The sequence below is a fragment of the Chelonia mydas genome, chromosome 1, assembly GCF_015237465.2.
Source record: "Chelonia mydas isolate rCheMyd1 chromosome 1, rCheMyd1.pri.v2, whole genome shotgun sequence".
Taxonomy (NCBI): Eukaryota; Metazoa; Chordata; order Testudines; family Cheloniidae; genus Chelonia; species Chelonia mydas.
In genome coordinates this window covers 320,988,309-321,127,322 of record NC_057849.1, presented here as the reverse complement: position 1 = coordinate 321,127,322, position 139,014 = coordinate 320,988,309, and the positions used below count along the sequence as shown (strand labels likewise).

General features: G+C 43.9%; 2 protein-coding genes across 4 annotated transcripts; one reads left to right on the top strand and one right to left on the bottom strand.

Annotated features, from left to right (window-relative positions):
• The first annotated feature begins 19,842 nt into the window (after window positions 1-19,842).
• On the top strand, window positions 19,843-90,320 carry CDHR3 (cadherin related family member 3). Of its 2 annotated transcripts, none has more exons than XM_043551707.1 (21): window positions 19,843-19,914; window positions 26,998-27,200; window positions 29,430-29,598; window positions 34,203-34,294; window positions 41,376-41,470; window positions 41,581-41,685; window positions 46,242-46,393; window positions 49,817-50,006; window positions 53,536-53,704; window positions 55,876-55,975; window positions 56,123-56,221; window positions 59,842-60,068; window positions 65,468-65,639; window positions 67,752-67,996; window positions 71,340-71,521; window positions 73,182-73,195; window positions 75,640-75,671; window positions 77,596-77,644; window positions 83,340-83,440; window positions 84,651-84,699; window positions 88,120-90,320. In XM_043551707.1, the coding sequence occupies exons 1-21, from the start codon at window positions 19,845-19,847 to the stop codon at window positions 88,506-88,508; spliced, it is 2,904 nt and encodes a 967-aa protein (XP_043407642.1). In that variant the 5' UTR covers window positions 19,843-19,844; the 3' UTR covers window positions 88,509-90,320. The 2 variants fall into 2 exon arrangements, with proteins under 2 accessions (XP_043407642.1, XP_043407631.1); XM_043551696.1 differs by having other exon boundaries at window positions 75,640-75,680.
• Window positions 90,321-121,024: 30,704 nt separating this feature from the next.
• On the bottom strand, window positions 121,025-130,974 carry SYPL1 (synaptophysin like 1). 2 transcript variants are annotated; one of them, XM_037889786.2, is made up of 5 exons: window positions 130,636-130,974; window positions 129,337-129,455; window positions 127,718-127,922; window positions 123,925-124,113; window positions 121,025-122,457 (listed from the first exon to the last, which is right to left on the bottom strand). In XM_037889786.2, the coding sequence occupies exons 1-5, from the start codon at window positions 130,792-130,794 to the stop codon at window positions 122,326-122,328; spliced, it is 804 nt and encodes a 267-aa protein (XP_037745714.2). In that variant the 5' UTR covers window positions 130,795-130,974; the 3' UTR covers window positions 121,025-122,325. The 2 variants fall into 2 exon arrangements, with proteins under 2 accessions (XP_037745714.2, XP_043407623.1); XM_043551688.1 differs by lacking the exon at window positions 130,636-130,974 and adding an exon at window positions 130,255-130,421.
• Window positions 130,975-139,014: the final 8,040 nt, after the last annotated feature.

Below are 139,014 nucleotides of genomic sequence, written 5' to 3'. Positions count from 1 at the left end.
GGGGTGGGGGAGGAGGGGAGAAGGGAAGGACAAGGCCACACTGGACTTCAAAACTTATTGAATGCCAGCCTTCTGTTTCTTGGGCAGTCCTCTGGGCTGGGGTGGTTGGGTGCCTGGAGCGCCCCCGCCCCTGCGTTCTTGGGTTTCTGGGTGAGGAGGCTATGGAACTTGGGGAGTAGGGCAGTTGGTTACACAGGGACTGCAGTGGTGGTCTGTACCTTTCCTGCACCTCAACCATACACTGGAGAGTATCAGTTTGATCCTCCAGTAGGCTCAGCATTGCATCCTGCCTCCTCTCATCATGCTGCTGCCACCTTTCCTCTTGATCCCGACACCTCTCCTGTTGCTCCTGCCACTTGTCCTCTCGTGCATCTCTCCTGTCCTTGCGTTCATTTTGTGCTTTCCTGGACTCTGCCATTGTCTCCCTCCACTCATTCTGCTGGGCTCTTTCAGTGCGGGAGGACTGCATGAGCTCCGAGAACATTTAATCAGAAGTGCATTTTTTTCGCCTTCTTATCTGTGCTAGCCTCTGGGACGGAGAAGCTAGTCGCAGCGTTGAAACATTTGCAGCTGCGGGAGGAAAAAAAGGGAGAATAAAATTGAAAAAGACGCATTGGCCATTTACAAGGAGGAGCTGATTTTTTCGGGTTAATGTGCAGCACAAACCCAACTAACCCCCCCTCACACCCAATTCTCTGGGATGATCGCTTCAGCCCTCCCCCCACCGCGTGGCTAACAGCAGGGATGATTTCTTTTCAGCCACAGGCAAACAGCCCAGCAGGAACGGCCACCACGGCTTACTAAAACCACCCTATTTCAACCAGGTGACCATGAATGATATCACTCTCCTGAGGGTAACACAGAGAGATAAAGAACGGCTGTTGCTTGAATGCCAGCAAACACCGGGACCATACGCTGCAACGCTTTGCTTGGCAATGATTCCCGACTACGTGCTACTGGCCTGGTGTGGTAAAGTGTCCTACCATGGAGGACGGAATAAGGCTGCCCTCCCCAGAAACCTTTTGCAAAGGCTTTGGTAGTACATCCAGGAGAGCTATATGGAGATGTCCCTGGAGGATTTCCACTCCATCCCCAGACACATTAACAGACTTTTCCAGCTGTACTGGCCGTGAATGCATCCCAAGTCTTCAGGGCAAATTAATCATTAAACACGCTTGCTTTTAAACAGTGTATTATATTTACAAAGGTACACTCACCAGAGGTGCCTTCTCTGCCTTCAAGGTCCGGGAGCCCGGGTTGGGAAGGTACTGTCTCCAGGGTGATAAACAGTTCCTGGCTGTCAGGGAGAACGGTTTCTCCGCTTGCCTGGTGTGCGCTATCTTCAACCTACCCCTCCTCCTCATCTTCCTCGTCCCCAAAATGCGCATCCCTGTTGTGTGAGACTCCCTTGCAGGAGTCAACATACAGGTATGGGGTAGTTGTAGGGGCACCCCCTACAACTGCATGTAGCTCATCATAGAAGTGGCATGTCTGGGGCTCTGACCCCGAGCGGGCGTTTGCCTCTGTGGTTTTTTGGTAGGCTTGCCTGAGCTCCTTAAGTTTCATGCGGCACTGCTGAGGGTCCCTTTTATAGCCTCTGATCTTCATGCCCTTGGAGATTTTTGCAAATATTTTGGCATTTTGTCTTTTGGAATGGAGTTCTGATAGCATGGATTAGTCTCCCCATACAGCGATAAGATCCAGTACCTCCCTTTCGGTCCATGCTGGAGCTCTTTTGCGATTCTGGGACTCCAGGGTCACCTCTGCTGATGAGATCTGCATGGTCACCTGTGCTGATCAGCTTGCCATGCTGGTCAAACAGGAAATGAGATTCAAAAATTCGCGGGGCTTTTCCTGTCTACCTGGCCAGTGCATCCAAGTTGAGAGTACTGTCCAGAGCGGTCACAATGGAGCACTGTGGGATAGCTCCCGGAGGCCAATACCGTCAAATTGCGTCCACACTAATCCAAATTCGACCCGGCGACGTCAATTTCAGCGCTAATCCCCTCGTCGGGGAGGAGTACAGAAATTGATTTTAAGAGCCCATTAAGTTGACAAAAATGGCTTCGTTGTATGGACGGGTGCAGGTTTAAATTGATCTAACACTGCTAAATTCAACCTAAACTCCTAGTGTAGACCAGGGCTAAGTACTATGTAGACCACCCTGACAGATGTTTGTCTAATTTGCTCTTAAAAATCTCCAATGATGGAGATTCCACAATCTCCCTAGGCAATTTATTCTCGTTCTTAACTGCCCTTAAATCTTGAATTACTTTGTGTCTACTAAGGGAGCAGAGTGGGGTAGTTTTTCACCCCTCACTAGAAGAGGAGGCAGCACTGTTTTTTTCTCAGAGAAAGGTCTTCTCCCAAATGTTTGTCAGGAGTCTGAATTAGATAAGCATTCACAAAAACAGGAAGAAAAAAAGTTTTTTTCAGAAGTAAGTTACCCTTTAATGACATTCTTATAAAATTGATGATTGAATCCCCCCATGAATTTTACCAATAAATTCAAAGATTTGTGACCAGCACCTTTGTGTTTTGGGAACTTTCACCAGAAGTGGAGAACGTTGCTTTCATCCTTACATTCTCTAAAAGAAGATGATGAAGTGAAATTTTATTTTCCAGTTATTCTCTGCCCCACCTCCCCCCAGTATAAAATATTTGCTTTCCATTTTTATTTTTTTTTAATTTAAATTAGAAATGGGTTCTTGGAATCAAAAGTTTGAGTTATTACGGACTACTCTGTTCAATGATCTCACGAATTATGTATGTATGACACTACTGGTGTAGATGTTAGCTTAAATTCCCTGCTTGAGGGGATATATCATATTACAATGAAATTCTTTTTTTGGCACCTTTATCAGCATCATCATCCCTTGTTATTGAGGAAAACAGATCAAGGAATGAAAAGGAAAAGGAGGAGAAGAGCTTTCCCAGAATTATAACAAGATAATTTTTCATTTTCAGATTTCCCAGTATGAACTCCTCATCCATGGGGATGGAGCAAATTCCAACATTCCCTGACTGCCTACAGGTCTTTAGGATTATTATTTATTCACTACTGGTAGTGTGCTTCACACTGTGCAAGTATAGAAGATACTCATGTGGGCCAGCTGCCAGGATTTTGTAGGTGCTGCAGTGTTAGCATCTTTAAGTAACTGTTTGAGGCTGTCTTGAAAACAGAGAAGCTTATCCACCACGTCAATATGAACCTTCCATAGTTGACTATAGAAGCTATTGCTCAAATGCACCCTGAATGTTTGGAAAGATGTACCAGTGCAGTTTAATTTAATCAAAAATAGCAGCAGTACATGGTAGCTTTGTATAATCAAAACCTTTAATAGTAAATACAATCTTTACAGTTCTAATGTGGAAAATTTTCTTAAGGAAGGCATTACACAGGCTGCTTTGACACTTACAGAGTCAAGATTTACAACCACAAGGCAACATGGCTTGCATGACTGCCTGATATTCTTTAAAGCTGGTGTCCTTATGATGTCCAAGATCTTTCTCTAAACACATTTGTTGGACCTGCCAAAGACAATGCATGCTTTGTTAATCTGGATGGTGATTTCAGCATCCATACAAAAACGCATTGTCAGATTCAACACTTCCGAAGTAGCATCACTGATGAAAATTTCATGTTCAGTGAAGGGATGGGCAGATGGAGCTTGTCAGAGCAAGTCTGCCTTTTCTTAATCTAACAGTAAGAAAGTTGATTGTTGCTATATTAAAATGAGTTACCAATGTGTGGAGTTCTGCTCAGACTGAGCAACAAGAACAGCATCCTAAGGAGGTCGAGCTGTTTGGAAACTTTAGTTTTTCCTTCAGGCACGATAGATTGGAGAATTTACCTTATTGCACATGTCTGTCGTTTTCTGCCTGGAGCTTGTTGGTGGATTCAGCATTAACTGCAGCAGTGAAACAGGTAAAGTGCAAACACACATCCTTGCTTGACATCTGTCCTTATCTGATGGATCACCACTGTAACCGATCCTTTCAGACATATCCTGATGGAATGAATGGATGATAGCAACAAGTCTATCTAGGCAGCACTCCCTGAAAGGATGACACAACATGCTCACAAGCCTTAGATCAACTTAAGCCACCTACAGCGGTTAGTATTGTTCACATGCTCTTTTCTGAAGTTATTGGAGAATAAAGATCATGTTTGTGATACAATATTCTGCTCAGAAAACACGTTGGCTTTCAAAAGAACACATTTGGTACATGTTCCACAGAAGGAGACAAAAAGTGGATTCTTCCCACTGCTTTGTCAGGAATAGCTACATTTTTATAGACATTACGGGGGAGTTAACTTATTTTACTTAGCTTAGAAATGACAAACGTCTCACGGGTTTGAAAGTTCATTCAACTCAAATTTGTTGACCCTATGTTCCATATAGGAGGAACTGTGCAGAAATCAGAGAAGGGGAGAGGTAAGTTCTAATTAACAAATAAATACAATCAATATGTACTAGATATAGGGCACTTCTTGTTGGAGCGTAGTTTCATTTTGGGCAGGTAGGGTGTGTGCGTGTGTGAGCGTGTGTGTAAGTGAGTGTGTGTAAACACATTTTCCCCTAACAAACTAAGCATTTTTTAAATTACATGAAAAAAATTGGCTTACATTTTGAGGAAAAATATTAATTAACTGTAATTTTAGAAAGTCAAAAATGTATATTCAAGAGGATGGCAAAACCTTCATGTAGTTCATGCATCCCTAAAACAGAAATTTTGAAAACAAATATTTGGCAACAGATTCAATTTACCAGTAGCAATCCAGCTAAGCTGGAAGGACAGAGTTACTTTCTCCCACCTGAGTAAATTCTTTCTCATTTGTTTTAAGAATGGAATCTAATTTATATCAAACAAACTGTTTAGCTGGGGGATGATGACTAACCCTCATAATAATTCACAGAGCATATAGTCCCATTTAAATGGAAAGGTACAACATACGTTAGGTTTTGAGAATTACATTGAAATCCAGAGACATTGGTATACTCCTGTATTTCCCCACAAAGGAGGGCAATAGCAAAGGCTGAAGGTTAACAATCATAGATGAAAGCGGCAGAGTCCTGTGGCACCTTATAGACTAACAGACGTATTGGAGCATAAGCTTTTGTGGGTGAATACCCACATCTTCGGATGCATGTAGTGAAAATTTCCAGAGGCGGGTATAAATTTTTATTTATGATTAATTATTATTATTATTATTATTTATACCTGCCTCTGGAAATTTCCACTACATGCATCTGAAGAAGTGGGTATTCACCCACGAAAGCTTATGCTCCAATACGTCTGTTAGTCTATAAGGTGCCACAGGACTCTTTGCCGCTCTTACACGGCTAACACGGCTACCCCTCTGATACTTGAAATCATAGATGAGACAGTAATGCCAATTTGTGGCCTGTCCCTCGACTCCCATAAGCATGACCTCAGATCCTTTAGACACATGTGCCTGAAATGTTTCAGGAGTTTTGCAGCTACGGGTACACCTACTTTTTTTAAAGTATTTGACAAAATGATGCCCTGCATTAGCAACAATTGAAGTGGGTGTTGCTTAGATGCTATGGTGGTAATTACCTTACATATGTATATGTCAAGGTTCCTTCCCAACTCCGAACTCTAGGGTACAGATGTGGGGACCTGCATGACAGACCCCCTAAGCTTATTCTTATTCTTAAAAACTTCCCCAAGGTACAAACTTTGCCTTGTCCTTGAACCCTATGCTGCCACCACCAAGCATGTTAAACAAAGAACAGGGAAAGAGCCCACTTGGAGACGTCTTCCCCCAAAATATCCCCCCAAACCCTACACCCCCTTTCCTGGGGAAGGCTTGATAAAAATCCTCACCAATTGGTACAGGTGAACACAGACCCAAACCCTTGGATCTTAAGAACAATGAAAAATCAATCAGGTTCTTAAAAGAAGAATTTTAATGAAAGAAAAGGTAAAAGAATCACCTCTGTAAAATCAGGATGGTAAATACCTTACAGGGTAATCAGATTCAAAACATAAAGAATCCTTCTAGGCAAAACCTTAAGTTACAAAAAGACACAAAAACAGGAATATACCTTCCATCCAGCACAGCTTATTTTACCAGCCATTAAACAAAAGGAAATCTAACACATTTCTAGCTAGATTACTTACTAACTAACAGAAGTTCTGAGACTGCATTCCTGATCTGTTCCCGGCAAAAGCATCACACAGACAAACAGACCCTTTGTTTCCCCCCATCCAGCTTTGAAAGTATCTTGTCTCCTCATTGATCTTGTTGGGTCAGGTGCCAGCGAGGTTACCTTAGCTTCTTAACCCTTTACAGGTGAAAGGGTTTTGCCTCTGGCCAGGAGGGATTTTATAGCACTGTATACAGAAAGGTGGTTACCCTTCCCTTTATTTTTATGACAGTATAGAACATCTTTTTTTGCCTGCACTGAAGACAATTCAGCCAATAGAGCAATCCAACTGGCTGAACATTGTGGAGTCTCTTCTGATTTGAGAAGAGATGCAGCATTACATTTAACAAGTGCTCCATTTTCACTAGAGATGGGAAACTTATTTATGCATTACATTTATTTCTTAGCTTTATAAAAATGTACACATCCTGGGGCAGATCATAAACTGATATAAACTTCAGAGGAGCTATGACACGTTCTATCAGCTGAGGGTCTGCCCCCATATTTCTCCAAGAGCCTAATCCAAAGCCTAGTGAAGTCAATGAGAGAGTCTTCACTGGGTGCTAGATCAGGCCCTAAGCAAATATACAAACATTTAAATACCCCAATTACATAACAAATTGAACCAATGTCAAAAATCCTCTGCCACCCACTCAGAATGCACCAAACTATCTAGTCCAGCCCTTACGTCAGGCAAAAAGCCTGAGCAAACATGTGGGCCTAGCAATATTTACTAGAGGTCAACAAGCTCATGCTCTGTCAGACCATGGGGGTGGAGCAAATTCCAACATTGGTCATCAGCTCCCTGACATTTATATTTAGGGAAGTTGTTAGTTCAAGCATCTTAGTCATTGGGGAGTACATGAGGTGAGAGAGGGCTTTGTAATATATTAATAATCTCTCCCCTGCCTGTCTTTCAGATATTGTAAGGTATTTTGATTCTCTGTTTGGAAGACACTAGGACCTTTCACCTGCAGTTCATGGCATGTTGCAAAAGAATCCTGACCGCCCCCCTCCCTCTCAAACCCACAGAAGAGACGGGCAATGGAGTCCTTATATACTATCTAGAAGTGGTATTACTATTATTATGGGACACCCATTAGCTAAACATTTCTTCATTTCTTGGGTGGTTTATGGTACGTGTTTTGTGTCATACTCAAAGTCCTTCCCAAGGTGGGAGAAATTCCAGAACAGGACTTACCTTTGACTATGTCAATAACACATTTTTATATAGATGTATGTTACTTACTCAGCTTCTTGTTTGAGTTCATTTGTTTTCATTCTTTCCCACAACACAGTCTGGCTGTATCTGTGATTTGAATCTTGTTTTTACATTATTATTGGGCAGAAACAGGAGTCAAATCACAAGCCCCAAACAGTAACATACCACACCCCAAAGATATTGGTGGTGCACTGTCGTGAATTTAAAGCAGCACACACAAACAAACTTTACATTATTAGCTAGAAGATCTGGATATTGTTTGCAACTGTAAGTTTTGACTGCTAAATTGATTTATTTTCTAATCGTTTCAAAAGCGACAAATGTATTTATCTCTAGGTTCCACTGCTTTGAATCTGGTCCAGATTCATAATGACAGAAAATCATTACAATCTGGCACATATTTTGTCGCCTATTTAAATGAGCTGATGGTCTCAGTCAAGTATCTCAGACATAGGCCCATATTAAAAAAAATCATAATTAGCTCAGCTCAGAGGCGAAGGTTAAATGAGCAAGAGCACTGAACTACCATCTCACCCTTACAAGGGATCTCTTTAGGTCAGATTTAATTGGTGCTGCTGCCCATGGTGTTTTTTCTTTCTCTGTGTAAATGCTAGTGTTCTTACTCTGGCAGCTTTCATGAACGGTAAATGCAATGCAGAATATCTATATGTGTGTGTAATTATTTTTTCAATGTAGTCAATGAGTCTACTTGTGTGAATAAGTGCTCACCAACACGAGGGAGGGTGACACAGTTAAATTCATAGCTTTCCAGAAAACAGAGTGATATATATTTTACCTACCAATAAACAGACCCACGAGAACAACTGCAAACCCAGCAATGGACAATATAGATATATGATCAGTAAATGGTAGACTTTGTGTCAAACAAGGCACAGAAAGGTCAGGCTCACATAATTCTCAATGCAATTTACTAACGTTTTATGTGTTTTTTATGTTTTAATAGCTCAAGGGATCTGTGGCTGAAGAACACCTGAGAAACCACACTGGTCTCTTTTGCAATGCCTTCTCTCTCAGCTTCAATTACCTGGTGTTCATTTTTTAAATGAGAAAAGTGTAAAACTTTCTACAAAGATCTTTATGCAAAGGACTCTAAGCCCAATGTTGTCTCTGGTGCATTTTTAATGTGATCTGTAACATTTGTCTAAAATGTACAGGGTGAACATTTTTTCTGTGTTGGATTTCTGTGCGGCACTAGATGGCAATATTCCCTCAGCTCCAAAAACAGAGTCATGGCAAGAAGAGGGTATAGCACAAGATCAAATTCCGCCCTCACTTACCCTGAGGCAGTTCTGGTTACACCAGTGGGGTTTTATGTGTGATATCAGAATCTGGTCCAAAGAGGTTTCCCTGTTTCTTTATATTCATTCATCTAGCTTCAGATTTTACAACTCTCAGAACATTACTTGAACAAATAGTATGTAGCAATAAGAGCTGCTGTTTCATTACAAAAGCTTGGTCTCATAATATTTGCACCAAAACCTGCCACTGGACAGGCATGTCTGCATCTAGAATATCACTCTTGCTTTCCTGCTGCATTTTAAATATTGATCTAGAGATGGAATAAGTCACACTCACTCCTCCAATAGAGCTTTGCCTCATGTCATCTGAACCTGGATCACTTCTTCACTCAGACTTGCTCTCAGTTACACCAGCGTAATCAGAGTAACTCCACTGACTAGCATGCGGCAGCTCTGCATTCACACCAGTATAATTAAGAGCAGACATTTTTTTCTTTTTATATATTTAATTGAATTTTTTTCTCCCCAAGAATAAGTGGAGAACAGAAAAAAAGTCAAAAGAACAGAAAAAGTAAAGGAAAGGGGAAAGGAAGATGACATCTTGATTTTCATCTGCTATGAATTAATCAAAGGTTCCTAAAAAGTTAGACCAAATCTTTTCAAATTTGTCAGAGATCCCTCTGGATTGTATTTCTAGAGATGAACCTTAGCCATGGAGTTTGTGGGCAAGGAAGTTGGATGCAGTGTTCACATTTGTCCTTATCTCCATTTCTTTACGTAATTAAGATTCTACTTGCCTCCGGATCACTTTTTTAGGGCCCAGTCCTGCTCCCATTGAAGTTGCATTTTGTCATTGACCTCAATGTATCTATTAAATACATCAGAGGGATAAATACCAGCGAGGGAGAAGAATTATTTAAGTTAAGCACCAATGTGGACACAAGAACAAATAGCTATAAGCTGGCCATTGACAAGTTTAGGCTTGAAATTAGATAAAGGTTTCTAACCATCCAAGGAGTGAAGTTCTGGGACAGCCTTCCAATGGGAGCAGTGTGGGCAACAAACCTAAGTGACTTCAAGGCTGATCTTGATAAGTTTATGGAGGAGATGATATGATGAGACTGCCTACAATGGCATGTAGCTGATCTACGACTGCTAGCAGCAAATATCTCCACTATCCAGTGATGGGACACTAGATGGGGAGAGGTCTGAGTTACTACAGAGAATTCTTTACCAGGTATCTGGCTGGTGGGTCTTGCCCACAGGCTCAGGGTCTAACTGATCACCATATTTGGGGTTGGGAAGGAATTTTCCCCTGGGTTTGATTGGCAGAGACCCTGGATTGTTGTTGTTTTTTGCCTTCCTCTGCAGCATGGGGCATGGATCATTAGCAGATTTAAACTAATGCAAACGGAGGATTCTCTGTAACTTGAAGTCTATAAACCATGATTTGAGGACTTCAGTAACTCAGCCAGAGAGCGTGGGTCTACTACAGAAGTGGGTGGGCAAGGTTGTGTGGCCTGCAATGTGCAGAAGGTCAGATTAGATGATCATGACAGTCCCTTCTGACCTTAAAGTCTACCAGTCTAAAGAGAGCTGGCATATTCTTTGTTTCCGGAGGGACACACAATCTGTTAGCTTTCATAGGAAGAGGCACAGTCCCTGCCCAGAGACCTTACAATATAACGGCCAGTGTGTGGCCTGGATTGTGCAACAGCACAACAGAGTGTAAGGTTCTCCCCTTATTTCCTTGCACTAGTTACCTGGATCACAAGTGGCAGCACAGGGAGGCCTCCATAAGGCTGCTACGTCCCCACTACCTGGGACGTGCCATGCAGTGGGCGAAATCTTGGCTCCTTCCCCGCAACATGCCGGTTAGTATCAGTGTGCTTAGGAAAATTGGCTGCACCAGGTACAGGGAGAGGCAGAGTCCTGAGAGTCACAGTCTGCCTCCAGTCTGCTCCAAGGGAAGGGAAAACTTGCTGCCCCTTGTTGGTGGCTTGTGGCAAAGCACAATCAAGGCCTAAAGTGATAAGACAAACAGACAGAGGGTAAGGGGAACAGGGAACAAAGCACAAGTGAAGTGGTCAAGGTGGTAACTGGACATGACTTGGTAACACAATGTCTGATTAAAAAATAAAGCAAACCAAACTGTGTTAAGCTATGTAGGCCCATGCTGAACTGTGCCTCTCAGGAAACATAGCCCCAGGAGCGAGGGGGCAGGGGGAGAGGAAATAGGCAAATATGGCCTTACTGCCCCCACAGAACCTGCCACGAGCTGGTTCAGTTCTCAGCATAAGCTATAGCAGTCCAAGAGTAATTGAGCCCAAAACACTGTAGACACGTCTCCTCTTCCCACAGCAAATCCATTCCCACTCCCACGCTGCCCAGGGACCCAACCGCATGCTGTTCAGGGAACCCCCTCACCCCCTGTTTGTGCTGGGGAAACTGGGCTGCTTTCCAGTCCCATTGGGCTGCCGAAGTGGTGTAAAGGAGCCAGAATGCAGCCCAAAAGGAGTTGGCCTTCAAGTGGGATTGCATGCAGAAAGAGCTGTGGCTTTGGATTCCTGTACACAGAGAGTGGTGTGAAGATGGCTGTGGGGCTAGAGGAGAAATTCATGTCGAAGTGGCACCACTGGCTGGGGTACAACAGGGAAGGAGACCAGGGTGAATACGCAGGGAGGAGCAGAGCTATGCAGGGCCTTGAAGGCAAGAACAAGACCCTTAAATTTGGTGTGGTAGAGGAAAGGGAGCCAATGGAAGGATACAAAGAGCAGAATGACACCGTCAGATTGACAGGCAAGGAAGATGACTTTAGCAAGTCCTCTGTCTGGGTTGGAATGGAGGACATGTCTCAGGGAGGCTACAGAGGGGAAGCTTGCTGTAATCAAGAGAGGAGGAGCTGGGCAAAAGGTTTAGTTGTAGGAGTAGAAAGGTGGCACCAAGAGCATGCCATTTTCAGCTGAGGCTTCAAGAGGCACAATCCATCCCAGAGCCAATGAAGCTCTGGACCATCTTCAACACAGGGCTATGCCTGTCAGGCACAATTGAGCCTTTAGGATGGTTGGGGAAAGGTTTGGGTTGTGACTTATTTTAAGGGAACTTGTTTTCCTGGTCTTATGATAAAAATAATATTTTCCACTTCTATAACCTTTCCAGCCAAGGACCCCAACATGCTAACAAACGTTAATGAATTAAGTCTCACAGCACTCCTATGAGGCAGTGATGTATCATTCTCCCTATTTAATAGGTGGAGAAACTTGGCATAAAGAAGTTGTGACTTGCCTATGGTTACACAGTCACTCTGTGGCAGAGGCAGGAATGGGGAACCCAGAACTCCCAAATGCCAATCCTCTACTAGGTCACACGCTATTCTGCTAAATACAATGCAAACTATTTCACAGATGACAAAGGAAAATATTCTTGCTGTGTTAAAATACCCTGTAAAACCACCTATTTAATATTTTACATGCAAAATATAATTTCATAATAGAAGAGACTATTTATTTTGTTCCTTGTGGGATAGGACGTTGTTTGACCATGCCATGCATCACCTTATGTACATAGAAACCTTAGAGTTTCTGTACCAGGAATTATACAGCACTTTCTTCCTTGTGGCATTTGTAGCATTCGCTACTTTAAAGGGACGTTTGTATATTTACAAATCTTATCAGCTCAGGAGGCTAAACAATTATAGCAACAAACAAACTAGTAATATGCAGCAAGTGCTGTAGCATGAGGTACAGTGGATTGTCACATGGATTTAACCCTGATTCAATGGCCACTGGATTCAGTGGAAAGACTTTGATTGACTTCAGAGTGTTTTGGACCAGGCCTTTAGTTGTCTTTAGATTTTAAGACAAATCAAACAGTCACATATCATGTCACACTCATGACTGACATGGTCATCAGTGGGAATTCCATCTAGACACTGAACGCAGTGTATGGTCAAATATTTTTATTGTGTACTACAGGACCTGTATTTTTAAAAAAATCTTTATATACTTTTTGAAGATCAGGAACCACAACTCACAAAGTCATTGTTGCCACATCTGTTCTAGTTAAGGTGGATTAATTTTTAAATTTATGTTTCATGAAAACAGTTTTAAAAAAATATGAAACCAGGACAGAAACTCCTCCTGAAACATATTTCTCAGTGGCGTGCCCCTTACATTCATGGTGTTTTAGAAGGAGCATTTTTCCTGCTGTGAGCTTGGAGCTGGGGGCCAAGAGCTCCAGCTATGCTGCTGACTTACTGTGTGGCCTTGGGCGGGTCACTTGACCTCTCTGAATGGCTGGTTCAAACACAGCCAGGGTGTAACAGAATCCTTGTTGGTTCCTCTCTGTGAGGATGGGAGAACCTGACCATGCCCAGTTATCTACACTGGGGAGTCCAGCACAGGCTCTACTTCCTTCCTATTTGCATGGCGGGGGAGGGGGTTGCTATGCCTTTTGTGGGCTTTCTTAAGTCTCTCCAGATGGGGAATCAAAATGAAACTGACAAACCCCAACACATTCAAGGATAATCCCTCCCTGTAACCCCAGCAAAAGGGGTGGGGGGGGGAGGGCAGGGTGAGTCTACAGTGCTGCCAGTGATCCGGCACTAATGTAGTGAGTTGTGTGGAAATTGCTCTGGCTGGGCTTCTGAGTCAGGGCTCAGCCTGTTCGCCTTACCTTGGGAGTGCACTGCACACCCCTCAGGGGCGGACTCAAGGTCTCCTAGCTAGGTGTTCCTGCTGCAGCTTCAGGAGTCACTCCTGAAGTCTGCTGCTTAGGGCAATCTGACTCCTCCCCCACCCCACTGCATTTCTTCCCCTTTAAAGGCCTTCTCCCTATAGTGAATGATCGACAGGACCGAAGATGGGGGGGCTATCCCTATCTTCAGGGGCACTCTGGCACCTCCCTCGTCTGTGTGGGGTCTATACACTCCATCACACAGCACCCTTGTGAACCCATTTGGTTGGGCTGTTCCCTTCCACATAACCAAATCAATACTCCCCAGTCCATACTTTTAATTAAAATTGTGAGAGGGGATAAAGAGGGAGGGACAAGCAGGAGATGAAGCAGGAGGAAAAGAAGGGATGCAGAATCATTTTGAAATCCTTTATGCATCTCTCTCTCTCCTTTTCATATGAAAAGAATAAAGCCAACTGTATCTATATTTATTTGGATTCATATGAAACACCTAGTGGGATTTCATTGACATCAGACACATTATGTGAGACACAATCTTAATTTACATATTATTTAGAGCTGATAGAAGGAGAAATTTTTAGCTAGATGAGAATCAAATGAAAATGTTGTGTGAGCTCTTGGTGCTGGCCCTTAGAGTAGTTTTAACATTTTAGGGGGAAAATGATCAAGGCAGCTAATAGAAAACAATTGCAGTTTTTAAGAGGAGGGAGATGAAGCTAAAAACTGATTCAGTAAGTTACCAAAACTGGTCATTGTAATAACAATAATAAATATTCCCTGATGGCTATGAATCAAGTTTGCAAAAGTCTCTCACTTATTTAGGAGCAGTGGCTACCTACATTTCAATGGACAATTATCACAGCAAGTACAAAATGTCCTCTTCCCTAGGGTAGTCGTAGAAACAGAAAAGTAAACTGACTCAGAGTGTCATATGAGTCAACTATGTGGTGCAGCTTCAAAAAAGGCTAGTATGCTGGGGTGTATTAACAGAAATGTTGTATGTAAGACACGGGAGGTATTTGTCTCGCTTGACTCACCACTGGTGAGCTATGTTCCCTGTAAGCGGCGCAGTTGGGCGGCTACCCAGCAGAGCTTCAAGTGCCATGCAGCTGATTATCAGAGCACACACACATCCAGCCAGCAGCGTGTGTTCAGGTGCCCCTCCTACCCTCTCCACCCACCCACCCCCTGCTGCTTTGCGGCCATGTTGCTCCTGCAGCTGCTCCCAGGACCCTCCTGGTGGCTGTGCAGAGCAGGAGGAAGTGGGGGGGGGGGGAAGGAGGGTGCTGATGTCAGGTTGTCCCTCTCCCCTGTACTCCGTCTCCACAGAGCAGGGTAGAGGGGTCAGGACTCGCAGCAGCTCTGAGGTCTGAACAAGCCTTCAGGTGAGTGAGTGCCTTAAAGAGAGACAGCACACAGTCTCTCAGAGACTTCCCCAGCAGTCAGCACACCATCTCTCTCTCTCTCTCTCTCTCTCTCACACACATACATACACACACACACACACTCGCGCTCTGTCTTTCCCCCTCCCCATGTACCCCATCTCCGCAGAGCGGGGCAGGAGGACATGGTTCAGGAGGAGGAGAGCTTTCAGTGAGTGCCTTAAAGAGACAGCGGACAGGTGTCTCTCAGAAACTTCCCCAGCAGCCAGCACACACACACACACAGACAGAGTCTCTGTGTCTCTCTCTCACACACACAGAGTCTGTGTATCTTACACACACACACTGTCTCTGTGTGTCTCTCTTTCACACACACAGAGTCTCTGTCACAGTCTCTCACACGCAGTCTGTGTTTCTCTCTCACACACACAGAGTGTGTGACGCATACACAGACACTGTCTGTGTCACACACCTCCCAACACTGTTGTTGGTGTTGTTACTTCTTGGTACTTCCTGCAATGCACATATATTCTCTGTAATTTTATTCTTTCAAAGTGCTGTTATTTGAGTTTTTTGACTGGTCTATGCATTTCATAACTTTTATTTCGCTCTCCCACTTAAATTTAATTCTCTGAGTAGTGAGTTCTAAAATGCCTTCCTTGTCCTGGCTGGAGTAATTATCCCTACTGGTAATTTCTTTAAAATATATATTATACCTAAGTTTTTTGTTTCTACTGGTGGCGCACATCCGCACATTACCTTGGTGCACATAACAATATTTAGTCTGCACATGGGTAGAAAAAATTAGAGGGAACATTGCTGGTGAAGCCTCAGCTGAAGTACTGTATCCAGTTCTGGACACCACATTTTAGGAAATTGGACAAATTGGAGAGAGTCCAGAACAGGGCAACAAAAATGATAAAGGGTTTGGAAAATCTGAATTATGAGAAAAGGTTAAAAAAACCTGGGATGTTTAGCCTTGAGAAAAGAATACTGACGGGGGGACCTGTTAACAGTCTTCAAATGTGTTAAGGGCTCTTAGAAAAAGGATAGTGCTCAATTGTTCTCCATGTCCACTGAAGGTAGGACAAGAAATAATGGGCTTAATTTACAGCAAGGGAGATTTGGTTAGATATTAGGAAAAACTTTCTAACTATAGGGTATAGTTAAGCTCCGGAATAGGCTTCCAAGGGAGGTTGTGGAATCCCCAGGATTGGAGGTAAGGGCCGAGAATTTCTTTAACCATTTGTTCTGGTGCAGCCTCCAGATGATGTTGTATGATGTGTGTCCTCCCCAGGCTTTTGCAGAACACCTGAAAGTACTGAAGTCTCAGATCATTTGCAAAAACTAGGTCTTCCATTCTGGTGCAAGAGCCCCATTCAATGGCTTGAGTCCAGACTCTGGGCTAGCAGCTACCTCAGGTCCTAGTTCAGGGCTCGCCAGCCAGGGATCTATCAGGAGGACTCCAAGTCTTCCATGACTTGAGAAAATGTACATGATAAATCTTTGTCTCCTTCCTCTTGCTGGGTAGCTTGATTTCTTAATCAAACAGGCCATTTGACTCAGAGAATGGTAACAGGAACAACACCCTGTCTCTGGGGTGGAAGGTTTGTAAGTACGCCCTGTGGATGTTCTTGCCTCTGTTGAACCTGGATGAGGTCCTCCTCTGCGAAAGTGCTCAACTTCTTCAGATGTTCCAGTAGTCAGAAGATGTATTGGGTTTCCTCAAGCACGTTTCACCTTGCTCCTTCCATCCCTCTAGCAACACATCCAAGATACCTTGGGGCTGGCATTCATAGAGCAGTTCAAAAGAAACCCGTGGAGGGTTGGGGTACCTCTCGCATGACAAACAGAAGTGGTGGGAGGAGCCGGTCCCAGTGTCTGTCCCAACAAACCTCTTCAACATCTCTTTTAACATCTTTTTAAAACTTTCCACCAGGCCATCAGTTGATGTATGGTACATTGATGGGCCTTGATTTTAAGTAGCTCAGGTTGCTGCAGTGGGGTTTGTACACGTTTTCTGTCATGCCCAGGGTGCAGCATCTGCCCTAGTTGGTGAGCGGCTGGAGGCAGTGTGTGTCCCATCTCCAGCGACCCCTTTGCTGTGAGAAAATTTTCCATCAGTTGTACCACATCCAACAATGAGTCAGGGCAATGCTGGAAAACCCACTCCTGGCCCCTCACCAGAAGTATAGACAAGAATTGCTCTGTGAGGACCAATTCTGCAAATTGAAGCCTGGTGTGTTCCTTGGGGTGAAGCCACCATCAGCAGTCCTCTTTTAAACATTGCGTCACCACTCGCAGGCATGCCTCCTTGGGGTAGGCCTCCAGCCTAAAGCGGTACCTAAGTGTCTCTTCGCATATATCCAGATAATCTGAAATAGCTGTCTTCAACCGACGGTAGTCTCTAGCTTGCTCTAGATCAAGGTTATTTTAGGCTGGTTGTGCCTGTCCTGTCAGGCAGGGAGCTAAAACTAATGCCCAGTGCTCTGGAGGCCATTGAGAGGCCAACACTACCCCTGACAGGAGCTGAGGAATGCCTCTGGATCATGGTTTGGGCCCATCTTCAGCGGCACAGGTAGCAGCGCTCCTCTTGGCTGATTGGGCCATGCTAGGCCTTCCTGTTCAGGGAAAGGAGTTTTTAAATTGCAGCAGAAAGATACTCTGGCGTTCTTGCTGGTGGGTCGCAATCGCTTTCAGAAGCTGCTGCGGCTGTGCTGGCTGGGCCTGCTGCTGGATCATCCACTGCGGCAACGTTCGCTGCTGAAATTGCTGTTGCTGGTTGGCCTGCTGCTGTTGTCATTCTACCATCCACTTACACCGGTGCTCAGGGTCCATATCGACTGATAATCCCTCCTCAAGGACTGGTGTGAAACCTGTTTCTGTCTCAAGGCCTTGTATCAGGCGTAGGACATCTTGCCGTATTCTCCGCCACTTGTAGTCAGCTGGCTCGCAGCTTGGGCTCAGCCATCATCTCTTTAAAACTCATGCCCTAGGGTCCTTTCTGGAATCCCCACTCCCGAGCACTTTTTCCAGCGGGAGTTGGGCTTACTTCCAGGGTCCTTTCTGATTCTAATTACCTCCTGTTCTTGGCACCGCTCCTCAGGTCCAGCTACGGGGAACTGACAAAGAGTGGATATCAGATCCCTTCTCAGGGCTGCAGTGTCTGTCTGCCCTACTCTAAGAGGGGGCAGGAAGGAAAAGCCAGTCACTGTCTTCGGCTGGACTCCCCTGGCTACTGGGCTTGCTAGTGGTCTCCAGCAGCCTCTCTTCTTGGGCAAACTTCCCCACATTGTCTGTGACCCACTTCACCTTTTGAAGCTCCCCTTCTCCAAGTAGAGCATCCTCTACAGGTGTGCCTAATTGGCACTGCCTGAGTGCAGGGACACTTGTTTGGCTTGCTGTCAGTGGGATGGGGGGTGGAGTGTCCCATCACAGCAGGGGGTTGATGGGATGATGGGGGTGCTGATGGAGCAGAGGGGAGTGGAGGGGAGTGTGGGCATCATTTTTATCATAGATGTGCCATGAGGCTCAGAGAGTGACAAGGCAGAGCTGCTGTGGTTAAGAAATTCCTTTGCTAAGCTAGTGTCCCTTGTTTTCCTGCCACATTGTCCCTGAAGTCAGTGCGAAGTATAGCAGAAGAATGACTTCTCGTGTCTTGCTTACGTCATTCCTGCTAATACATCCCAGAATGATGTTTGCTTTTTTTGCAATAGTGTTACACTGTTGACACATATTTAGCTTGTGATCCACTACTATGATGACCCCCAGTTCCCTTTCTGCAGTATTCTTTCCTAGGTAGTCATTTCCCATTTTGTATGTGTGCAACTGATTGTTCCTTCCTAAGCAGAGTACTTTGCATTTCTCCTTATTGAATTTTATCCTTTTTACTTCTGACCATTTCTCCAGTTTGTCCAGATCATTTTGAATGTTAATACTATCCTCCAAGCACTTACAGCCCCTCCCAGCTTGGTATCGTCCGCAAACTTTAGAAGTGTATTCTCTATGCCATTATCTAAATCATTAATGAAGGTATTGAACAGAACAGGACCCAGAACTGATCCCTGTGGGACCACACTCGATATGGCCTTCCAGCTTGAACCAGTGATAACTATTCTCTGAGAATGGTTTTCCAACCAGTTATGCACCCACCTTATAGTAGCTCTATCTAGGTTGCATTTCCCTAGTTTGTTTATGAGAAGGTCATGCAAGACAGTACCAAAAGCCTTACTAAAGTCAAGATATACCACATCTACCGCTTATTCCCCTATCCACAAGGTTTGTTACCCTGTCAAAGAAAGCTATTAGGTTTGTTTGACATGATTTGTTCTGGACAAATCCATGCTGACTGTTCCTTATCACCTTATTATCTTCTAGGTGTTTGCAAATTGATTGTGGAGAAGTCTGATTTATGTAACTGTGCACATGAGCACTGATCTATTGTTGGCAAAGGGATCTGTGTGGGCATTCAGACAAAGGAAGAACCAAACCAATAGGCTCAAATATATATTTATAGAAGAGAGAAAATACAGGACAAAAGTTATGACACAGAGCATGGAGGGAGGGGGACCTGCTCATGTCATTGCAGAACAGAGGCAAGGGAAAAGCCCTGTGCTCTCATAAGCAATAATGATACATTGAGTGCACACTAGAGGATTTTGTGAGAATGGATATACCAGTATAACTACAATGGCAAAACCCGTCTAGTGTAGACAAGTCCTAAATGACTCTGACACCCCAGAACAGGTGTGAAACACACTAGCAGCATGGGGAAACATGCAATGCTGCATCCAATATTGTCCCTGGTCTATGGAGAGAGAGCACCTCATTCCTCAGAATTATCAAGCCGGCATTGTATTATCTATTCCCCTCCTTCTTTGTCATTCTAAAAGGATTGCAGTTTAAGGGATATTTTATGGCATGTCAGCAAGGAGCCGTCCACTGAAGAGCAAACAGGCTGATGGTGTTTAGAAACTCCCCTAGATACGGCAGAACCTTTGTTTGATTTCTTACTGGACAGCATGACAAGGAAGAAAAATTTAGGTGGAGCTGAAGCAGACTGAGGCAAATAAGACCCAGATCTTCTTTCAGTTCACATCCTAGGACTATGGATGGCAGGATTCTAGGGAAGAGGCAGAACATTTTTCTTCTTTTGGTTTTGTTAGGAAGAATATCTGGTAAGAACACTCTTTTATTCCATTGCTAAATTTAAATCATTCTTGTCTGTTATAGTTTCTCTTAAGGGACCTAAAGCATATTTTTGAGATCAGAACTTTTGACAAAAGAGTTCAAGGAACAGCTGTTTTGTTACTGGACTGCAGTGAGCCATGGGGCTGCATCAGTATAACTGTCAGGAGATTTCAGCCCATTGTGATCATTTATATACCATTACAATAATATTATGCTGGATGCTGTGCTACAGAATAACGTCCACAGTTCAAGATGAGAGTACTGGGGTGGGAAAGCAGGTGAATTTTCAAAAAAGCAAAGTCAGTTCACTTTAGGCAGCTCCAGGTTTTGTTCATATTTCATTTGTGGGTTAATTGAATTAAAAAAAAATTGAAGTTTTTAAAATGACATGAACTTGACCTATGTTTGTAGCAAGTTTTAAGAAGACCTTGCCATAAAGACATGTATAGAGCCCAGTTCTCCACCACCTTAAAGCTTGTGTAAATGGTAACGTTTTATACCCTCTTCTGATCTGGTTGCTTTTTAAACACTGATGTAGTCATTTACACTAAAAATCAGACTGGTAGTGTTTTATACCCACTTTGCACAGATATAAATGACTGTACCAGGTACAAAGCGATAAGAATCAGGCCAGTAGAATTTAGACTTTTTTTCTAGGTTGATGTTAGTGGTAACTTTAACAGTTGGTGAATTAAAAACCAACAATCAACCAACCAAACCCCCTCACCCACCCCCCACAAAACCCAGACCATGGCATGTTAACTTGGCAATATCAGTATTTGGGTTCCGCATGAAAGCATTACAGATACACAAAGAATAGACCTTCTAACAAGCAGCAAAGAAGAATGGATTGCTTACAGCAGAGGTTTCTTAAACTGTTGTCCATGAACCACTAAGCACTGGCTGGTGCTTGCAGAGAGCTGGCTGGTCACACATTGCTGGCTCTCCTCCTTTTTTTCTAGTCACTAAATTGCTTTAAAAACAGTGTTGCCAACTCTCATGAGTCTCATGATATTTGGTGTTTTCCCCTGTAAGTCCCAACTGCTTTAATCTGTAGATTGCATGAGGATCTCAGCTTTCAAGAGAGTAAAATTTGAGTGTACCATAAAGGCTCAGAAATCAGAAGGCAAAGCAAGAGGTCTCAAGATTTTTTTTTTAAAGAAATTCATAATTTTTAATAAAAAGAGAAGGAGGACTTGTAGCACCTTAGAGACGAACATATTTATTTGAGCATAAGCTTTCATGAGCTACAGCTCACTTCATCGGATGCATTCAGTGGAAAATACAGTGGGGAGATTTATATACATAGAGAACATGAAACAATGGGTGTTACCATACACACAGTAACAAGACAGTGATCACTTAAGATGAGCTATCACCAGCGGGGTGGGGGGGTGGGGAACCTTTTGTAGTGATAATCAAGGTGGGCCATTTCCAGCAGTTGACAAGAACGTCTGAGGAACGGGGCGGGGGTGCCGGGGGGGGGGGCGTAATAAACATGGGGAAATAGTTTTACTTTGTGTAATGACCCATCCATTCCCAGTCTTTATTCAAGCCTAAGTTAATTGTATCCAGTTTGCAAATTAATTCCAATTCAGCAGTCTCTCGTTGGAGTTAGTTTTTGAAGTTTTTTTGTTGAAGAATTGCCACTTCTAGGTCTGTAATTGAGTGACCAAAGAGATTGAAGTGTTCTCCGACTGGTTTTTGAATACAGTATCCCCGATAATGTCACGGCAAACCTGGTGGGTGAACTTTGTGACTTTGTCCTCTCCCATAACTATTTCACATTTGGGGACAATGTATACCTTCAAATCAGTGGCACTGCTATGGGTACCTGCATGGCCCCACAGTATGCCAACATTTTTATGGCTGACTTAGAACAATGCTTCCTCAGCTCTCGTCCCCTAGTGCCCCTACTCTACTTGCGCTACATTGATGACATCTTCATCATCTGGACCCACGGAAAAGAAGCCCTTGAGGAATTCCACCATGATTTCAACAATTTCCATCCCACCATCAACCTCAGCCTGGACCAGTCCACACAAGAGATCCACTTCCTGGACACTACGGTGCTAATAAGCGATGGTCATATAAACACCATCCTATACCGGAAACCTACTGACCGCTATTCCTACCTACATGCCTCCAGCTTTCATCCAGACCACACCACACGATCCATTGTCTACAGCCAAGCTCTACGATACAACCGCATTTGCTCCAACCCCTCAGACAGAGACAAACACTTACAAGATCTCTATCAAGCATTCTTACAACTACAATACCCACCAGCTGAAGTGAAGAAACAAATTGACAGAGCCAGAAGAGTACCCAGAAGTCACCTACTACAGGACAGGCCCAACAAAGAAAATAACAGAACGCCACTAGCCATCACCTTCAGCCCCCAACTAAAACCTCTCCAACGCATCATCAAGGATCTACAACCTATCCTGAAGGACGACCCATCACTCTCACAGATCTTGGGAGACAGGCCAGTCCTTGCTTACAGACAGCCCCCGAACCTGAAGCCAATACTCACCAGAAACCACAAACCACACAACAGAACCACTAACCCAGGAACCTATCCTTGCAAAAAAGCCCATTGCCAACTGGTCCACTTATCTATTCAGGGGACACCATCACAGGGCCTAATCACATCAGCCACACTATCAGAGCCTCATTCACCTGGACATCTACCAATGTGATATATGCCATCATGTGCCAGCAATGCCCCTCTGCCATGTACATTGGTCAAACTGGACAGTCTCTACGTAAAAGAATAAATGGACACAAATCAGATGTCAAGAATTATAACATTCATAAACCAGTCGGAGAACACTTCAATCTCTCTGGTCACTTGATTACAGACCTAAAAGTTGCAATTCTTCAACAAAATAACTTCAAAAACAGACTCCAACGAGAGACTGCTGAATTGGAATTAATTTGCAAACTGGATACAATTAACTTGGGCTTGAATAAAGACTGGGAGTGGATGGGTAATTGCACAAAGTAAAACTATTTCCCCATGTTTATTCCCCGCCCCGCCCCCCGCCCCCTCCACTGTTCCTCAGATGTTCTGGTTAACTGCTGGAAATGGCCCAGCTTGATTATCACTACAAAAGTTCCCCCCTGCCCCGGCTGGTGACAGCTCACCTTAAGTGATCACTCTCATTACAGTGTGTATGGTAACACCCATTGTTTCATGTTCTGTGTGTATATAAATCTCCCCACTGTATTTTCCACTGAATGCATCTGATGAAGTGAGCTGTAGCTCACAAAAGCTTATGCTCAAATAAATTGGTTAGTCTCTAAGGTGCCACAAGTCCTCCTTTTCTTTTTGCGAATACAGACTAACATGGCTGCTACTCTGAAACCTATAATTTTTAATAAGTCTTGTGATTTTTTGTGTGCCCAAACTCAATGTTTGGGGTTGGCAATGCTAATAATATTCTACAGCTCACAAGTCCTCCTTTTCTTTTTGCGAATACAGACTAACACGGCTGCTACTCTGAACCCCAGTCAGTGTTCTCTGCTGGTTCCAAGCATTCCAGACATTTTGCACTAGCCGTTGTGACAGCCTCTATCTTGACTAACACCAAGGCGTGAACAAGGGACCTCCAGAGCTAAAAGCAGGAGCCTCTACAGCTTGATCCAGATTCTCAAGCCAACAGCTGTAATAGAGTCACATCCTCTGTGTATTGGGAAGAGAGGGGGACACGTAACACACTCACTCAGGGGCTGCAAAGCACTATTTAAAGTGAGGGGGTCATAAATTTCCTCTTCTTCCCTCACCTGAGCCTTCTCTTCCCCTCTTAGGTGCCCTCAGCTGCCACCAGCAGGCTGACCCCCCCGGCCCAGAAGCCCCTACATCCCCTTCTGCCCCCCCCACCCCAATCTGAGTGAGTGGCATTGTGATCTGGTGCATGGCATCACAAACACTTTTTTTTTTTTTTTTTAATGTTGGCCCAGGTCCTGGCCCTGAATGGATTGCAATGCATTAGCAGTATCTTGCAAGGTGCTAACTACACTGGGGGGTTGAGATTACATTGAACTTTTCAGGAGCTGCTCAGCAACTTGAAGAACTGGCCCTGCCTTCTCTTCTGTTAATGTATGACAAGACATGTTAGAAAGGGAAGGGGAGTGTCATCTGTTGAGAACAGAATTCACAAAAGAATTCTAAACACCTTTTAGTCACACACGTTTGCTTGTCTGACTTGATTTTTAATGACAGGTTTCAGAGTAGCAGCCGCATTAATCTGTATTCGCAAAAAGAAAAGGAGTACTTCTGGCACCTTAGAGACTAACCAATTTATTTGAGCATAAGCTTTTGTGAGCTACAGCTCACTTCATCGGATGCATTCAATGGAAAATACAGTGAGGAGCTTTATATACACACAGAACATGAAAAAATGGGTGTTATCATACACACTGTAAGGAGAGTGATCACTTAAGATGAGCTATTACCAGTAGGAGAGCAGGGGCAGGAAGGGGGGAGAGAAAACCTTTTGTAGTGATAATCAAGTTGGGCCATTTCCACCAGTTAACAAGAACGTCTGAGGAACAGTGGGGGGCAGAGGGGGGAAATAAACATGGGGAAATAGTTTTACTTTGTGTAATGACCCAACCACTCCCAGTCTCTATTCAAGCCTAAGTTAATTGTATCCAGTTTGCAAATTAATTCCAATTCAGCAGTCTCTCGTTGGAGTCCATTTTTGAAGTCTTTTTGTTGTAATATTGCAACTTTTAGGTCTGTAATTGAGTGACCAGATAGACTGAAGTGTTCTCCGACTGGTTTATGAATGTTATAATTCTTGACATCTGATTTGTGTCCATTTATTCCTTTACATAGAGACTGTCCAGTTTGACCAATGTACATGGCAGAAGGGCATTGCTGGCACATGATGGCATATATCACATTGGTAGATGTGCAGGTGAACGAGCCTCTGATAGTGTGGCTGATGTGAAAATGTGAAATAGTTATGGGTGAGGACAAAGTCACAAAGTTCAGCCACCAGGTTTGCCATGACATTGTCGGGGATACTGTTCCTGACGGCTTGTATTTCACATTTGGGGACAATGTATACCTTCAAATCAGTGGCACTGCTATGGGTACCCACATGGCCCCACAGTATGCCAACATTTTTATGGCTGACTTAGAACAACGCTTCCTCAGCTCTCGTCCCCTAATGCCCCTACTCTACTTGCGCTATATTGATGACATCTTCATCATCTGGACCCACGGAAAAGAAGCCCTTGAGGAATTCCACCATGATTTCAACAATTTCCATCCCCACCATCAACCTCATCCTGGACCAGTCCACTTCCTGGACACTAGGGGCTAATAAGCGATGGTCACATAAACACCATCCTATACCGGAAACCTACTGACCGCTACTCCTACCTACATGCCTCCAGCTTTCACCCAGATCACACCACATGATCCATCATCTGCAGCCAAGCTCTACGATACAACCGCATTTGCTCCAACCCCTCAGACAGAGACAAACACCTACAAGATCTCTATCAAGCATTCTTACAATTACAATACCCACCTGCTGAAGTGAAGAAACAAATTGACAGAGCCAGAAGAGTACCCAGAAGTCACCTACTACAGGACAGGCCCAACAAAGAAAATAGCAATACGCCACTAGCCATCACCTTCAGCCCCCAACTAAAACCTCTCCAATGCATCATCAAGGATCTACAACCTATCCTGAAGGACGACCCATCACTCTCACAAATCTTGGGAGACAGGCTAGTCCTTGCCTACAGACAGCCCCCGAACTTGAACCAAATACTCACCAGAAACCACACATCACACAACAGAACCACTAACCCAGGAACCTATCCTTGCAAAAAAGCCCATTGCCAACTGTGTCCACATATCTATTCAGGGGACACCATCACAGGGCCTAATAACATCAGCCACACTATCAGAGCCTCGTTCACCTGGACATCTACCAATGTGATATATGCCATCATGTGCCAGCAATGCCCCTCTGCCATGTACATTGGTCAAACTGGACAGTCTCTACGTAAAAGAATAAATGGACACAAATCAGATGTCAAGAATTATAACATTCATAAACCAGTCGGAGAACACTTCAATCTCTCTGGTCACTTGATTACAGACCTAAAAGTTGCAATTCTTCAACAAAATAACTTCAAAAACAGACTCCAACGAGAGACTGCTGAATTGGAATTAATTTGCAAACTGGATACAGTTAACTTAGGCTTGAATAAAGACTGGGAGTGGATGGGTCATTGCACAAAGTAAAACTATTTCTACATGTTTATTCCCCCACCGCCCCCCGCACCCTCCACTGTTCCTCAGACATTCTTGTTAACTGCTGGAAATGGCCCACCTTGATTATCACTACAAAAGGTTTTTTCTCCCCCCTTCCCGCCCCTGCTCTCCTGCTGGTAATAACTCATCTTAAGTGATCACTCTCCTTACAGTGTGCACGATAACACCCATTTTTTCGTGTTCTGTGTGTATATAAATCTCCTCACTGTATTTTCCACTGACTGCATCCGATGAAGTGAGCTGTAGCTCACGAAAGCTCATGCTCAAATAAATTGGTTAGTCTCTAAGGTGCCACAAGTACTCCTTTTCTTTTTGATTTTTAATGTGATTCAGTGCAGAGAGGCAGCAGCAGGGGGTGGTGACTGATATTTCTAGCTATCATGCGAATACAAGCAATGGAGTAACAATACTGCATTAACTTCAGTAACTTGCAGTGGCAGAGCCACAGCATTTAAGCAGAAAATAAATAGTTTGAGTCTCCTGTCACTTGTATGGGTTCGACAGCAGTGTAACATCACAATTCATATCAGCATGAGAAGAGTATCAGGTCATTTCTGTTCACAGCACGTGGCAGAAGGTGTGTGCTCTGTCCCAGCTAACATTCACAGAGAGGGCATGAAGTGAGCTGTAGCCCATGAAAGCTTATGCTCAAATAAATTCGTTAGTCTCTAAGGTGCCACAAGTACTCCTGTTCTTTTTGCAGCACAGCTGCTACTCTGAAACCCTTCACAGAAGTGTAATTTTACTTTCCTTTTCAAATATGCAGGGGCAAAAACGCTGTCACTTAATGGCTTGCCTGCTACAGGCAATGTGACAGAAAATTCTTCAGCTTATGTTTTGGTTCATACGTTTAGTGTTACTTTATCACCATCACCTTCTGAAGTGGCTTCAGGATATCCTTTAATAATAAACTCAAATCCACTTACGAAAGCTTTTCGGATTGATCCTGGAGCTACACATACTTACAAGGTAAGTTTTCAGTTCAACTTGGGCAATGTGTTTAGTCTGTAGACTGATGCTTACTCTTTGGATTACTGAGAGCTGATATTGGTACAGTATTTATTCATGTATCATTTAATTGTAAGAGTTGCAAAAGCAGATCAAGGTATCTATTACAGGAAATTCAACTCTTATAGCACCCAAATAGCTGATAGTGCTTCTAGGCTTTTTATTGGTTTTCAAAACACCATATTTGTTCCATGTAACACAGAAGTAATTGTTTTAAAAAATGCTAAGGCGAATAAAAGCACCTGGGGCCTGATTCTGATCTTACCTACCCCCGTGTGGATTAGGTAATGTAAAATCAGAATCAGGCCCCCACTGAATCCAACTTGTTGCACTATAACAGAATTTTACTAACTCACCTTAATGGGGAAGATTGTCAACCTTACTTAAGCTGAATCCAGTTTAATCAGCCCCTTGAAGTCTCTCTCAGTACTGAGGAATCCTTGGACTTCATAGAGCTGCCAAAGGGATGGTTTGCCACCTTCCTGGCTGCTGATTCAGATGGCATGTTTGGGGAAGGGAGGTATAGCTTGGGCCCCAGATATCCTCAGTTACTGGTAGGGCCCTTGGGGGCTCTGCACAGCAGCACAGCTGGAACAAGCTAGAACAGTTCTCCAGGTTCCCTAACTTACTGGGAGGCAGTACAGATCAGCTGCAGGATCTGAGGGACAAGAAGGTAGCTTAAAGCAGAAAGGTGCAGCAATGCCAGATTGAGGCCTGGCTTACCCCTAAAAAAATAGATCGACTTAGCTTTATCTCTCAGGGCTGTGAAAATTTTCACACCCTCTGTGATGTAGTTAGGTCGACCTAACCCCCATGGTAGATGCAGCTAGATCAACAGAAGAATTCTTCCATCACCCTAGCTACCGCCTCTCCAAGATTTTTCACACTTGCTATCTGGTCACCCCAAAGGGAAACTCCCCTTCTGTAAATGTATGAAGTATTTACACTGCAGAACCATACCTGTGCTGCTGTAGTGTAGATATGCCCTGAAATCTGTCCCAATGACTCCATTGTGAATTACTAAGTTCTGCAAACTAGTAGGCAAGTGAACAAACATGATTTAAAAAGCTAGGATGATGTGGCACAAATGTAATTAGCTCATTTACTGGACAAGCGTAGTTAGTGTTAATTATTTATGCTATTGCATAATATTCTAATGAACGTGTAGTACCCTATTTTGTAAAAGTAATGAACTCCTAGTAATGAGATACCCCAGAACTACACTCTACTATTAAGTCTTTGCTGAGATATGGGGAAGGTTGTTTTCATGCATGAATTATGGGGGCTGACAATTAGAATCTCTATTTTCACAGCCCTCTGCTGCTGTGGTGCGAGAGCAGGAGCAGAGCATAGGGAGATTCTTACCTACCCTCCACCCACAGAACAAAAGCAGCAGAGCAGGTTCCCCACACATTATGCAGGAACATGCTAGCCCATGCACCAAGTCTCCTGCTTTGAGCAGTGTATAGCTAAGGCTCCCCCTCTCCAGGCCCACAGGAGCAGCAATCGGTAGTTGGAGGTAGAATTGTTCCTGCTCAGAGGCGCAAAGAGTGGTCCAGCTCACCTCCAGATGACATGCTGTATTTCTCCATCGTGCTCTGTAAGGACAATTGAGCATCTCTTTCCTCTTCATTGGAGAGGCATCTAAAAACAGCAGCATCAAAGCTGAATATATAGCTTCCCACACTGTTCATGAAATCAGTGAAAATGTTTAATTGTTGTGAATTGGAGGTATATTTCTATTAAGCAGGACCCTATCTGCTTAGAAACATCTAGATTCTCATTTAGACTGTGTGACAGAGTGGCACCCACCTCCCACGAGCGCACCCTGGTTGAGGGTGTGCATGCCTGTGATTTTTTTCTCTGCTCACAGCGACCCATCAGCCACTGCACTTGTTAAGTGGGGCTTCGGTAACTCAGCCCTCCGGTCAAGTCACACTCTCTCCATGTGCAAAACAAGCAAAGCCCTTCCGGGGGATACAGTCCAAAATGTCCTTCAGTCCTCCCTGGACTCAGTCTTTAATAGTCCAACAGGGACCTACTGCAGTACCCCCTCAGTTGGTGCATCTTCCTGTAGCCCTCAGTCTTTAACCAGTCCAACATGGCACCTTTTTATATGTATTTATTCCTATATACAATAATTACAGATTTGATTGCATAGTGTGCTACTAATAATTTGTTACATTTCAGGTTGTTACCACTGGAGATCCTGTTCTAGATTATGAAACTATGCCAAACAGCTTTGATTTGCAGATTTATGTCAGTGATACAGCTGGGGCAAGTGACCTTCAAATACTTACTGTCCAAATAACAGATGTTAATGAACCTCCTGTGTTTCGTGGCAATTTGGCAAACCAAAGTAAGAGAACTGCTTGGAAGTAACAAAAGAGACTAATGCTTGAAATTACAACATTGGGAAACTAAACCTTAATCACTAAATGTTATAGACGGAATGCCTAGCAATGCTTATAGTTAAGATTGGCCAAATACTTCCATTCTAGAGGGTCACTGTGGTTGTTACCTGTTTTATGTTTTCAGCTGAAATTTGGTGATTAATCTCATGCAGGGAGTGACTTCCCTCCTTGAGACTTGCACTAAAAATGGGTCAGGCATTTTCAAATACCAAAAGAGTGAAAAGAAAGCAGTGCTAGTGATAACAATAAATATTTATGAGCTTTTTTGATTCGTTGAAGTGTCTTAGTGGCAGCTGTTAGAGACTTCCCACTTGATAGGGAGGTAGGGTGGGATCCATAAAAGTACATAAACATCCGAGTCCTATTTTTAGGCATCACAGCAATTCACAAAACTCCCCTTGGCTGCGCCTAACCATCTAGGCACCTAAAGTCTCTTGCCATCTAAGTTTCTGCATCTGAACCTCCTTCTACGCATCCGGGTGCCAATCTCCCACCTAAGCCACACAGTGATTGACAAACCAGGGGAAAGACAAACTGTTTGGCCACCTAAATCATTTGTGGGGCCTGATTAGAGGTTGCCTAATTCCACATGAAACAGCTGGGGTGGGGGCAGGAAAAGAGGACCTCCCTTATAACCTTTAGCATAGTGGCTAGGGTTCTGAGCTGGGATGGGGGCAATGCTCAGTTTAAGTCCTCTCTCTGCCTGATGAGGAGAAGCATAGGCACCGACTGCATAGGTGCTCTGGGGCTGGAGCACCCACGGAACAAAAATAGTGGGTATTCAGCACCCACCCGCCGATCAGCTGTTTGGCAGCGAGCAGAAGGTGCTGGGGGGAGAGGACGGAGTGGGGCCAGGAAAAGGAAGAGCGAGGGTGGGGTTTTGGAGGAAGTGGCATGGCCTCTGGGCAGAGTAGGGGTGGAGCATCCACCCAGAAAAATGAAAAATTGGTGCCTGTGAGCAGAAGGGATTTAAACAGGGATCTGCCACTTCTCAGGTGAGTGCCCTAGGCTATGCGGTCTCCCTCAATCTCTCCTGTTGAAGTTGTTCCACTTTAAATAATTGAACAATTAAATATTAATTGGGCCAGAAAAAGAGCCTATAGCCTGGTGGTTAGGGCACTCCCCTGAGAAGTGGCAGATCCCTGTTTGAATCCCTTCTCCTCACTGGGCACTTGAACTAGGGCTCTCCCACATCCCGGGAGAGTACCCTAACCTTGGGTTAAATATTAAGGGAGCTCCTTCTCCTGCCCATGCCTGGCTGTTGTGTGTGGATTTAGGCAGCCTCTGATTGTTCCCTGCATGTGACTTAAGTGGCCAAACACCCACCTTCTCCCAGTTTGTAAATCACAAGCAAAGATAGGACCCTCCTAGCAGCCCGGATTTAGGCATGGAAATCTGACCTGAGGGTGTGTGGCTTAGGACGTGCTCCCCACCCCCCATCAGCATCTCCCATTGGCTATTTTAGGCAGATCCCCACCTAGCCTGTTGGCTTTTGTGGATCACATTCTGAGGCACCTATCTATCTCCTCATATAGGAGTCTAGTGGCTAACCCAGGCCTTTCAGATTGCAGTGTTGCCCCTGTGTTTTTTAGTCACCTAAAAGTTAGGCATTGTGATGCTGAGTGTCTCGACATTCGAGTTCCTTTTATGGAACCAGGCATAGCCTCTTGGCTATGGACATACTGTTTTGTGCCTTGTTGAAAACTGAATTGGATTTGGAGAAGCAACAAAGGTTTAAATAAATGTACTTTGTGCATGTGCAAGAGTTTCTGAAAGACAATAAAGCTAGTGCTCAGCCAGCGTGCACAGCAGTAGTGAATCTGCATGTGTGTGAGAGAAATTTAAGTGGGAAATCAGTTTTAAATGTAAGATCATGGAGATTATGATCTGTGATAGTGCATAAGGAAAGAGACAGGGTTCCAAAAATACTATCTCCATGTGATCGGTGATATTGGCCCAGCTCTGTGTGTGTGTGTGTGTGGGCGGGGGGGGTGTGTGCAATGTGTGGGAACTTGGAGCACCTCTGCTTCATTCACTGCAGCAATTGGTCAGGGTGTTGAGAAGGAGGCTGGAGTTCACAAAATCCCTTCCTCGTTCAGGGTGGGGTTTGGAAGGAGAGCAGTGTATGTTCAGTACATGGCCCCACATCTCAAAGAGGATAAAAGTAAATATCAAACAGCTGCCTGGCTCACTGAGCACCTACCTAGCTCACTCAGTAATGAGGGGACCTGCAGAACTTATACCATGACATCATGTAACTGAAGGCTGTATAACATATACATATATAAAGGGGCAGAATTAAGGTTACAAGAGAAATCATAATTTTGTCACTTCCTGACTTTTAAGAGTTTCAGTTTGAAACTTCAGTGTTCTAACACGTGTGTGTGTGTGTGTATGTGTATGGAACAGCAATGAATTATTAAACATTCAAAGATTTTTTTTTTCCTACCCAAAAATACAGATGGGCCAGAGCCACAAAATATGGATCCAGCTTATGAACTCCTCAGTAGTTGGGAGAATGGCAAGGTTATTTCAGGGTTTTGGCTCACTGGCAGAGGCCAGTGATGAAGTTTGGATCTAAGTTTAAATACTGATCCCTGCCAAAGTTAAGGATGAAGAGCCAGTGCAGGTTTTGGTTCAGGCCCTTTTCTAGCTGGAAAACAGCCAATTTAACAAATAACATGTAAGCATCCCTGGAGTTCTTGCTTCTTTACTATACTTTGTACAAGAGACAAAATAAACTCCTTGGAGAAGGGCCTGGTCTTCAGAGCGTGGACAGTGCCTAGCATGTTGTGGGTGCTACTGTAAAAAATAATAATGAGATTTGACATGATGACGCTTCAGGGGATGGGCGCAGCATGAAACATGCTATATTTGGGAGCTTGTTAAAAATAATTTCATCAGTTTAACACTCACCTAGAGCTGCAGTAAATCAGTGAACACAGACATAGGAGTTGTCTAAGTGGGTGGGGTTAGTTATCAATACCAGCTGCCGTTAACACTGATGGCACATTCACTGGTTATTAAAATGTGTCTGTTTCTCATTAAACTTCATATTCATGTCACTGTCTTCTGGGAATCCTCATTCTGCTGTTTGGGGATTACTGCTGCTCCTTTGGGCACAAGCAGCCAGTCAGGGTCACGGACAGATTAATGTTCTACAAGCACAGGACACAGCAGACATGAAAAAGTCTACAGTAAATAATTAACTGCCCATACTAGCAATAATTCCTATACATCTTAGGAAAAGCTGGGATTCCCATGTTTCCAATGATGTAGCACATGAGATCCTAGTCCTAGCAGTTCATGATATGAACTGAATTGACGTATACACAGTGAAGAAAAAGGACAAACACAAGGATGGATTTTAAAGCATCAGGCCACAACTTTATTACATTTAACACTTGGGAGGGCTGCTATCTATCCTGTTAGCCATACTCTCACCCACCAGGCATTTTAAGTGGTTCCAGTGTGGGGGCTAAAGGATTCCCTACCCAATAACCCACCACTCGTGTAGGCTCTCTTCATCTTACCCCTAGGACTCAGTTCGTTTTTCTGAGTCCTACTCCTGCCCCCAAGGGGGACCAAGGGTACGAAAAGGGGGGAACCTCAGCCCACAAAGGCCTCAGGGTCTCCTCCTATCCCATGAGCACAAGGCCCACCAGTAAAATCCCAGGTCTTTTACTTCTGCAAACCATCCCTTTTATCCTTTTAACCACACTCAGAACTAGTGGCAAGTTGCGATGAAATAACACCCTTATTGAGTATTAATTATTAAACTCTGTTCTTATTTAACTTAACCATGCCTCCAGGATGCTGTGAGCAAGGCAAAAAACTCCCCAGCCCTCTGCCAGTTTGGCCCCTACAGGAAGAAAAAAATTCATTCCTGACCCTACAACGGGCAAACAATCAGAGCCATAGAATCCACAAAACACAGCTTCACGGCTGCTAGTACAGGGGACAGAGGGTGAGGCTGCTAGAATGGAGCAAAAAGCAAGAGGCTTCATGAGGCCGAAGCTAGGGTTTAAATTAATGAAAGAGGAGAGTGAGGGACCAGTCAGATCCCTTCCTTCCCAAGCTTGCCAACCAGTGACTAGAGACTTTGAAGGGGAAGGGCACCCCTGCATCCTCTCAGCACATGTTCTCTTTCCACATTCAACTGGGCCTAACCCAATTGCTGCTGGCCCCATCAGGTTTCCCATTCACTGAGGCAGGTGGGTGGTACTGGTCACAATCCCCCAATGACATAAAAATTCAAGCTAGCCCAGGTCATTTACCAATGACCAGTTCAAGATATGCTCTGTCTGTCAGTGATGTAAGCTTCATAATCACAAATATTGATGGTTGTCTATTTACAGCATGGGGGCATGTTCTTTTGGCCCAGCTGTGTGTTGTTTTGGTGTGTGTTTGGGTATTTTGTTTATTTTGGAATTAGACAGAGTTGCAGAGTGAGTACATGCATCAGGTAATGACGTGTTCTGATATAGTCAGTATATCTGTGTCTTTTTTAAAGATAAAATTAACATTGACTATATTTCTATTCATCCAGCTGTAATGATCTATATCTTGGAGGGAAATAGAACACCTCCTGGAGTTATTTACCAGATTGATGCATCTGATCCTGAACAGTCACAACTCACAGTAAGTTTAATTAAGGAAAAAAGAGAGAGAGAGACAATGCAATCCACTGCATCTGAAGTATAACTAATTCCCAGGAACTTTCTCCTCTGAACTCACGCATCAGGCATATAGAAAACGGTATATTGTCAGTTGAAATGAAACATTTTAAATAATAAGCTAGAATAGCAGAATGTTATTTTTGATAAGAAGGGACCAATCTCTCACCACTGGGATATAGAGTAGGTTTTAAAATTTGAACACCCTGAAGTTAGAGTTTGGAGACAGTGTTTTGCTATGACCCACCATAGATATAGCAGGTAACGGGGTCTTTCTTACAAACTGTCTCCAAAACCCCTTTTCAGAGTAAGGGTTAAATGGGGCTTTTAATCTTTTATGTTACATTGAAGTTTCTTTTAAATGAAACATTGGGGAAATAACTCTTCATGCAATGAAACCTCAGCATTTAGCCATCTGGAAAGCAATACAGTGTGATTTGTGGCCAACAGCTTAAAAAAATGAAAAGGTTCTGGATATCAGCAGGAATTTCAGAAAAGTCACTTTTTGCAGACTTTTATCTGAGAAACTGGTGAAAGATACAACATTATCACAAACAGACACTTCAGGTGTTACTTCAGCCTGTAGCACTACTCAAAACACCAATTACATTTTAGGAGCTGCATTCTTGACCTCCTTACTCAGTCTTTTCTCAGTCAAACTCCCACTGAAGTCAATGTGGGTTTGACTGAATAAGAAAAGGTGTAAAGGCCTCAGGATTTAGCTCTAGATTAATGATTATTGCCAATGAAAGAGAAAAATAACTGCAGTGAATTCTTCATAAGCAAAAGTCTTTGAATCTGTGATAAATCCCGGTCATAATAAGCAGATGCACATGCAGAAATGATGGACAGCTGGTACAATAATACTCCCAGCAGGAAAACTAGAGTGATCCATTGACAAGAATTTGTTAGCTTAATTGATTAGATTACTCAGCTGCTTTTTCAGCAACTTCAGTTAAACATATCACAATAGGAGATGAATTGTGGTTACACTTGGTTCTATTTCATTGCTGTTTGTCAAAGAAGTAACACAAGAGGAGTAGCACCAGTTGAGCAGGTCTTTCATAAGGCTGTAGGATTTTTAAGAACACTTTACTGATCACCTGGCTTATCATTATTTGATGCTGTATGTTCTAGAATATCATTTGTTAAGTTAGGCCTGGTCTACACTACACAGTTAGGTTGACTCAAGGCACTTTACGTTAACCTAGCTGTGGGTGTCTCTCCACTTGAATTTGGCTCCTGATGACATAAGTGCCCCATTACACTGATTTAATAACACCACCTCCCCAAGCAACATAGAGTCAGGGTCAATGTAGTTAGGTCGACGCAATGTGAGTGTAGACACTCTGTTACTTATGTCAATCTTTACTAGCCTCCAGCAGCGGTCTCACAATGCCCCACAGTGTCCGCTCTGGTCACTGTTGTGAACTCCACTGCTCCAGGGTCAGGTAGATGGGAAGCCCCACAAATTTCTGAAATTCCTTTTCCTGATTGCCTGGCTTGGCAAGCACACCCTAGCAGCTCTCCACTGTTGAGTGCAACTGCCCAGCTGACCATGCTGGCTACACACTCCAGGCACACTCCTGCCTGGAGGAGACAGGAGGTGGTGGATCTCCTGGGTCTCTGGGGAGAAGAGGCTCTGCAGGCACAACTCTGAACCAGCCACAGAAATGTGGATATCTATGAGTAGGTTGCTTGACAGATGCAGGAGATGGGCTACAACAGGGACCAGCAGCAGTGCCATGTGAAAGCCGAGGAGCTGCGGCAGGTGTACCAGAAGGCCAGGGAGGCCAACAATCGATCTGGTGCTGAGCTGCAGAAAGCTGCATGCCATCCTCAGCAGAGACCCCACCACTACCCCCAAGAGCCCTGTGGATACTTCTGAGGAGCCCGAATCACAGGCCCCTGCCATGAACAGTGAGGAGAAGTGGACGAGGAGGAGGAGCAGGTGACCGGGGGATCTAGCTGCTCAGTGAGCCAGGACCTGGTTTTGACTCCACTGGAGTCCAGCCAGTCCTGACTGTCGAGCACAGGCGAGCCTGATGCAGGGGAAGGAAACTCTGGTAAGTGTGCAGTTTACTTTGAAATTACAAGGAGCCTCTGTTACCCTCAGGAATGAGGTATCGGCTAAAATCACCACCCCCTGGGGGAAACGGTGCCAGTATGCAGTTCCATTGCCCTATACAACCAGAATTATGCAACAGAGCAATTCCCTCCTCATTTTCCCAACTGCTGGAGGGCCATCCTCAGCATGGCTGGTGCCATGCTCTATCAGTCCCAAGCAGAAGTGAGAATGCAGCACTTACAACTTTTGGGGAGCAAGGGGAGTGAGTTCCACGTTACATTTTGATTTCCATCATGAATACACTGACAAAGGTACCTGTGTGCGTTGTACCTGCAGCTGCTGCCATTGCAGCTGTAGGGTCTCCCCATCCCCACTCACGGAATGCCTGAGCCAGACACGGAGGAAGAAAAGAGGACTAAGGATGACATGTTCCAGGATATCCTGCAAGCCACTGCTGCATCAGAGAATGAGCACAGGGCTTGGAGGATGACCCTTGCTGGTAACCTGGAGAAGGATGGAGTGGAGAGGAGAAAGGTGCAGGAAAAGGAGAGGGGATGTGCAGCAGGACATGCTTGTTCTTCTCAGACAGCAAACAGAGATGCTGCAGACTCTGGTGGGCCTGTAGGTTCAACAATTCCATGCTCGTTTCCCGCTGCAGCCCATTGAGAACTCAATATCGGGACCAGAGGTGAAAGTAAGCCGGTCCGGTCTGGCATACCTGCAAGAGCCAGTACGCGGTGCCGGACTGGACTGGCTTCCCCAGGCTGGCGCTTTAAAGGGCCCCGGGCTCCCCGCAGCGGCTGGAGCCCCCGGGCCCTTTAAAGCACCACCTGACCCCCGCTGCCGGAGCCCCGGGGTAGTGGTGGCAGGGCCCCGGTGGTCATTAAAAGGGTCTGGAGTTCCACTGCGGTAGCGGTGGCTGGAGCCCGGGGCCCATTAAATCACCCCTGAGCCCCAGGGCTCCCAGCTGCCTCTGCAGCTGGGAGCTCTGGGGGTGATTTAAAGGCCCGGGGGCTCCCAGCCACAGCTGGAGCCCTGGGGCCTTTAAATCTTGATTTAAAGGGCCTGGGTATTTAAAGGCCCCGACTCTTCCAGTTGAGGCCACGCCTCTTCTGGTCGAGGCCATGCCCCCTGCTCAGGACTCCGGAGTACTGGTAAGTCCTTTAAGTTACTTTCACCCCTGATCGGGACCTTCCTATGTCCCCACTCAACATTCCATGTGGCATCAGGGGTCAGTGCACTACCCTTATCACTCCACCCCAGGGGACATTAAAGACAATCACAGCTTCATATACACTGACCTGTGTAAGCCCCGGTTGGTGTATGTGTACCTAAAATGGACATGACTATTTTTTCCACATCATAAGTTCTATTCCCTTAATTTTTTAATTTTTATTAAATTTCAAAAGGTTTTCTTTAATTGCCCCGTTCATATTACAGAATAAGTTTTTCTTTGTAATGAAATTAATCTTTATTAGTTCACAATATATGCTGGTTGGTGCTGAGTAGGTCGGACAGCAGCCAATTATCTGTTACTGCGCAGTGTCACACAACCCATAGCACCATTCATAAACAATATAAATAGATGCACTGACAATATTATATTCCAAAATACACAGAAATCACCACAAGATTCATACTGGGCCACAAAAGAGCAAGGCCAGGTGGACCACACTACAGCACACACACACTATTCTGGGTCATTATTAAAATGGTCTTTCAAAGCCTCCCTGAGCTTGGCTATTCAAATTCAGCAGATAGTTGCCCCACCTCCACCCTGGCAGAAACTTTTCCCCCTTTGCTTCACAGGACACAGCAGGCAGCTATAGCCACTGGGATATTTTTCTCACTGAAGTCCAAAAAAACGAACAGGATGTTAGGAATCATTAAAAAAGGGATAGAGAATAAGACGGAGAATATCTTATTGCCCTTATATAAATCCATGGTATGCCCACATCTTGAATACTGCGTACAAATGCAAATACAAAAAAAGTACAAATACTGCGTACTCCTCGTCTCAAAAAAGATATACTGGCATTAGAATAGGTTCAGAGAAGGGCAACTAAAATTAGGGGTTTGGAACGGGTTCCATATGAGGAGAGATTAAAGAGGCTAGGACTTTTCAGCTTGGAAAAGAGGAGACTAAGTGGGGATATGATAGAGGTATATAAAATCATGACTGGTGTGGAGAAAGTGAATAAGGAAAAGTTATTTACTTGTTCCCATAATATAAGAACTAGGGGCCACCAAATGAAATTAATGGGCAGCAGGTTTAAAACAAATAAAAGGAAGTTGTTCTTCACACAGCGTACAGTCAACCTGTGGAACTCCTTGCCTGAGGAGGTTGTGAAGGCTAGGACTATAACAGGGTTTAAAAGAGAAGTAGATAAATTCATGGAGGTTAAGTCCATTAATGGCTATTAGCCAGGATGGGTAAGGAATGGTGTCCCTAGCCTCTGTTTGTCAGAGGGTGGAGATGGATGGCAGGAGAGAGATCACTTGATCATTACCTGTTAGGCTCACTCCCTCTGGGGCACCTGGCATTGGCCACTGTTGGCAGACATGATACTGGGCTGGATGGACCTTTGGTCTGACCCAGTATGGCCATTCTTATGTTCTTATGTTCCAATCTTGTAAGGAAACAATGCCAGCTACCCTGGAAATGGCACATTCCCCTGTCATTCTGCACCTGCTGAGCCTGTAGCTGAAGTGCTCCTTGGTGCTGTTGAGGGGGCAGGAGTATGGCTTCATGAGCCATAGGACCAAGGGATAGGCTGGGTTCCCCAGGATCACTATTGGCATTTCAACAGTGCCAATGGTAATCTGCCGGTTGGGAAAGAAAGTCCCTGTTTGCAGCTTTCTGAACAGTCTTTTGTTCTTAAAGATACATGTGTCATGCACTTTCCTTGACCAGCCCTCACTGCTGTCAGTAAGGCGTCCCCAGTGATCCTGCAGCGGTTGCTTAACCATAGAAAAGTAGCCCTTTCTGTTGCCGTACTCTGTGGCAAGGTGGTCTAACTCCAAAAAAAGGAATAGGTGTCATCTATCAACCCACCACAGTTCAGAAACCCCCGGCTGCAGAACCATCCACTATGTCCTGCACATTGCCGAGAGTCACAATCCTGCATAGCAGGAGGCGATTAATGGCCCTGCACACATGCATGACAATGGCCTCTGGGGTGGATTTCCTGACTCCAAATTGATTCCCAACTGGCTGTAGCCATCTGGCATTGCAAGTTTCCAGGGTACGATCACTACTTGCTTCTCAGGTGTCCCTGCATTGGATGGCTGGGGCACACAGATCTAGGAATGTGGCCTTGCTCATCCACAAGTTCTGCAGCCGCGGCTCATCAGCCTGAAGTTGCATGATGATGCAATTTCACCAGTCAGTGCTCGTTTCTCGGTCCCAGAACCAGCACTTTACCATCTCCAGCTGCTCCATGAATGCCACCAACAATCTTGAATTGTTTTTTTCTTTGTCCCATGGCAATCTAGCCTCCAAGGAATTATGTTCCATGCAGCTCCTCCTGAGGTTCTGCAGTACCCCAGGATCATGCACCCTATGCTTGCAATGCTCATGACAACAGTGTAGAACTGTGCAGGCGCCATGCATCTGTCAGAGATGGCATATGGTAAGGGGAGATATGGGGGTTTATGGGATTTTGAAAAGAAGGCATGAAAATTATGGTATACAGATGAAATTATGGGATGGAGAACACTGCATTATGGGAAGTTGACCCCATGCTCCCAGTCACCCTTCCACAATTCGTTTTGGCTCCATCAGGCATTGCAAAAACTTCCCAAAAGACTCTGCACTGGACAGTGGCGAGTTGCATTGTGGGATAACTATCCCTGGTGCACTGCACTCTACATCAGTACAAGAGCTCCTGGTGAAGACATGCACTGGTGACACCAGGAGCCAAGTACGCATATGCACAAGCGAAGTACTTACTGTGATGGCTGTATGCCGACATAACTTTGGTCAACATAACTTTGTAGTACAGACATGATGTCTTCACAGGATTACTGATTATGGCCTATGGGTAGCAGAATCAGTTCTTAGGCCCACTTGAAAGGAAGGGACCAGAAGAGAAACCAGACTAAGTATGGTATGTCCCTGAGGCAGGCAAGCTGGGAGCAGTTTCCTGAATAAAAACACAAAGTCATTGTACAACTGCACTGTGTGTCAGTGTTCTCTTCTCTATCTATCCTGCATGGACCTCCAAGAGATGAAGGGTAAAAGGCTTTGCAACTGCTGTCTTACAAAGGGTCCCCCGCATATCTGCTCTATCTTGATAATGGCTGTATCCTCAACTTTTGTGAAAAACAGTATAGCTCCATTGAAAGACAATAGATCCATGCTGATTTACACCAGGTGAGGACCTGGGCAGTGTGTTGTTAGTAACAGTGTAGAGGAGCATCTCAACTGGCATACAGAATATTAGTTAAATGCAGAAAAAGGTGATCTACCTTGGACATGGAGGTTATACTGTGCTGGTTAAATATCTGTGCACCACTACTCTCTTCTGGATAAAATGTCAGACTTGCTTAAGTATTTCCTGCTGCCCAACCACTAGATGGGTAGTGGCACGTGCACACACACCAGCCAGTACATTACATTATTTTCATGGATTAGGATACCAGAGGGGCTGAGAATTATTCTGAAAAAATGTGACACAATGACTAGCTTGGTGTGTGACCATGTCCCTTTCTAATGGGGACCACTGTCATGCCCTGCTTGCTATTTACCAGAAGATTTACTTCTACAGCTCAAGTGACAGTGGCTTGTGTTTCTGGTGATGAATGTCCTGGGACTGATCCTGCTGATGACCACGATGCCTGTACATTTATATACACAGTTCTGGGAATACTGTAAATGTGGGGCATATATTTCCTTGATCCATTCTGTAAGCCAGTGAATGAACGGCTGGATGTTTTAAAAAGATACAGATGCTAATTCATAATCCTTTTATTCCAGTATTCATGTACCCCTGTGTCTCAGCCATTCACGGTCTCTCAGACTGGAACCATTTCTTCCACAAAAGAATTTGATTTTGAGAGAGATCCACATCTGTAAGTATTCATTTTGATCCTCTGATCATTCTCGTTGTTCATTGTTAACAGAGACCTACTGCATGTAATCCACGGTGTGATTCTGGTTTGATTTTGTTTTTATTTAACAGTTATTTGTTAAACATAACAGTGACAGACCGCCTAGGGCTGAGCACCACCAGGGCAGTGATAGTCAACATCATTAACACCAATGACGAAACACCTTACTTTATCACGTAAGTGAAACGTTCACTTTGCACCCTAAAAATACACATAGTTCTCAGACTTTTCAGCCTCAGCATTATTGGTTCAACCTTTTGGGAGACTCTATAGCATAGCCATTAACTGATACAATGTCTCATTGTTTCCATGTACTTCTCCCTCTTTCTATATCCATCTTTTTTAAACTTAGATTGTAAGCTATTTGGGGCAGGGACTATCTTTTTGTTCAGAGCCTATCACAATGGGGTCCTGCTCCATGACTGGGGCTCTGAGGTGCCATGACCATACACATAATAATAAACTAATGATAATACATAAGAACAGCCATACTAGGTCAGACCAATGGTCCTTCCAGCCCAGTATCCTGTCTTCCAACAGTGGCCAATGCCAGGTGTTTCAGAGGGAATGAACAGAACAGGGCAATCATCAAGTGATCCATTCTCTGTCACCCATTCCCAGCTTCTGGCAAACATTAATAACTATTATAATAACTGTTGCTAAAACACTATTTTCATTTTGTTATGACTTCTTAGTCTCTTGTTGGACGTTTTTATCAGTTTCTTTCCATTATCCCTGTACATGTTATTACAGTTAATTTTGTGTTTGATCCTAAGTCAAGCATGAAGACATACACTCTGTCTGGCTGAAACTCACCCCTGCGCAGAACATCAAAATAAGGTCTATGGTTCGGATCCACAAAGGTACTTAGACTCCTTACTGCCATCGATTTAAACTGGAAGTTAGGAGCCTAACTATCTTTATGGATCCAAGCCCTAAGTCCCAATTTTAGGGTCCACTGCAATGCATAAGCCCCTGTGACGAAGTGGGACTGTTCTTAATGTTTCCTCTGAATAGTGTGGGGGTGCCTCAGTTTCCCCTATGCAGTTCTTAAGTATCTAGGTGGTGGGGTAAGGGTGTATGATCACTGCAGAGCCCTAGAGGGCAGGTGTGTGCAGGAGTCTGGCCACAGAGAATGGCCGACACCGTTTCCCGGCAACTGATGGTCTGGGCCCTTCCCCCCTGCAAGGTGAGAGCTAAAGGGTTGGAGAACAAAGGAATCAGGTGACCTCCTGGCCCGGGAAAGGAACAAAGCCAAGAGGAGGAGGGGCTGGAGGGAGTTTCAGTTTGGGGCTGGCTGGAGACATGGAGTGAAGGGCAGACATGGTTGTCTGGCTCACTGCCCCCAAATGGACCCAGCTGAGGGGTCCGGTTCTCTGCACCTATAAGTTCTGTTTTAGACCATGTTCCTGTCGTCTAATAAACCTCTGTTTTACTGGCTGGCTGAGAGTCACGTCTGACTGCGAAGTTGGGGTGCAGGACCCTGTGGCTTCCCCAGGAGCCCCGCCTGAGCGGACTCATTGTGGGAAGTGCACGGAGGGGCAGAGTATGCTGAATGCTCCGAGGTCAGACCCAGGAAGGTGGAAGCTGTGTGAGCTGTGTGTCCTGAAGACAGGCTGCTCACAGAAAGTAGACTTCCCCAGAGTCCTGACTGGCTTCATGGGGAGCAGTTCCAGAGCATCTCCCAGGGACTCCGTGACACCCCCTACTCAGGTGCCACCTTTAGGTACCTAAACATTTGCTGTAAAAGTTCCCTAGCTACCTCTCTGCCTCTGGGCATGTGCGCTGCTGCCTCCCTCTAGGGGTCTGGACACCTGTCTCCTGCCTAACTCCCAGCACGATCCATGAACTGAGGGAAGATAGGCATTCACCTGCCTATCTTCCCTGCAGAGCCTGATCCGGCAGCCACCCTGAGCAAGTTTTGGTGCCAACAAGGTTATTTTACAGTGGAAAGGAATGTGGGCTATAGTGGTTAGAGCAGGTGCCTGGTAGGTTGAACTCCCAAATTCTTGATCTGACTCTGCTAACGACTGCCTGTGTGGTCTTGGACAAATCATTGAAGTATTGTATCCATTTTATAGAGGTTATCTACCTCAAAGCAGTATTAGAATTAAGGGCCTTAATCTTCACTTGCACAGAGGTCAGTGAGAAAGGCTCTAATTCTTCTCCTGATCCTGGTGGCAACCTGGCACAAGTTAGGGCACAGCAAGGGCTGATCTAATCCATGCTAGGTTGTAACGTCCCTCCACAGGCCATTATGCCTGTGAAGATCAGCCAGAGTGCAGTGAGGTTCAGCCCTGCCCTCTATACAGAGGAGGGAGAAGCCAGCGCCACTGTTTTATCACCATGCCAAGAGACTTCCAGCTGCCCCTCTGGCTGCTTTGTGCTGCCTGAGCAGTGGAAAGCTGCTGGAATTGGGGCCAAGGATCTGGGTATGATCTGTAAAGCCTGAGATGTCTGGTGAAATAGAAGAACAAAGTATTATAAATAGAAATGTGGCTTTTTCTTCCTGCCTATTTGATACTTGAAATGCATGAAGGAAACAATTAGCAGAGAGAGGTTTAAATGTAGATGCCCCACGTTACTGTGCTGGTCACATACAACCGGGAGGAGCCTACATTTCAGAACCACCATTTGTACCTGTAAGACCACATTATTTTCTAGACTGATTTTCCCCCTCCAAAAGTTGCCATTATTGTTATTTTATCCAGGAGACTGGAAAGACTACTGGTATTATGCTAAATATCTAGCTACCTTTTCAACCATACTATATCCTAAGCTAATGAATAACAGCAATGACTTCGTGTTTTAGATGTAAAAAACAATATTTATATAGAACAGAGAATCACTGGTATCTGGTTGATCCCTGAATGAAATGGTCTCTTCCTATTCAGAATAAGGATTTCTATTGGTATTACAAACCAAAAAGCACAGCTCAAGCTGTTTGTTAAGAGCTTGGGCTTCCAAGGATAAAATGATACTTCATTAATTGACCTCCCATATCACTACTGAGTCACATACAAAAACACATGTGAGCTGCATGCCTGGGCTTTGAACTTCATGACTCTATCATGATTAGAGCTGTGGTGGGAGTTTGGGAAACCTGACAAGTTTACAAACCTGTTTTCATTTTTTCTGATCAAAGCTTTTAGGGCGAAAGTTTCAAAGGGTCTTTTTAATAGTGCCCACAAGATATGCAAACACATCAGTTTTTGGTGTGCAAAATCCTACATCGGCAGCCAACCCTTTGAAAATCTGCTCCTCAGAATGGGAAACCAAAGGAGGAGACAAGAAAGCAAACATGTTTCTCTCTTAATTACATTGTAGTCTTTGTCTAAAAGGCATTGCCTGAAGCATCCTATATAAAGCTACTGGCAGGAGGCTGATAGATCAGCAACAGCACATAGTCTAGATATATCTCAAAAGGAAGTGGCCAAACCCATGGCACAGTGGTGTTGGCATTCAGCACTACCTGCAGTGTGCTCAGAAGTTTCCTGTCTCTCCATGCAAGATCCTGTGGAGGGCTGAATAACCACTCTATGTCATGGCTAGGCCTGCCTGTGGGGGTGGGTAGGTGGTGTGGGTTCCAGTCACAAAGAGGGCAAGTTTTTTAAAAATTGGAATTTAAATGAGTTGGAACTTATTGTGTCTATTCTCCATAGACCTCACTACCTTCCTGTTTGCTTCTAGGTGAAATTCAGGTTGTCTTTGATCTGTCAAGCTCTATGTGGCTTCCCTCCTCTCTCCCTGTGTGCTGATGTAACAATTAGGGCAGCTTGGGTGCTGTCCCTAGCAGTTCCTACATTCGAAAATCTGGGGACCAGAGTCACGATATCCTCCATAGATGAACTAGGCTTTGTAATTCACTTCCCTGGCTGGTCAAAGCTACCCCATGTCTATTGTCCTTCAGAGTATGATATCTTGCCCCCTGCTTTCCTTGGGGGCCATGGACTATGGAATGATTAACTAGTTAAGTAATGACATGGGAAGCTCATTGAAATGTTGACGTTTGTCAGTAAAGATGCTGAGCACTTCTGGAAAGTGTTGAGCACCCTCCACTCCCTTTGACTTCAGTGAGCACCTTGCCACAGCGGGCCCTAAGACATGTGCATTATTTTCAATAGAATAGGTCAGATTTCCATTAGGGGAGTCCTGAGGCCCTTGCATAGTTTTGCGCACGCTCTGCCATGCCTACTTTTGCACATGCAGTGGTTGCAATTGCACATCAGAATACTCATTTGTACATGGAGCTGCAATAATCACAGGTAACCATGCAAATCTGCATGTGCAACAATGCCTGGGCCATAAGCTCATTCAGGAGAAATCTGGCCCTGCCAGGGTGAATATGTTGAGCTGGTTTTATAAATAAAGTGAATCAAATGTTGCCTGGAGTTCTGGGAATGCTCAGTCAGGGGAAAGCAGACCCTGTCATTTAAAAAGTTTATTGCACCACTGAGACAAGTTCTTTAAAATGATATTGTCCTGGCAGCAGTGACCATATTTATTCCGTAGCAAGATTCCTTATACTGCTGCCACTATTTTTATTTTTTAACCTGCATGTGGATAGAATGGAAACAGCTAATCCATTTGCCAGGAGATGGATTGGATGATCTAACAGGTCTCTTCTATTTCCGACATCTACAATTCTATGACTCTCAAGCAATATTGACACTTAGCAAGGGACGTGGGGGAATATTTATTTGCCTCTGTTGAACTTCTTTGTCTACTCTAGGAAAGAGAGAGTCTACAGGATTCCAGAGGAAAACAGCCCAGGAACTGTTGTTGCCAATATAACAGCTAAAGATCCAGATGATGATGAAGGGATTATCAGCAGACTTGTCTACAGCATCAGTCCACCTAATACGCATTTTGCCATAAATCCATGTAAGACAAACAAAAATACTATTTGTCCTTCAATCTATCTCTGCCTTTTGGTACAACGAAAGGAAACAATCTAGGTTAGAGAAACTCCTTTGGCTCCAGTTTTAAGTTACCTTATTTCCTTCTGTCGCTGCCCATATGAAGAAGCAGCATACTTTATATAGGGTTAACACATTCTTAGGGCAAGGTCCTTGCTCTGGCTGAGCTGTGCTCAACATGGAAGTGAAAAATCAGGGGGGGAAGGCAAAAGTGGCTTAAACTCATCTGATCCTGAGGGCTGTTCCCCCCGGCACCTCCAGAATAAATTAGTGGAGCCCCACCATTTTCTAATCTGTGTTGGCTGCAGAATTCCCCAAGGGGCTGTTGCGCTGGCTGGAGATTTTCAGGGCACACTCCAGCCACCTCTGGTCCTGCCTGCAACATGCGTACTTCGCCAGCAGTGGGCTGGGCGGGAGTGATGTAGATAGTGATGTAGCCTGGGTTTCCCCTAGGGAAGCGGTCTCCTCAGTTGCCTTCTTAGGGCAGTTTTATGCCTCTTTGAACCATGAGAGCAACACAACGTGGTCAGATCAGGGAGCTAAGGACCGGGACTTTAATGTTCTTCATGGTGCAGGCTGAATCCCCTCCCAGGATATGACCTACAGAAGCCCTGTAATTCAAATCCATTATTTCCCCCAGGTGAGACATCTCAGAAGACTTGAAGAGCTCATAACAGGAGAGAAACACTTCTGCCCCCTATTTTCCTTCTGCCCATGCACACCGGGTTCTCCTCAAGTCATTTACAGCTGCGTCAGTGAATGCTACCCTTCCGAGCTGGTAGCACTTTCAATCTGATTGGTGCAGTTGTAAATGACTACACAAAGCACAGGACAGAATAGAATCAGGCTCAGTGACTTTTTCTTCTTGCTAAATGCTTTGGATTCCCTATGCCTTTTGGGCTTAAAGCGCTACACTCCCCATTAGTACACTATGAAACACAGACAGCATATAAACACATTCTGTCACCCTCTTCTGGCTCTTTATCTATAGTAATACGTGGCTGACAAGTTATCCTGTTTGAACAGTGGCAGATGAAAGGGTATATAATCAAGAAGTGAATGAGTGAAGACAGAACTTGACACACTAGAGGTGGTTTTGGAATTAATTGATAAACTTAACAGTAACAAGTCATCGGGACCAGATGGCATTCACCCAAGAGTTCTGAAAGAACTCAAATGTGAAATTGCAGAACTATTAACTATGATTTGTAACCTGTCCTTTAAATCAGCTTCTGTACCCAGTGACTGGAAGATAGCTAATGTAACGCCAATATTTAAAAAGGGCTCTAGAGGTGATCCCAGCAATTACAGACCAGTAAGTCTAATGTCAGTACCAGGCAAATTAGTTGGAACAACAGTAAAAAATAAAATTGTCAGACACATGGAAGAACATAAATTGTTGGGCAAAAGTCAACATGGTTTCTGTAAAGGGAAATCATGTCTTACTAAGCTATTAGAGTTCTTTGAAGGGGTCAACAAACATGTGGACAAGGGGGATCCAGTGGACATAGAGTACTTAGATTTCCAGAAAGCCTTTGACAAGGTCCCTCACCAAAAGCTCTTACATAAATTAAGTTGTCATGGGATAAGAGGGAAGATCCTTTCATAGATTGAGAACTGGTTAAAAGACAGGGAACAAAGGGTAGAAATAAATCATAAATTTTCAGAATGGAGAAGGGTAACTAGTGGTGTTCCCCAAGGGTCAGTCCTAGGACCAATCCTATTCAACTTATTCATAAATGATCTGGAGAAAGGGGTAAACAGTGAGGTGGCAAAGTTTGCAGATGATACTAAACTGCTCAAGATAGTTAAGACCAAAGCAGACTGTGAAGAACTTCAAAAAGATCTCACAAAACTAAGTGACTGGGCAACAAAATGGCAAATGAAATTGAATGTGGATAAATATAAAGTAATGCACATTGGAAAAAATAACCACAACTATACATACAATATGATGGGGGCTAATTTAGCAACAGCTAATCAGGAAAGAGATCTTGGAGTCATCGTGGATAGTTCTTTGAAGACGTCCACGCAGTGTGCAGCGGCAGTCAAAAAAGCAAACAGGATGTTAGGAATCATTAAAAAAGGGATAGAGAATAAGACGGAGAATATCTTATTGCCCTTATATAAATCCATGGTATGCCCACATCTTGAATACTTTGTTTCAGAGTAGCAGCCGTGTTAGTCTGTATTCGCAAAAAGAAAAGGAGTACTAGTGGCACCTTAGAGACTAACCAATTTATTTGAGCATAAGCTTTCGTGAGCTATAGCTCACTTGAATACTGCATACAGATGTGGTCTCCTCATCTCAAAAAAGATATACTGGCATTAGAAAAGGTTCAGAGAAGAGCAATTACAATGATTAGGGGTTTGGAACGGGTCCCCTATGAGGAGAGATTAAAGAGGCTAGGACTTTTCAGCTTGGAAAAGAGGAGACTAAGTGGGGATATGATAGAGGTATATAAAATCATGAGTGGTGTGGAGAAAGTGAATAAGGAAAAGTTATTTACTTGTTTCCATAATATAAGAACTAGGAGCCACCAAATGAAATTAATGGGCAGCAGGTTTAAAACAAATAAAAGGAAGTTCTTCTTCACACAGCGCACAGTCAACCTGTGGAACTCCTTGCCCGAGGAGATTGTGAAGGCTAGGACTATAATAGGGTTTAAAAGAGAACTAGGTAAATTCATGGAGGTTAAGTCCATTAATGGCTATTAGCCAGGATGGGTGAAGAATGGTGTCCCTAGCCTCTGTATGTCAGAGGGTGGAGATGGATGGCAGGAGAGAAATCACTTGATCATTACCGGTTAGGCTCACTCCCTCTGGGGCACCTGGCATTGGCCATTGTTGGCAGACAGGATACTGGGCTGGATGGACCTTTGGTCTGACCCAGTATGGCCATTCTTATGTTCACCACATCATAGCTGAGAATGGTTCTTATTTATACGTAGATCTTTAGCTGCCTTGAGAGCACTAGAAAATGAAGTCCTGTCTTTAGCCACAGAGCAGGGACAGCATGAACATTAGCAGTGCACGCTTCCCAACACTACTCTGCCAATGTACCTCACCCCTGACTTACAAAGACCCCTACTAGGGGTGAGAGGGTAGGCCAGTCTCCATGCCTGGTCAGTTATTGGCTTCTCTGCTAAGGCTGTCAGCCATCATGGTATTTTTGTGCTGTGGACACTTATCTGCTAAGGGTTAGATAAAATGCATCAGTTTATTTCAGATCACTAAACAAACAGCTATGACATGGAGGTAGGGAAGGCTGTATATTTATCACCAGTTCCCTGAGCCATCAAGTCCTTAAGGAGAACAATACATTTAAATATGAATTCTTGTCATTTCCTTTCCAGTAGTATCTAACCTCTCATTCTTTTCCTCTTAGTCACTGGTGTGATTTACGTGGCTATGCGAATAGATCGAGATGCTGCTCCCCTACGTCTACATCCTAACATCTCGTTGGTCATTCGTGTGGAGGACAGTCCCAGTGGTGGGCAAACGAATCAAATAGAGATAACCGTCATTATTGAGGATCTTAATGACAACCCACCAGAATGTAGCTTGTACAACTTCAGGTACTAAGCCACTCACAGTGTCTCTCACCAATATGACGGGGCCAGTATGTGATGTAGGGCACCCTAGTTAGGCACCTAGATCCTGCATATGTGTGTTCAAATGGGCACTCCCTATTGGCTCCTACTGGTAAGTGCTGACTGTGCGTGCTAGATGCAGGGCTCAAACATCCTGTTGGCTCAGATTTGAAAATTGGGCCCAAAACATCTGTGCCAAATCAGGCGTTTATTTATCTCTCTCTCTCTCATTCAGATGCCAATCACCACAGCATTGAGGGGCCATAGACTGTATATAATTAAAAGTAGCATCATTTCTGTCCAGAACAGGGGCAGACTTTTCACCTCTCTCATTTCATGCTAATTTATTAAATGGGATCATTCTAAGCGGTTGACTTTCAGACTGTTCTGGCTGTTATTAATTTTAACCTTTGCTCTCTCCTTTCCCAACTCCCTTCCTTTGTCTGCTATCTTCATGTTCCTGGCCTGCAAACTCTTCAGGGCATAGACCACTCTGCCATAATACACAGTTGGTGTGCAGTGGCAAGCACTATCAATTACCATCAGTCCTGCTATTTTCTGCTGGACGACTGTCATTCATACTGTATGTGTGTGGTGAGGGGGGATAGGTGGGATTGTGACATGAAGGATTTAGAATCTTTCACAGTTCATGGGGCTGATCATGGTGTTATTCTATTTTTGTGCTGTTGTCAATAGAGCTGGGAGAAATTTTTCACACTGTTTATTTGCCCTCCCCTCCCCCCAAATGCAACTTTAGTCAACATGAAACTATTCACGAATTGGACAGGAGTTTTCCAGTTTTAATAAACAAAGAATGGAGGGAGGGGGAGAACTGGATTGACAAGGAGGCTTTGGCACCATTCACAAAACTGCTATAGGAGGAGGAAGCTCCCTTTTAATCTTTAGCCCAGTGATTAGGGTACTCATTGAGATATGGGACCGCGCCCCCCCCAGCCACTAAAATTTTTGATTTGCTGAAATTTTTCAGTTTGATACAAACTGCATTTTATTCCACAATTTTTCAGAACTACCAGGAAACCGAAAAGTCAGTTATTCACACAGCTCCAGTTGTAAGGCCCATTGGATGTATTTTTTGTCAAATCTTTTCAATTCACATTTAAAAGACCCAGTCCTGTAACCCGTCTATTTGTGAAACTCCAGAGAGGGTCAATGGAATCTGTGATTGAACAAGGACTACAGAGTTGGATCCCAGGGCCTGGTTCTGATCTCATGTCCAGTTTTATATCAGTCTAACTCAATTGACTTCAGAGGTGTCACTCTTGAATTAAATTGGTGTAACTGAGAGCAGAATTGAGCCCTAAGCACTTTGTTTTTAAAAAACTGCAGTACAGTTTTAATAAAAAAAAACAAAACAAAAAAAAACCCCCAAAACCGCCCCCAGAATCAGAGTGATAGGCAAGAAACTCACTTTAAACCAGTCACTTCTGATTAGATTGAACTCCTAGATATTTATTCATTCTTCAGGAAATGAGAGAAGAGCTCTCTAATTAAAGCATATTGAAAAAACCAGAATAGCATTAAGTGAGATGGGAAATCAGCCCAGCAAAATTAGTTTAGTGACAGGAAAGTGTTTCTCTCTAAATTGAGAAATTATTAAATTGATCTGAACAATTTACTTTAGGTTCCAAGGATGGCACAAAGCACCCAATTAGGAAGAAAGCCTGTCGTTATGAAGAATCTCCTTCTCCTGTGTTTTTAAACATCATGATCCTTAACCTGTAGCTCTTTGGGATATTTTTCATTGATTCTAAGGCCAGAAGGGACTCATTTGATCATCTAGTCCAACCTCCTACATAACACGGGCCATAGAACTTCCTTGAAATAATTCCTGTTTGAACTAGAGCAGGTCCTTTAGAAAAACATCCAATCTTGATTTTAAAATTGTCAGTGATGAAGAATACACCATGACCCTTGGTAAACTACTCTAATGGTTAATTACTTTGACTGTTAAAAAATTATACCTTATTTTCAGTCTGAATTTGTCTAACTTCAACTTCCAGCCATTGGATTGAAGAACCTATTATCAAATATTTTGTTCCCCATGTAGGTACTTACTTACCACGCCATCAAGTCATCCTTAACCTTCTCTTTGTTACCCTAAATAGATTGAGCTCCTAGCATTTATCACTGTAATGTTTTCTAATCTTTTTGTCATTCACATGTCTTTACTCTGCACCCTCCCCAATTTATCAACATTCTTCTTGAATTGTGGACACCAGAACTGGACACCATGTTCAGTAGTGGTCAAAGCAGTGCCAAATATGGAGGTTCACCCTATTCCTCGTCAAGATTCCCCTATTTGTGCATCCAAGGATCACATTAACTCTTTTAGCCATAGCATTACACTGGGAGCTCATGTTCAGTTATTATCTGCCATAACCCCAAAGTCTTTTTTCAAGGTCCCTGCTTCTCAGGATAGAACCCCACATCCTGTAAATAAATCCCCAGGAGTCTATGTCTCAGACAAAGCACAAGCTATTCCCAACTTGCCTGACATATACAAGGCTGCTCAAGGAGTATTGAGTGAAATGACTGGAGTGGTCATGATTCCACCCCATCCCTGCAAGCAACAAGGAAGTAGGGAGATGGAGGAGATACTGTGGGAAATAGAATCGCAGAAAGCTGCAAAATAATTCTGGATCGGGTTCTTGACACTGCATTATAATATGGGTATCAGAGCCTTTCATCAATAGAAGATGGGATTGTCAAGATGACAACCATTAGAACAGAACATCTGGAACTCATTCCAACTTTGTTTGTCTACTAGTCCATTCATGGAGGAAATAACTCTTCAGTTCTGCAAATCTAATGTGATGAATGAGAATTGCTTTGATTGAGGTATATCAGATTCAGCTGACAGATCATGGGTTATTGTAGGTAGTTTAGTTGGAAATATATCACACGCTGTTCAAAGATAAAGAATAAAAACTAATTTCAGTGTTTGAAAGTAACCTTATGCCTTCATAGGCCCTGATACAATGAATCACAAAAACATATACTTTAAACATGCAAGTAGTCTAATTGATTTTGGTCCCGCACCAACTTCAGTGGGACTACTCACATGAGTAAAATTAAGCATATACTTAAGTATTTTGTTCAGTGAAGAAAAACCCAGGCCAAGTATCAATTAAGGGGCAAATGAAGTAGCATGTCTCAGCATGTAGATAGAGTACTGAAATGCAGATTTTTAAAAGATACTCATTTGAAATTAGAGGTGGATTAAACTGAGATCCTGATGCTGGTTCCAAAGTTAAGGGGTGTTCCGAGCATTTGGTTTGGGTTCTGTCTAAGAGTTTTGGTTCAGCCCATTAGAGAGAGAAAGGGGTTAGCCACAAAATACAGATCAGATTCCAGTTCTGCTCCTAAAGTTTGGGGTGTTGGAATCTGGGATTTTGGTTTGAAAAGTATGTGGAAGTCAATATGCAGTACACTTCAAAAGCTGTTCAGAGGAATGTTGTAAAGAGGCATGATGGGAAACATTTCTTTTTGACAGACTTGAGATATCTGAAACAGCCACCCCTGGGACACTCTTCCTTGACCTACGAGATCACTGCCAGGATATAGATGTTGAACCACCAAATAATGAATTTAACTTCACTGGACTGTCCGGACTTGGAAGTAACAAATTTACACTGAATCCATCTGGCTCTGGAAAAATTGTGGTTAGTTAATTGTTTTGTTTTAGGAAGTCTCAATTAAGATGGCAGTTTCTTAAATCGAATTAAGGTATCTTCTAATACTCTACATTCATTATCCTTTCAGGAAAAATTGTTATTCACATTGGGCTAGGGTGAAGTCTATTGAAACTGTTGATGAAATGCACGCATGATTGTGTGTGTGTGTGCATGTGTGAGAATGTTCTTTATGGAGTCTAGAGATCATGATGCATACTTGCTCTTTATTCTAAAATCTGAAAGAATGGTTAAACTGGGGAAAAAAACCAAAGCCATAGACTTGTTTGAAATCTCCTTTCTAAGGAGTGTGGGGGCACATAGGAATGAGTTTCAAAGCACTATATTGACACTGATTGTTTAACACTGATATGGAAGTATAACACGAGCAACTAGGGGCAGGTCTCAGCAATTTAAACAGTGCCAGACTAATCCCAATTCACACAAGTGTTTGTAAAATACTATATGAGATCTTGGCTATTCAGAAGAAAGATTGACATACCACAGAAATCTCAAACTCAAAACCGCCTCTTGACTCCACTGATAAGAACTGTAGAGCTACCTGATCACTCTCGTTACAGTCTGCATGGTAACACCCATTGTTTCATGTTCTCTCTGTATATAAAATCTCCCCACTGTATTTTCCACTGCATGCATCCCATGAAGTGAGCTGTAGCTCACGAAAGCTTATACTCAAATACCTTTGTTAGTCTCTAAGGTGCCACAAGTCCTCCTTTTCTTTTTGCGGATACAGACTAACACGGCTGCTACTCTGAAACCTGTCAAGGTGGTCAGTTCATACAAATGCACGTTGGGATTTGCACTTGTTTATTTCACATGACAGAACAATGGATTCCTTGTGCTGATATCAGTCAGATCTGCAGTTACAAGAACTCTATCCCATTGCTTTGCATGTGTAATGTTGGTTGTTTTGTGGATAAAAACTGTGCAGATACACAAACCAGCAAGCACCTAGATATACCATTCAAAAGAGGAGAACATTGCAGAAGCATGATGGATGTTGATGTACAGCAAACTACTTCCTCATCTACAAGGCTAAGAAACATTTGCATGAAACACAGGAATTTATGGTCCTAATCTCCTCTGCTCACCCTGGCTGTATAATGTAACATGCCGGCTAAATGTGCCATTTCCCCTCCATTGGCTATTTCATAGAGGATAAGAGCCTACTACTGCTACCGGCTGAAGGAGTTACTATTTTAACTCAAATGGTAGAGACTTGAGCTTTAGTGCTGACAACCCCAGTATGGGTGCTACAAAGGATGGCACAATGCAAGAGACTGGGTTTTAATTCCCCATTTGGGCAACCACTTTGTAACAACTCTCCTCAGGGATTATCATCAGTGACTGAACCTGAGACCTTAAGCATAGGCCTACACCCCATGATCTAAAGCAGGGGTTCTCACCCTTTTTCTTTCTGAGGCTCCTCCAACATGCTATATAAACTCCATGGCCAACCTATGCCACAGCAACTGTTTTTCAGCATATCCAGTAGATTAAAAACCAGGGCCGGCATTAGCAAGCAGGGCAATTGCCTGGGGCCCTGCAAAGCTAAATTGCTTGGGCTTTGACTTCAGCCCTGCACAGCGGGGCTTGGGCTTTGGCTTTCTGCCCTGGGTCCCAGGGAGCCTAATGCCAGCCTTACTCTCTGGTTTATTTTGGAGGACCCCCTGACACTTGCTCATGGCCCCCCAGGAGGCCCCAGGCCCCTGGTTCAGAACCTCTGATCGAAGGGATCAACATTGTTAGGTGGTGGTGGTGGTGGTAGTAGTAGGCTTTTTTCCTCTTTATGGACCAACCATGAGATAAGGGACTTGTTACACTTAGCCAGCAGGTTACACACACTTTGAACTCAAAAGATAAAAAGATCAAGACTTTCAGCTACATATAACACAGGCCACCTACAACTTTAGCTAAAGGAGAATGAATCTTCTTGGCTGTAATGAAGTTAGGAATTACAGCTAGCCACCAGAGAGTGTATTCAGTCCTGTAATTTATTAATTGCTTGTATAATTCAAAGAGGGCAGTGATATATGCACTTAGCCAGCACGTTGACAGAACACTGGAAATCATCATTTGCTTGGTGTGTGCTGTGACTTTATGTAACAAGGTATCAATACAGTTTCCTTTTTTTAATCTAGTTGATTGGAGGTCTGGATTTCGAAAATCCAGATAATCTAGCAGTTGAGGAATATACTTTGACAGCTGTGGTGCAAGATATTGCCCAGCCTTACTATACTAGCAAGTATCCCTTTTATTCTTCTTTGAGATTTTTTTCCTATGCTGTTACTGCATAGAAAAAGGAATGTTATTCAAAATATGTTTATGTTCAACAGATGTTTTCATAGCCATACTTAACCATTAGTTAATCTTCCATTATATTTCCAGATAATATCTACATTTACATCAAAATAATTCCAGTGAATGAATTCTTCCCAGGCTTCAATAACCCATCATATGTATTCAATGTTTCAGAAATTACCAGAGGTACAGTAAGTAAAGGCTGTCCTACAGGTGTAAGGTTGTTACAGTGTAAAATAATCATCTTGGAGCAAAAATATATTAGTTTGTATTACAATAGTGCCTCAAAGCCCCAGCCAAGATCAGGACCCCACTGCACAACCTCAAAGTACAGGGTTTACATTGTAAATAGACAAAACAGGCAAAGGGTGGGAGAAAGGAAGTATTTTTATGTCCCCTTTAACAAACTGGGGAGAGAGATTAAGTGACTTGCCAAAGGTTACATAGCAATTCTGTGGTAGAACCAAGAACTGAATACACCTCTCTTGGGCAAGATCCTCACTCCCACTCTGGCCACTTTACACTATGTAAAAGAGCATAAATGGGTCCAAAAAGCCTTGGTTCAGCTAAGGGATGATTCCCCTGTCTCTGGCACTGTGAATGACAGCCATAAAGCTGCCTTCTGAGGACCCCTTGAAGCCTCTGTTGTAGTGGGTGTGTCACCATGCCCCTGAATCCCAGGGCAATACTTTAAGCATAAGACTATCCACTCCTGCCTAGTAGAGTAGTATATACAAGGAAACAGAGTTAGACTTGCACTCGCTTGGGGGTGGGGGAAAACGCATTTGTTGTGAGGAACCTACTTTTGCAATAGCAAAAATTTGCAGGTTAAACAATTTGGCAAAAACCTTTCAAGCATGAGTTTTTCCACTCATGCTGTCTGAGAAGCTTTTGCACATCTTTTACATGGCCTGCCTCAGCCTCCCCTGTGGCTGCCCACTGCCGTTTCCACTTCTCCCAGCTCCCCAGACCTTCCAGCTTGCTCTCTGCTCTAACAGCACCTTTTGTTCTGCCGTTATTCCTAAGCAACTTCTTTGCAGCGTTAGCAGTGTTTTCTTCCTCTGTGTAGGGTGCCTGCCACCTGTGTGTTTACAATGTCCCTTATCTGCAGCTGCATTTAACTCAAGCTTTTAAAATCTTTTTACTTGGAGTGTACGGTAATTGAGAGGAACAGACAGAATTCCATCAGGAATTTGGGGGATTTTTTGGAAGGAGGGGGTAAAAAATGGAAGTTACAGTCTTTTGCAGGCATTTTCACTGGGTTTAAAGGGCCAGGGTTTTTCTAGTTCACACAGCACAGTTTCATTAGCCAATCTGCACTGGCTGTGGAACTTTTCTATTATAACATGTCATTAAACCAAGCTTAAATTGGAGGCAGCAAAAACATAAAAGTGAAAACTCACCCCCAAAACAGAAGCGATAGTCTTTATTAAAATCCACTCTTCTACCACGCACTGTAGTAGTTCCCTCCCTCCCCACCACCATATTGAATTTTAAAAAATGGGACTGTGAAGCCTGATATTTTTTCTAACAGCATTGAGACACACATTACCCATCGGCTAAATATACAGTAAAGCAGAACGGTAACTCACCACCAGCGTACCCCCTCCTAGCTGAGCTTGTGCAGCAGGGTCTTCTCTTCTGGTGTCCCCTACTGACAGCTGCTCCAGGCTGGGAAGGAGTTGATGAGAGTCTGTGGGCTCTGACAGCCCTGTGCTGTTACACCTGTGAGAGTTGCCAAGCCTGGAGGGAGGAGCTAAAAGAGGAAAGAGTCTAGCTCACTAGTGGCTGACCAGAAGGAGATGTGGACCTCTCAAGGAAGGCCTGGTCTACTTCTCGTGACTCAGATCAGTTACAAGGAACAAAGCAAATTGAAAGGTCCCTATCTACCCTGCGAGGCGCTGGTATCTAGGAGGCTCTGGATAGGCCCTGGGTACTGGCCCTGGGTACCAGCCCAGGCTTCCTCCAGGCAGCTTCTAGGTTTTCTCTGGTCTCAACCAGGCCTTCCTTTAAGGGCCTAGCACAAGAGATCCATTCCTTCTCCTGGTCAGCCACTACTGAGCTGGGCTTTTCCTCTTTGACTCCTCCCTTCAGGCTTGACACCTCTGGCAGGTTTTAATGGGTGGGGCTGACTGAGCTCACAGGCTGTCATTAACCTCTTCCCAGCCAGGGAGGGGGTCAGATCATCTGAAGATGGCCACAACTGTAGGTAGACAAAAGACAATGCACAGAACCATCACTTGAAAAAAGTATGGCAGGCCTACAGCAAAATTGCAAGATATGACTGGGCCTGCAATACCTACCAAATGCTGACCTGCGTTCAGGGGGGAACATGTTGAGGCTGCTTCTGAAACTCTACAAGCTTTGTGTGGTTTGAAAGTACCCGTTTGAGCTCAGGGATGCTTTTCAAGCAAAACAGCAGAACAAAGGATGGTGTAATGGTAAGGCACTGGACTGGGACTTAGCAGATGTGGGTTCAATTCCTGTCTCCTCAGAAGAGGAGGACTTTCTGGTGGCTTGGCAGGCTAGTATTCCCTGGCAGTATGGCTTCTGCAGGAGCTAAAATGTCAAGTGGCTGATGGGAATCAAGGAGAGCAGAGACATAGCGTGGAGGCATAGGTCCCCATGTAGAGGGCCAGGGCCCTGATCTTCAGCTGTTTCCCCTAGATTCATGCAGCTATCAGGAATGCTTTGGTTTTGAGAGATCTGTTAGTTCCATGGTGTAGGGGTGAGGCTAGGCATCATACACTGCCTCTCTGTAGGCACAATATGGGGAAGCTTATGGAGTTTCCTGTCTTGCATGTGTTTCCCTCCTCCCACTTGTGTGATTCAGACCTTTGTAATGTAATCATTTAAATAAATCTCTGAAACACACGTGTGACTATAACCTCTGTGTCCATCACAGAGTTTTGCTGGATTCTGCAGAATGCTTATAGGAGTTAAACAAGTATTAATGTAAACCTTTAAATACTGTTGCTTTAAAAACCCTTTGCAAAACAGCACACATTTTTGGAGAAAATACAGATGTGGGCTATAACGGGATTCTGGGGATGGGGTAGTGCTGGCAGAAAGCATGCTGGCTGTCACACCAACTAGGAGCTAGCAATCTGCAGCAGGGCTGGAATTCACAGAGCCAGGAGGAGAAATAAATGAAATGCTAATGGCCTCAGTGACAACAGCTCCTCAACCTCCCCTCCCTGCTTCACTTTGGGCATTTAGCCTATAGTTCATAAGAAGCTGGTTATTTAAATATGCATTTAGGGTGAAATTAACTCCTACACAGAAGTCACTCTAGCATCACATATGAAAAATCATATATATAAACTGACAGCCAAAATATGGGAAACTTTTGGATTTCTTACCCCTCCTCTTTTGGGGGGAAGGGGGGGGGGAGCCAGGGGTTGGTTTAAAAAAAAAAAAGAAAAAACAAATATTGAGGGCTTGTTTATACTGAGAAGTTAATTCAGATTAAGGTAATGTATGAACTTCAAGCACAGCATCTATTCCTGATTAAGTCCTGGTGTGGACACACTCATACCAGAATAAGAATACCTTTGGAAATGGATTAAGCTAATTTGGAATAAGGGACTATTATTCTGGAATAACAACATCCACACCAGGAGTTAATCTGGAATGACTATTCTGGAATAACTACTTGTGTAGACAAGTCCTAAATTAGAGTTACAACAAAATCTGCCTACATCATTTGAACTAAGAAACTCACTTAGGAGGAGCCTTATAGTCTGTACATTTCATTTTGTATGTAATTTTTTTAAACGTTAAGATAACATGACTCTTCTTTTCAGCTGGATCCAGCATTGGAAAAGTGAGTGCAACAGACAAGGATTTACCGTTTACTGGAATCACATATTCCATTGTAGCTGGAGGAGGTACCCTTTCTTACACAAATATATTTTGGATCGACCCAAATGAAGGAAATCTGGAGATTATAGCTACACTAGACTATGAAACAACACAGAAGTACATTCTCACAGTGCAAGCTTCTGACGCAGAGAAGCTTGCTACAGTGTCCGTGAGTAAAACTATACTACTTTTGCAAATGTCACCCCCACCTGAGGCAAAATTTAGCCTATGTCCACGGTCATCCCAAGACCTATGCACCACTAGACTCCCACTGAAGTGATATTAAGGCTGTGGGCCAGCTCTCTACACAGAGCTGAATTTCACACAAAGGGAGGATACAGTGGGAGTGAGCAGGGAGTCCTGGCATTAAAAAACAAAACAAAACAAAAAACATATTTATTTGTTGTTTTTTCCTTTAAACACTTTCTTTTATCTGCCTGTTATTCATTCTTGATATTTTTGGTGGGCAGCGAGAGAGCTTTCTGTGTATCCACAAAGGCCGTAAAGTGCATGCCTACACTTACAGCAGCACGTTGAGTACAGATACTGCACACCCAGCTAGCACGGGTACAAATAGCTGTGTAGACAGTGAGGCACAGCTTCAGTGAGGGGAGTAGAGTGCCCAGCACTCCTGATATCTAGGCTATACACCCTACATGGCCAAGCAATGCCTCCCATGTCTACACTGCTATTTTTAGCAGCATAGTGTCCTGTTGTCTCCCCGCTGCAGGAGCCTTTCCCCACCACAGTGAAAGGCTGCAGCAGTGGGGAAAGGCTCCAGCAGTTTCCTGCTGCTAGCGCCTCTCTCTGCTATCTCCCACCTTCCAGAGCCATTCCTGGATGCAGTGAAAAACTCTGGCAGTGGGGAGCTGCTGGAGCCTTTCCTCACTGCTGGAGCTTTTCACTGCCACATGTGGCTACACAGCACAGTGACAAGTATGGATGCAGCCTGCCTTTCACTGTGGCTTATACCTTCATGTGTAGTACCTGTATTGTCAGGGCCATCCTTAGGATTTATTTCAGAGTAGCAGCCATGTTAGTCTGTATCCGTAAAAAGAAAAGAAGGACTTGTGGCACCTTAGAGACTAATAAATTTATTTGAGCATAAGCTTTCGTGAGCTACAGCTCACTTCACTACATGCATCCAATGAAGTGAACTGTAGCTCATGAAAGCTTATGCTCAAATAAATTTATTAGTCTCTAAGGTGCCACAAGTCCTCCTTTTCTTCTTAGGATTTATGGGACCCTACACAGTATTAAACTGGTGTCCCTATGCCCAATGGCAGCCTGAGCTTGCAGCCCAGCGGTGGGAGGTGGGGGCGGGACGAGACAGCAAAGGATAACAAGACGCCCGGCCTGCTTCACGGTGGCGGGGAATCACAGTTCCCCACAGAGACCCCCGTACCCTCTCCCTCACGCAGGATGGACATGCAGAAGGTACCTAATTAAAAGCGCTAAATTTGGGAATAAAAAATGTCAGTCACAGGTTTTTTGATAGGCCCTGAAGTTTGTCAGACATTTATTTGCAAAAACTTTGTAGTAAGGGCGAGTCAGCTGTCTTGCTGAATACAACATTAATTATTATGGAATACATGATGCAGCTCTTCTCCGTTTTACATTTTCTTAATCAGTATTTCTAAGCTGATTTTATATTTTAAATGTACTCTTAAGCCTTCAGAGTAACAGCCATGTTAGTCTGTATTCGCAAAAAGAAAAGGAGTACTTGTGGCACCTTAGAGACTAACCAATTTATTTGAGCATGAGCTCCGATGAAGTGAGCTGTAGCTCATGAAAGCTCATGCTCAAATAAATTGGTTAGTCTCTAAGGTGCCACAAGTACTCCTTTTCTTAAGCCTTCGTAAAGTAATCGTTCTAGATTACTACATATTTAACTCACTGAAACAAAGACATTATTTTAAATTAATCAGTCACAAAGGTTTAGGGTGTTCATAACAATGTTCATTGCTTTTAGAAAAAGGGAACACTAATTTACTTTGTGTGATCTCCATAACAATAGACAATGTTTATGAAATGTCACCAACTTTTTTTTTTTAAAAAAAGAAAAGGAGGACTTGTGGCACCTTAGAGACTAACCAATTTATTTGAGCATGAGCTTTCGTGAGCTACAGCTCACTTCATCGGGTTAGTCTCTAAGGTGCCACAAGTCCTCCTTTTCTTTTTGCGAATACAGACTAACACGGCTGTTACTCTGAAACCTTTTTTTTTTTTTTTTAAAGTTTCCAAAGATTTTAGGCATAACAAAGGATTTTATATCTTACTAAGGTTTTGTTGGAGGGTTCTCTTAAAACTTGTTCATCAGATAGTCAGAAGTAAAGAAAATTGGACAAAGAGCTTCCCTATCTGGAAGGAAAGGGGTGTTCTCCCTTTAAGGGCTCTCTTCAATTGGAGGGGGCAGGTGTGAAGGGAGAAAGGGAAGGACAGAGACTTTCCAAGCAAGTTTTTTTTACTTTAGTAATTAAAATGTGTATTTTAGATAAGGGTGGTCTTTTGAAGGATTTATTTAAAAAAACTATATGTCTGAAGATCCAAGCGTTGAAGGCTAAAGATGATTGTGCATCTAAAAATCTATGCAAGGATTTTTTAGAGATGTGATTTTATAATCTTCACCAACTCACTAATGAAATATTTTTAAAGCAAATTTTAAACTAAAGTCCTGTAGACTGACATGTTCTGACTAAATATTACAGTAATGCACAACTGTTTTTGTCAGTAAATTCAGAAACTGGCAGTACATACCTGGGGTTTGGCAAATGCCTGTTAAATGGCTTCATTACCCCTTGAATGGCTCTTTAACAGTTTCAGCGTTGTGCTAATAGGTCTGGCAGGCTGGAGGCTTTTTCACTTTTAAATACTAAAAAGAAAAGGAGTACTTGTGGCACCTTAGCGACTAACCACTTTATTTGAGCATAAGCTTTCGTGAGCTACAGCTCACTTCATCGGATGCATACTGTGGAAAGTGTAGAAGATCTTTTTATACACACAAAGCATGAAAAAATGGGTGTTTACCACTACAAAAGGTTTTCTCTCCCCCCCCCACTCTCCTGCTGGTAATAGCTTATCTAAAGCGATCACTCTCCTTACGATGAAGTGAGCTGTAGCTCACGAAAGCTCATGCTCAAATAAATTGGTTAGTCTCTAAGGTGCCACAAGTACTCCTTTTCTTTCTCCTTACGATATGTATGATAATCAAGTTGGGCCATTTCCAGCACAAATCCAGGTTTTCTTTCCCCCCCCACAAACCCACTCTCCTGTTGGTAATAGCTTATCTAAAGTGATCACTCTCCTTACAATGTGTATGATAATCAAGGTGGGCCATTTCCAGCACAAATCCAGGGTTTAAACAAGAACGTGGGGCGGGGGGGAACAAGGGGAAATAGGCTTGAATAGAGACTGGGAGTGTCTAAGTCATTATGCAAGGTAACCTAAGTTAATTGTATCCAATTTGCAAATGAATTCCAATTCAACAGTCCCTCCCTGGAGTTTGGTTTTGAAGTTTTTTTGTTGTAATATCGCAACTTTCATGTCTGTAATGGCGTGACCAGAGAGATTGAAGTGTTCTCCGACTGGTTTATGAATGTTATAATTCTTGACATCTGATTTGTGTCCATTTATTCTTTTACGTAGAGACTGTCCAGTTTGACCAATGTACATGGCAGAGGGGCATTGCTGGCACATGATGGCATATATCACATTGGTGGATGTGCAGGTGAATGAGCCTCTGATAGTGTGGCTGATGTTATTAGGCCCTGTGATGGTGTCCCCTGAATAGATATGTGGGCACAGTTGGCAACGGGCTTTGTTGCAAGGATAGGTTCCTGGGTTAGTGGTTCTGTTGTGTGGTATGTGGTTGCTGGTGAGTATTTGCTTCAGGTTGGGGGGCTGTCTGTAGGCAAGGACTGGCCTGTCTCCCAAGATTTGTGAGAGTGTTGGGTCATCCTTCAGGATAGGTTATAGATCCTTAATAATGCGTTGGAGGGGTTTTAGTTGGGGGCTGAAGGTGACGGCTAGTGGCGTTCTGTTATTTTCTTTGTTAGGCCTGTCCTGTAGTAGGCGACTTCTGGGAACTCTTCTGGCTCTATCAATCTAGGGTGGGGTGGGGGGAGAGAAAACCTTTTGTAGTGGTAAACACCCATTTTTTCATGCTTTGTGTGTATAAAAGATCTTCTATACTTTCCATAGTATGCATCCGATGAAGTGACCTGTAGCTCACGAAAGCTTATGCTCAAATAAATTGGTTAGTCTCTAAGGTGCCACAAGTACTCCTTTTCTTTTTGCAAATACAGACTAACACGGCTGTTACTCTGAAACCTTTTAAATACTAGATCCCCTCCCGAGGAAGACTCACTGGGCTGCAGCAGCCAGCTGTGGGAGCCTGCAGAAAGAGTCAGAACAGGGATAGGAAAGCCAGGGGGGTGGCACAAAGATCCAGTGGTGCCCCAAATTTTCAGGTGCCTTACGCAGCTGCGTATGTTGTGTATGCCTAAGGATGGCCCTGTGTACTGTACACACCGCTTTAAGTGTAGACATAAGCTTACATTCACTCCTTATATGTTTCAGAGAACACCAAACTTCTGTGCATATAAACTCTTTCCTTCAGTGGTTAACATCTCTCTTTACCCCATTTTTGCATTACATTTGATTTTGCTATTCAAAAAAATTGTATCATCTCCAAGAATTTAGACCCAATTTTCCATTCCAGCCAATAACTGCTTGGTGAAGGAACAAGGGGGGTTGGGGGGAGAATGCTTACCTTCTCACTGCCCCTCATCTCCACAAGGGGAAGGGTTGATCTACATGAGAAGGGCTCCCTTCATGCATGGAACAGTCACAGAATCATAGAAGATTAGGGTTGGAAGAGACCTCAGGAAGGGAGGGCCAGCACGTCCCTTGGCCCGTGCTGCTTCCCGCAGCCCCCATTGGCCTGGAGCGGCGAACTGCGGCCAGTGGGAGCCGCGATCGGCTGAACCTGCAGACGCGGCAGGTAAACAAACCAGTCCGGCCTGCCAGGGGCTTTCCCTGAACAAGCGATGGACCAGCTTTGAGAACCACTGATCTAGTCCAACCCCCTGCTCAAAGCAGGACCAACCCCAACTAAATCATCCCAGCCAGGGCTTTGTCAAACCAGGCCTTAAAACCTCAGTCACTGAATTATTATTAAATGTCAGGAAGCTTAATTAACATTTGTGAAGCACTTTGAGAACCTTGACTGGCTAGATCTAATAAGTATTATTTTCCATTCTGACTATGACATACTTTAGGCAATTCAAAAAAATCAAAAGTCCCACATAAAAGAAAGTTCAGTGTTAGAACATAATTGCCTTAATGAATCTGAGTTCTAAAGAAACATCGGTCACAACATGAGTTCATAATCTCTTGAACTTTAACATGTCCAAGGCAAAAACTAAATTAATGGACCTTCCCTGCCACTCTTGTTTAACTACTGTCAATAAAAAGAATGAAGAACAAATCCTACCAGCTACTAGAGCTGGTAATATTCTGGCACAGCATACTGGAAGAATCTCACCTGATCAGCTGGCTCTCTTTCAGGTAACCATCAATGTTCTTGAAGTAAATGATGAAAAACCAGTTTGTTCAGCCAATACCTATTCATTGGCAATCCCGGTAGACCTAGCTGTTGGGACCAACATTGAGGGTTTCAGGATAGAGTGTGTTGATCGCGATTCTAGTCCCAGATCTTTCCGGTACTTCATTAATTCAGGTACTGCACTTGTTTGACTCTTGAATGTCATTGTTACATGCCTGGTGCATGGGGAAAATGCTTGGATATAGACAGTCCATTTGATTTTGTGAACAAAAAAGTCTAGTACATGTTACATGCTAATGCTGATATTGGCTAGGGTTTAATAAGATGGTGATAGACAGGCACTTTAGAAATAACTTAAAGATTAGCTAGTGAGAGCTTCCATTTAAATTAATGGCAAAACTCACATTGACTCACTGGAGCCAGCCAGACTGCTACTCCTCTTGTACACTTTCAGTTATAACAGGTACACTGGAAAAACCCCAGTGGACTTAATGAAGTTCCAGTATTTCAGATTTCTATCAGTGTAACAGAGTGGAATTTGGGGCACTGCTCCAAACTGCTCGACAAAACTTGTGTCCTAACTCCATGCTGTACTCATTAAAATCCCTTTATAAGAACGTGTGCTTGGACACAAAAATCAATTATAAGCCAGTGCTGAGACATTTGGTGTTGCCTCATTTCACAAAAAGGGAGCCATTTGAACTTAGGAAAAACTTCTGCTTTTGAGGCAGTAGCTGAGAATGGGGTAATGATTAAACAGGTGATGCAGACAAATATCTTAAAGCAGAGAGGGTGAGAGCCTCACCCCCACTCCAGTCCCTTTATACAACATAAAAGGCTCAGAGTAGCATAAAGGGGCTCTAAAAGCCCTGGTCCTGGCCATGGGAGGGGTCTCCTGGTGCAGGCTCTGAGGAAAGAATGGTAAGGCTATCTTCTGAGGACAAAGCCTTGTATAGGGGACATGCAGGGGATGAAGCTGGGAGCGAAAGAGGCATGTCAATTGGTGGGTCTCCACAGATACAAGGCAGTGCTGAGACCCATAGTGCAGCCATAGGGATACTGCTTAAGGCCTGGGCTACACTAGAAAATTAGATCAGCAGAACTACGTCACTCAGGAGGGTGAAAAATCCACAAACCTGAGTGGCGTAGTTAAGACAACCTATGTCCCCATGTAGACAGCGCTAAGCCGGTGGAAGAATTCCACCTCTCGGGGAAGTGGATTAGCTATGCTGATGGAAGAATCCCTCCCATCAGTGTAGGTAGTGTCTACGCTGAAGCGCTACAGTGGTGCAGTTGTGCTGTTGTAATGTTTTAAGTGTAGACAAGCCCTAAATTAAGCCGGTGACCCAGAACAGCCCAGGATTGGGAGGGCACAAAAAGATGTCTTAAAGCCACCTCAGGAAGTCATCTAGTCCAACACCCTGCTCAGAGCAGGACCAACCCCATCTAAATCATCCCATTGTCAAGCTGGGCCTTAAAAACCTCTAAGGATGGAGATTCCACCACCTCCATAGGCAACCAATTCCAGTGCTTCACCACTCTCCTAGTGAAATAGTTTTTCCTAATATCCAACCTAGACCTCCCTCACTGCAACTTGAGACCATTACTCCTTGTTCTGTCATCTGCTACCCCTGAGAACAGCCTAGCTCCATCCTCTTTGGAAACCCCCTTTCAGGTAGTTGAAGGCTGCTATCAAATCCTCCCCTGCCCCTCACTCTTCTCTTCTGCAGACTAAATAAGCCCAGTTCCCTTAGCCTCTCCTCATAAGTCATGTGCCCTAGCTCCCTAATCATTTTCATTGCCCTCTGCTGGACTCTCTCCAATTTGTCCACATCCTTTCTGTAGTGGGGGGCCCAAAACTGGACGCAGTACTTCAGATGTGGCCTCCCCAGCGCCGAATAGAGGGGAATAATCACTTCCCTCGATCTTCTGGCAGTACTCCTACTAATGCAGCCAAACATGCCATTAGCCTTCTTGGTTACAAGGGCACACCGTTGACTCCTATCCAGCTTCTCATCCACTGTAATCCCCAGGTCCTTTTCTGCAGAACTGCCACTTAGCCAGTTGGTCCCCAGCCTGTAGGGGTGCATGGGATTCTTCCTTCCTAAGTGCAGGACTCTGCATTTGTCCTTGTTGAACCTCATCAGATTTCTTTTGGCCCAATCCTCCAATTTGTCTAGGTCACTCTGGACCCTACCCCTACCCTCCAGCATATCTACCTCTCCTCCCAGTTTAGTGTCATCCGCGAACTTAGTTTTATGTGGATTTTTTTGCTTCTACTTTTAGGTAATGTGAATAATCATTTCACTTTTTCACCAAGTGCTGGCTCCAACATCTCTCAGTTGATTCTTGCATCTAGATTTGACTATGACAGTGGTTTGGATAGAATCTGGGATTACAGACTGCGCGTCTATATAACAGATGACAATTTGCTGTCAAGTTCGAACAGAGCTACAGCCCTCATTGAAACTGGGACAGTGACATTAAGTATCAAAGTTATCCCAAACCCAACTACTACCATCACTACTACAGTAAGTTCACTGAAATTCTGAATCTTCAACTTAATTCTGTGGCTGTTGCATGGGGGATCTGTGTGGGACAATTAAAACAACGGAGGGTAAGTGCACTCAAAAGGACACAAGAATTACTGTGGGCCCAATCCTAGGCAAGGGTAAGCGTCTTCCACTTACAGTGAAGTCAGTGGGAGACAGGGAGCTCAGTGTCTTGCAGGATTGGACCCATATACAAACCCATAATGTTTATTTTTTATTTAACTTTCTACAACAAAAAAGGCACCTACCCAAAGGTCCAGGTACCCTGCCATCACCTAAGATCATAGCCAATACAAGAAAGCATCCCAAAGCCTATCCCCTTGTCAAAATATCAAGCCATAATAAAATAATTGATTAAAAATACCCCATTCTGCAACATACTCTACATGCCATCCCCTCTAACTCCCACTCCCCCTGAAAGCCTGAGAAAACAGATGGGCCCTGCCTGAGCCATGGAGCCTACCATGGGGAGACTGTTAGAGCAGACAATTGAGAAGTTATAGACGTTGGCAGCTGCATTGATAAGGAGAGAGCAGGAGTTAACCTTTGCCTGGGATATTAACGTTTCTTCATGCATTTCTCAGAGACTGGTTTTTGGTTCCTAGCTATACACTGCTTTGGCTGACTCACACATCTGTATGTTTCTCTAATGATGGAATACAGATTAATCTTTGTGTGTGAAGATCAAAAAAAGGTAGCACAAAACTAGCTTTCAAACAGCCAGAAGGGATATTTCTCCATCACTTGGGTCACCCAAATATTACACCCAGTGACTGTCTACACCTCTCGCATATGCCACTCACCCTCATCCAATGTTTCTTCTGTTTCAAACACACAAATTTGCAAAGAAACGCTAAGTCTGGGATGGAGCCTTTGGTCAATGCCCTAAATATGCAATGGGAGTTTAGCCACTGGGCCCATGGGGCCCAGGCCAACTGGGGGGCCCTGGCTTCAGCCACCTGGCGGGTGGGGCGGGGGAAGCCCCGCCCAGCATCCCCAACCCCATCCCTGACAGAAGCTACAGGATAGGGGAAGCCCACCCCCAGGTCCTCAGACTGCATCCCTGTTAGAAGCTGCGGGACAGGGGAAACCCCACAGCACCCCCCCACACCTTGACCCTGTCCCTGGCAGAAGCCGCGGGATGGGGGAAAACCCCGCAGTGCCCCACCCCCATCCTGGCAGAAGCCAGGGACCGGGGAAGCCCCCTCAGTACCCTGACCCCATCTCTGGAAGAAGCTACGGGACGGCAGGGGGAGCACCTGTGCCTGATCCCGCTCTCCGGCAGAAACACCAGGCAAGAGAAGCCCCAGCACCCTGACCCTGTTCCCCCCCAGAAGCGTGGGAGGTGGTAGGGGAAGCCCCAGCACCCAGACCCCTACTGTGGCCCTGGGAGCTCTCATTCCCTGCTGCAGCCTGGGGCTGTGTCACAGGGACAGAGCTTCTCCTGTCTTGAGGCCGCCGTGGGGGCAGGGCAGAAAAGAGCAAACGGGTTGTGGGACTGGTGGAATGGGGGGGGACCTTGGGTGGAACAGGGGTGTGGTCCCAGGGAAGGGGCAAAAAAGTGTGGGGCTGTGGGTGGGGCTGCAGACAGAAGGGGTGCCTAGGGGCCCCCCCACTTACTTTGGCCCAGGGAAACCTTAATCCACCTTTGTATATATGGGATCGTCCATAGCTGAGCCACCTCAGGAAGAACTGTGGTTCAGAGTCACAATTCTTTCCCTGTCTCCATCACTTCCCTCAGAGGGAGGCAATTTGTGCCAGCACTTTACCAGATGCAGTTTGCTTCTGTCATCCTGTGCCATGTCAGCTCTACTGGCTGGTGTTTTAAAAAAGAGGGGTGTGCAGCCATGGGTCTCCCCCATTCTTCACCCCTCTCTGCCCCCCTGCTTGCTGGCATCAGTCCCTACTCTCCCCAGCGCACCTGAACCAAGATGTGGGCAGGTTACAGAGGGTGGACGAGGGAGTGGAATCTTACATGCTGTGCCCTTAGTAAACCCACAGATGAACCAGGTAGACACAGGCCTGGATCAGAAACCCAGAATCTCACACATGGAATGTTTGACATCACAAGAGCTTTGCTTTGAAAATGCTTGGATCCAAACTTCCTAACTGACTCCTATCTCTAGTAATATACAAAAATACCCTGTAGTGAATGAGTTAAGATTTCCACACCCACCAAACTAAAGAAATCAGATGTTAAACTGCCTACCGGTACTTACTCTCTACCCCTTCTCCCACAGCCACACACTTTACTATTACCACAAACTACCACGCACCACAGATCACCTATCACAACCCCAATTCTGCTTCCCTCAAGCTACTAGCCTCGCAGCAACAAGGAATAGCCAGAAACCCTGATGAATTTAGTGCAGAGACCAATCAAAAATTTAATGAAAACTATATAGGAAACTCAAAGGCAATGAAAATGAATAGTGTAAAATTTCACACAGAAAGGACTCCACAGTAGAGAAAAAACAATAATTTATGCTCCATGTTATGCCCGTTTCAAAATACAACCTTAACAATGGATCTGTTAACTCCTTAATAATGGGCCAAATCAAAACTCTGTTTCTGAATACCTCTCATTTGGGGGGACCTCTGATATAGCTCACAACTTTGTGTTTAGGCTTTTTTCTAGAGCCAAGGAAGGTCACATGAGAATTTGGGGTTTCACCTATTTTTATGTAATGTATTGTAACAGTATTCCTACTACATTGGCATTGAACTGCATACAATGGTAGTGCTTTAAAACTTTCCAGTTTTGCCTTAGATAACTAGAAACTATTACCTCAACACTGGGCAGCATTTCCTGTACTTCCATATACTAAGATAGTGAGGTAGAAAGTTCTCATTGTCTAAGGGTATATCTTCACTGCAGTCGGGAGACGGGATTGCAGCATGGTTAAACATACCTGAGCTAGCTTTGATCTAGCTAGATCAAACCTAGCTCAAGTAACAATCTCAGTGGAGGGGGCAGCAGTCCAAGATGGGCTACCTTCTTGAGTACCACCCCGCCCAGGACTCCGGGTACATATTTAAATGGCTAGGGGCTGTGCCACCATCCCTGCTGCTGCAGCCACACTGATATTGTTACTCAAGCTAGCTTCAAGGTTAGCTAGGATATGCCTACACATGCTGCAGTCACACCTCCTGAGTGCAGTGTAGACATACCCTAAGGCAATCCAAAGTTTTTAAACACACGTATGCATGTTTTACTATAAAATACAGGAGCACAATCAGAAACATACTTTCTACACTAGTTGTTAACAAAATTCAGTTTGCAGCATTTAAGAACCTTTTCTATTTTATTTTTTTTTCAAAGCCTGCCATTACGCTTCTGATCAGAACAGAAAATGTTTATTCTGAATCAGCTTGGTATGTGCCGTTCCTCATTTCTGTTGGCAGCATGTTACTGCTTGGACTGCTTGGATACCTATCCTTCCTGCTGGCAAAATATATCCGTACCTACTGTCCACCAAAACCCAAAGCAAATAAAAGAGCACTGTAAGTAACCAAAAAAAGAACATAAACACTAGTTTCCTTGAGAAATAGTGAGTTTGTTATAACTATTGAGAAATACCCACTACTTATAAAGACAACTTGAAACTCTGAGAGTTAATGGAATTTATACTTTGAATATTTTAGAGCAATATGTCATTTGCTGTAATAAACTTTAATAGTTGTTGGAATAAGATGTTGATTCTTTAAAGAGATAGTCAAATCAAAATGACATAGAAACTCTTGGTGGATTTACTGATACTTTAGCAAATGCTTTAGCTGAACATCACTAGCAGAAATAATAATAATTGTAATTACTAAATATTTATTGTTACCACCAGAAGTCCCAATCAGGATTATGGCCCAATTGTGCTCAAATCTTTCAGAATGAGAGATAACTTAGGCTATGTTTTAGTCATGGGTACTTTTAGTAAAAGTCACGGACAGGTCATGGGCAGTAAACAAAAATTTACGGCCCGTGACCTGTCTGTGACTTGTACTATTACCCAAAACTAAAACTTGGCCTGGGGCCTGTGGGTGCTTGGGGTGGGGGGGGAGTCTGGGGGTGCTGCGGGTACTGGCCTGGGACCTGTGCTGGTGCTGGGGGAGAGGTGGGGAGTTGGCAGTTGGCAGGGCCGATAGGCTCCCTACCTGGCTCCCCGTGTCCCTGCAGCTCCTAGAGGCCAGGGAGGCTCCGCGCACTACCCCTGCCGAGCTTTGGATCTGTAGCTCCCATTGGCCGGGAACTGCAACCAATGGGAACTGCGGGGGGTGGTGCCTGCAAGCAGGGACAGCGCGCAGAGCCCCCTGGCCCTTCCGCCTTGGTCAGGAGTTGCAGGGTCATCCCGGTTGTTTCCAGGGAGCCTCCCCCACCAGATAAGCACCTCCCCACATCCCAATCTCCTGCCCCAGCCCTGAGGCCCCCTCCCACACTACTGCTGCTGCTGGCCCAGGGGTTGCCCCAGTAGCTCCTCAGACAGCTGCATCGGCTGCTGCAAAAGTCACGAAGGTCATGGAAAGTCACGCAATACATGACTTCCATGACCGACCTGCAGCCTTAGAGATAACATATGAACTGCAAGATATTGTTATTATTCTAGAGGTGTATGCAAGGAGTTTAGCAATTTGTGGTAGAAATGACAAATGGATACAGTGGCATATAATATGGCTATTGTTATTATTTATTAATTGGTGACAATGATTCGTCGAGACTCATGATCTCCTGTTAAAAAGCAATCTTGATATTTTCAAGTCACATTTTAAACCTTTCAGATATTTTAAAAGATATTACCTCAGCCCTAGTATTGGATGGGGAGTGTAGTTTTTTTAAAGTATAATTTTGGGGGGTTGTATAACTCCACCATGCTGTTACTGATAAGATTAAAAAATATATATACAGCCATTCTTTTGGGAGTCGCAAAAAACAATATTCAGGGCTGTTTTACTGCTTCTGGTAGCTCAATAGCAGTAGTTAATAATGCTGAGGCGCAGCAGAACAAACATGCCCAAACTAAACAAACCGAAAAAGGTCAAACACAAGAAAATATCCTGTTTGCCAAATCAAAAAAGAACAGGATTTCTTAGGGCTAGAACTGGAACATGATATTTTTGTAGGCATAGGTATTGCATATTTTACTATATTGATGACTTTATGTTTTTATTATAGGAAAACCACACCAGGTATGTATCTTTTTTTAATGCTTTCATTACTTCTTAAGAACAAGCGCACCACTTATTAAGCTGCATCTCCACTAGCAGCGAGGGGTGTAATTCCCAGCTCCTGTACACATACGCTAGCTCTCATCTGAGTTAGCATGCTAAAAGTAGTACTGTAGCTGTAGTAACATGGACAGTGGCAGCAGTGGCATGGGCTTGCTGTGCTGGGAGTGTATTCCCGGGGATCAGCTGGGTTTGTACTTTGTACCTCTGGTAGCTTGTGGTGCTACTGCTGTTGCCCATGCTATCATGGCTATGCAACTATTTTTAGCATGCTAGTTCAGATGAGAGCTAGCACTAGTATGTGTATGCAAGCTGGGAATCACACCCCGAGCTTGTAGGGTAGACGTAGCCTTAGTCAGAGAAATTTGTAATTCCATTTTCAGATAAATAATCCATGTACTGACCTATGTATTGAGCTCAATACAGGGATAACTGGGTAAAATTATATGGCCTGTGCCAATACAAGTCACAATAGATGGTCTAATGGTCCCTTCTGGTCTTAAAAATCTATGAAAATGTTGAGTAAAGAACAAGCCTGGTGTAGCCTAGTGCTCTGGCATGGTGGGGCAGGAATTTATTAATTATTTTCCAACCAGCCTTACCAGCACTCTACATTAGTTCAATCTCCTAAATACAGTTGGAGCTGACTCAGCAACAACCAGCTTTTGGACACTGCACACACAACCAAGCCATCCCAATTTGGAAGCCATGATTCTCACCTATAACAAGTTTCAGAGTAGCAGCCGTGTTAGTCTGCATCCGCAAAAAGAAAAGGAGGACTTGTGGCACCTTAGAGACTAACAAATTTATTTGAGCATAAGCTTTCGTGAGCTACAGCTCACTTCATTGGGGACATCCGATGAAGTGAGCTGTAGCTCACGAAAGCTTATGCTCAAATAAATTTGTTAGTCTCTAAGGTGCCACAAGTCCTCCTTTTCTTTTTACCTATAACAAGTGATTTTGGGTGCCTGGTTTGAGACACTTAGAGGTGCCTGGTTTTTCAGAGGGTGGATGCCTGGTACTTTCTGAAAAATTGGGTCCCTTCAAGTTGCCTCAAGTTGAGCCCCAAAAGTTGAGGTGGTAGGGGGGAAAAGGAAGATGGTTTGAAGTAATTTTTCAGGCTCAGACACATCTGTACTAATTATACATTTTAGGCCACCACATGCCAACCACCAGAGCCTGTTGGTGGCTGGAGGTGTTGTTTGAAGGGAGATTAAAAAAAAGCCTCAAAGGAGGGAACAAAAATGGAAATGCAGAAATATAGAGGCAGCATGCACCCTTGAAATTGGGCAGCATCCATAGGTCTGCGCTGTAGAGAAGCCGAGTCTCCCTACTATTGGCGCTGACTGTGTGTGCGCTCCAGGGCTGGAGCACCCACAGGAAAAAAAAAGTGGGTGCTGAATGCCCACTGGCAGCTCCCCTATCAGTGCGTCCCCCTTCTCCCAGCACCTCTTGCCTGCTGGCAGCCCCGCCAATAAGCACCTCCCCCTCCCTCCTGCCCACCATGGATCAGCTGTTCTTCAGCATGCAGGAGGCGCTGGGGGTGGGGAGAGAGAAGGCGCTGATTGGCGGGGCATGCTCGGGGGAGGGCTCGGAATGGGGCAAGAAGAGGCAGGGTGGGGTTGTGGCTGTGGGGGAAGGGGTGGAGCCAGGGGAGCACCCCCCTGGCATATTAGAAAGTTGGCGCCTATGCTCTCTACTGACTCAGAATGAGTGAAAATGGGGGTTGGGTGGGGGAAAGAGACTGCAAATATCCAATCCATTTTTCAAATCAGAATGTTGCTTGATTGGGTTTGCAACACTTTCTTGTTTTGGCTTCCATGAACTTGCAAGTGCATAAGTTTTACAAGTGCAAATACTCATGAAAGCTACATTTTAGTTCAAATATTCCTCACAGGTAAAATTTACTCTCCTGTAGAGGGCCAGTGCAAGGACTTTGCAGCAGCTGAATCCTCAGAATATGGCTTCATTGCGAGGTCAGTTGTGCATAGCCCTAGTGCTGTCTGTCTGCACAGAGGGGAATTTCATCCCCAAAGCAAATTATTCACTCTTCAAAGGTGTGAATAATTTTGAATAAAGAATACATGTCAATTTCTAAATCTGTTCAAACAATCAATCAATGGAAAGTAAAATTCATTGAGGAAAAATTATTTGTGGCAAATTATTCACCTCTACTTCTAGGGCAAGATTGTCAAGTGTGATTAGCAAATTTGGGTGCCCAACCTGAAATACCTCAAAGGGCTCTGATTTTCAGAAAGTTCTGATCACCTGTCCTGTGAAAGTCAGGCTCTTTTAAAAAGGTGTCTCAAACTCACTCGTCACTTTTGAAAATCTTGGCTTTAATGTCTGTTTATCACAGTCAAAAAAATTCTGATTTCTTAGAATGTACATTTTATTTCCTGTAGAAAAGAAGAAAGTTAAGAAAGAAGAGGTTTGGGTAAGCACTGTAAGTCACAAACTAAAGTAAGTGTTTGGCCCACACCAGTCCTAAAGTATGGTCACAGAATTTCTGTGGAACTCTTGTATGATGCCAATGACGGAGATTGCAAGGTAGAATTCTTGGCGTAGTTTGTTTCTGCCACTATACATGTTTTCTACAAACCCACTGTTTCAAAAGTATTGAATAGTGCTATTTTTTTTAATTGTAGACATATCCTAGTGGTTTTTTCATATATACAGACTGAGAATTGGAAGCCATCACTAGAAATACTAATGGGAATTTTAGCAAGTGGATCAATGATGCCATATTAGATTCTGGTCCCACAGATCTTATCAGCCAATGAGAGTCTGGTCTAAACAAAGACTGTAGGATTATTATTAATATAACAGTAACACTCAGATTCCAGCTCAGACTGGCACTCTGTTGTGCTAGATGCTGTACATATATAGGTGACAATCCCTTCCCTAAAGAGTTTACAACCTAAAGAGAGAAGACAGGTAAAGAGTAGGAAGGGAAACAGAGTGAAGTGATCACAGGATCACACAGTAGGTCAATGGTAGAGATGGGAATGGGTGCAGGTCCCGACTCCCAGTCTGGTGCCCAATCTGCTAAGCATGAAGCTCCTTATCCACCAACAGCGTTTTAGAGAGGAGGGGTGAAATCCAGGCTTGATTAAAGTCAATGGCAAAACTCCCATTGAGTTCAGTGGGGCCAGGATTTCACCCAGATCCCTGCCTGAACGGAGTTACAATCCAGACAGACACACAAAATACAGCGAGTAACGGGATTCAGTGGGAAGCAGAGTGACTGAATGGTGACACTTAGCAGGGTTTGTTAGGTCCATGATTTGTTTGTGGGCCTTTAGGGTAAGGATTTTCAACCATCTAGCTTGTTACCTTCCTACCTGAGGAAAGGATTACGGTGAAAGGCATTTTGATTTATGGAGGGATTAGATGAGGAGATGGAAATGGGGTGAACCAGGTCAGGGTTTTTATTTAGTGACTTTGGAAAAACAAACCAGTATGACCCGTTAAATCTGGCCCAATATGTGATATTAAACACTGAGAAAGCAGGCACTGAAAAGAAGGAATCTTGAGCTATTCAGGCTACACAATGCTGTCATTCGGGCTGGTCGAAAATTTTCCATCGAAGTTGCTTTAGAAGGGAATTGGTTTTTCAACTGAAGCAAACACGGTTCATGAAAAATTTTGTTTCCGTGATATATTTTGACTTTTCATTAAAACAAACAAAAACACCCAAACAACCAAATATCAAAATGTTTTTGGCCAAAACCTGAAAATGTTCTATTCAGAAATCCCACTGTGGTGCCTCTTGGGAGTTGTAGTTCAGGTGCATCATCCCCCCCAGTCACCTCTATGGACTGGGCTCCCCAGCCAGACCACATTTTCCATCCTCCTATATCAGACACAAGAGAGGTGGAGTCACGGGGGTCAGAAAGGAGATTATTATCCGAAGGCCAAGCAGAAGGAGAACAACAAAAGGCCTATTTCTCCATTCAAACCAGTTTTACACGGTGTAACTTCATTGACTTCAACAGCGTTACTCCTGACCAGCAGCAGTGTAACTGAGAGGAGACTCAAGTTCTAAATTTTTTAGTTCTGATATGACAGCAGCAAAATGACATGATTAATTCCAGGTAATAGAGACTTGCGTACTTCTAACATGACATTTGGAGTCATTTAGAAGGTCAGACCCGATTAGTTCTCCTTTAAACATTTGGTAGCAACACCCTAAGTCACAATGACTTTTGTTGTCAGTTCTGATTAAACTCACCCTAATGCAACATGCGGGTCATATAAATCTGCTTCAATCCATGTAGGTAAAAATGTCCAAGTCACTGCTACTCCTCCTTCTTTAATTATTTCACAGGTTTGATTTCACATTGCGTGTCTCTTCATAGGAAATGACCAAGATAAACACCGTCTTTGATGGAGAAGCCACAGATCCAGGTAAGGAAAAATTAAAAGTGAATTTAAATGTTTGGCTAGAAATAAACTGGATTGGTTACCTTGTAGCAGCCCCACAACCTATTGTGTACAAACATATGACATGTCCTTTCCTTAGGCTTTCCAGACTACCTTAGCTCTAAAGCAACAAGGTGGGTGAGGTAATAGCTTTTAGTGGACCAACTTCTGTTGGTGAGAGACACAAGCTTTCATAGAATCATAAAATAACAGAGTTGGAAGGGACCTCTGGAGGCCATCTAGTCCAACCCCCTGCCCAGAGCAGGACCAATCCCAACTAAATCATCCCAGCAAGGGCTTTGTCAAGCCTGACCTTAAAAACTTCTAAGGAAGGGGATTCCACCACCTCCCTAGGTAACGCATTCCAGTGTTTCACCACCCTCCTAGTGAAAAAGTTTTTCCAACCTAAACCTCCCCCACTGCAACTTGAGACCATTACTCCTTGTCCTGTCATCTGCTATCACTGAGAATAGTCTAGATCCATCCTCTTTGGATCCACCTTTCAGGTAGTTAAAAGCAGCTATCAAATCCCCCCTCATTCTTCTCTTCCGTAGACTAAACAATCCCAGTTCCCTCAGCCTCTCCTCATAACTCATGCGTTCCAGTCCCCTAATCATTTTTGTTGCCCTTCGCTGGACTCTCTCCAATTTTTCCACATCCTTCTTGTAGTGTGGGGCCCAAAACTGGACACAGTACTCCAGATGAGGCCTCACCAATGTCGAATAGAGGGGAACAATCACGTCCCTCGATCTGCTGGCAATGTCCCTACTTATACACCCCAAAATGCCATTGGCCTTCTTGGCAAGAAGGGCACACTGTTGGCTCATATCCAGCTTCTCGTCCACTGTCACCCCTAGGTCCTTCTCTGCAGAACTGCTGCCTAGCCATTCGGTCCCTAGTCTGTAGCGGTGCATTGGATTCTTCCGTCCTAAGTGCAGGACTCTGCATTTGTCCTTGTTGAACCTCATCAGATTTCTTTTGGCCCAATCCTCCAATTTGTCTAGGTCCCTCTGTATCCTATCCCCACCCTCCAGCGTATCTACCACTCCTCCCAGTTTAGTGTCATCTGCAAACTTGCTGAGGGTGCAATCCACACCATCCTCTAGATCATTAATGAAGATATTGAACAAAACCGGCCCCAGGACCGACCCTTGGGGCACTCCGCTAGATACCGGCTGCCAACTAGACATGGAGCCATTGATCACTACCCGTTGAGCCCAACAATCTAGCCAACTTTCTACCCACCTTGTAGTCCATTCATCCAGCCCATACTTCTTTAACTTGCTGACAAGAATACTGTGGGAGACCGTGTCAAAAGCTTTGCTAAAGTCGAGGAATAACACGTCCACTGCTTTCCCTTCATTCACAGAACCAGTTATCTCATCATAGAAGGCAATTAGATTAGTCAAGCATGACTTTCCCTTGGTGAATCCATGCTGACTGTTCCTGATCACTTTCCTCTCGTCTAAGTGGTTCAGAATTGATTCCTTGAGGACATGCTCCATGATTTTTCCGGGGACTGAGGTGAGGCTGACCGGCCTGTAGTTCCCAGGATCATCCTTCTTCCCTTTTTTAAAGATGGGCACTACATTAGCCTTTTTCCAATCTTCTGGGACTTCCCCCGATCGCCATGAGTTTTCAAAGATAATGGCCAATAGCTCTGCAATCACATCCGCCAATTTCTTTAGCACTCTCGGATGCAACATATCCGGCCCCATGGACTTGTGCACGTCCAGTTTTTCTAAATAGTCCCGAACCATTTCTTCCTTCACAGAGGGCTGGCCACCTGCTCCCCATGCTGTGCTGCCCAGTGCAGTAGTCTGGGAGCTGACCTTGTTCGTGAAGACAGAGGCAAAAAAAGCATTGAGTACGTTAGCTTTTTCCACATCCTCTGTCACTAGGTTGCCTCCTTCATTTAGTAAGGGGCCCACACTTTCCTTGGCTTTCTTCTTATTGCCAACATACCTGAAGAAACCCTTCTTGTTACTCTTAACATCCCGCACTAGCTGCAACTCCAGGTGTGATTTAGCCTTCCTGATTCCATTCCTACATGCCCAAGCAATATTTAAATACTCATCCCTGGTCATTTGTCCAATCTTCCACTTCTTGTAAGCCTCTTTTTTGTGTTTAAGATCAGCAAGGATTTCACTGTTAAGCCAAGCTGGTCGCCTGCCATATTTACTATTCTTTCTACACATCAGGATGGTTTGTCCCTGTAACCTCAGTAAGGATTCTTTAAAATACAGCCAGCTCTCCTGGACTCCTTTCCCCCTCATGTTATTCTCCCAGGGGATCTTGCCCATCAGTTCCCTGAGGGAGTCAAAGTCTGCTTTTCTGAAGTCCAGGGTCCATATTCTGCTGCTTTCCTTTCTTCCTTGTGTCAGGATCCTGAACTCGACCATCTCATGGTCACTGCCTCCCAGGTTCCCATCCACTTTTCTTCCCCTACTAATTCTTCCCGGTTTGTGAGCAGCAGGTCAAGAAGAGCTCTCCGCCCCTGGTTGGTTCCTCCAGCACTTGCACTAGGAAATTGTCCCCTACAGTTTCCAAAAACTTTCTGGATTGTCTGTGCACCGCTGTATTGCTCTCCCAGCAGATATCAAGATGATTGAAGTCGCCCATGAGAACCAGGGCGTGCGATCTAGTAGCTTCTGCGACTTGCCGGAAGAAAGCCTCGTCCACCTCATCCCCCTGGTCCGGGGGTCTATAGCAGACTCCCACCATGACATCACCCTTGTTGCTCAGGCTTCTAAACTTAATCCAGAGACTCTCAGGTTTTTCTGCAGTTTCATACTTGAGCTCTGAGCAGTCATACTGCTCCCTTACATACAGTGCAACTCCCCCACCTTTTCTGGCCTCCCTGTCCTTCCTGAACAGTTTATACCCATCCATGAAAGTACTCCAGTCATGCGAGTTATCCCACCAAGTCTCTGTTATTCCAATCACGTCATAATTCCCTGACTTTGCCAGGACCTCCAGTTCTCCCTGCTTGTTTCCCAGGCTTTGTGCATTTGTATATAGGCACTTGAGATAACCCGCTGATCGCCCCTCGTTCTCAGTATGAGGCAGGAGCCCTCCCCTCTCACACGCTCCTGCTCGTGCTTCCTCCCGGTATCCCGCTTCCCCACTTACCTCAGGGCTTTGGTCTCCTTCCCCCGGTGAACCTAGTTTAAAGCCCTCCTCACTAGGTTAGCCAGCCTGCTCGTGAAGATGCTCTTCCCTCTCTTCGTTAAGTGGAGCCCGTCTCTGCCTAGCACTCCTCCTTCTTGGAACACCATCCCATGGTCAAAGAATCCAAAGCCTTCTCTCCGACACCACCTGCGTAGCCATTCATTGACTTCCACGATTCGACGATCCCTACCCCGACCTTTTCCTTCCACGGGGAGGATGGACGAGAACACCACTTGCGCCTCATACTCCTTTATCCTCCTTCCCAGAGCCACGTAGTCCGCAGTGATCCGCTCAAGGTCATTCTTGGCAGTATCATTGGTGCCCACGTGGAATGGCAGGAAGGGGTAGCGGTCCGAGGGCTTGATGAGTCTCGGCAGATTCTCCGTCACATTGCGAATCTTAGCCCCTGACAAGCAGCAGACTTCTCTGTTTTCCTGGTCAGGGCGGCAGATAGATGACTCAGTCCCCTTGGAGGAGAGAGTCCCCGACCACCACCACCTGCCTCCTTCTCTTGGGAGTGGTGGTCGTGGAACCCCCAACCTTAGGACAGCGCATCTCATGCCTTTCAACTGGTGGAGTCTCCTTCTGCTCCCTTCCCCCAGACGTATCATCTGGGCCACTCCCCGCTATGGTACCTGTGGAGCTTTCAAGCTACACAGAGCTCTTCCTCTTCCCATGTAACTCGAAAGCTTCTCTCTCACACAAACAGAAGTTGGTCCAATAAAAGATATTACTTCACCCACCTTGTCTTTGTAATATCTTGGGACTGACACGGCTCTGTGAACAATGTCTACAAACGTTACATCTAAATGTGACGAATACAAAGCTGTTTGGGCTCAGGCTCTAGCTACAGAGTTCAGAGGGTCTGAAATGCACCACAGTGGGATGACATTTGTGCTATGCCATGACTTAAATGTTATGCTGCAGTACAACGTTGCAGGGGCAGCGGAGATATGTGCGCTCACTAGGAGTGCGTTCCTGCAGCCTGGCGGAGGTTGGCTGTGTTGGCAGGTGCGTGCTGGTTGAAAATGAAAACTGCCACCACGCACACTAGGGTTATTCCCAGAGGGAGTGCTCTTTGGGATGAATGAGCGCATCCTGGGGACAGTGCCACAACATCCCACCTGCCAGACTTGGATTCATAAGCGCTCAGTTCAGCAGACTCAAGAGGAGCTGGGTCAGGTGTCCTGCAAACTCCACTGGTGCAATAATTAAACCTTGCATGAAAGCCCTGCTGGAGCATATGTAAACATCCACATTTTCAGGCTGTAACCTCAGCACCTTTTGTGCTGGTAGCTACATATAGCTATTAGACATTCCCTATTCTTTTCTATTCTAAAGTGCCTAATCTATAAGTAGCCAAATCATGTGAGGAGAGATCCAATTTTATTTTTAAATTGCCCAAATTTCACTAATGTGTTAAGATCCATTAATCTTGACACAGTACTAACTATAGCATAGAACCTCCACTTCTCTCGCCAATCCGTAAAAGTCTTTTTGTCTCACAGTACCTAGTAAAAATAATGTTTAATTAATTATAGGCAATGCCGCTAGTTGCCCTTGTCCACTTAACAAGTAAGGAGTAATTTAGACAATAAGGTAATTACAATGGACACCAGGAAATTTCTCTACATATCTGTGGAGAGTAAATGAGCTGAAGTAGTGGATGCCTGTTTCCAGTGTACAAGGGAAAAGTCACTATTAAAGTCTACAGAGGGCTATAAGTACTTTCTAACAAAGCACGATTGCACAGTGCACTAAAGTACCAAAGATTTGTGACTGCAGGACCTGTAACTATGAGTTCCCCCCAGCATGTAAACAGAGAGAACACATCGTCCCATTATCTTTCACTGAAGTATAGTGCATCTGTCAGGGGGAAAGCATTCTAGGCAAATTAAAAGTCAATGAATAGGCCAGATCTTTGGGGATGCCAGATCTCTGAGCCTGGGGTGAACTTAGACCAACTAACCTGAGTTTAAAGGTGTTGAACGATGTCTACAATAGATGCCATGTGGTGTTTCAAATTGTTTGTTCAAATAGTTAGCTACTTCGATGTAGCAAACCTATCACACACAGAGAGTCTTTCCTAGTCTAGATAATAGTGTGTTTTAGGGCTGGTCTACACTAGATCGTTATACCAGGATATCTACATCAGTTAGCGGGGTGGGTCAATAAACTACTACAACCTCTAGTGTTGACACAGCTATATCCTTATAAAGGTACCTAATAGCAGTATAGCTTACTCATCTTCGTGAACCAGGATAATCACTTTGACACCTCTATAACTGCATCCACAGTACGGGAGTTTTGCTGCTTTACTATACCGGTATAGTTAAAATAGAAAATCTAGGACTTAGATGAAGAAGTTGGGCTTGCCAAACTGACCAGAGTTTCCAGACCTTTTGATGAGATTTATTCCTTTTTAACTGACAAGCTGAGGGGAACTTCCTTCCATTAGTCTGCTAAAAGGAGAAATAGTTTAATTGTTTGTGTTTTTCCCCCTACCCAGTCACTGGCAAAATGTATGAATACAATTCAAAATCTGGGGCCCGAAGATGGAAAGATACGAAGGAGCCAGTTCAACCAGGAATAAAGGATCCAGTTGCACAGGTAATTTCAACTGCCCCAGCAAACAGCAGTGAAGGGAAAGAGAGAACAGGGACTCCAAGAAAGCAAGAAGCTGGACCAAATGGCAGGGAGCTAGCAGCAGAGAACAACATGGCAACAAAGCCCTCAGAAGGGAAGGCAGAAACTTCAAGCCAGGATAGCCTGAAATTACAGAAGCCAAAAGATAGAGCTGGGGGCAGGGGGTCATCCTCACCAGTCAGGTCACCAGTCCCCACTCCCAAAATATACTCTCAGTTACAGCCAAAACCAGCCTTAAAGAATGCGGTGTGAAGCTTTTGGGAGCCATCCCAACTGTGTGCTCATGGGAAAACCTTCACCCTGGCATTACACCATTAACAGATTCCACAGACAAGAGCGGCTTGTGCTTCTTACTCAACACCTTTCTCAGTGTGAGGGACATGGTAAATGGACAGTACCATATAAATTGCACCCAAAATGTAGGGCCAGGTTGTCCCTGCGCCTGTGTGGGTACATGAACTTGGGGGAAGAGGAAAGGGTACAAACGAGCTTCCCCATTCCCCTTTGTGTCACTCAACATAAATGCATAAAACCATAAATGCATTCCTCGTGCTCCCCACAACACAAAGACTGTTGGCTAATGCGGCTAGAAGCATGAGCTATCCCAAAAAGGGAGGGCAGGAAGTGAGCCCCTGGCCACAGAAGGGATACATACTACACGTCCATAAGAAGCATAGCAGCTGGCACATTGTATGTATGTGTGTGTGTGTGTGTGCGCGCTCTCTCTCTGTCCAGAAAGTGTCATGCGTCCATTCTGCCTCAACATGGGCCAGTGCCTGAAAGGCAGAATCGCACCCTTTGATTGCATTAAAATAATGGGGCGAGGGAGATGTAAATATGAACAGGGGGTTTCACAAGTTTTTATGAATTAGAATGGAAACAACTGTGTGGCTTGATCTGAACTTTGGTCTACCATAAGGAATTCCCAAACCTCTTCTCCTCTGGAGATGCCCGTCTTGTGACTGCATGTTTGGAGTCATTGAGCACATCAGAACCGATTAATTCTCCTCTGAACATTTGGTAGCAACACCCTAAGCCACAATGGCTTTTGTTGCCAGTTCTGATTAAACTCCCCCTAATGCAACATGCAGGTCATATAAAAATGTCCAAGTCACAGCTCCTCCTCCTTCAATTATTTCACAGGTTTGATTTCACATTGTATGTCTCTTCATAGGAAATGACCAAGATAAACACTGTCTTTGATGGAGAAGCCAGAGACCCAGGTAAAGAAAAATTATAAGTGAATTTAAATCTTTGGCTTGAAATAAGGTAACCAATCCAGTTTAACTCCGGTTAGATATTTGCATTACATATTTAAGGCTTGTTGTTTCCAAGGAGAATGGGAGAAACATTTCCAGTCAATGTTGATAAATGCATAGTAATGCTCATTGCAAAATATAAACCCAGCTATACATATAAAATGATGGGATCTAAATTAGCTGTTACCACTCAAGAAAGAGATCTTGACATCATTGTGAATAGTTCCCTGGAAACATCCGCTCAATGTGCGGCAGTAATCAATAAAGCAAACAATGTTAGGAGCCATTAATAAGGGATACATAAGAAGACAGAAAATATCATAATGCTTCTATGTAAAGCCATGGCCCACCCACACCTTGAATACTGTATTCAGTTCTGGTCGCCCCATCGCAAAAAAGATATATTGGAATTGGAAAAGTTACAGCGAAGAGCAATAAAAATGATTAGGGGAAGGGAACAGCTTCCATATGAGGAGAGATTAATAAGACTGGGACTTTTCAATTTGGAAAAGAGACGAATAAGGGGCAATATGATAGAGATTTATAAAATCATGCAAGGTGTGGAGAATGTGAATAAGTGTTATTACTTCTTCACCTAAACACAAGAACAAAGGGTCACACAGTGAAATTAACAGGCAGCAAATTTAAAACAAACATAAGGAAGAACTTCTTGACACAACACACAGTCAACCTGTGGAACTCATTGCCATGGGATTTTATGAAGGCCAAAAGTATAACTGGGTTAAAAAATGAATTAGATAAGTTCATATAGGATAGGTCCATAAATGGCTATTAACTAAGATGTTCAGGGTTGCAACCCCAGGTGCTAGGTATCCTAAGCTTGCAAGTGCCGGAAGCTGGGACTGGGTGACAGGGCGTGGATCACACAATAAAGTGCCCTGTCCTGTTAACTCCCTCTGAAGCATCTGGCACTGGCACAGTCAGAAGACAGGATACTGGGCTAGATGGACCATTGGTCTGACCCAATATGGCCGTTCTTATGTTCACAGGTGATGAAAAATCAAGCCAATACCCTAGTAACATTTACAAATCAGCTAAGATAGCTAAATATCTTGAAAGCATGTACGGTGACTATACAGAGAGAATATGCGTTATGGGGAAACTCCTGTTCCTGCTGCCAAGCAGTGGCACCAGTTGGAAGGGCCGCGGGAGGGGCAAAACCCTCCCCCAAGATTTTTACATTCGTTTAAAGTTCCACAGGCGGCAGAGCCGGGGGTGGGGTGGGGGCATGGCCTGACCTCTTTTAAGCAGTGGTTCTGTAGTAAATCAGTACAGCTGCTGCTGGAGGGGTCCAGAGAGTCACTCTGGCTGCATGGTGGCAACATCACTGAAAATTGACCTGCCCACCCCTCTATACAGATGGAGGGGTGGCTGGATCAAAATGGTGTTACTACCTTGCGCATGGGGAAGAGCGTTCCTGTAAGCAGAGCATAGGGGAGTGGCTGAGGACTCGACTCCTGGTGGCACCATCTTGTGCACTATGTGGATAAGAGAGAGGAGGGGCTCTTAGCCTGAGGGAGACTCGGGGAGTCCTGCTAGGGGATCAGATGAGTGGGGACGAGAACAGAGTCTCTGTTAGGAGAGTGGGGAGACCAGAATTCCTCCCCACCCCCCTGCAAAGCGTCTCCCTGTGGAAATATCTGAATTGGTGCCACTGCTGCCAAGCAGGACTATGTAGGGTGACCAGATGTCCTGATTTTACAGGGACAGTCCTGATATTTGGGGCTTTTTCTTATATAGGTGCCAATTACTCCCCACCCCCATCCCGATTTTCCACACCTGATATCTGGTTACCCCATCGTGGACTTAGCAGAGGGAGTGGGGAGGAAGGACTGCTCCATGACTGCGATTGTAGAGCTAGGGCTGCAGAAATCCCTGTGGCAGTTGCACCCCTCCCCCACATTCAGGGGGTTGGCCTGTGGAGTAGGAGTAGATGTATTGACACAACCTCCAAAATCGCCACAGGGAAGCACAGCAGGGGTGAACGGGTCTCACCCCTGCACAGCTGCTGAGAGCTCACCTTCATCTCATGCAGCAGAAATGCACTGGTGCCACTACATCCAGGGATTACCGGCTGTATAACACAGAGAAACCAACGGGTCGGGCTGCCTCTCAGAAAACAGTAGGACAGACAAGAAGAGAGAAAGAATTGAGTCAAAAGCTACAGCACTGATCTTCTGCCTAAACGAGTGGCCATTGTGAGATCTATACCTTAATGCATCGAAAGGCTGGAAAAATGTGCACCAATTGGAGAAAGTCCAGAGGAGGCAACAAAAATGTTCAATAGCCTAGAGAACATGACCTGTGAGGAAAGATTGAAAAACTGGGATTTGTTTAGTCTGGAGAAGAGAAGACTGAGGGGGGACATGATAATAGTCTTTAAGTATGTAAAAGGTTGCTATAAAGAGGAGTATAATAAATTGTTCTCCTTATCCTCTGAGACACAACAAGAAGCAATGGGCTTAAATTGCAGCAAGGGAGATTTAGGTTGGACATTAGGAAAAACTTCCTAATTGTCAGGGTAGTTAAGCACTGGAACAAATTACCTAGGCAGGTTATGGAATCTCCACCTGTGATATACCAGGTACAATCCAGACTAATTAGCAGCTGTGTCACTCCTGCCCTGCAATCTTGGGTGCCTTACAATGCCTTGCTGAAGTAGCTCTCACCTGGGCCACTCACAAACAGCCTTCCAGCATGCAAGCCACACCCAGAGAGTCTACATGTAACTGAAGCCTGCTAGACACACACGGGTTACACTCTGGCTCGTCTCAGCTTTGGTTATACTGCAGGGTGTCCCCAATACACTCCCAGTCTTAGGTTTCCCCCCAGAAATGTATGTCCTATATTGCCCATCCCTCTCCTGGACAATAAAAGTTATATTAAGTTTGTTATTTCTTTAAAAGGAATAATATGCACTCATCTTGTCACCCCAAATGGAGTTTCCCAGACACTTCAATTTAAAACACACTGGATTAGATAAAATAATAAAACAAGTTTATTAACTACAAAAGATTTTAAAAGGAACAGGAGTACTTGTGGCACTTTAGAGACTAACAAATTTATTTGAGCATAAGCTTTCGTAGGCTACAGCCCACTTCATCGGATGCATAGAATGGAACATATAGTAAGAAGATTTATATATATATATATATATATATATACACACACACACACACACAAACACAGAGAGAGAGAGAGAGAGAGAGAGAGAGAGAGAGAGAGAAAACATGAAAAAGTGGAGTAAGAGGCTAATTAATTAAGATTTACTCCTTTTTAACTGATACACTGAGGGGAACTTCCTTCCATTAGTCTGCTAAAAGGAGAAATAGTTTAACTGTTTGTGTTTTTCCCCCTACGCAGTCACTGGCAAAATGTATGAATACAATTCAAAATCTGGGGCCCGAAGATGGAAAGATACGAAGGAGCCAGTTCAACCAGGAATAAAGGATCCGGTTGCACAGGTCATTTCAAGTGCCCCAGCAAACAGCAGTGAAGGGAAAGACAGAATGGGGACTCCGAGCAAGCAAGAAGCTGGCCCAAATGGCAGAGAGCTGGCAGCAAAGAATAACATGGCAACAAAGCCCTCAGAAGGGAAGGCAGAAACTTCTAGCCAGGATAGCCTGAAATTACAGAAGCTAAAAGATAGAGCTGGGGGCAGGGGGTCATCCTCACCAGTCAGGTCACCAGTCCCCACTCCCAAAATATACTCTCAGTTACAGCCAAAACCAGCCTTAAAGAATGCGGTGTGAAGCTTTTGGGAACCATCCCAACTGTGTGCTCCGTGGGAAAACCTTCACTGCGGCACTACACCATTAACAGATTCCACAGACAAGAGGGGCTTGTGCTTCTTACTCAACACCTTTCTTAGTGTGAGGGACATGGTAAATGGACAGTACCATGTAAATTGCACCCAAAATGTAGGGCCAGGTTGTCCCTGCACCTGCGTAGGTGCGTGAACTTGGGGGAAGAGGAAAGGGTACAATGAGCTTCCCCATTCCCCTATGTGTCACTCCACATAGGCCCAAACCATAAATGCAATCCTCATGCTCCCCACACCACAAAGACTGTTGGCTAATGCAGTTGGAGGCACGAATTACCCTAAAAAGGGTGGGCAGGAGGTGAGGCCACGGCCACAGAAGGGATACATACTACACATCCTTAGGACATGTAGCAGCTGACACACTGTGTGTGCGCGTGTGTGTGCGCACGCGTATGTGTAACCCACACACATCCTGGGTGTGGTGTTCTCTCCCATCTAGTGACACCAAGACCACTTAGAGAGAGATTAATGATCTAAAAATGCCAGAAAAAGCCCCAAATGAAGCTGATTATATATATATACACATATACATATATATATACACACACACACACACACAAAAACGCAAACAAACAATGCTAGGAAACTGAACAAGTTTGCTTCATTGTCCAAACTGAGTGAGCGGCTAAAAGAAAATAATCATCATAAAGAAAGAAATGTAAGTTTAAAAAGTCTAGTATTTCGTTGGTAACAGCGAAGTGCTTTTCACACATGATTTTTATCTGTATCCTGTCCTTTATGACTTAGAAAAGAAAACATTTTGAAAATATTTTTGAATGGAAAAATCCCTAGCTTCTTTTGTTGTATTAGGTCCTCCTGTTAAAGTTCATAGCTTTTGTAACTTTATTATTGTTCAATTTCATCATGTTCTGTGCTTTTTGTATTTTGCAAAATCAAGCTGAAGATACCCAGAAGAAAAATGATTTCACAACGTATGTTACAGTGTAACTGGTCTAGTGTGATAATGTATGGAGGTTTATGCTGTGCACAATACTGAAACAGGGAAAAAAGTGTTACATCATTGCAAGAAATTGCTAGTTTGCAAACAAAAATATTTCTGAATGAATTATTTGTCAGAAATCCTCTGCTCTTTTTTTCTTGAGTACAAGGGGAATGATCTGATCAGCTCAATGGCAGCAGAAAATGTTTGGGATTAAGTTAGGTGAGGATCTTAAATTCTAATTTTATTTGATCTTAACTTTTCCGATGTGTCAGTCTGTACCATGTTAAGGGGGACTACCCTTATTTCCAGATACAAATCTGGAAACAGCAGTCTGATTTTCCAGGACTGAAGGGGAAAGCACACAAGACTGGATTGCATTCCCTTGCAGTGGAAGACATATGACAACTTCATTGGTTGGGTTCCTACTAATTGTAAGGCTGTTCCTTGTGGTGTTGCATTAGCACGCTGTTTCTGAGGGCCTGGAAGGGGTTTGGCTCATGAACTATTTTATTAGGAAACACCAACTGCAATTGGAAAAGAAGAAAGCAGGGAAAAGTTCAGTCATGACAACATTTCACTTAGCAATTAGAAACCTAATTTATCTTTAATAACACAATGCTAGAGATAGGAAAGAGTGATTCACTGCCTTTGCACAGTCTGGGCATGTTACCAGTTACTGTGTCTGTGCTGGTTGTTATAGTGTTGCTTGACCCTTGAGCACCAAGATTACTAGTCACCTATTCAGAGCTCCAGCCCGCTATTGTTTGTAGTGGTTTCATGTAAATAAAATACATCCCATTTCTGCACGAGCTGCTTTCCAGTGTAATAAGAAGTGCTGCAGTAACTGGTACTGGCATTGTAACTCTTATCTTTTCATCAGCATGGTTCAGAGATACCCACAGGTACACCTGTCACTGATAAAGAAACTTCATTTCTGTGTGTGATGAAGATTTTGAATTGCATTATACTTGTTATAAGAAGACAGCCTGCATTTTTCAGTTTGCCCTTATTGGCATTCCTATGGTGTTCCTCACTATAGTTTCTGAAGGTCCCGCACATCACCCTTGAAAGGTAGGGAATCATTATCCCTCTTTTACAGATGGAGAAACTGGGGCACAAATAGCTCCTAGCATCACTCAGAAAGCCTGTGGCACAGCAGGGGGTAAAAATCAGCTCTCCTGGTGCTTAGTCCTGTGCTTGAACCACATGACTCCTCCATTCTAGGGAGAAATTGTGGAACATTATGCTTGCAACAGCAATACGGGTGACACCCAGCTCTGTCTTGCTCACCTCCCCCACTAATAGAACCATCACCCCAAGTAGCTCATTGCCTAGATCAGCAACTGCATGAAAAGCAGCAGACTGAAACTTGGCTCAAGTGAGACAGAATTGTGTTGGTGGGAAGCCATAAACATTTTGAAGGTTTAGTCACCAAAACAGCAGCTCCCCCTTTTTAGAGATTCCCCAAATAGTCACAGCTTGGGGTTCTGCTTGACCCTCCACTGCTACTGGAAACTACAAGCTATGGCTCCCAGGACTCCTCCTTCCATCTGAGGTTGGCTTGAGGTTTGGCCCCATACTGCTGGGCCGTGACTTGGGCACAGTAGAAGGCATGCCTTTGTGAGTCCCATGCAGCTCACTGTGCTTGGGAACAAGAGAACTGACCATAATGCTCCAACTGCTCTAGAACACAGCATCCTTAGCCACCATAGTTGCTGAACATACCTCATTCCAGTACTCTGCTCACTACACTGGCTCCACATGGAACACTCCATATACACTTCAACTTGGTCCTCCTCTTTAAGGACTTCCATGACCATGAACCAAGCTACATAAAAATGCCTCTTGCTCAGGAACCCCAAGTTCCTTCAGGAGCTAAGTTTCACCCGGACTATGAAATGGTCAACCTCATGCCAAGGGGACAGAGGTTTTTCCAGCAGCTGGCCCAGTGCTATGGAAGTCCCTCCCTGCTGGGAGGAGTTGAGAATGACTATGGGTCTCCCCACTTTCAGGGGAACAGTGGAAAATCCACTTCTTTAGCCTATCTTTGCCACAGCAACAGTTCTAAGGCTAAGACAGTAGGATGAAGAGAAGAGGTATACACCTTAATAATAATACAATACACTATGTAATAAAGCTTCTAGCCACATTTTAGGGAGGAGGAAGACATCTAGTCTACATATTGGACTAAACCTTGCATTTGTTCTATTTGGGAGGCATTCAGATACTACAGAGCCAACAACTGGAAGCTAAAGCTAGACAAACAAACTTGGATTAAAGTGCAAGTTTTTAACAGTGACGTTAATTAATGATTGGAGCAATTTCCTTCAGGATGTAACGGATTTTTCATCACTCAAAGTCTTTAAATCAAGAGTGTTTGTCTTTTTCTAGAAGATATACTCTAGCTCAACCACAATTTGTGGGAATTACTGGGTGAAATTCTATGGCCTGTGCTATGCAGGATGTCAATTTAGATTATTGTAATTGCCTCTTTTGGCCTTACACATTTATTAATATACACAGCGATGGATATGGTATAAGAGGGTGGAGGAAAGATTCTAGCACAATTTATTTCTGACAGATACCGTTGATTGCAGCTACAAGATGTTATAGTGAGAAGAAGTGGGATCTAATGGCTAGAATAGTGGGGAATGGGAGTCAGAGCTCCTGACCAGTGATTTGCTGTGATCATGCACAAGGTCTGATACAACACCCACTGAAGTCAATAGGAGTCTTGCTATTTATTACAATAATTTTGCACTGGGCTTCAAGTCATTGTGCCTCTGTTTCCTGATCTCCAAGATAAGTATGGTGATATCTTACAGGAATATTGTGTGGTTTAATTCATGTTGCTGAAGTGCTTTGAGAACTGTGGATTAAACTTGTTATATAAGTTGCAAATGTTGTTCTAAAAAGAGCACAAATCAGTTTTCCTGATGAGGATTTACAGTTTGCTTGTGGTCATATTAGCAGATTTTTTGGGTCTTTTCTCTTGAGGAAAAAAAGTTTTAGAACCCATAAATACCTAGCTTTCATGGTTAATGCAACTACTATTTATAATACAAACATGATAAATCTCAGCTTGCTGCTGGCCAAATAACTATAGTTATCATGGAATGCAAAAATGCCTTTACTGTATTTGCCCATGGTCTGTCTGAAATATGTCTGGCCATAGTAGTCTACTCAGAAGTGACCTTTTGGACCTCAGAGCTAGCGTTATTTATTTGCTGATCTAATTTAAAAAAAAAAAAAAATGATCACATTAACTATCTTGCCCACTTGCCAAGTACTCCCAGCTGGAGTACCGTGTCCAATTCTGGGCACCACAATTTAGGAAGGATGTGGACAAATTGGAGACAGTCCAGAGGGGAGCAACAAAAATGCTAAAAGGTCTAGAAAGCCTCACTTATGAAGAAAGTTGAAAAAATTGGGCATGTTTCATCTAGAGAAAAGAAGACTGACAGGAAACCTGATAACAGTCTTTCAGTATCTCAAGGGCTGTTATAAAGAGGACAGGAATCGATTGTTCTCCATGTCCACTGAAGAAAGGACAAGAAGTAATGAGCTTAATTGCAGCTAGGGAGATTTAGGTTAGATATTGGGAAAAACTTTCTAACTATAAGGCTAGTTAAGCTCTGGAATAGGCTTCCAAGGGAAGTTGTGAAATCCCTGTCATTGGAAACTTTTAAAAACAATTTGGAAAAACACCTGTTAGGGATGGTCTGGGTTTACTGGGTCCTGCAAAAGCACAGGGGAGTGGCCTTGGTGACTTCTTGAGGTCCCTTCAGCCCTACATGTTTATGATTCCATGATTTATTCAGCAATAGTCATTTTGTTTCTATGTCTGCAATTTTAAATGTCCTCTTAAGAACAAATATGTAGCTCTCTTGCCAAAAAGCAGATTCATTAGCGTTTATGATGTGCAATACATTCTTATGAGTGGCAGAATACAGAGTCAGTGCTGCCTTGGGGGTAGAGCACAGGCCTGGCTATCAGGATTATTGATGTTACTATAGGATTGTTGGGCAAATCATTTTAACCTTGTTGTAGCTCAGCTTGCCCTTCCATAAAATGATCAGGGGGCCTACTTCATAGAAGGAAGTCCACATTTGAAAAGCATGATGGCCTGGCTCCACAAAGGGACGTAGGCATGACAACACTCAGCATCTAGAAAGTCACAGGAACACCATCCCCAAAGCCTGAATTAAGTGCCTAGGCTCCCTATTTAGGAGAGAGAGGTACCTATGAATGTGATCCACAAAAGCCAGCATGCTAAGTGGAGGGCTGCCTAAACTTGCTAATGGGCGATGCCAACCAGAGGGTGTGTCATAAGCTCTGTCCTCTCTGAGATTGGAGCCAAAGTCAAGGGTTCAGGGAGGTGCATATCTCTGCTTAGTGATCCACAGCCAGGATGCCCCCTTCTGGACTGAGTAAGCTAAGTCATTTCTTGTGAGTAGGAACCCACCTTATAAACTTTAGCTCAGCAGACAGAGGACTCAGCTGGCATATGGGAGACCCAAGTTCAAGAACAGGATCTCCCACCTCTCAGAGGGTTGCTCTCACCACTGAGCTATAAAATAGTCTGATGTGGGGTTCCCTCACCCATCTGGGACGCTCCAGCCAATGGCCACTACTCGTATGCTTCTTCCACTGTTAATTGACCCAGTGAACATTGGTGTTTAAAAATCAGACCGGAGTCCCAAATTAAATTACTGGAATCAAGAGAGGCTGATCTTTGACAACTTATTCTTGTCAAGGCTGTACTCCACTTGAAGAGTTTTGTTTATTTCCCCAATACCTTTCAGTGGACTATAGCTGGAGATAATCAGATGGTTGCTAAGACCATGTTTACACTAGGAACACTTTACTGGTGTACTAGACTGGCACAGTGCTTCTACTGTGGATGTGCTTTGTACCAGCAGAGCAAAATCACCCCCATGAGAGAAACAGGTTGTACCGGTAAATGTGCAGTTTCTACGCTAAGGGCATTTGCTCATCCACCTGTCAATCAGAGATCACACCTCTTCACACCCCTGACCAACAGTTATGCCAGCAGATGGCTGTAGTGTAGACACAGCGTATGTGTTTTAATGCAATGACATAGCACTGTATTTAATGAGGAACATTGCAAGTCTCCCCCCACCCCGAAAAAAGCCACCCCCAAACAAAAACCAAAGCCACATTCTGCCATTGAAACAGCCTCAGACAAGAGATGGAAAATGCATTTTCCAACTTATCTGTCATAGCACAACATGGTAGCACTATTAGCCCCGTTAAAATGATGGGATCATGCATGCCATATTAATGTACTACTATATCCTCATTTATATTCCAAATGCTAATGAGAAGACCTCCAATGTTGTATGTGGCTCAGACAAGTATTGCAAAATGATGTTCGGGATCTTACATAGCCCTATACTTAATACCTTGCACTTCTATAGCACTTTCATCCTAGGATCTCAAAGCACTTTACAAACTTCGATTAATCAGTTACAACACAATAGTGATGACTAGGCATCTGGCCAATATGTTGTATACACAGATAATCCACACAAAACCATGACTGTATTATTATTATAATAATTGCTGGAACTAGCGGTGCGGGGGGCGCTACCGCACCTCCTGGCTTGAAATGGTTTCCATTATATATGGGGTTTACAATTCTGTTCAATGGCTCTCAGCACCCCCACTATAAAAATTGTTCCAGCACCCCTGATTATGAAATCATCCTTCCCCAATCCCAGCTCATTTATTTGTTTCATCCACATTTTATATCTCATCTTAACCAAGGTTATAAACTGGCAGGGGCAGAGACGGCCTTTTACTGTACATCTGTACAGCACCCAGCAAAATGAGACCCAAATCCCTGATTGGGGCCTCTGGGTGCCTCTGAAATACAAATATGAATGATAACCATGAGGCAGGTTAGTCTCATGAACTGCATTTTACGGGTAGGGAAATTGAGACAGATAGTCTAAGCTCAAGGTCATAAAGTAAGTAATTGGCAGTGTCAGAAATAGAACTCAGGACTCCTGATCATGGCAGCTCTAGTCTTTACTTGTCTGTGGTTGTCCACAGAAGCTGCTTCTCTCACAGTGGTGAAGCATCGGTCATTCTTCAAGCAGTGACACTTCCTATTCTGTAAAAAGAAAAGGAGTACTTGTGGCACCTTAGAGACTAACAAATTTATTTGAGCATAAGCTTTCGTGAGCTACAGCAAAGCTTATGCTCAAATAAATTTGTTAGTCTCTAAGGTGCCACAGGTACTCCTTTTCTTTTTGCAAATACAGACTAACACGGCTGCTACTCTGAAACCTTCCTATTCTGTGCGGCTTAGCCATGGCTCTTTTCCGGGAGGTTTTCTGGAGGTTTTTCTGACCAACCAAACTAAAAATCTTTTTTGCTCCTGTGCAGCTGTTTCCTTTGTTGTGGGTTTCTTTAGGATAAATACAACCATGGTGAAATCTGATGATGACACTAGAACTACAGGGAAAGCAAACATGCGCACAAGTCATTTAAGACCAAAGGTTAGGTTTTGGTTTCGAGAAGGGTACTATTAAAGCTGCTCTTAATAAAAAACATGTGTGAGTTCTTTTGTTTGCTTTTTAAGAGAGTACATTTCAGTTCATACAGTTCCCTCACCTCCCAGAGCTTAACAATCTCTGGTGGTAGGAACAAGTTATATCTGAAGCACTGTGCTAGCACATGGGAACAGGCCACAGGGATATGAATCATAGAATATCAGGGTTGGAAGGGACCTCAGGAGGTCATCTAGTCCAACCCCCCCACTCAAAGCAGGGCCAATCCCCAATTTTTGCCCCAGATCCCTGAATGACCCCCTCAAGGATTGAACTCACAACCCCTGGGTTTAGCAGGGCAATGCTCAAACCACTGAGCTATCCCTCCCTCAATGACATTAATTATAAACTGACTCAGCTAGGTTTGCTGTCCTAGAAGAGTCAAATGCGAAATTAAACAAACTGCATAAATGGAAGAGATTTTAAATACCCTGCTAGTTTAGGCCAAGATTTTCAAAGCCAGATGCAGGATTTGGGAAATTAATGGGAAATGGACATCTATATCCCCTTGGTGGCTTTGACAATATCAAAACTTAGTCCAAGGGCCAGATTCCACCAGTGGAACTTTGGCTGAAGGCCCCCAGTGGAGGAAAGTTCACTTGGGGGTGTGTCACAGTACCAACCCCGCGGCATTTTCTTCCAGGGTTGACTCCCAGCTCCTACTTGAGCTGTCCATGAATGCATTGATGTGCAAACTACAAACCACACATATGTATCCGGAGTAGAGGTGTGTCGGGGGAGGGAGATTCAAGCCTTAAGTTATTAGTAACACAGAGAAGTGTAATTCACCTCTGGGCAGAGCTCCAGCCCAATGTCCATGCACAATTCGAGTACCATTTCACATCCCAAAGTATGGAGCCTGGGCCTTGGGCTGGCCCTATCCACAGGGGTGAGTTTCATCTACAAGAAATTACTTTCTCTAAAACCAGATTTTTATTTTTTCCCCTCTTTATCATGTCCCTTTAGGTATCTCCACCTTTTCCTACTCATGGCTCACACCTCTTTCCCCCCCCCGCCCCCCTTATGACACTATATCCTGGAATCCTTTGCGCTGTTTCAGCCGCACGCAGGCCCCCCTCAATTCCTTAAACTCTTGAAGAAAGTATTTCCCCACAGCCTTTGGGTAGCAGGCCTTTTTTTACGTTTTGGCCTGATCCTAAGATGTGCTCTGCACCTGTGTGGCTTCTTTTGTGGTCTGTGGGAGTTTCACAGTTACCCAGGTCCTTTCAGGATCAGACTCTTCATTCATGTCCCACAGATTGGTTCCCATCCCCACATTGTAAAGGTTCATTTTCTAAGTTCTTGTTCCAAGCAGAAGATTACAGTTCACTCAGAACTGTCAAAGAAAAAAAGTCTTGTTATTTCGAAAGCAGAGGGGCTTTAAATGCCACCGCAGCATCACCTGGTGAACTGTGATCTCAGAATTTATTGGTTTCAGAGTAACAGCCGTGTTAGTCTGTATTCGCAAAAAGAAAAGGAGTACTTGTGGCACCTTAGAGACTAACCAATTTATTTGAGCATAAGCTTTCGTGAGCTACAGCATCCGATGAAGTGAGCTGTAGCTCACGAAAGCTTATGCTCAGATAAATTGGTTAGTCTCTAAGGTGCCACAAGTCCTCCTTTTCTTTTTTCAGAATTTATTGTCTTTGTGGTTACAGATGTGCCAGTTGAGAGCCTGGAAGGAACCGATGTGCCTTACTCTGTACTTCAGTGTAAAAGCACATTTATCCCGCAGCATCTAAGCAGGCAGCAAATGCTTCATGATAGAACTACCCAATAACCTCAGGGAAAGCAGATTAATGCTACCAGCATATTCATCTCGTCCTGTGTGCATTGCTGCATGCATTCTCTTCTAGAGAACGTACTACTCTTTGAAGCAGAAGGGGAGGAAATAGAATGATTTTTACTATTTTCAAGGGAAGTAACCCTGTGGTTTCAGTCATAGCATTTCTCAGGATTTAAAAATTTGTAGCCCAAGGGTGCCCCGTGGTATTGCTAGAGATATGAGAAGGGCTGATGGAAAACGACCAGCAAGAGCCCACAAATACTGGGTTGTTTTAAGCTTTATGGAACAATGGTGACCCCTAGTGGTACATCAGGTTAATGATGGAAGAAACTGATCAATCATTTTTCTATTTAAAAAAATAAGGGAGATTGTGTAGATGTAAAATTAGATATGGAAGGCATGCCAAGTGTAACACATTCCCTTGAAAGGTAACCCAATGAGAGAGAGAAAGAGAGGCCATGGTGTGCATGTGGTGGCGGTGGGGAGGTAGTAAGTGATGAATATGTAGGTTCACCATGTTTCAATGGCTATCATGTGAGTTGAAATCTCAGTCTAGAATCATGCTCTTAAAAAAAGCTAGGGAAAATGAAGGGGCTTTGGATACCAAGCGATGGCAGCCAGTAGAACAGATTCTTTCTTTGCTTTCTGTCAACTGGTGATCCCATTAGATACCCCAGAATAAATTGAGTTCCCTTCACTAATGTGATATAACAAGTGTTTATATTTCTCTTAAACTTTCTATTAAACTTTCCAATTAATCAGACCTAATCAAATCCTTCCTTAAGTCGTATATAGACTAAAGGCCTGATTTCCTCCTATGTTCCACCAATTAATTATTTATCATCTGTGCAAAGTAAGTGTAAAACTCTACCGGCCCAACATGGAAGTTTTCCACACCCAATTTTCACAGGGTTAAAAGACGAAGGTCTACAGAGTTTTGTCAACAAAAGTTATGCCGCTTTAATTACACTGCTGTTGCATGTCCACACTATGCTCCTTGTGTCGGCAGAGCACATCCACACTAGCAGCTCTTGCATCAATACAGAGAGCAGTGCACTCTGAGTAGCTATCCCCTGATTCAACTGGCCACAGGCTGTCTTGGGAAGGGTTTACAATGCCTCATGAGGAAGGCACAGCATTACATTATGCAGGTTTCTCAATCCCATCGTTCCAGGGGCATCCTACCAGATTGCCAGCCGCTTTTCAACTGAAGTGTATGTGGCTGGGGGAAAAGGGGGAGAGTGGGTGTGACAGGTTGTGTGTGTGTGTGTGTGTGTGTGTGTGTGTGTGTGTGTGTGTGTTGGGGAAGTGTGTGAGAGATTGTGTGTTGCGGGAGAGTGTGTCGGCATGTTGTCTCTAAGTTCAGACAGCAGCCTGAGCCAGGGGTGATGGACTCTTCCTAAAAGTGGGGGAGGGCCATGAGGCCTCACCCCCTCTGTGGCCCTACCCCTTCCCCCCCAAGGCTCCTCTTACCCAGGCCGGGCTCCACTTTCTGGCCCGTGGTGAAAAGTGGATGGGCCCCTTGACTCCCTCTATTCTGGCACCCCTGGCCTGAGCAACCAATCCTGGGGCAGGGGGAGGGGAGGGAGGACAGCCCCCCGCCCATCTCCCCCTGCCCCCGTCGCTGCACCAGCAGCCTGCTTTGCCTGCCTCCATGTTCCCAGTGCCGGGGAGAGCGGGATTCTACATTAATGGTTCTGTGATTCCCTCCGAGTTCTCCCACAGCTGCCTCAGCTGCTGGGAGCAGCATCCTCAGCAGCTCTGTGAGCTCTCCACCCTGAGGAATGTCAAAGCTTCCTGGAGCTTTGAAAGGGGAGGGGCACATGCAGTGATGAGCTGCCAAAATCTTAACAATGGGTTCCCTCGTCACCCCACTAGGGGGTCGTTGCCCACCCCTACCCCCTGGGACTCCTGCCCCATCCAACCCCCCCGCGTTCCTTGATGACGCCCCCCTCAGCCCCATCCACTCCCCTCCCCTGTCCCCTGACTGCCCCCAGAACCGGGCAGGAGGGTCTCATGGTCCACCGTAGTGGGTGCCCACCCCACCCCTAAGAGCCAGAGCCACCTGCCAGGGGGTGAGGTGGGGAGTCCCGGCGGTGCTTACCTGGGGCAGCTCCCAGGAAGCATCCGGCAGGTCCCTCTGGCTCCTAGGGGCGGGGTAGTATAGCCGGGGGCGGGGGGGAGCAGAGGGAGTGGCTGCTCCCCCCACTGATCACATCAAAAGTGGTGCCTTAGGCGCCAACTCCCTGGGTGCTCCGGGGCTGGAGCACCCACAGGGAAAATTTGGTGGGTGCAGAGCACCCACCGGCAGCTCCCCGCCCCATGCCCGGCCCCAGCTCACCTCCGCTCCGCCTCTGCCTCCTCCCCTGAACGCACTGCCCCGCTCTGCTTCTCCGCGCTCCCCCGGCTTCCTGCGAATCAGCTGTTCAGCGGGAAGCCGGGGAGGGCTGAGAAGCAAGCGGCGGCTTCCCGCTCAGGCCCATGGTGGCGGAGGTGAGCTGGGGCGGGGAGCAGTTCCCCTGCGCACCCCCCCAGGTTACCTGCTGTGGTGCGGGCAGACCTCCTCGCACCCCGCACCCCGCCCCAGCTCACCTCCGCCTCCCTGGGCCTGAGTGGGAAGCCGCAGCCTGCTTCTCAGCCTGCCCTAGCTTCCCGCGCAAACAGCTGATTCGCGGGAAGCCTGGGGTGGGGGGCAGAGAAGCAGAGCGGGGTGGCACGTTCAGGGGAGGAGCTGGAGGCAGGGCAGAGGTGAGCTGGGGCTGGGGCCAGGGTCAGGTGTGGGGTGGGGAGCTGCCAGTGGGTGCTCTGCACCCACCAAGTTTTCCCCTTGGGTGCTCCAGGGCTGGAGCACCCATGGAGTCGGTGCCTAAGGCACCACTTTTGGCCAGTTAAATTTAGAAGCCCTTTTAGAACCAGTTGTCCCTCGCGGAACAACCGGATCTAAAAGGGCTTCTAAATTTAACAACCGGTTCTAGCGAACCGGTGGGAACCGGCTCCAGCTCACCACTGGGCACATGCCTGAGTGGCTAGATGCAGGGCAGCTGCATTCTAAACAATGAGCAGAGCGGTCACAGTGGGCATTGTGGGATACTGGGGGGACCCAGTTATAGTGGCATAACAAAAGGCAGCACCTACACTGACGCTTAGTCATTTGAAAAGGAGTACTTGTGGCACCTTAGAGACTAACCAGTTTATTTGAGCATGAGCTTTCGTGAGCTACAGCTCACTTCATCGGATGCATAGCATATCGTGGAAACTGCAGAAGACATTATATACACACAGAGACCATGAAACAAAACTTCCTCCCACCCCACTCTCCTGCTGGTAACAGCTTATCTAAAGTGATCATCAAGTAGGGCCATTTCCAGCACAAATCCAGGTTTTCTCACCCTTCCCCCCCCCCCCACACACACACATACAAACTCACTCTCCTGCTGGTAATAGCCCATCCCTCTTTGAAACCTCTCTTTATAATGCGCATGATAATCAAGGTGGGTCATTTCCAGCACTAATCCAGGTTTTCTCACCCCCCCCCCACACCCCCCTCCAAAAACCACACACAAAAACTCACTCTCCTGCTGGCAATAGCTCATCCACACTGACCACTCTCCTTACAATGTGGGCCATTTCCAGCATAAATCCAAGTTTAACCAGAACGTCTTGGGGGGGGGTTTGTAGGAAAAAAACAAGGGGAGATAGGCTACCTTGCATAATGACTTAGCCACTCCCAGTCTCTATTCAAGCCCAAATTAATAGTATCCAATTTGCAAATGAATTCCATTCAGCAGTTTCTCGCTGGAGTCTGGATTTGAAGTTTTTTTGCTTTAAGATAGCGACCCTCATGTCTGTGATTGTGTGACCAGAGAGATTGAAGTGTTCTCCGACTGGTTTATGAATGTTATAATTCTTGACATCTGATTTGTGTCCATTTATTCTTTTACGTAGAGGCTGTCCAGTTTGACCAATGTACATGGCAGAGGGGCATTGCTGGCACATGATGGCATATATCACATTGGTGGATGTGCAGGTGAACGAGCCTCTGATAGTGTGCCTGATGTTGTTAGGCCCTGTGATGGTGTCCCCTGTCCCCCACCATTAACCTCAGCCTGGTTCAGTCCACACAAGAGATCCACTTCCTGGACACTACAGTGCTAATAAACGATGGTCACATCAACACCACCCTATACCGGAAACCTACTGACCGCTATTCCTACCTACATGCCTCCAGCTTTCACCCTGACCACACCACACGATCCATCGTCTACAGCCAAGCTCTGCGATACAACCGCATTTGCTCCAACCCCTCAGACAGAGACAAACACCTACAAGATCTCTATCAAGCATTCTTACAACTACAATACCCACCTGCGGAAGTGAAGAAACAGATTGATAGAGCCAGAAGAGTTCCCAGAAGTCACCTACTACAGGACAGGCCTAACAAAGAAAATAACAGAACGCCACTAGCCGTCACCTTCAGCCCCCAACTAAAACCCCTCCAACGCATTATTAAGGATCTACAACCTATCCTGAAGGATGACCCAACACTCTCACAAATCTTGGGAGAAAGGCCAGTCCTTGCCTACAGACAGCCCCCCAACCTGAAGCGAATACTCACCAACAACCACATACCACACAACAGAACCACTAACCCAGGAACCTATCCTTGCAACAAAGCCCGTTGCCAACTGTGCCCACATATCTATTCAGGGGACACCATCACAGGGCCTAACAACATCAGTCACACTATCAGAGGCTCGTTCACCTGCACATCCACCAATGTGATATATGCCATCATGTGCCAGCAATGCCCCTCTGCCATGCACATTGGTCAAACTGGACAGTCTCTACGTAAAAGAATAAATGGACACAAATCAGATGTTAAGAATTATAACATTCATAAACCAGTCGGAGAACACTTCAATCTCTCTGGTCACACAATCACAGACATGAGGGTCGCTATCTTAAAGCAAAAAAACTTCAAATCCAGACTCCAGCGAGAAACTGCTGAATTGGAATTCATTTGCAAATTGGATACTATTAATTTGGGCTTGAATAGAGACTGGGAGTGGCTAAGTCATTATGCAAGGTAGCCTATCTCCCCTTGTTTTTTTCCTACAAACCCCCGCCCAGACGTTCTGGTTAAACTTGGATTTATGCTGGAAATGGCCCACCTTGATTGCTGTGCACATTGTAAGGAGAGTGGTCAGTGTGGATGAGCTATTGCCAGCAGGAGAGTGAGTTTGTGTGTGTGGTTTTTGGAGGGGGGTGTGGGGGGGGGGTGAGAAAACCTGGATTAGTGCTGGAAATGACCCACCTTGATTATCATGCGCATTATAAAGAGAGGTTTCAAAGAGGGATGGGCTATTACCAGCAGGAGAGTGAGTTTGTATGTGTGTGTGTGGGGGGGGGGGGAGGGGAAGGGTGAGAAAACCTGGATTTGTGCTGGAAATGGCCCTACTTGATGATCACTTTAGATAAGCTGTTACCAGCAGGAGAGTGGGGTGGGAGGAAGTTTTGTTTCATGGTCTCTGTGTGTATATAACGTCTTCTGCAGTTTCCACGATATGCTATGCATCCGATGAAGTGAGCTGTAGCTCACGAAAGCTCATGCTCAAATAAACTGGTTAGTCTCTAAGGTGCCACAAGTACTCCTTTTCTTTTTACAAATACAGACTAACACGGCTGTTACTCTGAAATTAGTCACTTGAATTTTGCTGCAAAAAGCTGTATGCCTCCTGTCGAGATGGTTTTGCTTTGGTGGCAAAACAGCAGAGTTTTGCCACTAAAAGTAGCTTTGTAGTGTGCACAACTCCACAGTTTTCAAAACCGTGTAGCATAGACAAGGCCTTAGGCAATGTCTACATGACAGATTAACAGCGGCACAGTGTACTGCTGCAGCTGCACCACTGTATGGTCTACCATGCAGTCACTCTATGCTGACGGGAGAGAGCTCTCCTGTTGGCATAATTAAACCATGCCGAGGAGTGGCAGTAGGTATGTAGGCGGGAGGAGGACCAACAAAAGTTTTACATAAGAACAGCCACACTGGGTCAGACCAAAGGTCCATCTAGCCCAGTATCCTGTTTTCTGACAAGTATCAGAGGGACAGAGACCAACACCTACAAGATCTTCACCAAGGATTCTCAAAACTCCGATACCCCCACAAGGAAATAAGGAAACAGATCAACAGAGCCAGACATGTACCCAGAAGCCTCCTGCTGCAAGACAAGCCCAAGAAAGAAATCAGCAGAACTCCACTGTCCATCACATACAGTCCTCAGCTAAAACCTCTCCAACGCATCATCAGTGATCTACAACCCATCCTGGACAACGATCTCTCACTTTCATAGGCCTTGGGAGGCAGGCCAGTCCTCGCCCACAGACAACCCACCAGCCTGAAGCATATTCTCACCAGAAATGACACACCGCACCATAGTAACTCTAACTCAGGAACCAGTCCATGCAACAAACCTTGATGCCAACTCTGCCCACATATCTACACCAGCGACACCATCACAGGACCTAACCAGATCAGCCACACCATCATCGGTTCATTCACCTGCACGTCCACCAATGTAATATACGCAATCATGTTCCAGCAATGCCCCTCTGCTATGTACATCGGCCAAACTGGACAGTCCCTACGTAAAAGGATAAATGGACACAAATCAGATATTAGGAATGGCAATATACAAAAACCTGTCGGAGAACACTTCAATCTCCCTGGACACACAATAGCAGATTTAAAGGTAGTCATCCTGCAACAAAAAAACTTCAGGACCAGACTTCAAAGAGAAACTGCTGAGCTTCAGTTCATTTGCAAATTTGACACCATCAGCTCAGGATTAAACAAAGACTGTGAACGGCTAGCCAACTACAAAAGCAGTTTCTCCTTCCTTGGTGTTCACACCTCAACTGCTAGAATCGGGCCTCATCCTCCCTGATTGAACTAACCTCGTTATCCCTAGCCTGATTCTTGTTTGCATATTTATACCTGCCTCTGGAAATTTCCACTACATGCATCTGAAGAAGTGGGTATTTACCCACAAAAACTTATGCTCCAATACATCTGTTAGTCTATAAGGTGCCACAGGACTCTTTGCCGTTTCTTCTGACAGTGGCCAATGCCAGGTGCCCCCAGGGCCAGCCCACCACATTTTGGCACCTGAGGCGGAGAGCTCAAATGACACCCCCATGCCCCCTTGCTTGGGCCAAAACTTTGAAAGGTCTCAATTCTGCCTTCTTTCTGTTCTACTCCTCTCATGGTACTGCTCTGCTACCTACCCCAATAAAGGAGAACTAACAACTTAAAATGCCTTGTTCAAAAAATTTAAGTAACACTTAACTTCAAACGCCTGAACAGCAAATGTAACTTTTCTTGTCTGCATAGTAAACATTGGTGTTTTTATCTGTCTGAATAATCAAAGTGGTGCTTTCTGTGCCTTCTTGGTTGCAAAGATTTGAACTGCTTCCGGCCAGCTCATGCTCTGTTGAGATGGTTGCAAGGCCAACCAACCTCTCCTGTGTCATTGTGGAGCATAGATGCGTTTTTATTAATTTCAGCTTGGAGTAGCTGCATTCTCTACTGGCAACTGTTACAGGAAGTGTTAGAAGTATGCGCAGAGCAGCAAAACTATTTGGAAAGAGGATGGTCATCTTATTTGTGCACATATATTCCAGAACAGCCTTTGGAGTTGATCCTGCTGAAATATATCTTGAAAGGGCTTTCAGTTCATCATCTAAATCACTCACATCAATATCGTGCATGTCATCATGTGTCACTGTCTCTAGTGCCCTGCATTGCTGGTGTAGGTCTTCTTCAGGTATAGTGAGGAGTTTTGGAATATCATACAACATCCCAAATATACTTCTGTGTTCCTTGAGCTGCATGAAATGTTCCTCAACTGACTGTATTACACAATCTAGCACCTGGTTAAAAAAATTCAACTTTGAATTGTTGTTTGGGGGTCTCTTCTGGGATTATCCCATGCCTCGTAATAAAAATGTCTTCTTCTTCGATGACTCTTGTATTCTTGAATGGGTGGGAAAATAGCTTCAGCGTGAAGTTCCTCTGCCAACTTCTGTGCACTTTTCAAAACATTTTGAAATCCCTCATCTGACCGGTAAGACTGTAGGTATGACTTTGCTTTATCCAGTCATTCCATTGCTCCAGATATATCAAGGTCAACACCTTGGAGTCTCTTGCTTACAACATTTATTTCAAACAGTATGTCATGCCACAACACCAAGCCACACAGAAATTTGAAGTTAGGTACATTTCTGGTGATTCCATTTCCCTCTGCCACTGTTCTCCCATGAACAGTTCCTGTCATACCATTATCCTCCATAATGGCAACTATGGCATCATCTATCTTCCCAGTTTGGTGTTTGATAGGCTTTATCACCTCCACTCGACTTTCCCATCGTGTGGCACTCAGTGGTTTCAGTGTCAGAGAGAATGTTGCTTCAAAATTTGCCATCGAGGAGCTGATGCAGAGAAAAATACATAGATGCTTTGAATTACATTAAAAAATTCAGCAGCCTCACTAGAAGCTGATGCTGCATCACTGACCACCAAGTTCAATGAATGAGAACTGCATGGGACAAAAAAAGCTTGATCATTTAACTCTCGGATCCATGTCTGCACTCCTCTGTTCTTTCCTCTCGTGTTGGCACCATTATCGTAGCCCTGACCTCTCATGTCAGCTATCGCAATTCCCATATCTTTCAGCTTTTTAAGAAGCACATTTGTCATACCATCTCCTGGAGTATCAATGTCAATAACTTCTAGAAAATGCTCTCTGACAGTCACCATTGCAGGGACATTTTCACTAGTTCTGTTGTTGTTACAAAATGCACCATTAAAGTCATTTGTTCTGTATGGCTGATGTCAGGTGTGCAGTCCAGAATAACAGAGTAATATCTTGCTGACTTCAGATCTGCCACAATCTTCTGTTTTGACTTTTGTTGCCAGTAACTGTATGATCTCATTTTGAATGGTTTTTCCAAGGTAGTGGTGTGTGTGCATTTCTTGGGTGGTGACTCTTCTTAGATGCTCCTCGAGTACAGCATCAAACTGAGCCATCAGCTCCACAATTTTAAGGAAGTTTCCATTATTTGGCACATACAGCAGATCTGAAGTGCCATGCAGTGCTAGGTTTTGGGTAGCAAGCATTCTCACAATGGCAATGAGCCTTTTCAGAACATTTTCATAGATATTAAGGTCAGAAGGGACCATTATGATCATCTAGTCTGACCTCCTGCACAACGCAGGCCACAAAATCTCACCCACCCACTCCTGTGAAAAACCTCTTACCGATGTCTGAGGTATTGAAGTCCTCAAATTGTGGTTTAAAGACTTCAAGGAGCAGAGAATCCTCCAGCAAGTGACCCGTGCCCCATGCTACAGAGGAAGGCGAAAAACCTCCAGGGCCTCTTCCAATCTGCCCTGGAGGAAAATTCCTTCCAGATCCCAAATATGGCAATCAGCTAAATCCTGAGCATATGGGCAAGATTCATCAGCCAGATACCCAGAAAAGAATTTTCTGTAGTAACTCAGATCCCACCCCATCTAACATCTAAAATTTTGCCAGTAAAGAGACTCTGATGCAATCTTCTCTTAATGCTGATCATCTATGGTGGCCTTTAACCTTAGTCTCATCTCAAGCTCCTTCCACCTATGGAATGCTCTCTGGTGATTTGCTGCCTTCTCATGGCATGCCAGATTTCTAACCAGATTTTTCCAGTCCTTTGTTCCTGTAGAACCCAATGTGGCTGGAACATTAGACTGGAAGAATTTGCAATAAAAACAGTATGCAGCATTCTGGGTTTTTGAGTACATAAGCCATGGCCTCTCCACTTTGCCACCATTGGGGATTTCACGCCAGTAATGTGTCGGATGGAAACTTCTGTTTTCATTGGCTTTGGGGAAAATGAAGTTTTTCATTTGCTGTGGCCCATGCAGTACAAGGAAGTCCCTCGGGCTACTGCTCAAGTCGGTCCACAGTCCTGGATCATCTAGACTTAAGGAACTAAACTCAGCAGGAGCTGTTTCTTGCGCCTCCACCACACTCTTCTCTTATCTACACTTTTCTTCAGGAATGTGCATGGTTACATCCATTTGAGATGGAGATATGGATGCTGAAGTAGCTGCCAGGTCACCTGCACTCTGACTGGAAGATCAGGCATCTCCTCACCACTCACATCCTCACTGCGGACGGAAGGCTCACCGTGAACATTTGTGTCTATGTATCTCAGGAGAGCTCCTTCCTGCTTAGATAGAAAAGCTTCCTTTGCTTTTTTTCTTTTTCTGAATGCTGCCCCAGAGGGGTGTTTTCTTCTTTCACTCATGACTGCTGTTCTGTGCCAGCTATAGTGGCTCTCAACACTTAGTTGAAGGGGACAAATAAGCAGGCTGGTAGCAGGGCATGAGTAAGATATCAGCATCTTAAGGGCCTAACTGGCTCCTACTTCTTCAGTTGACTGCCTGCTCTCCTCAAGTGGGTTCAGGGAAGCAGCAGGAAACAGGAAGCCTCCTGAGAAGCTGGTGTTAATCAGTCCAAGCTCCCGAGGGTGCTAGAGAGGTACATAAGAGGCTCCTCCTCCTCTCTCTCCCTGTACCTCCTGCTGCTTTCTGTTATTCCCTCTCACCTTTTCTCCTGCCTGCCTGGTCTCTTGTGCCCTCCTTCCTCCAGCACAGCACTCCACCATCTCTGTGCAGCTAGAGCTGAGAGAATACATATGCACCAGCAGCAGACACAATTTTCTAAACTCTGGGTCCTAGTGGTGCCCTCCCACCCTGTCTGGCACCTGAGGCGGCTGCCTCACTTCACCTTATGGTAAGGCCAGCCCTGGGTGCCACGGTGGGAATGAACAGAACAGGTAATCATCAAGTGATCCATTCCCTGTCACTCATTCCCAGCTTCTGGCAAACAGAAGCTAGGGACACCATCCCTGCCTATCCTGGCTAATAGCCATTGATGGACCTAGCCTCCGTGAATTTATCTAGTTCTTTTTTTAACCCTATTATAGTCTTGACTTTCACAACATCCTCTGGCAAAGAGTTCCACAGGTTGACTGTACGTTGTGTGAAGAAATACTTCCTTTTGTTTGTTTTAAACCTGTTGCCTATTAATTTCATTTGGTGACCCCTAGTTCGTGTGTTATGAGAAGGAGTAAATAACAATTCCTTATTTACTTTTTCCATACCAGTCATGATTTTAATAGACCTATCATATTCCCCCTTGATTGTCTCTTTTCCAAGCTGAAAAGTCCCAGTCTTACTAAACTCTCCTCATATGGAAGTTGTTCCATACCCCCTAATCATTTTTGTTGCCCTTTTCTGAACCTTTTCCAATTCCAATATATCTTTTTTCAGATGGGGTGACCACATGTGCATGCAGTATTCAAGATGTGGTGTACCATGGATTTATATAGAGGCAATATGATATTTTCGGTCTTATTATCTATTCCTTTCCTCATGATTCCCAACATTCTGTTAGCTTTTTTTGACTGCTGCTGCACATTGAGTGGAAGTTTTCAGAGAACTATCCACAATGACTCCAAGATCTCTTTCTTGAGTGGTAACAGCTAATTTAGACCCCATCAGTTTACATGTATAGTTGGAATTATGTTTTCCAATGTGCATTACTTTGCATTTATCAACATTGAATCTCATCTGCCATTTTTTTGCTCAGTAACCTAGTTTTGAAAATCCTTTTGTAGCTCTGCCTGGGACTTAACTATCTTGAGTAGTTTTGTATCATCTGCAAATTTTGCCACCTCACTTTTTACCCCCTTTTCCAGATCATTTATGAATATGTTGAATAGGACTGGTTCCAGTACAGACCCCTGCGGGACACCACTATTTACCTCTCTCCATTCTGAAAACTGACCATTTATTCCTACCCTTTCCTATCTTTTAACCAGTTACCAATCCACAAGAGGACCTTCCCTTTTATCCCATGACAGCTTACTTTGCTTAAGACCCGTTGGTGAGGGACCTTGTCAAAAGCTTTCTGAAAATCTAAGTACACTATATCCACTGGATCCCCCTTGTCCACATGTTTGTTGACCCCCTGTAACTATGCTGCCTTTGGTCGGACACTTCTGAGAGTGTCAATTCAGGACAAATTGCTTAGAGCAGGGCGATTATAGCCCAAGGCTGGGGTTCCTTTGCACACCAAACCAGACAGACAGAGAGGACTTTGGTTTTACCCCACTGGCTAACCATAAGTCATACAAGCAATTCCCCTAGACACTCCAGTTTCCCACTATCACCACCAGTGCCATTCCTTATGGGGACGAATGGTTATGAAAACCAATACCCCAGTAAAAGAAAAAGGTTCTCCCAATCCCAAAGGACCAAGCCCCAGACCCAGGTCAATATACAACAAGTCAGGTCTTACCCACAAATCATGCTGTTGCCAATCCTTTAGAATCGAATATCTAAAGGTTTATTCATAAAAGAAAGAAATATAGATGAGAGCTAGAATTGGTTAAATTATATACAGTAATGGCAAAGTTCCTGGTTCAGGCTTGTAGCAGTGATGGAATAAACTGCAGGTTCAAATCAAGTCTCTGGAGTACATCCACAGCTGGGATGGGTCATTCAGTCCTTTGTTCAGAGCTTCAGTTTGTAGCGAAGTCCCTCCAGAAGCAAGAAGCAGGACTGAAGACAAAATGGAGGAGATGCAGCAGCCTTTTATATCATCTGCCCTGTGGACGATCACAGCAGCAGGATGGAGCCTGGAGTCACATGGGCAAGCCACATGTCCATGCATGACTCAGTTCTTTACAGGCCGACGCTATTGTTTACATGTTAGTTTGAACTAACAGTTTGAACCCAGGAAATGAGTTTGAACCCAGGAAAGCTCAGATATGGATTGGTGCCTCCCAAAGTTCTTTGTCAGCTAAGTGTTTCTTGATTAGGCACTTACCGAGAATAGTCCCATCTCAAGAAGCTGACCAAATGCTTCACTGACGCTACTTAGAACAGGGGTAGGCAAACTACAGCCCATGGGCTGGATCCAGCCCCTCAGGGCTTTGGATCTGGCCCATGGTATTGCCACCCCCGTGGCGCCACAGGCCCCGCTCCGCTCCCAGAAGTGGCCGGCACCACATCCACCACCACGGGGAACCGTGGCCAATGGGAGCTTTGGGGGAGATACCCACAGGCAAGGGCAGCACGCGGAGCTCTCTGACCCCCCTCCCCCAGGGGCCACAGGGACGTGGTGCTGGCCAGATCCCGGAGTGGCGTGGGGCTGGGGCAGGCACGCAGAGAGCCTGTCCTGGCCCCAGTGCACACTGCTGCCACCCCGGAGCCACTCCAGGTAAGTGTTACCTCCAAAACCTCCTCTAGTGACACCTCAATAGATAGTTCCTGGGATAGTTCCTCAGATTTGTCACCTAAAGAGAAAGACTCAGGTTTAGGAATCTCCCTCACATCCTCAGCCATGAAGATCTACGCAGAGAATTCATTTAGTTTCTCTGCCATGATCTTATCATCCTCGAGTGCTCCTTTAGTATCTCGATCGTCCAGACGCCCCACTGGCGGTTTGGCATCCTTCCTGCTTCTGCTGTACTTACAAAAGTGTTGCTATTGCTTTTAGAGTCTTTGACTAACTGTTCTTAAATTCATTTTTGGCCTGCCTAATTGTATTTTTACACTTCACTTGCCAGCGTTTATGTGCCTTTGTATTTTCCTCACTAGGATTTGACTTCCACTTTTTAAAGGATGCCTTTTTGCCTCGCACTGCTTCTTTTACTTTGTTGTTTTGCCACGGTGGCACTTTTTTGGTTCTCTCCGTTTTTTTAATTTGGGGTGTACATTTAAGTTGAGCCTCTATTATGGTGCCTTTAAAAAGCGTCCATGCAGCTTGTGGGGATTTCACTTTTGGCGCTGTACCTTTTAATTTCTGTTTAACTATCTCCCTCGTTTTTGTGTAGTTCCCCTTTCTGAAATTAAATGCTACAGTGTTGGGCTGCTGTGGTGATTTCCCCGCCACAGGGAGAAAACTGACAAAAGGTAGACATAACCTAAACAAGACAGTTGAGAACCAGACCTTAGCTGTCTTAATATTTCTAAAGCACTAGTCACCATAAGATCTAACCTTACCGTGCATTCCTTCTTCCTGCAGACTGTACATCTTTCCTGCCTTTTAATATTGATCCCTTCTGTTTAGGAATAGTCAAATATTACACACTTCAAAATTTAATACAATAAACATTGTCCTTCCAGCATGCATGGAGAAAAGCCCTCATCCCCATCGCTTGACTTCCGTTTGTGGCAAGGGGAACAAAGTGCACCATAACCCTCTTGAAGGGACACCAGTTTCTCAGACATTTTACATAGAATTAGTTAATTAACCCCCACTCCTATGCTGTGCCTGTAGAATCTGGACACTGGAAAGAATCTGGCCCACTAAATCATCCAGGAATGAAAGTCATTGATAGTTCAGACCAATAAATCTAGCTACTTCTCTTCTGAGCAGGCACTGCTGCTGACAGAATTCTGCCAGAGAAGCTGGAGCAAAGGCAGACATGCTTAGAGATTTCCCACACAGCCTGGGCTGAATTAATAGTGATATCACTTGGTTGTGGAAGGATCATGCACTATTGTTGAATCAGGAAAGGGAATAACAATACTGGGGCATTCCAGTTTCTCTCCGCAACTAACAGTATAAACTTATCCACTCAGCAAAATAGTAAAGCAGCCACACAGCCTTCAGCAAGGACTCAACCTTAATTAATTATGCAGGGTTTTACCTTGTTGCCTGGCAGATTATGTATCTTTTAACTCTCTGTAGCAGTAGAACATTACACATGGTATCAGCCATATTACAGACATGGAGCTTGATTTCCAGAGCACTGTACCTCACACAGTCATTTACGCTGATGAAATGTGGCTGTAAACTCTGCCATTCTGCTTTGGTAACATACTGCACTCACTTTACAATCACTGTAAATGACTGCACATGGTGGTGGACACTGGTGCATTAGGTTCAAGGTCTATGGAAGAAAAAAGCCACAGAATCCACACTACAGAGGCCCTGCAACTACCTACAGCTGAGGAGGTAATTAGCTTTGAAAAGGCCACCTCCACCACATGCTAGGAAGCAGACAGCTGCAGTGAAGTTATAGATTTTAAAAATTCAGATTAAATGCACCAAATTGTACTATTGGCTCATACCTGCCTCTTCCTTATTAGGTAAATAAGGATCACATGTTGGTGTATCAACAGCAATGATCTCCTGCACTTATAGAAGTTCCTCTCAGGAGCTGTTTATTATTATTAGTAGTAGTATTATCTTAATGCCTAGGTGCTTCAGTCATGGACAAGAACCCACACTGTGCTAGAGGCTGTACAAGCACCAGATCAATTCATAGGAGGAGGATACTTTGCTCCTCCCTGTGATTAGATGTTCGGCTGTGTGTGTTTTCCCTGTGTACTGTCCCAGCTCTGCGCAGACAGCTGGCACAGCTGAACTTGGGTGAACTGCCCAGTGACCACAAGATACGTTAAGATACGAAGGCACCAGGCCAGGTTTATTGTTGACAAAGTACGGTAATAGCACCTGGCAGACTCTAGGAGGATATTAAGACAGGTATGCCTGTGACCATGGATGCAGCTCAGTGAATGGTGGGGCTTTCCATTTCCCCCCTCGGTTGGACAAAGATACTTCCTCTGAGATACATTTTTATACCCTGATAAAAACAAGTTAGTACTGCCTCTGACATAGTTAGTTACTGCCCTTTGATGTGGCTAATTATTACCCATTACCTTGTACATGTTGGTTTAACACATTTTTATTACATACTGTTATCCTGACCTTATCTTTTAGGAAGGGTCAGTGTGTTTCTGTTATCCTTGGGGAATGTTTTGTACCATCCTTGATATCGGTATGTTCTGGTACCACTTGATATCGGGATGTGTTTCTGTGAGTACTTTGTGCTTAGTATTTCTTAGGAATGTGTATTTTTGCATTATCAGCCCTACTCTTGCCAGATTTTGTGAGCAGGTCCTGCCTCATACCAGGCCTCTGATACAAAGACTTATGTTTCAAGCTCTCTTCCTACTACACCCACCCCCAAGGTGACCCCACAGAATGAGCAGAGGGTTCAGGGGATCTGGTAGAGGCCAAGGTCTTCTGTCTGGTAGCCCCTGTAACTTCGTAACTCTGGCCCCCCTCCCATTTCCAGCTCCCTGGCGGACAGGCTGCCCTGCAACTTCCCCTTGTGGGAAGGGGATATGCTGTGTCCCCTCCAGCGCTGTCCTGGCCGTCTCACTCCTCACCTGTGCATCCAGCCCTGTGCGGGGACTCTGGCACAGTGTAGATACAGGGGTATAATATTGCTGAGGTGTTGGACCCACCCATCTCTATGTAGGCAAGAAGAGTTCTAGCCCTTGATCAATACAGCTCATAATGAGATACAGACACACTAAGTCTCAATGCTTAAGAGATGCCAGGGGCTTGGGATGTGGCAGGAACATGAACCCTTTATCTATACGCTTGCTCTGAATAAGAGTTTTTCTTTAGAAACTTGTTTATTAAACCTGGTGTTCTGACTTGGCTCCATCTTACAGAGATATTATGCATGGGACGCCCTTCCTGAGCAAATCTGATAGGTCCCTCCTTAATCACTTGTGGTGTGCTGCCTCTGGGAAACTAGTGACAAGTGTAAAAAACAATTAACTTTATTTTGCCAAGCTCCACCTTGATCTCTCTACTTTCACATGGCATCCCGTCCCACCAATCGCTACTATTCATCTGCCCATTTTAAGGCTGTGAACTTCTTAGGGAAAGGATTGTGCCTCCTATTTCATTCTATTCAGGTTCTCATACTGCACCCATCATGGTGATCTGAGCATCTTTCAAAAATGCATTCAGTGATGTGTCTAGCCTGTGTCTTGAAAGTGCCTATCACATTGTGGACACTACTGGAAACATAATCAGGAGTTCAGACCTGAACTTTCCCAGAGTTCAAAGGGTCTCATCTCTGTGGTTCTGCATTGAATCCATTATTAGTGTGTTGCTTACTTATCTCTTCTCAGAACTTCTGTGTTTTCTTTCAGGGAGTTCTTCCCCGTTATCTAGTTTGATATGCATTGAAGTGAAATGTGCAGTTTAATAACATGCTGTTTTCATGATGCAAACTATGTCTTATTCCAGTGAGACTATTAACTACTTCACATCTGTGCAATTTCCGAAGCCCTTCTGTGTAGCTGCTGTTGTACAACATTATAATAAATGTTTGCACAGGAACACGACAAGTTGAATTTGAAGTCATAATAGCAGCTTTTTGTACAGCTCAGCCCACTAAGCTGCCTATTAGATTTGCACAAATCCGATAGTCAGGGGCCTATCAGATTTGCTCAGGCAGGGAGTTCCATGCATAACATTTCTTCAGATGGAGCCAAACCAGAATGCCAGGTTTAATAAGGATGTTTCTGACGAAAAACTCTTGTTCAGGGCAAGCTTACAGACAAAGGAAACGCTGCACAGCATTAGCCAATATGGGTTTTTTCCAGCTACTTGGTATGTTTCTTTTACTGCTTTCCCAGTTCCATGCTTTGCTTGAACTAGAATATTTAAGGCCAGATCCTCAGCAAGCATCAATTCAACATCAGTGGAGCCATGCCAATTGATATTAGCTGAATATCTGGCTCTTAATATTTAATTACAAAATCATCTTCATGCAGCCTGGTGCATCGGCCCAACAAAGCAATGTATGAGTGGTTTCCACTGATTTACAACAGAAGGAAATGTGTGCTTTTGAAGCTGTGGAGCGATGAGTGGTGGCTTAAAACGATCCCGCAGATCTTCCTTGGTTATAAGAAAAAGCACCAGCAACTATACAGGGAATTTTTAGAACCTCACAGATGCAAACTATAGTATAAAAAATTTGAATAAAAAAAAAGAGAGAAGAGAAACCATTTCTCCCAGAAGATAGAGACCATGTGAAATGCAATCAAAATGAGCCATAAAAATTGCAAAAGCAATTGGCAGTTTCCCTATTCTTGTGCAGTCCTCTACACCAGTTCAGAGAGAGTACAATTCTGCTGCTCTGATTTAGACCCAGGTGACCACACCAGGTGCAGGGGAACAGTGAATCAGGCTCTGTCTTGGCCCATTTCTAGCCAAGCTTCCTGTACCTGGGGATGTGTGTGATACCCCCTTTCTATAGTAAATGGGTTCTTCTGGAATGTAATAATTTAATTTTTCTCTTGCAGCAGGAGATCCCTCTTTGTTACACATTAGAGCAGTCACAAAAGGGGCCAGAGGCCCTGATTGGAGGACTTTTTCAAAAAACTCCAACCCACGTGATGCTCTGCTAGTTTGGGGTTTGAAATGGAAATGCAACTAGCCAAGTTTAGCATACAACTCTTTTGGGTTCCATAATCCTGTTGGTGAAATTAAAAACAGGGGCTTTTGCTGTCCCCAGATGAGCACAAAGGTTTTAAAGCAGTGTTTCCTGGCTCTGGATGGGTTTCATAATGAAACGTGTGATGTATAGCAAATCTTCTGGTCAGAAAGAGCCCTGATGAGTTCTGGCAAACCCTTTGGAACTGGCACCCCATCCAAAGAACTGAAAGAAACTTGCTATTTCAGAATAGAACTCAGAAATCTTGACTCCTAGTTTCCTGTTATAACCACTAGAACACGTGTGTGTGAGGGTGTGTGTGTGTGTATACTTTACCAATGAGATTGAAACATACTTCATACAGTAAAAAAGAAAGGTGTCACCTATTCCCTAGTGTTGGTTTTGAGACTTGAAGGAACCTACACACCTAGAGTGAGCAGACAGCAAGTGTGAAAAATCAGGACAGGGGGTGGGGGGTAATAGGAACCTATATAAGAAAAAGACCCAAAAATCGGGACTGTCCCTATAAAATCAGGACATCTGGTCACCCTAACACCTCCTCCACAACAGAACACCTAACAGTGGGAACACAATGCTCCTGTGTAAACATTTTCCTGAATCATTCTCATGATTCAGGTTAATATTTAATGATGATTAATAATAAGGACTGTCCTTACATGTGGCAATAACTAATCTGTTTTAGATTATACAGGGCCATGTAAAACTGCTAGAAATGAACTCAGACTAAATATTGACACAAGAAATGAAGTAGAGAATAAACTCAGTGGAACAGCAGAATGCCTAACTGGGAAATAACAGCTTTGCTTAGACTCACTCATTTGTGAAGATAACGAGGGGTACTTGTGGCACCTTAGAGACTACAAGTTTATTTGGGCATAAGCTTTCGTGGGCTAAAACCCACTTCATCAGATGCATGGAATGGAAAATATGAAGTGGGTTTTAGCTCACAAAAGCTTACGCTTAAATAAATTTTAGTCTCTAAGGTGCCACAAGGACTCCTCATTGTTTTTGCTGATACAGACTATCACGGCTACCACTCTGAAATCTGTCATTTGTGAAGGCAGTAGTGATTCTCTTAATACCACACCAAGAAGTATATTCTCTTTTCAGCTTCCCAGGATTCTGCAGCTGGATTTGGCGCCAAATCCTGGGTCACTGTGCACCCGCACGCAGCATAGTGCAGCACAGCAGGGCTGATTCAGTCTAGGGGCAGTCTAGACTGATTCAGTCTAGGGGCAGGCAGGAAAGAGTTTCTCTCAGGGTTTCCCATCCAGGAGACTGTGTTGGAGACTGTGACTCAAGTAAGGCATTAGGAGATGATGTCAGGAAGGCAAGTACAGTGCCTCCCCAGCTGTATATACACCAGCCTTTCTTAGGAAATCTCCCACCATTGCAACTTCACTGGTGGTAGTAACAGTGGAAGTACATGTGTAGACCAAGCTCAGATGATTTTACCACAGTGTCATAAAACACCATTCAGAATAGGTCTAAATAAATAACTGCTATTAACACAGGCCCTTTGCTGGTGTTTTGGAGTTCCCTGCTATACATCTGGGGTGAGGGGCCTGACTAATGCTGGGGGCCTGTCCACAGTTATCTCACTGGATTCCATTCAGTAACTTCCTTGAAATGGCAACTGGTAACCAGTAACCTCACCTTGCCAAATCTCCCTTGGCTAAGCTGTTAGAACACTGCCTGCAGCATGGTGGCAAAAATCTTAGCCAGCAATTTAGAGACACAGGCTTTACTGGCCCCACAGCTGAGGCAGGCCCAGGGATCTCTTCTGGAAATCAATTAGTGGGACATGTGCATTTTTAATCATTTTGGGACAGGCCCAGCTCTCAGACCAATAGTATGAACATTCTAAACCACAGAAGGCTCCCTTCCCTAAACAGGGGATACCATTCATAAGACTATCCATCCTTTCCCAGATCTTTAATGAATGACCGTGTGGTTTCTTTTTTTCCCATCTACAACCATCACCCAAATCTCCCTTTCTTCCAAAGTGTTTTCATACCTCAGATTTCTGTCTCTCTCTTTAAAAGATGCTTAATAAGCTTTAGTTCCCTAATATGATGATTCACTAGAGGAAGCTGGAACAAAGGTGATGAGCAAGAGGATTTTCACCCTCCTGACCAAAAAAAAAAAAAAAAAAGCTTCCCTCCCCTGACAGATGTTGGTGAAATTGCTGCCAGCTGGAGATACCCTATGCTGAGAGAATCTCACCTAGAGAGATCTGGCAGCTTGCCAGCTGTTGTTCTGTCAGAATGATCCAATCAGACCCTCTATACATTTCCAATTAGTTTCAGTGCTTCTTGTGCAATCAGAAAAAACGCTATTCAGCCGTTTGGAGGGTCCTTTTTACAAGTGCATAAACAAGACACAAAAACATTTCACAGCTGCCAGCACAAAGGTGATGTAACTTCAAAAGCAAAATGTCAAGGACTGGCTTCCCACCACCTGTGAGCTTCCTGAGCAAATGAGGGCAGTTCCTTTTCCATCCAGCAGCCCTGCAGAGGCTGACTGCTACTGTGGCATGATGCCTTGAATTCTTCCTCCCCAATTTGCAGGACTCCACCAGGGAGGCCAGTGCAAGCAGCATACATCAGACACTCCCCTCTGGAGGGGAACAGAAAGCCATGGAAGGGGAAGCAGCTGATGTTTATTCTAGGAAGGAGAGTGACTCAGATCCACTTACCCCTGTTATATAATTAAATTAAATTAAAAACTTGTCTTATTTACCCTGGAATAGATGTCACACTGAGCAGACTTCAGTGCAGCCCAGAGTCAAAATCTGTGGGAGCTACAACCTATTGACATTTAGTTGTATAAAACTTGTGTCCTGAAGTAATTAGTTTAAAAATGAACTGGTTTTCTTAACAATAAAATAAGCAACTTAGGCAGTTGAATTACTTGGTGCCAGGGATTCCTTGACAATTGCATTGTATTTAGCAGTTAATGTCTGAGGCCAAAAGAACATTTATTATTTCACTTTGTTACAACCCACTAATTAAGGCTAGGTTGTGGGCACTTAGTGAAAATCCATTTATTTTACCAAAAATATTTATTTAAGCCTTTTCCTCTACCATTTTGTCTGTCCATCATTCAGTATGCAAACTCTTTAGAACATGTCTTCTCTTATATTTGAAAAGCACCAACCTAATGGTGGGTGCTACTACAGAACAGTAATGACTCTTTAGGGAAGCATTTTAAAAAACAAAGTTACAGCAAGTTTCTTTCCCATATTTCATTACAGTGAAAGAATCAACACAGGAGACACAACTTAATTCCACCTGCAGGTTATTTCCAAAATGCCAATTCTGCATGCCCTAATTTAATAAATCCTGCTTCCTTGTGACCCACTCTTGTAATCATGCCCTGATTAGCATCATCATGAGCATTAATTTCAATAGGACTATTCACAATAGTCAAGTTAAGCACATGTATAAGTGTTCGCAGGTTTGGGCCCTTGCTGGGGATTAAATTTACAGGGACACAGTCAGGGTAAAAAAATATATCCTAAGAAAACAAAGTTTCCTTACAGTGTAAATAAAATCTTGAAACAAAGAATTTAAAAATTTGACTTACTTTTCACCATTTATACTATTTATTTCCTTTGCGTACGTACATTTAAGCAAAAATATAAAAAGTACATTCTCATTTACCAGCAGAATACTGCACTGCTTAAGGTGTAAAGATGTCAGGGGAACATTTGTTTTAAAAAATTTCTCCTTGGAATCTTTTTAAGGTAAATTCATGACCACTTTTCTATTGTGCTAGGCTTTGTAGAGGGAGATTTTAAAAAATTATATATAATACAAATAGAGAATTTGGGTTAAAGTTGAAAAAGGATATTTAACCTGCAAACGTTTAATAGGTATATATAGAAAAGATGGTGATAGAACTAAACTTTGGCAGTGAGCCTGAACTAATAACTGCTGAAAAGTCAAGTCCTTGGCTTATGTTACTTGATTACTTCAAACATGGCCCAGTTTGATTTAGAGAAGTGTCTGATTAGGGTTTTCTGCAGCCAATAAATAGGTCTATTTGGGAAAATAACAATGGCCATTGAATAGCCTTCTTTTAGTGAATCAAAGAGCCACAGCTGTATTTATAAAGTGATTTCCCCTACACTCTGCCCAAGCTTTCATTTTCATTCTCCTATATGTAAAGTGGCTTAGACAGGACTATCACCTGTGAAATGTCAAAGAGTGAATAATGTGTGTGTGTTGGGGTGGGGGGGGGTGTCACATCTTATTTACTGCACACTATTCAAATTCCATTCTGAAGACAGAATTATTGATTTTCTGCTGGGCTTTTATCTGCTGCTTATCCCTATGGTATCTGTGTGCTTCACATTCATCCCTAAACTAGGTTCATCCTACACTCTGAACGAGGCAAGAGTCCAATCTCAGTGTTCCCGTTTCTTTACTCACCCTATCCTAGTTTGTTCTGCACATGCTGGGTTCCAATTAGTAGAGCCCTGTGTGGATACAAAATTTGAATCGGCCTCTGATTCGCAATCCACAAACATGGTCTGTGGACACGGATATCCGCAGATTTGTGGGGCTCTACCAATTAGCTCTCTCCATCCACCCACACTACCATATCCTGCTTTAGCCAGGCCAAGGTCCTGCTCTTACTGCTACATTCCATCAGGCGGCTTCCTCCTCTACACAGCCAGAGGTAGAATTGCGAGGGAAGTCTGCTCACAGAAGCAAGCAAGGAAGAAAAATGAGTATATAGACTAAAAGTTACAGCAATTCATCTTTATTAGAGGCTGTTCTTGCAACAGTACATTTATTTTATTTTATTTTTTTACATCTTTACAGATGGAAAGACACTTAAGGCAAGACACTGAAAGATCAAGAGATGTATGTACCATTACACCTGTCCTAGCTTTGAAAGAAAGAAAGCAAGCTTATAGAAATATTTGCTGCTTAGAGTGTATAGCCCCAGTAACTGTTTAAATATTTATTAAAGTTTGCAGAAACCATGAGACATCTTTGTTGGACAATTCACATGGAGAAATAAATGAGGTAACAGTAAGTCAGATGTCTGAATATGTAAATATCTCATGGGAAGACTGTCTATTTACTGGGATCAAGATTTGACTATTAAACAAGACCTGTATAGATTAGTAAGACAGACATCTCCAGCTATTGTGTCACTAGGTAGGTAAGTCCTATGCACCTCCCATTGCTCTGATTGGACTCATTTACCTGAATCGAAAACAATAAATTTACTGATGGAGTCAGCTTTAGCATCTACAGTATCTCTCAAACTTACAACAATGCTTTGTAGCTGAGATGCACTTAAACACCCCCACCCTACCTAAATTTCTTAACTCTTCTGTTCTTAAATTATGCCACAGAAGTGTGACTTGCAGCTTTACTAAGTGTTTTTGAAGATTGTCCCGAATCATGAAGTAGTAACAACGAACATATAAACACCAAACAAGTCTTAAGTGTTTATCTGCAAGTACAACATTAGAAAGTGTCTATACTAGATTCCCCCTCCAAAAAAACACCAACAATATACAAGAAAATTACAGAATGCCAGAATCATGCTACCAGAGACGACTAAATTTTTTTAGAAAGCTTATCTGTGCAAAGTTATTAGTAGGTAACCTCTGAATGACAGATTTAATATTGGAACTCCAAACATCCTAAGCTAAGTAGTCTTTTCAATTGAGAAATCAGTCATGTTACAGAATCCAAATCAGTTTCTTCCCACAAATGTTAACTACTAGAACCACTTCCTGAAAAGATGTGTGTGTATTTGCCAAGAGACTTAGGAGGGTCTGAACAATTTGTTATTTTTAAATGAAGAAACTGCACTCATTTTAGAGTCATAATATATTTCACTGTAAAACACTTGAAAATTTACATCCATATTTCTGTGAGACATGCTTTAAGTACAAAGCAGAAGTTTACCCACTAATTTGTTTAAACTATTCGTTACTACAAAAATAAACTGCAGTGACTCCAAGTTGTTGGCCGTCGGATGCAAAATGGATGCTCTTTATGAAGTACAAACATCATCATCTTACTAATTATATTCCTGTTGTAGGTGGATAGATTCCTGAGCTCTGGGAAGTTGAGTTTGATGGGTTATGCAAGCTGGTCTCCTTGTATACAAACCAAGCATTTCCTCCCCACAGAATCATGTTAAGTAATCCAAAAGCCTGGGGGGGCGGGGGTTAAAAAGAGATTATAAAAATTAAACTCTTGTAGCGCACAAATTTGAAACTAGCAGGCAAAACAGTTTGGCTTGCAACATTCCTTTAGAGATTTATACTTGCAAAGTGCTTTAAATATTAAGTTAATTGATCCTCTTTCCACAGGGATCTACTAATGAGTAGACCCATTTCTCCATGAGTTAGTAGTGATAGTTATTATAATGAGGATGCTCATTATAGAGATGTAGGACCAGTCATGGATATGCAAGGAATTATGAAGTTCCTCCATTCAATGAATGGAAACTGCAGGCATGCATTAAGGGATTAAGCATGTGATCTCCACTGGTCTAGTGAGCAAGTGTAAGATCACTTTTGAACCCAGATTCTTACAGTTTAATACAATGTACTTTTGGCCACACTCCTTATGCTTTAGTAAAGGGGGAGAAGCTTGTTATCTATCACCACAAGAATACCGTGCAATCCCCAGCCCCTAAAAAGAGCTTTCCTTAAGTCTCTTTGTTTTGGGGTATGCGAAGAAGGTTAACAGTTACTACAAAGGCCAGGTTCGATAGATAAACGTCAGGCAGTAGCTAGTTTACTCCTACCAGAGACACCCCACATGAACTTCAATAAAGTTACTGGACAAATCGCACTCGCTGAGAGTGGCTATGGAGAGAAGTAATGTGGAAGCTTAAGAGAAAGGTGCTGGAAGAGAGATTCCCAAATGACTTTGAAAGACATCTTTCTGCAAATTAAATTACACAGATTTCCCAAGAACGGTTTTAAGAGGAAACAGTTGTTGCTCTGGTTAGTGCGCTCAGCGGCAGATTTAGTCACTGGGCCTATGAGGCCCATGCCCAGGGGCCTCGGCCAACTGGGGGACCCCAGAGCCCTGGGCAGGTGGGAAAAGCGCCCATGCCCCCAACCCTGTTCCCTGGTAGCTGTGCCAGGTGTGGAGGCAGGGGAAGCCCCTAGCGCCCCCCCAACCCCATCCCCAGCAGAAACCAGGGGGAGCACGGGAAGCCCCAGAACAGGGATCCCTGCTGCAGCCCCAGGACTGGAGGAGCTCTTGCTACCTGCTGGAGCCTGCGGCCACGGTGGGGGAAACAGAGCTTCTCTGGTCTTGGGGCCGCAGTTTGGGGATGGAATGGGCAGGATCCCGGCGAAGGGGCACAAAGGGGTGCCATGGGCGAGGTCATATGGGCAGGGGCTGGATCGGGTGCAAAATAGGGTGAGACCACAGGTGGAAGGGGTGGGGAGGGCCCCCCCCCCCCCACTTGCTCTGGCCCAGGGCCCTAGGAAATCTTAATCTGCCTCTGAGTGCTCTGCCTTAGGTAACTCTGACTGGTAACCCATGACAGAATTTCAGTAAAACTAAAAAATGGGTGCTACATAGAATACCATCAAGTGTGTATTGTAAGTTCAGGTGCAATACAAGCAAGGTAAGGATGCTATAACTCTTGATATACGTACCACGGACACATTCAGAGTTCCCATGCTGGTAACAGAGGCAAACAAACAAGTTGATCCTGGTAATTTGCAAGATGCAATCTCCCGAACAATGCTGGGACCGGTGGATATTTTTATATCAGTAAGTGCCTTAGCCCAGGCTGAAGTGCTGACCAGCCACAGAAAAGCAGCCATAACAGTAATAACCAAGTCCTATACCAAAAGACAACCGTCAATTACCACTTCCACAAGAGAATTAAACACATTTTCCAGTTAAGGGAAAAGTGATAAAAATGCATCAGACTTACAGTCAAGATACAATACTGGCATATGTAGCTATTAGACAACGAGTTAGGTAGCTATTAGACAGTGACAAAGACAATATCTTTAGTGGACCAACTTCTGTTGGTGAAAGACAAGCTTTTGAGCTAAACACAGCCCTTCTTCAGGTCCACAGCTATTGACTTACCTGTGCAAACATATTAAGCCAGTTTAGTTAGGCAGTCTCAGATACTAGTTTTCTTTGTGAACACAATATAAAAGTTACACAGACAGTACTGTAACTGGACTACAGAACTGTCTACACCCCTTCTATACTAAAAAAGGTGATAAACATTCAACTTAGCAGTTGTGACTAAAATATGCTGGCTAGCATATAAAGATATAATAGTGTGTATTATCCACACCATATATTAGTATGCATTAGTACAAACATTAATCACAAATACTGTAACAGTAATTTAGCCTAAACTGCCTATACCATAATCCTGTTCACTTATGCCAAGTATCCCACAACACCTTGCATTTGCTGAAGTAACCATTTGGAATAAGCAGACAGGAAACTTGTAAAAATCAAGGTACATTCATTCTGTGTCTTAGCACAAGCTACGGAAGGAAGTACCTTCACATATCAGTGCCTGAAATGCTAGTATCCAAAAGAAAGATAAGGAACAAAACAAGTTAGGGAACTGGAACAAACTGATGGGTTGGATTTAAGTAACGTGTAAAGAAATGTGTAACTTGTCAAATATCAGCTGAAATGTACAACTTGGAGCACACCTTTTGTGTAAGGTGAACGTAATATCGCTGCACGGGACTGCTCTGGGGAGACTGGTATTGTATAGAACATTTTTCCTGTACCTACCACATTAATAAACCTGACTGATGCTGGTTATTTAGTCTAAGTATATTTCATAATGAAATATCTAACCAAATGTAGTCAAGCAATTACTACGATTTGTCAACACAATTCAGATAGAAGAAGTCTACCTCTCTCTAATCTGAAGGCTTGCACCCCCCAAAAGTTATTTAAAACATGGGCAGAATGTTAGGTACAGTTCAGTGTGATAAGTTATCCTAAATGTTCACCACCCCCAGAATTGGCACAGAGGCTCAGGAGAATCAAATTGTGCTTGAGAACGCAGTACTGATATTTTTAATATTAAATCTCTTGGTACACTGACAGCCGAAAAATGTCATTCTGCTGTTTGAAGTGCTGCAGTTTTTAAGTCATCCAATATGTAGACTCTGAACTATTCAGAGAATTGTCTCTACAGTAGTGATTACCTTCACAAAATCCCCGTGAGGCTGGAAAAAAAAAAAAAGTTACTTGCCTAAGGTCACTCAAAGTCTATAGAAAAGCTAATATCTGGGTTCCAAGCCAAGTCCCAGGCCTGACTCACTAGAAGAGTTATAACAGCATGTCAATTAGGGGTGTATATAATATTTTTTAAACATTAATGCAATTATACTGGTATAAGCACTAACATGATGTTACTGGTTTAAAAGGTGCCTTATACCAATATAGCTTATTCTATTTTGGGAAGTGAAAAAAAAAAAAAAGCTATGCCTATAGAAGTACTTTTATACCGTTAAAATTGCATCCACACATGGAAGTAGGTGAGGAGGTTTGCCGTTTTAACTATACTAACACAGCACTTTCTAGTTTAGCCCTTAGACACAAGATCCTCCTTTACAGATAGGACTTGGTGGCCCGGGAGACTTTCACTGTGTCTCACAGTTTCCAATTTGTCCAAATGGCACTTTAAGTTTGGGTAGTAAAAATTAAAATATGAACATTAAATTAAAAGAAGTAGTTTTAGGTGGTATATCTGACCCCTAAATCTTTCTGCCCCTAAACAAAAAAAAACAACAACAAAAAAACCACAAAACAAAACTGCATCTCTTGTTGCTGTGTGAAAAAGCCTGCACAGAGGAAACTGCAGAATATCCAGAGAGCTATTAAAGTTACCCCAAATATTTTTCTGTAGTTTTAGGTGTTAAAAGTAACACTAGTAGGGGAAATATTTTCATATTTAAAGTGAGATTTAAATTGACTGTGACCCTTTAGACTAAGAATTAATTTACTAGTTTTGCTATTTTAAGCAGAAAGATCCAAAAAAACCAAAAAGTCTGATTATAGCCATTCTACAAAGAAAGGAAAGATCAGATGACCTTCACAAGCACATTTAAAACATAAGTGTCTAAACTTATTGCATGTATTTCACACTGCAGACTTAGGCCTACATTTTGCAATCAGATTGTACATGCAAACTTTGGAAACCACAAAGTTCCATGGTCTCCACCCAGCCACCAATGTAGACCCAACTGCAGAATCCAGGTCCTATATTCTTAGTCATTTAAATCTGCAGCAATCAATAGGAATGCCTGTTTTCTGTGAACCATACTTGTATTAAGATTCCCAATCTGTTAAAGTAGTTAATGCCTATTCATGATTACGACTAACTAGTCAGAAGATTTCCGTCAAAGAAGGATAATTTTAAACTAAAATTGGCTTAAGTTTTTATTTACGTTAGTTTTTTAGCAATTTAAGACTGTAAAATGGAAAAAGGAGGTAGAGTGGAAGTTCTTTACTTGTCTCCCAGTTGTTAAAAGTTCAAATGATGTGTGAAACTTCTTAATAAGAAAACTTGTAAAGTGCTTATCTGTGTTGAAACAAGTCCAGGCCTCGCTAACATCCTTACTGTGATAAGCAGAGCAATAAAGTTGGTCTGCAGCGAACAACTCCTTTCAATATATTGAACTTCCACAAGTCAAGAAATCTGAAATGCTTTGACCAGGCTACATTCCTTTGTCCCGTTTTGCAGTTTGAAGTCAATGTGACTTGGTGTCTTTTGTTTTAATGCATTTAGCATCCTCCCCCAAAATAAATCTTTATAAACAAACGTTAGGCTTCTATTTTTGTGTTTGCCTGTTTCTGTACACAATTCATAATAGTGTCATTGATTTATTGAAAGTAACTTTTTAGTGCTGCCACTGAGTCAATTTTGTTTTGAAGTAATATTTTCTGCCACTACAAGTTAATGAAGATGGCAGTGTCAGGGGCTAAATCTAACACTTATGCACGTACTTAGCTTTTAGCATGAGCAGTCCCATTGAAGTCAGTGTAATTCATGTGAGTAAAGTTACACACCAGTTAAAGAGTTTGCAGGATCTGTGCCTTCATCTTTGGTTTTCCTTTTCGCTTACATTGGGTTTGTTAAGATTAATAAAGAACCCCTTCCAGTAAATATTTTAAAATGCCATACCATTTATAAATTTAATTTGTTTATATTTTAATCTAAAGTTGTAGTGGCAACAGTTTTCAACTTAATTTTAAAAAGCAGCAACTTGATTTTTTTTTAAATTAGCAAAGTTTAATAAACCCAAGTGATTTTAAACCATTCCACACTGCACCACAATGTGACAATTTAAGTTTAATTGTCACTTAAACAGGTCTGTGCTGAGCAGAAGTCATTTTTCCTTTCAGTGGTTTTAAAAACAAAAAGACGAAAATAGCTTAGTGTTAGTTACTTACAATCAATGGGATTTTGCCAGTGTTCTGATACAGGTGCATGTACCCAACATATAGTACAAGGGCAGCAATACAGTAAAGGAATACGAGGACTGCAAAAGTTACAAAGAACTGTGCAGAAGAGGAGAAGTTGCCCACAAGGTGAAAGTCAGTCCAAGTGCCACTGCATCGTGTTGGATCTGGTGCACTAAACACAGCTGTATTCAACCTGTGGGGGAAAGACAGTGCATTTTCCATAGCAAGACTTTCTTGCACAAGGGGAAACCTCAGTATCTTAGCATTTTATGAGAACAATACCATCAACACTCCGACTGCATAAGGCATTCTTTAGATGAATACATTGACTAGCAACTCAAGTTGCATAATACTCTCTATACTCCCCATACTCCCCTCCCCACCTTAAAGACTTAGATTTTGCCACAAGGCATACCACACTTAAATAGAAGTTACAAATGAAGACTAACTCAGAACCTGAAAGTTGAAGTTTAAGCCACTCAGACTTGGAAACAAGCCTAATTGTGCTTAATTTAAGTGTGCCAGCCTAAGCTGAAATAGCTAGATGAGAGCTTGCCAGCCATAGGGTTAAATCATTAGCTGTAGGTAAATGCAAATGTTTAGGCTCCCAGCAGTTCTGCTGAGAGATTCAGCTCAACCCTAGTGGGTTACTGAATGGACAGCACAATAGATTTGCCCCCTCTGGATGTTGACTTGGGGCAGGGAGTCTTGAATCTTTTATACTAGCCTTCACTAGCCATCAGCATCTGCTAAAGCTCCAATCCCATAGCCTGCTCTGTGCAGCTACAGCCCTTGATACCTGTCGAGCAGTTTACAGGATTGAGGCCTATGTTTATTAGGACCCCTTCTGGATGCTGGGAAAGAGGAGGAAGCGTCACTCTTCTTCCTTCCCTATTTTTCTCTGAACCTTGCTGTTTATATTTGGCTGGGATTCCAGTCAAGTGTTTTTTAGTCTCCCTCTCGTATTCCCACAGAAATATTGTTCTGTCTGTGCTTCAATGTGTTATGGGCAACTAGCAAGTTTAGTTGACCATATTCATATAGAAATCAGCTGCTGGTGCACATAATGCCAGGTGAGCTTTCCTATTCAGTACTTAAGCAAAATGCTACACCTAAAGTCTAAATTGGATCCCTCAATGGAATTAGAATTATTCGATAAACAGAAAGCATCTGTTAAAGATTTTAGAATTCCCCTTAAAATTCTGTTTAAAGGATCAGCAGTACTTCAGTATTGAGATAAAATGAAGACAACATGAAGGGTAACTTTTTTTTAAAAGTCTAGAGATAGTTTAATGATTCATGCACCACTAAAGTAAATGCTTTCAGCTCATGATAGTCATCAAGAAGGTGTATATTTCAATTTGGCAATATAATCTCTTTTCCCAGCCACATAATCTGCATAGAGATGGAGACAAACATGCTTTCAGTAGTTAGTGCCCTGATTTCTCAAAAACAGACTATACATTGCAGGATGTTTGAATTAGCATAAGAGATGACTTTAAAAAAAAAAAAAGGTAGATTTCTCATATTATAGTGGGTAACAAGTGAATCCAATAAAATTAGTGGGCAGTGGTGAGGACAGTAAGGAAGTAAAAGAATAGACTCACCTGAATGGATAAGCAAAAGCAGCTGTAACTGTTTTGTTCACAACACCTTTACAAGAAACTAAAATTGTAGTTGTACCTTTATAACCTCCACAGGTGGCAAAAACAAAGATGGAAAAAATCTATAAAAATTGAAACAATATATTAGTATTCTCAGACTGTGTGAAATCTAGTACAGTCAATAATGGGAGGAAGACACCATTTATTCACATTTGTATTAAATGATTTCAACATTCCCAAATAAGAGTTAGTGTATAGTGCTCCATCAGCAAAGGTCTGATTCAAACAAGCATTGTCATTGCCACAGCATTTTTCTACTAGTAGTGCAGTCAAGTTTCACCAGAATTACTCTCTTTCCATTTCAAAGAGAGGTGGTTTGGATTTAAGCGCTCCACTACAGTCTAAAGAAAAGAGTGAAACCAACTTTAACCCAATAGTGAAAACTAGTAGTCCTTATTTTACTTTTTTACACTCACCAACTTTAAAAAAAAATAAAGATAAAGATTTTAATTTTAGTTTCACTAATCCAAGGCATCTGTAATACCTAGAGAGGTCTGCTTTTAAAATAGAGAATTATTTTTAACTTTCACTGCCTTTGTTAATTAGCGTTGAAATAGCAAAACACATGGGCAATTACCCAGAGAAACAGGGCCTGATTCAGAGATGCCAGCCCCCTACAACTCCAACTTCACATCAGTGGAAGCTACCTGTGCTTAGAACATTATTTATTAACATTCCCCTCCCAACCTCTACTGCCCAAGAAACCAGCAACAAAAACACAGGCCGAAAGCTTCCACTGACAGGAAGCAGAGTTTCTTCATAGATCTTGGTCAATAGTTCTTGTTTTCCCCTTCCTCACCCCAACAAACAGAAGACCCACCACACAGACACCCCAGTGGCACAAATATGCTGCAGTTATACCGGTTTCCTCTTGAAATGAAGTGAGGCAGGCACAGCTCTGTCACAAACACCAGCCAAGAAGTTATTTTGTGGTGAAAATACTTGTAGTGGATAATAAGGGATTTGGCTAGTTCTCTGAGGCACTGCCACCTTGGAGAGCCAGGAAACCCCTCACCAACCAGGCCACGCCCAAGCCCACACCTGCAAGCGCTTGGCCTCATCAACATCCCTACCCCATAGAAAAGGCTGCTGTTCCCCTACAAGCCCAGCCCAGCTGGGGAGTTTGCAACCTACAAGGGGAATGGAGAGACCTGAGGGGAGGACTCTTGGGCCTTTCACTCCCTTACAGCTCAGCTGCTCTAAGAAAAAACACCCCCCCAGCTCACCCTACTCCAGACTCACCCACTCAAGGACCTTCATGAAGCCAAGTGGCTCCAGCAGCGGGCTGAGGTTGACCTGAAGGCCAGTCATTTTCTGGGGAGAAAGATCAGTGAGCAAAGGGATGGGAGAAACAGACAATGAGGCCTGCAAGTAACCCCCTGGCTTGAGCAGCCTACACATTAACCACCCACTGCTGGCAGCCAGAGAGGAGCCCTCCGCTGGTCCCTATAGGGCCTCCCTGACTAGGCCCCGCCCAGCTACACCCTGGAGCCCCTCCTGCCTCACCCCAACTGTCACCTCACAATGGGCCTGGGTGAGTGGCAGCTGCAGCTGGCCCCGCCCAGTGCTAGCGTTGCCTCCCTGTTCCAAGGCTTCTACTTATATGGCTGAGAGCAGCCTAGGGACTCACTGAGGTGGGGAGAGCCTCACTGTTGCTTAAAGGCTTAGGGCATCAGGGTGTGTGCAAGGATCCCACTGCCAGTTAGGGCTCTTCTGTGGGCATGAGGGCTCTGCTGTCACTTGAGGCAGCGTTGCCATATCCAAAGGATGGTAGAGTTAGGGTCACAGCCATTGTAAGAGTTGTCAGACAAAAGGTGGGGGAGGTTGGAGCTTGTCAGATGTGGCGCTAAGTGAATGGGGGTGAGGAAAGCTGCTGGCCTGAGGTGGGGCTGGTTCTCCTGAGATGGGTGGCTTGTGGAATGAGGGGGACATTGGTGCTCCTGGGGTGGGGAGGTTTCTCTTTCCTCTCCATTTCTCCCTGCACAGTATTCAGCTCCAGTACTTAAGCAAAATGCTACACCTAAAGTCTAAATTGGATCCCTCAATGGAATTAGAATTATTCGATAAATAGAAAGCATCCGTGAAAGATATTAGAATCCCCTTAAAATTCTGTTGAAAAGCACCACTGCTACGAGGGGTGACAAAACCAGCTCCATTACAGCCCTATCTGAGCCCTGTCTCAGAGACAAACATTGTGGGCAAAGTGAACAGCCCTTCTCAGATTGGATGAAGGGTGGTAGGAGTTGAATAAGGGCAAAGGCAACTGCCACTGTAGCCACAGCTATAAGAAGGAGTTGCAGGCAACAAGCTACTTCTTCTTTCCCTTACCTGGGCTCCAGCTGGATCCCGGTGACTGTGTGAGAACTGCTGGTTTAGGGACTCCCTATGAGTGTGAAGGCTGGTGGTTCTGAAGCTTTCTTCAGTCACAAAATAGCTGAAAAAAAATCTTCCCATGACCCACCATAAGCAAAAGACTGTGGGATTTGGGTTTTTTTGATTATGGATCAAAAAGTGGGGTGGAGGGGAGAGGCAGTCATGCTGGGACAGTCCACTGGGTAAATGTTCCAATGCCCTGTCCCTTGCCTTTTCCAGCTTAAGGAGAGAGAACACATGCAAGGAACTAGCTACTTGATTGCTGACTGGAAATAGGGGGTTGGCAATCCTCTGCTTCTGGGGAGATGAGGAGTGTATTATTGTTATGGAGGCACAAGTTGCAGCTCCATATGTAAGGGTGAATTGAGTTTTCCACTTGAAGTGGGATTCAACCTCTTTGTAATAGATGAAAAAATACAGGTTATTTTCCCCACATTTACAGCACCTACTCTTTTGAGTATAGACTGAATTTTCTGAGAATTTCCAAGTAGATCTGCAAAAAGAATAGGAGTACTTGTGGCACCTTAGAAACTAACAAAGTTATTTGAGCATAAGCTTTCCAAGTAAATCTTTCCAAGTAAATCTGTTAATTTATAAGTTAAAATTGATTTAAAATGAGTCCTCTAAGAAATTTAGCACCTTAAGCCACACTTTGATTTAGTCTTGAATGATCTCTGTAATAGAATAATGCAGACTTGTTAAACTTCCCATTTAATTAAAACCCTCTGAAATCTTGTGCCTAGGCTACATTTGAAGAATTGTTTATTTTTTTTAGTTAATGGTAATTTTTTGCTGTTAGATTTTGTAACTGAAGGTTATTCTTCATCAGAGGCTGAAGAATTAAAATCTTCAGTGAAGCTCATGGAGCATTGTCCTTTTTCATAATAGCCATGATCTCTCATTGTTCTCAGTGGGACTGAGGCCACAGGCTGCCCTCAAGAGGGGATGTCATCTTTCCTCCTATGGGAGTGAAGTCAAGCTGCCCTCAGGGAAGACAGTGGCCCCTTGTGGTGTCAGGAGGTGGAGAAGAACTCTGTGAGGAACTGGTGAGTGGAGGTGGTAACCATCTTAACTGAGGACAGCTTGTGGCTTCAATCCCTTTGAGAACAATGGAAGACACAGCCATTTTTTAAAAGGGCAGTTCTTTATGAGAAGATTTTATAACTTCAGCTTCTGCTGAAGAATAAACGTACAATTATGAAGAATAATGGCAAAAATTATGATAATCCTTAACATAATCCCCCTCAAATGTAGCCTATGCGATGCTCAAGACTTCCTTGAGTTTGAAATCCCATGCTTCTGTTTTCCCAGAATTGTCCCTTTTCTGAGGTAGCTGTCCGGGGAAATCTGTAAGGGTACTCAGTACCAACTGCCAGCTGTCCATTTTTATAGGCTCAGAATAACACTGGAAGTCCTAGTTTTTTGTACCTCAGAGGTTGCCACCCTACCTGCTTCTGGGAGTGTGACTGGTGTGTTTCTGTCATACAAAGACACAAGGATCCAGCCAGGGAGGGAAGGAGAAGGGGAGGCTGCCAGGCCAGGAGGTTGCCTGTGAGACTGCGGAAAGAACCAATCATTACACAGGCACAGGCCTGGACTGCTGCAGGAGCTGGCACCAGGGACATGAGGATCTCACTGGAGTTTCTTCTCATATGCAAGGAGAAGATGCAGAGCTTGTGAGGTCTGTGTGCCACTACTTGTTCCTGGAAGTAGTCCAAGCCTGAAGCCGTGACGAGGATGGTTCTTTCAGTGCCTGCTTTACAAAAATAGCTGCCTGGCCTGGCAGCCTCCTTGCTTTTTTCCTTGGCTGGCACCTTCTCTCATTCATTCTCACTTGTGCCAATGAGCATAACGACTCACACACACAATATAGTATTTGAAGTCACATAATTCATCCCTGTGTGTCATCACTTGATGCACTTATCCTTGAGATACGTGCCCATACTATAGCTCATAAAATGAATAGATTAGGATCATTTGATATGAAATGCAAGTGAGGCTTGATATTGTAGTTGTATTATTCTTCTAATAGTATCTACAAACTGCTGTTGGGCCTGATTTAATTCCTGGCATGCCAATGTTGTTGTTAAAGCAATGCTGTAGATATTCCCACCCTTGGGAAATTTTAAGAAAAATGCTCTTGTAGACAAAGCCCTCAGGTGAAGAATGGCTCCTTTGCATTTGGCCCCAGCTCTGCTTACAAAAACCCATAATGGTTTTTGGTTGTACACCTCTCTGCCTGGTGCCTCCAGCAGAAAAGAATGGGCTAACTAATATAGCCTCACAATCCACATGGGATCTTTCCCTGTGATGTTTAAAAAAGATCTTTCCTCTGCTAATCCTACATTCTACCCCTTGAGGTATTTTAGCACCATATACTCTATGTCTTCAGCATAAGCAACACAATTTTGTACAGAAACCTAAATTAGGAAACCTAACTGGTGACCTAGATACCATTAACAGAACTGCATTTATTGAAAAGCCTAAACAAAGAGATTCATCTTACAGAGTGCTGTAAAGGTTGCTGGGTTCGGGCTCAGATATTTAGTGGGATCAGTTCCCTAAGGGAGGATCTGCTAAGAAAGCCCTGTCCCTCACTGTCATTGGCTTCATACCCTTGTGAGACAGACTGCCAGAATGCTCCCTCCAAAAACGTAGCTCAACCTCTGAGATAACGGGGACCCGAATACCTAAAATCTTTTTAGTTTGTGACCAGGACCTTGAATTACAGCTGGCAGCCAGTACAGAGCAGTGGTGTAACATGTTCTTCTCAGTCTGTCCTGCTCATTTTGAACTAGCTGAAGCATTTGGGTAAGCCCAAAAGTAAGCTTAAAGGTAAGTCCCAGGAAGACTGTTGTTAATAGATGTGCCTCGGTGCTTAATTTGTAATGCAAGAGGTGCTGGGGCTCAAGCAAGTTTTTTACTTTCATAACGGATGGGGCAAGCTCAGAGATGCTGGGGCTATGAACTGCCAAGCCTAGAGATGCCGGGGCTCAGCCCTGGCACAAATTAAGCACTCACGTACCTAAATTATTAAAACCAGCCCCTGGAAAGTGGCCGTAATATCAGTCACTGTTAATTTAAGGGATGGAATAAATCAAATATGGGTATCTTCAGGCATTATGGTAACTGCAGTGAAGCAATACAGTATGGCAACTTACTCCAGCCATTGTCTAATTGAATACTGCATGCAGATGTGATCACCCCATCTCAAAAAAAGATATATTGGAATTGGAAAAAGTTCAGAAAAGGGCAACAAAAATGATTAGGGGTATGGAACGGCTTCCATATGAGGAGAGATTAGTAAGACTGGGACCTTTCAGCTTGGAAAAGAGACAATTAAGGGGGGATATGATAGAAGTCTATAAAACCATGACTAATGTGGAGAAAGTAAATAAAGAAGTGTTATTTACTCCTTCTCATAACACAAGAACTAGGGGTTACCAAATGAAATTAATAGGCAGCAGGTTTCAAACAAACAAAAGTAAGAATTTCTTCACATAACTCGCTGTCAACCTGTGGAACTCTGCCAGAGGATATTGTGAAAGCCAAGACTATAACAGAGTTAAAAAAAGAACTAGAGAAATTCACGGAGTCTAGGTCCATCAATGGCTATTAGCCAGGATAGGCAGGGATGGTGTCCCTAGCTTCTGTTTGCCAAAAGCTGGGAATGAGTGACAGGGAATGGATCATTTGATGATCACCTGTTCTTTTCATTCCCTCAGGGGCACCTGGCATTGGCCACTGTCGGAAGACAGGATACTGGGCTAGGTGGACCTTTGGTCTGACTCAGCATGGCCGTTCTTATGTTCTAATTAGCACAGCACAGGAATGAATATGTATAGAGCAGGCTTCATTTGTTGTTGGTTGGTAATATTCGCAGAAATGTCAAAATATTAGTGTATTGTACTGTCACCTCTATTACATTCCATTCTGATTCTTTTACCGCCCTCATTGTAGTAGTATCCAGTTTTGTATTAAACAATATTAGAGAGACAAGGTGGGTGAGGTAATGTCTATTATTGGACCAACTTCTGTTGGTGAGAGAGAGAGGCAAGCTTTTGAGCTACACAGAGTTCTTCTTCAGGACTCAGATCTCTGTAGCGCAAAAGCTTGTCTCTCTCACCAATGGAAGTTGGTCCAATAAATGATATTACTTCACCCACCCTGTCTCTACGATCCTGGGACTGACATGACTACCACATGACTGCATATTAAGCAATATGACCAACATTGGTCACAAATGGTTTGTTCTTCCTCTCATCCTCTTTGCAAGGCAGAAGTGTATGTGCTATGTAGGATTTTGTTCTGGTAGAATTTTTGTTTGTTTTTTTAGGCACGTGATGCTCTGGATTTGTGTTAGAGAAGGCCAGGTTAAAGAAGTGCACATTGCACTTGGTGCAGAAAGTGCTGAGGGTTGTGATATTCCTTAGTTCCTCAGGGAGTCCTTTCTACCATCCCAGACTGGCCCCTGAGGAAGCTTAGTTTCCTACATAAACAATCTATACCCTCATGCTAGAAAGTTCCATTGGGCCTGAGGATCAGAGTTGTCAACCACGGTCTTCAGCCCAGAACTTTAGCTGATTTTTTAGATATGCTGGGGCGAGGCCATTGAGCACCTTGAAGATAAGGACTGAGACCTTGACTCTGTATTCTGGGGAAAGGCAGTGTAGAGCGTGGAGGACAGTCCTTGTCTATAATTACCCCCATGCCAAAATCAGTCAAGTTAAACCATGGATAAATTTAGCCCTAGGGGAACAAACCCACAACAGAAAGCTGAAAGTCTCTTTGGATCCATTCACACAGCCAAATCAATACAATAATGCCATAACTGTGTAACAATAACTCCATTTGGTCTTGCCTGTTTAGATGGGACCAAACTATATTCATTACCATGTTATGGAACTATGTTGCAGCCTGTACATTCTGTAAAGGCTGTAAAGACAACCTGTAGGCAGACATGCCAAACACGTGGAAAAATGCATAAATTGGATTTGTTTTGGGCTTCATTGGCTTGTGAGTTGCTTGTTGGCTAGTTTTTAGCTTGTTGAATGGTTAGCTTGTAGGGTATTGCTTTTTTTTTTTTTTTTTTTTTTTTTTTTTTGATCGGCTCCCGGCAAGGCGGGGGTGGGGTGTGGAGCAAGCAGGGACAAGTGGGGGAGAGAGTCAGGGGTGCTCAGTGGGCCCACCACAGTCCCAGACTGTACCCGGGGGCGGGGTGGGGGATCTAGTCACACAGAGTGTTGGGGTTCTTAGGGATTGGCTTGCTTTGGCCTTGTTTTGAAATGGGATTAGCTTGTTTTTTGGCTTATTGTGAAAGTCGGGCATGTGAAAGTTGGCAACTGTGCCTGTAGGGCAGAAGCAGGTTTTGCCTTTTTACAAGTAACCTCCTTCCCTCCCTGGAAAAAAAACCAGAAAAAGTATTAATCAATTGATGTAGAATCTGAACGTCCACTCACATTTTCTAAGAATTTATCACAATCCAACCTATAGCTTCTGCCATCTTCATAAACCTTCTATTAGGTAAACAGTAACTGAGACTGACAGACCTTTCCTATGGAAGAGTATCTATGCCCTCTGGTGGCTACCTAGCACATTAAACCTATAAACAAAAAATCCTAGAGAGGCACTGACTGACAGCTGTCACTGCATCCAGGGCTTGCACCATCTGCCTGCCCCTGACTGCCATGTGTAAATAATTTGTATCTTTAATAAAGAACATCTTAGTTAAGGCAATGGTGAGGTTTGTCCTGTGGGGCCCCCTGCGAAGCTCAATTCCGGGGTCCCTACTAGTGAACTCGCATATACAATGTGTGCAAGGTCACGCTGTGAGGAGATGACATTTTGAGCCCTAGGTAGCGCTAACCAGGATGGAGCAGCTGACACCGCACTGGCTTTCAGGGGCCCTTCGCTGCATTGGGGCTCCATGCAATTGCATGGCTTGTTGGTGACTAACGCCACCACTGAGTTAAGGAACTCTTATTTTACTTTTGTAATGAATTATAGCCATTCGTTAACTCCTCCCTTCAAGCTTTTCTATGTTGTCTGGCAACAATCTCTGAAAAATAATCACTTTTAATTTTGAAAGTAATCTGTTATCTGCATGTGGGGGATATACACGGCAACATCTACTAATAGCATGTTTGCTAGTCCAGTAACTGATCTGAGGATCCTCTTTCCGCTAAGTACAGAGAAGAGGCAGAGCCGTGAGAGTAAGAGACTACAGGTAGAGACCCTGAACTTCCACTGCCTTGTTATAATTCTCCATAAAATCCTTCCTCCTTTTTTTCCTTGCTATTTCCCCCACTTAGAAAATGTTTGCTACACTTAACAACAGTTTGACCAATTTTACATCTTCAGGCCCTTTATTCTTTGTTTCTGCCAACTTTCCTGGTTTCCATGGCCCAACTTGCATCTTTCTCCTCAGCCCAGCTGACAGGGGAGACAGACAGACACAAAACAAAAAAACCCCAAACCAAGCCCAAAAGCAAATCAGATGTGTTGCCTGATCTAGCATTCTCCCTGCCTGCAACGAGAGAGAAAAATGCCTGTTCTGCAGAACAACATTAAACAAGAATTTAGGGCACAAAGTGGAGGGAAATCTGGTATCTTTCTCCAAGCACAGGGGGAACTCGGGTGTCAGATTGGCATTTAATCTGCACTTCAGGGCTAACAACACAATTCTTACATAAAAAGCCCTGGGATCATTAAGAACTACAAACTAGTCAGACTCCGTTTTACCTCTCACATAAAAGGCAGCACCTGGAGATCACAATATTCCCCCAAGATTAACTAAGGATCAGTATTGAGTCAGAAAGAAGAGTACCACCTCCTTAAATACCACCAGCACCCTTGGGTTTTCCCATCCAAGTACTGACTAAGTCTGACTGACTGAGGTGGTCTGGCTGCAGATATGCAATTTAATAGAAGATTGTTTAAAATATGCTTGTTTTTTAGAATTGGTCTCTATTTAGCTCTTGAAATCTGTACTTCAGTTATTCTATTGCTTGGTCCTAAGAAACTTTAGACGTGTGTCCCTCTGTTTCTAAAATGCACTATGGGTAGCACATGCTGTATCTGTTCATTTGGTCCTGCATAAGACCTTTTCATTTGCAACTTCATACAAAGTAGATATTAATTATTATTTGTATTACAGTGGTTCATAAAAGCACCATCCAAGGCTGTTGTTCCCTAGTACGAAGTGCTGTGCACACACAATAAGAGACAAACTGAGGAGCTTAAAGGAGT

What these genes read in the sequence shown, in the direction of transcription:
- CDHR3 (XM_043551696.1), top strand. Translation starts at nt 19,845, where the DNA reads ATGGATGGCAGGATTCTAGGGAAGAGGCAGAACATTTTTCTTCTTTTG. An exon ending in CTGGCTCTGGAAAAATTGTG is followed by an intron (nt 53,705 to 55,875) that starts GTTAGTTAATTG and finishes TTTTTAATCTAG; the next exon opens with TTGATTGGAGGTCTGGATTT. An exon ending in TGCCCAGCCTTACTATACTA is followed by an intron (nt 55,976 to 56,122) that starts GCAAGTATCCCT and finishes TTATATTTCCAG; the next exon opens with ATAATATCTACATTTACATC.
- SYPL1 (XM_037889786.2), bottom strand. Translation starts at nt 130,794, where the DNA reads ATGTGTAGGCTGCTCAAGCCAGGGGGTTACTTGCAGGCCTCATTGTCT. An exon ending in TCATGAAGGTCCTTGAGTGG is followed by an intron (nt 129,456 to 130,635) that starts GTGAGTCTGGAG and finishes CAATTTTTATAG; the next exon opens with ATTTTTTCCATCTTTGTTTT. An exon ending in GAACTCTGAATGTGTCCGTG is followed by an intron (nt 122,458 to 123,924) that starts GTACGTATATCA and finishes CCGCCCCCCCAG; the next exon opens with GCTTTTGGATTACTTAACAT.